This window comes from Pagrus major, chromosome 13, assembly GCF_040436345.1.
Source record: "Pagrus major chromosome 13, Pma_NU_1.0".
Taxonomy (NCBI): domain Eukaryota; kingdom Metazoa; phylum Chordata; class Actinopteri; order Spariformes; family Sparidae; genus Pagrus; species Pagrus major.
Window position 1 is genome coordinate 23,473,568 of NC_133227.1, and position 144,179 is coordinate 23,617,746.

Here is a 144,179-nt window from a genome sequence, read left to right on the forward strand (position 1 = left end):
CAGACATGCCATCGCACATGTGATAATGATCGCAACGGCGTAAGCCACTTGCATAGGTAACAGTGTAGGCTTTAGTCAACTGAAGTACAATATGAAACAACTGGCAATTTCCTTCAACACAGATTTGGTCGTTGTTTAAATTTTTCAGCTTGGTCAGCTGGTTTCGTTTGTTCGCTGCTCTGCTATCGGCGTATAAAGTTCACAATGTGCTTCACGTTCGTCACACAAAGGTCATTTTTGATTCATTAAATGTAAATATGCTATGAAATTGTGCACCTTTTCACCTTGTGCTGCACACAGATGCTGGTCACATCCATGTTTGTTTTGGTACGAGCTAACTGTCTGCTGGTGGTGGCTTCATATTGACTGTACACACACAACAGTTGGATCGATCTTCTCATCTAGCTCTTGGCAAAAAAAACAATTAGTGTCCTTCTTCCTGACAGGCTCCATTTCAAAATTGTTTTCCCCAAATTTCTAAGAAAACTGAAGACACCTGTAGCATACCGCTAACTCTCACAGGTTCAGTGAAGGAATAACAGGAAGTCACTCCCATAATTCACACAAGGTATGAATAAGGTGAATAATTCACTTGATTCCTCTTAAGTATTCTCGCTGATAACTAGAGGTATTGAAGAACATCTCCGTCTTGAAATAAAAGTCTAGAATATACTTTATAACATCCATCAAAACATGGATCCCATAGTAATAATAACTGATAAATCAAGTTGCTGCTACTTTTATATACATACTGTTCACTGCAGGTTACTGGATACAAAATATTAGAAAACTGGATACTGTTTTTTAACGCATGCAAGTGTGCAACATAAGCCTTCTACTCCACACAGTATGTTTATCAAAGTAGCAACAGCGGATTATGTTTTCACGACACACTCTGAGAAACAAAAATATATATTCTGTGGTTTGTAATGGTGCGAGCAGATTTGAAGCGGTTTTGCTACATGCACTGGCATTTTTGGATTCGTACAAAAGTCACAACCGTTTTGCGCAGTTCAGCTTCATTCGAATGGTTTCATGTTCCTAAAACCTGCTTTGGCATGGCCGTGCGGAAAATATGTACAGAAAACCGATTTAAGCTTTATAGCAACTGTCAAAAAAAACCAGTCAAGGTCCGTAAACTCCAACCAAGCCTGGTTAGTCTAGTAGCTGGAGTGTTTGTGTATATGTGTTTGTGTGTGTGTGTGTGTGTGTGTGGTTGTTAACAGTGAAAGCCGTAACACTTTTGGCAAAAATCACAATGTGCGACAATGAGAATCACTTCATGACAAAGACAGAAACAATTTAAAAAAAGGACATGAAGGGGGAACAAAGGAAGTATAAAAAAACTCAAAGTTCACCTGTCTCACATTTGTCCAACAGTTACATGGCAAACATCTTCACACATCATCATCACCCAAAGCGTCATTTTCAACAGATCAGTCATCTTCTTGGCACTGCTGTGGCACATGAGTAGAAGCTTGAAGAGGAACAGTTAACAGTGATTTTGGCTCCTCTCTCACTGTTACTGTGGGACTTTTAGTGACTCTGAAGCCCAAATGCTTCCATATATCAAAGCTGTCAGGTTGCGTGTTAGCTGTTATATTTCTGTGCCACCTCCATAGGAATAAAAAAATAGGAAGCCATAAAATAACACGACTGAGGTCGCGTGAGACCTCAAAGTGACATATGGTTCTGGCATCCGGATTATTTCATCTATAATGTAAACAAAACCCAATAACATGGCACACTCATGAATACTAATTCACTCCTTGTCAGCCTTAATTTGACTTAACAGGTAAACACAGCATCAGTTCATTTACACATTTTGTACAAATCAAAGAATATTTCAAACAAATGGTTTTAATTGTGCTCACGGATCAATTAATTAGCTCCTAATGTCGACCTCAAGCTCAGTAGTTGCTACATAGCTAGCTGATTACTGTTCAGCATAAAGCTTCATCTGTGAAACACGGATGCAACGGCTTGTAGCCAATGGAAATATCTTCGCTATGCTTGCTTCTCATTGGTGTTTTCTTAACACTGTTTAAGGTTTCTTTGTTGACCTCCTCAGCTACGGCACATCCAACCTCATCATATTTTGTTTCTTGAGGCGTCACTTTGACCCCTGCATAATGAAAACTAAAGTACAATCCATCACATAAATCTACATGGAGAGTAAGGAGCAGTTTTCGATTAAAAAAGAAACCTAGCGCTATAAATAAAGGTTGAACTGTAGGCACTGTTATACAGCTGAGATAATGGCACAGATATTACTTCAAACACTGACTGAAATCAGAAAATAAGTTTGAAATGGCATTCATGAATGTACCATGTAGCATTTATTAGCCTAAAGTCACTTCTGATTAATATGTCTATGTTAAAATCCTTATTGGGTCCTTGACAGTCTGTAAATTGTGATGTAAAACATCCACGTTATCACAACATGGTTTAGCAACAGACTTCTATTATTTATAAAGCAATTAATTATCTTAAAGTTTTGTGTAATGAATGAATTTCCACAATCATTTAAGACTCTTCCAACCATCTGATGAAACAGGCTGAAAATCATCATTCAAATTCATTAGAAACGTGATTCTCCCAAGTGAGCCTTTTTTTTGTTTGTGTTCATTTTTCATTACAACTTTAATTGGAAATAATAGAAACATTTCATTTAATCTACATTGTTGGACAGAATTCAGGGAAAATTTGATGAATAAGTTAATTTGCATTTTGTGAGACGCTGCTGCACTTGATCACTATGATCATTATGCAAGATTCACAATATTCAATTATTTTCAATGTTGTTCTACCGTGAAATACAGCTCGATGTCTGTCTGATTTTCAGTATCCATCATCTTTTTAGCTGCAGATCAATTAGGAGGCAATTTAACCATTTTTCAGGTTCTCTACATTTCTAGGACGTACATCCTGGAACACAGAAGTACGATATTTGGGCTTCCCACCATGAGCGTGATGTCAGAGGAAAGTTGCCGCTGTGTGAATATGGTCTATTTTATTAAAATAAAAAATATTTCAAGTGACAATGACCAGGAGAGGATTATTTTCATACAGATGTTGAAAGAGTCTTTAAGGATTTTGGTAATTCCTTCAGAACAACACTAAGTTTTGTTTAATTGACCTTCGTTTTAAAGATTATTTGTCAGAAAACTGAATGCTGATTGCAGCTCCGTGACTCAAACAGTAAAACATGAGATGACTCAAACTGGAGCTAGTGTCGTCTCCTCCTTTGTGTTCTGTCCATTTCATGAAATCCAAGACGCAACCGACACCTTTGGCACCAATAGTCTCTCACTTCAACTCTTCCTTTCACCCTCAGTTCACCATTACATGCTGATTTTGAACATATTCTTGTATAATGTGCAGCCACACATGGCCATTACGAGGCTGGTTAGGACTTAGTGTCTTACACAAGGACACTTCAACGGTTCTCAGAGAGGGAGGAGGAGGGCTTCTTTCTTTTCCCACCTGGTCTGTAAATAAAAACCAGCAGCTATCCAGGCACATGCTCACATCCGACACTGCTTGGCACTACAGTTTTTTACACTGTCTTACGTTTCCTAAATTGTTACGTTCCCCAACACTCATGTTCTGCCCCACTGTCAGACTGAAAACTATATAAAAAGAGCACATAGAAGATAAATAGCACCTAAATAGTTCAACAACTGCTGCTAATGTTCACCGATGCTAGAGGCATTATGAATGCATCACTGTAGTACAAGACATAACTGTTTCAAACCTGTTGATATGATCAGACTGACATGAGGTGCATTAGTGTAGACATGCTGACTGCTCAAAACTAGCATTTCCAAGACTTTTTGAGAAAGAATAAATATATATAGTAACAATTGAACAGTACAATACAAGGCCATGAACATATTGGAAAATAACCCATGCAAGACACATTTATAAAGATGCTGTACACAAAGGTGTGTGATCGATTGAATGCCGTGTGTGACAGTTCAAGTAATGGAAAAAGGCGCTGAAAAATCAGGAAAATGGACTCGATAGTTTGACTGAGAGAACTGTCTTACATTCAAAGGAAATGTCTTGATAATGAAAATGTAACTTACATTTTTAATTCTTCTTATGAAACACGGGGAGAAATAAAAAAAAGACTAAGACATACCAAAAGTCAGTAAAACCTGGAATGAAAAGTCTCTGCAATGATATTGCACTTCTGAAAAAAGCGAAACACAAGTCGTGATTTTCTGTCGGGGCTTCTGTCACGAGACGCCTCGGTGCTAAAAGGTCAAACCGGATGGCCACATGATCGATGCAAGAAATGCCATCGGAGATAAATTACATTGTACCAGTGTTGGTTCAATATGCAAAAGCCATCTGAAATCACTACTTCATCAAATGTCCCATGTTGTTTTCCTGCTGTGGAGGCAAAGCCAGGACCAAGGCGATGGCACAGGTTGTTTGGCAGGATGTCTCCTCGGCGCTCCCTCCTCGTTCTTTCATCCTTGAGGGTCTTTTTCCCGCTTTGAAATTAAATAAAGTGCAAGGTGTGTGTTCCCCTAAAGGGATCTTTTTCCTGTCGGTTCACACCTTTCCTCGGAAATCATTTTCTTCAAGGTACAACGCTGATTAGCAGATTTACATTCACCCCCAAACACTCCCATTCAGAGCAAGGCTGGAACTAGCAGGAAACACACACACTCTCTCTCTCTCTCACACACACACACACACTCTCCCTCTCTCTCTCTCTCACACACACACACACACGCACACATGCCTGTTCTGTGCCATCAGCAGAAGCACAGCTGCTGTCTCTCAGGGTCACGTGGCATGAGTCTTTGGCCCGGGCCAACAGACTCAAGTCAGAGGAAGCGTCAGGCAGTGGTGTTGCCGTTAAGAGATGATGTGGCACAGGGGGTGGTGGTTTGTAGCTAGGCTTGGGCCAGGCCAGGCCGGGCCGGGGGCCAGGCCAGGGCGGTCCGAAAGGGACTAAGAGAGCGGAGGGTCTGGCTCATCTTTGGTCCCATAAAGCACTTGATTATGTCAGGGTGAATCTTTGCACTCCGCTGGGCTGGGAAGGTGTACACATGGGTGGAGGGGGATCAGAGAGGGAGGGGAGCTCTATCAAAAGCACCGGCTGCTAAGCTACGACCGGTAACATGTGCAGCACAGGCAAAGAGTTCAGTTCAGTTTTTTTTTAAGCCATGCAGTTTTTAGATCGTCCATAGCAACCGGCAGAAAGCGTCTCGGGGAGTCTGAAATGGTGCTAGTGATGGAAGACGGGAGGCAAGATTTCACACATGAGCGCGCTCACAGAACAACACAGAAAAGCTCTGAGTCGAGGGAGAGAATAGCTGCTGTTGGCTATCGTTTGTAAAGTCCACAGTAAAAAGAGACAGACAGTGCTGCATGCGCTCCAAAGCACCGGCAAACTGGTGAAGACTTGAGGTGTCTGGGTGAGCCGACTGGGCGGGACGAGTTATCCACACATATAAAAGAGTATATATCATGTCAATATATAGGAGAGAGAAACCGAAACTATGACAGAAAGCAGGGTGTGATGGAGAGTTAACGAATGGAGGCTGTGCTAACGCTGAGGACAGGGAAGAGAAAGAGTATTTAATATGACCCCCCTCCTGCCTCCTCAAGGTGGAGAGACAGACTCGACCTTAAGGCAATGCATAGCCCTTGGAAACATTGGCACATGCATGGAGAGTGCAGAGATGTCTGCATATGTACGAGAGTGTGAGAGTGTATGCAGAAAGAAAATAAGACGTTTGTAAGATCAGGATCGGACGGATTGATTTGATCAAACTGTAGCTCAGTTGCTGATGCAGATTCTGGCTACAAAACCTAATTTAAAGGGACAGTTCACCCCGAAATCAAAAACATTTATCCTTCTACATGTGTTGCTATTTATCCATCTAGATAGTTTTAGTGTGAGTTGGAGAGTTTTGGAGATGTCTGCCTTCTCTTGAATATAACAGAACTAGATGGCACTCAGCTTGTTGTGCTCCAAAAGCTCAACAGCAATGTCTCTCTCCAGAAATCTTGAACTGGTTACTCGAGGTAATCAACAGACCTTGTTGTGAGCAGTTTGTTGTCAGAACTTTTTTCTTTCTGATGAGCTTCACCTGACAACAGTATGGCTGAGCTCTAACATTAGCTAGCTTAGTTAGCTTAGTTAGCTAGCCTCTCGCCCACGAGTATTTGCAGAGACATTATAGAGGAGACAAACTATTTAAAGCATTTTAAATAGAAAAGTCTGTAACACCAAAGATGGTGGTTGTATCAGATATAATATAACGACATCAGCCGATCGAGTTGTTGCACTGACGCGAGTGCACAGTTGAGATTCACAAAAGTTTCAACCCGTTTAGTGCAGCTGCAGGGAAGAGGACAATATCACGCTACTGCACAGAATAACCAAGACAGGTGAGGTTATTCAAAGATTAGACATTGAACTCGCATCCCTTTAAGTGCTCTGGTGGGATGTGCTGACGACATCACGCTGCGTCACTCTGGATTGAGCTGTGAAGTAAGTCAGTGTCGTGAAACTGTGCGTACGTGTAGTAGAAGTATAACCTGTGGGAAACACTGCGTTTTAAACCATGGAGTTATGGCTCTAGCCCCATTCACTTGGATAGAGGCCTTATCTTCTTAGCCCGAATTAACTGCATGGGGACGTTGCCAAGATGGCTGTCCAGTTGCCTAATAGGACTTTGGTAATTGCACAATTCCTTTTGCTAGGTGATACGATTGGAGTTGAAAGAAAATAGTTCCTAGATGAGGCTAACTAATGTTAGAGTTCAGCCGTGATACGGTTGTCAGGTGTAGTACGGTAGAAAGAAAATAGTTCCAACATGAAGCTGCTCACAAAAAGGTCTGTGGATTATCTTGAGTAACCTGTCATGATTTTGGGAAAGAGACTTTTGATTGGATATCGGTGAAACGTTCGCAATCTACATTCAGACAACAAGCGTAAAGCTCAGTGCTGCCTCAGATCTTCGTTTACTGCTTGCAAAAAGGGTTTTCTCACTCACATGAAAGAAAACCATTATGATCAAAATTCATTAATTGGATTAAAGAACTGTCCATAAGTGTCCTGTGGATTATCAGGAGTAACCAGGTCATGATTTCTGTAAAGAGACATTGTTGTTCAGACCAAAACAATCCAGATGGATAAATAGCATTACAGGTACAGGAAACATATGTATTTTTGAGTTTGGGTTGCACTGTCCCTTTAAGAACACATTTCTGATGCAAACCCTAAATAACGGACTAACTTGGCAGGAATGTGTTCAAATGCGAACCCCTAATATCGTCTGAGGACACCTTCCATCCAGACATGGAGGTAAAGGCCTTAAAAAAAACCCACATGAGAAAGCTGAATTTAAATGCTGAAGCAAAAAGGGAAACGATAAGAGACGAAGAGAGCGAAAGCGGCTGAAGACACAGTGAGCTCCTGTGATGGTCTGAACTGTGAACATGAACGGTGGGCACGATGGAACGCCACCTTGAGAGTTGATCGTTATAATTGTACAAACGATCGCCTCAGATGTTGTTGAGCATGGTCGAGGTGATGAGGCGCACAGTGAGCGTGCCCGGGAGGTCGTTGTCTTGGCGGCTGCCCTTGTCGCGGAGGTGAAGCGTGTGCTGCTCCTGCCGCTCGTTTGGGTCGCTGAACAGGATCACCTGACCCAGGAAGGTGTCCACGATCATGTTCTTGTTGTAGATCTGTTCGCCGCTCGTGGGAGGAAGGCAGACATCCGAAAATCGAAATGAGGGGGGGGGGGGGAGCAGGAAAAGAGGAGAGAAAAGAGAAAAGGCAATAAGCAGTCACAAAAGAGAAAACTACAGGAGGAAATACACAAGGGACAGAAGTTAGCGAGCGAAGATGAATGAAGAAGAAGAAGTGCTGATGTACTGAAGTTTGAAGCAATAACTGAAAAATAATAAACCTGACTTACAGCGCACTCTTCAATGAGAATTAACTTATAAAACACTTTATATCTGATTAAAAAAAATATAGAAGATCTAAAAATAGATAAGTGTGAAACTTTTCCTGAAAAAAGGAACTAAACTCTGCTTTCAGTGATTATGAGATCATTTTACCAACACTGGATGTACAAAGATAAGATTTGCAACAAAGGATTTATCCTTCTTCATGGTCAGGTTGCACTGATCTGATCTATCACATGGTGTCGACATTGACATTTTTAAACCGATCAGGTATCGACACGTCCACCTCTACTTTAAACACAGTTATCTGAAGCCACTGTCTACTCCATTCTCGCCTCCAAAGCTTCAAAAGCCAACTCAACGAGTGAGTTAGTTGAGGGTTGAGCTTACGGTTGTCACAGCTCCGTCCACCCAGGACTGCATTTATTACATGCGGCGCAAAAGTGCCCTCTGGAAAGGATGTTTTTCTGCCAGCACACACTATTAACACAATTAAATATCATGGGGTGGCTTCACTTCTCGCTTTTCATCAATCTTTTTCGGTGTGGCCGACACAAAGTCCCCTCTACACACAAAAAACATGATACTGAGCCTGTTGCTATGAAGTTAATGCACTGGACTGATGCAACAAACCTAAGAAGCATGTTGGTGATCTGCCTCATGTTGGCTTACACATATTTTAATCTGTTCGACACAGAGAGCTGAAAACATTTTACGCTCTGGTGAAGGAGTATCGAATTCAGTATTAGTGTCCGGGTAGAAAAAGGACAGTTGGTGCATCACTTCAACAGAGCAGCACACTTCTGCCTCCTTCCACTGAGATATAGAGATGATGCAATTTCACAGGTCTGATTGAGTAAATTCAACTTCACATTACCGACAATAATTCCCTAACAAGTACACCGGCTCGCACATATTGCCTGATATTGAGCCTGTAAGCGATTGGTTATGGATGTTCAGCAAATTTCCCTTAGCGGCCCGGCTCTCATGTGATACAGTCACACACTCAGAGATGACGAAGGGGAACTGGATGGAAAAGGCAGGTGAGAAATATGGTGATGGGGTTCAGGAGCTGAGAAAAGAAAATATATAAAAAAGAGAGCTTCAAAAGTGTACAGCTGTGTGTGATAATGAGTTTTGCATCATGCTGAGACAAAGACAGCCTGTAATCAAACTTTCCCCTGAGAGGAACTCAAGAGCTTAACCTACACCAAAGGAACTGATGATTATGTTCAGTTCAAGGAGTAAAAAAGTACTTTGGAAAGGTCTAACATCTTTAAGGGTGAAGTCTGCGGTTTCTGAAACATCTATGATTGGTCAAACACAGAGCTATATTGTTTTTTGTCTTTCCTTTGCTGGAGTTTGTACCCCTGTAACTGAACAATACTGTACATAACAATGACAAATAACTAACTCTCCTCAATCTCTTCATTCTGCTCTTCAGCTCTGCATCTGGATTTCACGTGTCATCAAAATCATGTGACTGCAAACAACGTATTGGTCTTCACAGTTCTTCAGATGTGGTGGAAACTCAAACAGGAATGTGTAAAAATAAGACTTTTCTTTCCTAGTTTAATATGTTTAGTTCAGTTGCACAGTTCGTGGAACTTTTGGGTCAAATGGGGCTATCAGCCTCTGCAGCCTCACTCAAACACAACAGACATGTAAGAAAAAACATAAAGCAGCAACAACCCAATGATCCAGACACCACACAGCCACCGGAGAGCAGGACAAGACCACGAGAATGAAGAAGGAAAGCTGTGATTGTGTCCTGCATCAGGAACTAAACAGTAGTGCAGAGATGTGCGCCTGTTACACAGATAATCAATGTGTTTTCCCTGTCCTGTTTACTGCTGCCATTTTAAAAACACACCGCACATTCTGGTCATCAATTTAAGTTCTCGAGGAGATGGAGGGTTAAAGAGACGGTTCACACAAATAAAAGACACACTGCTCCGTGGATCTCTGAGGCTGGTGTCTTAAAACCTAAACAAAACTATCTGCCCGGCTCGACGACACTGGAGGTTGCTGTGAACAGATGACTGTCTGGTCCTTTTGATGCCTGACAGCCACCACTCACATGCTGGGGTAGTTCTCAGTGTTCAGGCCGCAGAGTGACAGCTCACCTCGATGTGGATGCCCTCCTTGGGTTTCTTGCGGTAAAACAGGCCTTTGATGTCAAAGCTTGGGCACCGTGTGTCCTTATGAACTGGTGAACGAACCCTCTCTCCTTCACAGTTGATGATCACGTAGGGATCTACAGCTGAGGGAAGAGAACGTTTTGAGATCAGGAGCTGATAACACTGGGATTTGTCTGCGTACATCAATTAGGTAAGGATAAAATATTTCACTATATGTTTAAATTTCATTATCAATTCATCTTCAGGTGGTAATTTCAATAAATTTCTTGCAAACCATAAAGTCTTATCAACATTGGACTTGAAAAGAAAACAAACATCACTTGAACTAATTTTATTATCACAGCGTTTTAGATCTCAGACGTTCATCAGGGGAAATTCATACAGACAAAAACTGTGGACTGAAACCAATAAAGTAAGTTCAATTGATTCTTTGTCAAGGTCTTTGTTTTTCTTAAGTTGTATTAATTAATCTGACAATCGTTTTCTCGATCAGTAGATTTATATAGTTCCTGTGCTACAGGTCAGATTGACGTCAACAAGTTGTTTGTTTCCTGCAGCCAACTGTTGAAAACTTGATGATTATCAATTTTCAATCATATAAAACAAAGAAAAGCAGCAAATTCTCACCCTTGAGAAGCTAGAAACAAGTAATATTTGGCAAAATAAAGAAAAATGAGTCAATCAACGTTCATCATAAAGTGTCTAAAAAGATTTAGAAGCTCCATTCTGCTAAAGACTTCAAACCTAAATGAGTCATAATTCATCAAAAATGATTATTTGTCTTACGAACAAGTGTGTCTGATCAAACACTGCAGACTGTCCATCACTTTATTAACAATGTTCCAGTTAAACGTTCTCTGTTTACTTTAATTGGAAGTGCTCAGTACAGAGTTTTGTTAATTACAAGAAGAACTCATTGGCCTTAATTTGTACAGATGTCAGGGAGGGGCTGCTGGCGCCCTCCGATTGGTGTTTTTCCCCCTGAGCTTTGGTAATATATGTAAAGTCTATGGTTGGGAAGCTGTTTGTCTACATTAATTTCACCTGATTGAAGTCTGAGGACTGACATGTTAATAAGTGATTGACGGAGTGCAAACCAATCTCTTCAACTACACCTGAACTACAATGTCATAGTCACACTCTGTTGGAAATTAACTACTTTTACTGAAGTACTATCACTTTGCTTGAAAGGTAACTCCACCAACTTTACACATGACAGTGTTTACAGGTCCGGGGGAGTACGACTGCATATGTGGAAAAAGTAGTATAAAGCCTTTTGTGGCTCCAGAGGAAGCCGCATGTAATCTGATAAATTGCCTCCAGTGTTGGCACTCAGTGGCTCCATTGCATTGTGGGTAATGTAGGCTCCAGGTTTTGGAAAGGAAGAAGAATGTGTGGGGAAAAAAAGGCAATGTCTCTGGTTGTGTTGTATCGATTTTCATCATTTGTTTTTAAATTGTACGAAATGAGCCTAACAGTGATAGACCAGTGGACTGCTTTTAGAAACCTGGCATCTACATTACCCACAATGCAGTGCAGCCACTGTGTCATGATTGGAGGCAATTTTTCACGTATGCAGTAGTACTCCACAAGACCTGTGAACGCACTTTAATGTGTAAAATTGTTACCCTTTAAAGCCACTATGTGGAGGATATCAACATTCCTGACCTTGGTGCCACCCGGTGGACACTGTGGCAGTCACCACGAGGATCTGACCCGGTAATACACAATGAATAATCTGACAGCACTGCAAGGACTGCATCAGTTTTCATCAGGATTGTCTAATTTCTACATTATTATGACATCAGAATTATGAGCTATAATTAATCTACACATAGTGGCTTTAAAGTTGGGTAAAGTGTAAAAGTTAAAGGTTTGTGCACACAGGAGCTATAAGGGGGTAAAGACTGTATACTGCAGACTACAGCTACATAAGTGACTACAGTTTCAGCAGATGGTGCTGTGGTACCTCGTGCTTTGCTCAGAAGTCTTTCCTTACTGGGATTGAGGCAGTGAAGCTCTGTGGGTGTTTACACGAGTTTACAATACAAGAACGTAAACAACAACATGCAAAAACAATGCACCAAGTCGAGCTGGGATACAGCTCTGTGCGCACTGGTCCTACCTCCATTGGAGTCCTGTCCCTGCAGACCCTCAGCGTTCAGTACATGGACCTGAGTGACCAGCTGAGGGTAGCCACACATCCCCGTCCAACATGTCTGAGGAGGCTCGTCCAGAGTCAGCTCTCTGGGAGACAAAGAGTGGACGTGACTGTTAGAGAACTGAAGAAGCCAACTGGAGTGAAGTACTTCACTTTAATCTATCCTACATTAGTCCTTCCAGCCAGTGTTTCTTGAACAGTATACAAGAGAGCCAAATTTGTATGCAGTGACACAAACTAAACTACACAACAAAGTCCTTGTCCTGGGAACTAAAATAAGAGCAAAACTTGAAAGTCTGCCATATGGTCTTCTGGGAAATGAAGTCAAAAGAGCAGCTAGCAGAAAGTGGGAGTTGGTCGATGGCTCCACAGATAAAGGTTCGGAGTGTTTAAAGGTTGCCTTAAAACAATAGTGCCCATTTAAAATGTTTTTTATAGTATTCCCTCCGTTCAAACTGGCCATCAGAGTTGCAACGATTAATCTATTAATCATTTTTCATCAACGATTTTGCTAAGACCATCATAGCCCACGGTGTCATTCGACCATCCACCCTGACCGTCTGAACCGCCCCAGAGAGGAAGAGAGTCGGAAGAGAGTCGAAGTGCTAATCCAGCGTGGTTTAAGGCTGCTCCTGGCTAATGTCTGCTCACAGGAAAAGGAAACAGACAAATAGGACTTGTGTCTCCCCCACAACATCTCAGATGAAGCTGCTGAACTCGACAGGCGGACCGTGTTTGGAGCCGACGGAGTGCAGGACTACAGCTGGACGAAGAGAGAGGCGGACTCTGTGTTTATAACATCGATGCTTGGTGCTCACACACAGTCAAAGTCGATGGACAGTGTTTGCTAGATGTCGAACTTTTGATATGAAGATGCCGGCCTGATTCTCATCACTGTCTTGTTGCTGCTGTTTAAATTCACCTCGAAGCAGATTCAAAAGATGCACTATGTGTTAATGTATATTTCTATATTAATAACTGTATGTATGATCTGTAATTTGTGTAGCCTGAAGAAAAAAAAATCTAAATCATCTGATTCCAGCTTCTTAAACCTGAATATTTCTACTTTCTTTCCTCCTCTCTGATAGTAAACTGAATATCTTTTCGTTGTGGATGAAGCAACATTTGAGGACGTCATCTTCGGCTTTGAGAAACACTGAATGACATTTTTCCACCATTTTCTGACATTTGACTTTATCATGACAGCTTCTAAGCAAACCATCCGAATAACTCTCTCATCGCTGTCACTCTAGGTGCTGCTCTTCAGTAGATTTAAACTGTTAGACTTCTTGTGTTCAGTGGTGAGATATCAGATTTACTTGCAGTCTGAAGGCACATCAGTGAAGACACGGAGCAGGAAGTCGCCCTGCTGCCCGGGGTCAAAGGTTGTGGGAATGATGACGTAACGGCCCTCCTTCAGCTCCTTCCTGAGGAAGACGCAGCGGGAGTTGATGTAGATGGAGCCCGCTACTTTCTGCTGGGCTGAGTGCATACGGTACTTCCGATTAAGCTCCACCTGCAAGATGAGAAGAGGTTTAAGACAGGAATCTGTCCTTCTGAGGTATTTGTGCCTCGTGTGTGTTCCTACCCGGTGAATATCAAAGCCTATGGCGAGGTTTTCCCCTTTGCCCTCTTTGGGTGTGGCCCTCTTTTCTTTTTGCTGTAAGCAGATCAGCACCTCGTCTTCCACCTTCTTCACATCAAACACGTACTGTGTGGAGAGAGAGACCCCACGTCACACTCCAGCACTGGTCACACATCTCTCTATAAACACACATGAACACAAGCACTAACCTGGGGGTTCTGCAGGAAGGTGGCCTTGTGATTGATGCAGCCTCCAGACCGGTTGCGAAGGGGGTCCTGGCGGTGGACCCAGGAGCCCCTCATCACCTCCTCCTCCCAGGTTTTGTGGATGCTCAGGTAGGAGGTGTTGATGAGGCGGCACAGGATCAGGTCCGTGAAGTACTGGCAGAAGTCGTCGAACGTCATCCTGCAGGAGGGCAGGAACAGGAGAGAAGAGAGCAGAGAGAGTGGATACCAACGAGAGGGAGAAGCTTGAAAGAAGAAAACCTTTGACAGGTTCAAAAATAGAGGAAATGAGACCAGGAACAAAGAAAAGGGTCACATGTTAAAGGGAGGTAAGGATTTCTGGTGCTGACATGGGATGAGATTAAATGTTGACAGATATGGGTTTTTAAAAAACTGTAGCATAACTTTCATTCGACCATTTTAATGCCAACAAACGCCCCAAATCTACAGACGTTCAGTGTTTCGCCCAGGACTTAATGCTAATGTGAGAATGCCTTTTTAAAACAAGAGTTAGACCTTTTAAAAAATACTCTTTTGTTTCTTGCTGTTTAATGAGCAGATCAGTACAACTCTCATGTCTGTCCTTTGAATATGATGCTAAGCTAAGCTAACTGGAGGAAACCTGATTTTCATTTGTCTGATAGAGTGCATATTTCTCAAAACTGGCACAATCAGCCCAAAATGTCAAAGTCAGTTCAGGTGAGAGGGTTCCCATACACAACAGTATTAATCAATTATTCAATAACCTGTACTCATTCAAATGTAACTTTCATTTCTACCAGGCCAGCACCGCATCAATAAACGGGTCTAAGATGAGGAGAAAGAAACAAAATTGCTTGCACTTAAACGGTTCTCACCAGAACTCGCCGTCGTCCTGCACGGTGACGCCGAGCTTTTCTCTCTCGCTCTTGCTCACCTTGTTCCACTCCTCCGAACTGCAGTGAGCAAAGAAATCAGAATAAAACACAAACCAATTAATGGTGAGATATTTAGCTGCGAGTCTTTCAACAATCAAAGTAATTGTGAATCTAAATTCTCTGTGTCAAGCTCTGATGAATAAATGATGAATGTGTCTGTCCCTCATGGGCACTATCGTATTAAAATCTCTGCATGTGTATTTGTTGGTGTGAATCATCGCTAAACATCAAGGTCCGATTTGTATTCACTGCTCAGGGGAAACAAGCACATTTACTGGATGCATTAGCTCTGTGTTTATGTCCTAGTATTTATGATTCACTGACAACGTCCACATCTCAACAGTCTGTCAGGCTCCATTTACAGTAACGGGTTTTAACAAACATATGAATAAATTATTCAGCGAGTGATTGAGGAAGAAGAGAGATGACTCACATCTCTTTAATAACATCTTTCTCTCTTTCTGGCCTGATCAATAATTCAGACTCCATTATGATCCTGCTTTACCACCTCCCTGTTTGTTTCACAGAGTCCGGTAGCTAACAATTTAAAGATAGAAATGTCGAGGGGGCAACTTTATCTCAGCCTTACCAATTCCCTTGTGTCGGGTTGCAGAAATGGGATGAAACGCTCTTGTCAGGGGAGAAATAACAGCTTTGTCTTCCTGATTGAAAGGCCACTTGTGCAAACCGGTCATTTCGATTCACCTAGACATTTGAATTGAAGGGTTACTCAGCTCAATTTTGGCCCGTCTGTGATGATATCTGAGCCGCGCCGCCGTTGATATTGCCCTCTAAAAACAAGCTCCAACAGGGCCGAATGCAGTCATTCGTCTTTGCTCCGTGGCCCATTAGCTTGATTGCATATCCATTTTTCATTGTCTACATGACATTTCTCATTGTGCAGCTTTCTTGTCTAGGTTGTGGGCATTAAATATGGGCCAGTCTTTGTTCAGTTGTTTGTTGTTTACTCATTTATCACACACAAGCTCTCAGAGATTTTAAGGAGAGGAAGGGGACCAGTGCACATTTAAAAAATTAAATTAGCGAAATCAGTTAAATTGGTCCAGGTCGCAGCAAGGTCATGTAGGGAAGGACAAATGCATCGTTTGTGTTGTGCTGGAAATGTTCCACGTCTGACTCATCTAGATCACCGGGCGAAATAGGGACAGATGGATGATGGCGGCTCAATGAGCCTCAGTGGCCCTGTTCAGACCTGGTATTAACATCTGTCCTGAGTGATCCGATCACAAGTGGACAGCTGTAAGTACAGGTGGAAATGCCCCCAAGATGCTATGAGGAAGCATTTGAGATCCAATCACTGTGACCACATTTCGAGGTGGTTTTGACCGCATGTGACCAATTTTTTATTAATTATTTTTGCAGTGTGTACGGGCCACATTGAAGGACTGCCTAGTCAACTGACAATCCTCTGCAAACAGAGAAAAAAACTGAAGCAGAAGATTTGAATCTGGATGGAAAAACACTTGGGGGGGACGCGGTCAAGCATGCTTCCAGGATATCTCTCTCACTGGCTTTCGGGAAAGTACTGATGTAATGATAATTGTGGTCATCTAGATTTTAAATACTAAATATCAAACATGTTTGATATTATCAGGGCGGCCCAGTGAGTCTACGAGCAGGTCGTTAAAACTGGATCTGTGAAGCCCTCATTTCACATTACCTGATAATCTGGGCCGAGCATCGTTACCGATGATCTTGGACCAGATTTATCCTCCGATTGTCAGTAGGGGGACGAACTGTGTACACTTATTTATCATTTATGAAAGAAAACAACATTTTATTGACTGTTAACATGTCAAATTTGACAAATACAGTAAACAGTAACCAAGGAAGGCTACTGCTTTGTTGAATGTGGAGAAAGTCGCCAGATTCCCTTAAAAAACGCTGCAATTTTGTGAGTTGTTGCGTTAGGAGAGACTTTATAAACTTTGTTAAAAACTGTCGACAATAAATTCTTAATCATTTGGGCCTTCTTGTAAATTCGGCAAATGTCAGGTGTGTTAAAAACTTCATGTCTGTTTGTCACATTCATGTATGTGTTCACTCAAGATACATGTTAAAGCTAGATATGAACTGACGGGCTTAGAGCTGTCCACTTGTAATCGTATCACTGGTAATAACAGGTCCTCAGTGAGCCTCAATAAGAGAAGATGAGCTGCAGTAGTCTTCCCGTGCCTGTAGGTGGAAGTATTGTAGTTACCTGTCGCTCCAGGGGCCGCTCCACTCCTTCTCTCCCCAGGGGTTCCTCATCCGGATCATATGCAGCTTCTCCGATTTAAAGAAGGCCAGCAGTCCGTGACCTAGCCGCACTTTCCGTACGTCTGTCACAGCGTAGGCGTGACCTTTGACCAGGCCACAGTCCAGCCGTGCCTCCATGTCCTCAATCGTGGTCGCCTGCAAAAACAGCAAAAACAGGCCGGTTGAAAACAGATGCTTTTGTGGATCTCTAGAAATATGTAAAAGAGGGAGGCTGGCACAGTTCCCTGGGAAATTATAAACAGGTAGGTGTTTAGTAAAAGGCAAACAGGGACACTGTTGCGGTTTGCAGTAGAAACACAAAAAAGCTCTGCTTCTGAGGGAAATGAAAACAGAACGGAGATATTTGTGCCTTTATTACAGAGAGTAGAGAGATGATGGGAAAACCAAAGACAGGGAGATGCAACAAAAGTCGCCGGCAGGACCAAAAACGTAGGTACTGGGAGCACATTTGGAGGAGGGTGTATTTCGATGAGTGTATGTGACGGAGCAAATGTGATGCGACACTTTAAATTTGACCGAGGCGCCATTTGTGGAGAGGAGAGAGTCATTAGGCAGCGTTGTTAGAAAATTGGTTCTTCGAGCTAATAATTATGTGTTCAGTGCACTTGGATTTTCTTGTGACACATTACTCTGCAAATTCCAGACATAATTATCCTCACAACAGCTGAGAGCCTGAATAACATGGTACACAGAGAGCCAAACAGACGGACAGGACAACAGATCTAAAACACTGGTTTGTTCAAATAAAAGCTGTTGGAAGGAATACTGATCCCACTGCCCATAAAAGACCAGGGAGTCATGGTGGTGTAGTGTAGCCCTGGCTGGGATCACACTCTGATTATATCACACAATCAGCGAGATTTATAGCCCCAAGATACCTTGCATGAGAGAGTTAACGGTGTGTGTCAGGTGTCTTCCCTCTTTTGTCAGAGGTTTGGGGAAAATAAATAATGTGCTCAATCTAAAATTGGTCCAGAATCCAAAAGTAAACTGATTTAAACACTCTACTCTTTACCTTTACTCTCCGTTATCAGCCACATTACACCATTTCAAGCTCTGTCACTGGATGTTTCTCGCCAAAATGCGCCTTGGGAGTCATTTTTAATTTCTAGATCGAAGACTTTATGTACACAGTCACTTGCATCTTTGAGATTAGTCTGAAAAGTGAAGCCGATGCGGAAGTGTCTTAAACCTGCATTCTTTCTAATGGCCAGCAGGAGGCGACGCAAGTGGTTTCAAAAAGAAGTCTGCCTGTGTGTAAGATTATGATAAAACGACCCTATTCCTCACTTGATTTATTACCTCAGTAAACAGTTTATGGTCTCAATCACAAGTTTTAAGTCTTCCTCAGCACAGCATGACATTTATTTGCCCCATTTGGTCCCACTTAGAGTAAAATAGAAGATAAAGCAGGGTATGCTTTAGGGCTACCTTGTGATTGGCAAGTCACCACCATAGTAATATGTTTGATCCCGACTTCCACTCTCTCATCCATAAATGGTCACGTCAGACTGCATAAAACCAAGATGGCGACCCTCGAGCAAAAGCCCAGGAAGAACAGCAGGCTTTGAATTTTCAAATGATTACGTCATGTGTTGCACTGGGAGCCAAAGACTTTTTCCTATAAGCTTACAATGTGAAAGAAGCGGCTGTAAAATGGTGGCTAATTGTTTTAGCATCGCACAACCCTTGCAAAATGACCATCACGATCATAATTTGATGCCATTTGGTCCGATAACATTCAATTTAGCCAGGCGCTAAACCGGATGTCAGCTGGTCCAAAAAACTACTTCTTCTTTGCAACTCTGTCAGGGTCTGTGTGTCAACAACATTTGGACCAGGTCTATTTATCTTTGAGTCCCCTTAACATCGGGTCTCTCTTTTTTATTTCGACATAAATGCATGCATATTAGATTCAAGGTAGGTTTTCCAAGGGTTGTTTTCAGGTCAGGTCCATATTTTGGACTTCATCTTCATGCATTTCCCTCGTGTTAATTCCCGCCTTTTCCCCCCTTAGTCTTTCCACAAGAGATGAAAATGAAATGAGAGAAACAGCAGACCAGCCTCGGGTCTCCCAGAGGGTTGGTGTTGAATTCACACATCCTACAATAACAATTCAAGATTGAGAAGTACAAGCCAAAGTAATAAGAACAATGGATAAAAGTGGAAAATTCATTTTTGTATGGTGCTGGTAATGTTCGCTGAGCTCTCATTACTCTCGCAGTTGAATAATAGACCCTCCAGTGTAAAAACTCATGCATATAAAAGAGCCATGTCATTTAAAAATTGAACTGCACCTGACTCTGAATCACAATAAGGGATTGTGAATTAGCTGTTGCTGGAGCAGGACGTCAGGGAATAAGATTGGCGTGAAACATCAGACTAAAGGCCAAACTGTGAAATTCATACAACAGCATACGCTTGTTTTCTTAACAAGCCGATGTGAGTTCAGAAACAGAGCAGCGAAAACCTCTGCAGGCAAGTCAAAGGTTTCTCTGCCTCAGATTCTAAAGCAATAACGTAAAACCGAGACTTTAATATGATACTATAAAACAGTTTTTCAAATGTTTTTGCTCATGCCGACAGCTTCCAGTTGTCTCAGCTGATCAAAAACAAACAATACAGGGATTTTCCAGAGAAGTTTGTGATTCAGATGCAGGAAATGTTTGAGGAAGCAAAACAGCTTTGTGTTTGGAGAGGATTGGATTTTAAGTCACACTGGCTGCTCAATCACACGCTCAGGGAAAGAACTCAACAAGCCTTATTTTGATCAAAAGTGATCCAGTCACACAGTTTCAACATGCCGTCTGTATCGATAAGGATCTAAGGATAGAAGGCATCATATGCAACACAGGTTGTGATACTCTTTGTGGAAAGTGTGTGTGTTTGGCAATACAACTGATTTGACTTGTATCTGGATATCTTATCTAGATATGGAAACACGCATGTTGATAATGCAGGAGTAGCAATCAGATCAGCCAGAATGCATCTAGAGGTGGTCTGGTCTGCACTGTGATCCAGATATTTTGAGACTTTTCAAGCATTAATATCATTTGATATTCACTGATAACTATTCAACCATTCTTCTGAACACTATTGGGCCTTGGCAGAGGTATGCACTCTACTGAGACAGGTGTGAATATAGTCTGGACAGTGTGACGGCGAATGTTAAAAGGTCACTTAACTTTTCCTGCTACCCCAAGCTCCCCATCAAAACGCTGTGAACGACTGTAAACCCATTTAATCTCTCAAAAATCTTTACCAGCATCATTTTATTCCACGAGATTCACCCACATCGAGTTCCAGGCACACAACAACTGTTAAAATCCTTCTTGTACACCCACTTTCTCCATCTTCCACACAAAAGTGCTTTGGTTTGTAGAAAATGTCAGCCTCACCACACACTGAGTGGGTTCAATGGCCTCCCCTTGAACCCTTTTTCACTTAAATGTACCATTATCCTGGCATTAATGCATGTGCCTCAGTGTAACAAGAACCTATAGCCATACCCAGGCTTTGTGCAAATATTCTGGAGAGGATAAGGAATGCACATTGTCATCAAAACAGACAAATCAGAAGTGCGTGCTGTTCATTTGTGTGTACCTCACGTAATCTCACATAAATTACTGCACGACACTTTAGAGCATTTGAAAAGAATTTATGCAGAGATTTGGCACTAAAGGAGGCTGCTGTCTTTGCAGCAAGACACAGGCAGTGAGTGTCTGCACAAAGTCAGACACCACAGACAGAGTTTATTCATGTCTGGGTTTTCAAATCATAGCAGAAAATGCTCCAATTACTAAAGGGCTCTGGGGCACGAGAGGTCAGCTTTGGTGGATTAGACAATTTCCAGAGAAAAGGTATTGAAATGCTGCAAAGTGTGCGAGCATGGTTTGTTAAAATGTCAAGATGTTATGTAGATGGATTTGAAACAGACATTTATGTTCTGCTCTGGATGCATTGTTTTAACTCTGGTGATCCTGTGACTTTTTGGTCCCGCGCCATCATCAGGACAGAATTTCAATTTAACGAGGGTGGTGAAGATGAAGATCAGGGTGTTCTTCAGTAGATGTTTCAAGTATCTGTATTTTACTTGAGTATTTATTTTTCAGACAAATTTGTACTTTCCTCCCTACTTTTGAACACAAATATCTGTACTTTCTCCTCCTTACACTTTCAAAACAGGCTCCTTACTTTAGTTTAAATGCATTTGAGGGGAATTATTGATTATTTTTTATTTTTGCATAATTGCACGCTGCCTTCCCAACATCACAAGACTTAATCAGACGGAGAGGGAGACTGGAATGGGGTTGAAAAGGCGTGTTGGTGACCCTGCAGCCCTCTGCCTGGATTTTCTTATTTTCTCACTTTGTTGCTGCTCGGGATGCTTTACCAACCCAAAATGTGGCTATCTGACGTCCTGGGAATGAGACTCAACAATCCACAATCTTTGTGGTGCATTTAGGAACAGCTGGGATAAATCCTACCAATTCTGCCTTTAACTTTAATAGTCTTTTAATTAATATGACGTGAGCTTCAGTTAGCTTTGCACAGAAATGGCCGGTAGAAATGTCCTTCAGAGGGAAACTTTTTTTTATCTCTACTTCTACTTGAGTAAAGGATGTGTGTACTTTTGCCACCTCTGGTTAAGATTATACCGAATGCTAACTATACCTAACATGCTAACAGTGGCATGTTATCATCACATTGTAAGCATGTTAGCATGCTGACATTAGCTTTAGCTCAAAGCACAGCTTGGCTTAAGTTCAGCCTCGACCAAATCCACTATCATAACTGACTCTTAAGCATACCCCCCAAAAAACTGTACCACATTTCATATGTAACAATGGGGAATAAAACAGATTTTTAAAGGAAAAACTGAAAGGAATCTTGAGCTATCAGTAAGGTATGATCAGCCCTTAGCTTACCCTGATGGAGCAGCTGATGAGACCGTCTCTGTTGTGGACTTTGAGAACCCTTTCAAACAGCTGGTTTCGGGCCACCTCGTCTGTTGCCATCTGACCCTCCAGCAGGTCCACCGGCTCTGAAACACCACCTGTGAAATCCACCAGCGCGTCGGCAGTGTTTCCCCCATCCAAAGCCTCGTAGCAGCCATAAACCCTGCAGGAAGTGGAGGAGAGTCGGTTTATATTCATAAGACTGCAACGATAAGTTCAAGAAAACAATCTGCATATTAATGGAAATTCATCATCATGTCATCTTTTGTCTGAATGCTGATAAAGACAGTCTGTTCAGTGCACATTGATTGAGCTTGAGACTGTTGGACATGAATGGTGTTTTTCAAAGTTTCCACTTATGTAGGCAGAAGTTTAAGTCATTAAATTCAATAGTCAAGTTTTTGGGTGTCTGTGACCCTTCTCTCAAACTGGATCTGTGTATCTGCTGGCTCTGGTACTAACTTGGCATAGGCCTTCTCCACCAGGGCGCTCCAGAACTCGTTGCTGTCGTTGGAGTGGCAGTAGACCAGCTGGTTGTCCACCGTCGGTAGCCGGTCGTCAATCACCACGTCCACCCACTCACCGAAGCGCCAGAAGCGAAAGTGGAAAATCCCCGCGTACGAGTCTGGCTTCTCCGTGTCCCACTCCTGCTCCTTCCAGTCGGGAATGACCTGGAGGAGGAAGAGGAGGATGGAGGAGGAGGAGCAGAGGGGCAGGTAAGCCAAACAAACAACCGGTGGTCCATGGAGCATAAAAAATGTCAAGGTGGAGTGGGCTGCCAGAGTGAGCCGGCGTCCCCTCATGTCTGCTGATGCATTTCGGATTAGGGGACGAATTTATCACCTTGGCTCTCCCAGTCATAAATCCAGCTGTAATAGGACATGGGTGAGAGCTAATAACTGTTTGACTGCACTGTGTGTGTGTGTGTGTGTGTGTGTGTGTGAGTGTGTGCGCGCGTGTGAGTGTGTTTCAGCTGCCTGCATTTTCTATGGTCCAGTGAAACCCCTATAGCCCAGCCTCCATTTTGTGAACTGTGGTTATTATTTTGACAAGAGGTGAGAAACAAAACATACAACACAGTCACATAAAATCTCAGAACACACAGCGGTCTGTAAATGGACCCACTGCTGAAAAATAAGTCTACTAAAGGTATATAATAGATGACTGAAAAATAATAACACTCATTAACTATATACCTTTATAAAATTACTCACCAAGATTACTTTTAAGTTGCTGAACTGACTGCATGTATTTAGTTTATATTCCTGTCATGTCCTTTCCTCATGTAGCTGAAAATGTGTATAAAGTTTATTTTATCTCAAGAAAGGCTCATCATCTGATAGCTGTGCCAGCTTAAAGGGACAATTCACCGCAAGTTTCACCCATGATTTGCAGATATCAGCTGTAGTGGATCTAGATGACACTCAAAACACACACACAAAAAAACATAAACAGCAATGTCCCTTTCCTGAAATCATGACCCGGTTACTCCAGATAATCCACAGACCTTGCTGTGAGCAGTTTCATGAAGGAACTATTTTCTTTCTCCAACTGTTTCACTGCATGGAAGGACAATTTAATCTACTTATGGACGAGATGCTTGCCCTCGTGACAGCGCAGGAGGGGAACTTGAACCTCTCGAGCATGGTGTCAACTTCAGTGGACATACACTGTCTTTGAGAGCCATTTCTAACAATTTAAGTTGGAGTACCATGTCCCAATCACAAGATGGTGGACCCCAAAGCCTTGTCCACAATTCAAGTTGGTTATTTTTGTCATTTTTTTTAGATATGGCATCTTAAATTCAAAATGGTGGAGGGTAGAGGAAATGCAACAAGTACCTCTGGAATGACTGTTAAATTATCTTATTCTAAGAAAACCAGACAAGTAAAAATAAAAGTTTTTTAAAACTAAAAAAGAAAAAGGTGTTGATGTACAAAATATACTTTGTGGTATAAAAACACAGACAGAAACCATATATACCCACTATTGTTATATTTCTGTTTGGTCATGACCACGGTCACTTCAGTCCTGCTAACATTAGCATTCATTCGGTTCCCACAGTGTCTGTCCACCTGATGAATGTAAGTTGATCCTTTTTTAATCTCCATTACCTCCAGAGAAACAGCGTCTGCGTCTAGTTGCTAAATGTTTGTCCATCTGTCTTTTGGTGCTGAGCAGGTCGTGGTTTAATTTCCTGCATTATGTCATGTTGTGATTTCTCTTTAAAATTTATGAAGTGTTGCCCTCCCACTGTGACTCAGTGTCGTAACAGAGCACCCAACCTAGAGGCGACCTGCGAAAGGGCTCCTGTGAAACCGTCTCCGGTGTGAATATGGCATGCGGTAAAAACTGCAAATGATGCAGTGAGCGACACCACATGTGAATCCACTGACAGTGTTCCAGCGGGTGTCCTTGGAGATGTCAAGGTGCGCTAACTGAACAGCAGTTCCTGTCAAACCTCTCTACAGGAGGTGACACTCTGCTGATGGAGAGAATCTGGCCTCTCCAGAGGACCGGCTCTGCGAGGCAGCAACAGCTCCTTTTAAAGGAGGAGGAGGGGGAGGGAAAAAAACAAAGCACTGCACCACAGAAACCTCAGAGTCATTTTGTAATCCTTCGGGAGGCAATCTCCCCTGCACTCCACCCTGCTACTGCTTACTCTCTGACTCTGCACTGTGGATAGAGAGAGAACAAGGGCTCTATCTATCAGCTTTCATCTGGGCCAAGTGTCGCTATGCAGCAACTGAACTCTGGTAGGTAAGTGACCTGACGACCGACCAGAAACACAAGCAGAAGGCACTTTGGCTTCCCTCAATAAGGGGGATAAAGGGGCTTTCCCCTTCAGCTGATGGAGCGCAAATCTGACATACAAGTGGGAAACTTCCTCTTACAAAACATTTTCATATCATTCAGCCAAGCCTCTAGTTGGTTAGTGAGTCAGTCCTTTCAGAAATTCTTAAAGTTTCAACCACAACAATTACAGTAAAACATAGAGGCTGTTCACATTTGGTCTTTCTATGTGTCTTGAATGATCCAATCACAAGAGGACGGCTTTAAGCCTGTCGATTTTTTACACAAAGAAAGAAATATCTTCACGGATAAAGTTTGCCGAATTAAAAAGTAGGCCCAAATAGTTAAGAATGTGTTGTGGACAGCGTTAAACAAACTGTATAAAGTCTCTTCTAATACAACAAGTCTCAAAATTGAGCGTTTTTTTAAGGGAGTCTGGGGACCTTCTCCACGGACGACAAAGAAGTTGCCTTTATAAGTTACCACTTACTGTACTTGTAAAAATTTGACATGTTTAGTGTTAGGTACAGGTTAGGTGTTGTCTTCTTTCATGAATTTAGTATAAATGGTTAAATCAGGTGTCTTCAAACAGCTGTTGGGAGGTAAGAAGCCCTTTAGACACGAAGACAGACCGGCTGGAACAAATGTTTTGTATTTAATGCTGAATTTACAAGAATTACCCTGCTTATCCGTCCTGATGCTAACAACTCATATTCACCAGAGATGGTGTGATACATGCTGATGATTCTTCGTCCTTTACTTGCCGCTCACATCTCACAAAGCAGTGTCACACTGTGTTGTTTTTGACCTGAAATCGTGCTAGAAATAATAATCTTACTAACTTTGTTGTGGTTAACTACAGACGATGAAAACCACAAAGCAATGGAGCAGAAAGATAAAACAAACAAACAATATGATAAAACAGAACCGGTATTTGTTTATTGACTCCAAACTGTTGAAGCTTTCACATGAAAAACAATCATAGTAATCGTTTCCTGTAGATCACACCAGTGTTTATATATCCTATTAAAGTTTTTCAGTTATTGTACCTTAATATTTATTCATTTGCTACTCCAAAACAGTGACCCTTGATAAATATTTGCTGGTATGTCCTCACTCTGAAATCAAAGATCATTTCTTTGTCTGAATAGGATTTTGACTGTACAGCAGGACATGTCAGGTATTAGAGTCAAGGATCTGTAACCAAGCAGAAACATGAACCAAACAAATGTGTGACAAACAGAACTAAGCGGGGATCCCTGAGGGCAAACCCTGCGCTGTGGTTGCAAATGTCATTAGATCTTGTTGCTTAGCACCTCTGCTCTTCTGTACTTCTGTGTCGGACCCACCCTCTGCTATCGATGCTACACAGACATGTACACATGCATAATGCACAAGCCTGCAGGCGAGAGCACAGCGTAAGAGCAGGAAGAGGACACAGAGAAAGTGAAGAGGCTTAGTTTCGACAGAGCTGTCAATCTAATCCAGCCTTACAGTCAGAATCGACCTGTCAGCCCGCTGTGTCGAGCCGTCCAAACATGTCTACAGAGTTGGAGCTCCCCTTCCGGCCAGACAACCAGCTGACGGAGGTGATGCGCCTGCGGGTTCAGTCTCTGCAGCAGCGAGGCCAGAAGAGGCAGGACGGCGAACGCCTACTGCTGCCAAACGAGGCCGTGTATCGACTGGACTTCCCCAAACAGTCCCTCAGGTTCTCCCACTGGACGGTGCAGCTGGCCCAGGCGGGACGCCTCACCATCACGGCCACCTCGCAGCTCTGGACGCCTGACCTCACCAACCTGATGACACGTCAGCTGCTGGAGCCCGCGGGGGCTTTCTGGAGGTCGCCTAATGATGCTGTCGATTCCACTGTCCAGTGCTACGAGGCTGACGCACATGAGTTCGGCGAGAGGATCGCCGAGCAGGCGAAGGTAAGGAAGGTGATGTACTTCCTGTTTGCGTTTGCAGACGGCTGCAGCCCTGAGACTGTGGACAGCTCCATCACCTTCATAACGGATAGTTGAGACTTCACAGCTAAAATATTGGAGCTATACTTTCATGAAACTCTTCTTTTGTGCTTGTTTTGTGTTTAGTTGAAGAAGAAAAGTTCATTTTAGGTTAAACTTGCATTTTTCATGTATGGATTACTTCCTCTAATCAGCTGACAATCTTTAAGGACAAGACTTCACTCTCCATCCTTCTCTTGGACTCATTTACAAAGAAACTTGCCTCTGTTATTGAACTTCTAGATCACAAAAAGTGCTTGTTTGTATCTTTGTATCCTTTGATGTTCAGCTTAAAAACAGCGAAGTTGAAATAAATCCGATAATTCAAAAAGCTGTATCTGTATTTTCTTAATTAATGCCTGAACACGTCTCGTGTGTTGAGCCAACCTCTCCTCCTGTTTGACAAACAGCCCGCCCTGACGGGTTTAGCAGAAACGAGTCCCACATGAGATAATGGATAGAGACAGCGTGTATTTGTGTGTATGGGTTTGAGTATTCCCCAGTGGACGGGGGAACAGGTTCCTGCTGCCTCATCCGTCTCCGTCTTGCATGGTGACCCTGACAAACAAGAGAGAGAGGGGAGGCATGTGGATTTCATCTCTCAGCCTCCTCCTCCTCCTCCTCCTCCTCCTCCTGCAGGCTTTACACTGCGAACACTAACTGTGACTGTGAACGAGAAGACGCGTGTCAAATGAGGTGTGAGAGAAAAGAAAATAACGGAGATGTCAGGAGGTATTAGACTCGTTTCTTTCTTTGGTACAAAGCGTGTAACTAACTCGTCACCAGAACCGTCTATTTTCTACAAACCTCCGTTTTTTTTCTCTCTGGGTAAGAAGTCTGCACGTTCTCTGGAGTCTCAATTAAATCGATCTCGCCTCGAGCCTTGAATGCATAAATACAAATTATTATTGAGTGTCCTCATTGGTATGTGTCCTTTTGTTCACTGTTGCCTGTTATGCTTTGACAAAGAGTTAAACAAATGGACTGTGTTTGGGGGAAAATTAGCTCATCTTATTATGAGGTGATGATGAACAAGGATACCACGATCGAAGAAAGGTAAGAGCTCCAGCTGAATGAAAGGCACTTTAAAGTCTGGCGAGTTTTGCAGGTAATTAACATGTACAAAAGCAATACAAAATAACAATGTTTTGTCTCCGCGCTCAGGCTTTCACTGGGGATTAGTGTCTGCTCCGGTGAGACTTGGACCATTCCTCGTTTTGCTTTCACAGGAAGTGAATCTGGTGGCCAACAGGAGACAGTGAACAGACGAACATCTCTGCACAAAGGCTGCTTTAACTAATGGACTTCCACTAATTGTTCAGATCTAACGAACAGACTTCAGATAGCGGTCGAACTTGACCGGCTCCCGACTCTCTAATCACAAACTGTGGTCCAATTTCAAACTACAAACCAACAACATGCAGCAAATCAAACTACAGGCACCGAGGTTCAGTTCCAGGCTGCAGGCCCCGTCAGGAATTCTCCCTCGCTTTGGATTCAGAATTATAATTATTTTAATCAAGGCTGCAAAATCAGAGAAAAGTGTTTGGTTCTTTGCAACCGCTGAATATCCAAAGATTTTAACTGCTAATTGTATGAAATTTGCCATTTCACCTATTTTCAGTCATTGTCATATGAGGAGAAGATGTATATACGACCAGAGGAAGTTAATTACCATCTGGTGTTTTAAGCGAATCACCTGCTAACCCCGGTATATAAATGACATTTGCCTCCACGCTCTAAAGAAGACCACCAGGCCGAAACATTAGCATGTTGTTGGACACGGCCAGAATAAATTGGTGAAATTGAGATTAGTCAACTCTGTCCTGAACCTGAAGAAGTGTGCGTGTGCTACCTCCATCCCTTTAGATATTCAGCAGCTGCAACATATGACTTTGGTTTAGCACCACAATATCACATCCTCTCAAAGATTAACCATTTCATTCTTTATTTCACATCTTAAGTAAAAGTTTGACATTTTGGAGAATAAGCTTATTTGCTTTCTGGTGGAGAGTGAGAAAGAAGATCAATACTCTCCTGTAGTGTAATAAAAAAAAATACTCAAAAGTCATACTAAGTAAAAGTAAAAGTATAGAAACTGTTTAAATATTACTCTGGTAAACTGAAACTCACCCATATGATTAGTTCTTTTGTATAATTTTTAAAGTATCTGATATTAAATCTATTCACAGATTTTTTTTTATAAAAAATTATACTTGTATGTATGTGTATGTATTTTGGAGGATGAACAATGTTAAAACTTTTAAAGAGAATATGATGCAGAAAAAGATGCTTGGGTAATTTATAATTATCTAATTTGCAGTGAAGTTTATTTTTTGCAGTGCACTAATGTAATTTAGGAAAAATCTATTTTTATGTTAAACTGTCTAATATCCTGGCTCAGTGATACATCTTCATCACAAGTGTTTAATAACCAAATTTGAGAGATCATTGCATTAAAAATGTGTCTGTATCAGCCAAAATATTGAACATCAGAATTGTTTTACTTCTCAGGTATCATCCACACAAAAAAGAGAGTATTGGTCAGGCTCTAAAGTTTACATAGATATTCAGCATTTTTCCAATAATCTAGTTTGTTTTTCTGTTTTTTTTAATCGATTGCTAATAAAATAAATAAATTAACCTAAAAATGTGCTACTTTGGCTTTGACGCGTTATAAAAACAGGAAAGTAACTAGTAACTAATACATTAGTTACTATTAAAACATCAAATTAATGTAGTGAGGTAATAAGTACAATATTTGTCTGTGGAGTGGAAGTATAAAGTCACAGAAAATGTAAATGCTCAAGTCCAAGTACCTCAAAATTGTACTTCAGTACAGTACTTGAGTAAATGCACTTAGTTACATTCCATCAGTGCTGTCATTCAAGTGTCAGTATTTGAGAATGAGACACAACAACAACATCCATTGATTTCTCCATGGGCAGATTTTCACCACAAATCCTCAATCCTTGATGTAAACATTAAAATGATTGTGAGTGAAACATCTCTGACTGAATCGATACTGAATCTAACCAGAAATCCAATCAGATCAGGACCTTGTGAATCAGAATCAGATCGATTTGGGGATTCAGTGGCTCTACTGCTGTCTGTAACCTGAAATTTAACAGCGGATATGAAAATGGGTATTGATCTTCTCATCTAACACTCCACTAGAAAGCGAATGAGTGTAATTCCCAAAATGTCAAACTACTCCACTTTACAGAAGGCCGAGCCAACAGCACTCTGATTCACCGGAGTGCACCTGACATTTGATATCAAAATGTCTCATTCCAAACCCAAAAGAGGAATTGACCCGGAGGACAGACAGTTCGCCGAGTTAAATGCAACAGCTTCCTGTCTGGTCTCGTCTACAGTCTCAAGGGGCATGAAGCCATTTCCCAAAATGTTTAATATTTCTGTAACCTGAGCCGGATGTCCATCACCCACACCTCAGGTCACATGGACAAACTATGAGTGATGGTAACTTTCATCAACAAAGAGTGCTTCCTGCTTCAGAGAAGAAGAATTAAATAATCAACCACAAACTGTCGAGGAAATAAAATAAAACAAAAATAAAGTAAAATAACTTGTAAACATGCAGCTCATTCGATATGGAGTTATTTGATATTGTGTGAGACCAGAGTGTCTGCAGGTATCAGACGCTTACATTTCGTTTTTAAGTTTTTTAAATTTATTTTTTATTTCTCAATATATTGACGTTAAATCCACTGGCAGTACAAAAGAATAAACAATCAATCAAGTAAGTTTAGATAAAGAGTTTGTGGTTAATAAATATTCACGAATGCAAATTTAAGACTATTAAATGACTTTTAGGATGTGCAGAACAGACACCACGAGTGTGATTGAGTGTTTAAACAGAGCTCGAGGAGCAGAGAGCAAACAGAGGGAGGATAGCGTGTTAGCAGGCCTGTATGTACACACCCTGTGTGAGCAGACTGTCACAATCCAGCGTCTCGCTACGACAGGCCACGGCATCTTGTTTCAAATCCCATTAAACCTCAGTAATCACTTTGTTTCCTCTGTCAAGATGGATGCCAAAAAACATTTCAGAATAAACCTGACACCCGAAACTCCAGAGCGCAGTACAGTTTAATATTATTGTCTAATCTTCTGTTAACACAACACCACAAGTTTTGCACTGAAGTTAGCGATTTGTGGTGCCAATGTCCATGCAGGAGTTTAAATATTTACTCTGATCAGCGTGTAAAGAGCCCGCAAGACATGAAAAAATCAGGCCAGATTGTAATGGTGTGGAGTTTCAGTTTTGTTGTTTCCTGTTTATTTTGAAGGTTTCTCTGTCATGTGTCTTTACAGTGACTTTTCCTGCCTGGGTTTCATTTGTTAATGAGTCCTTGTGTGTTCTCTCACTTGTTGTCAGTTTGCACTGTCAAGGTTATGTTCAAATGCAGACACAGAACGGAGGACAAAAGTAAACTTTAATAAACTTACTGATGGTGGTAACGGAGGCAGGCAGGGCAACATAAAGTAACTAAAGGCAGTCGGGAGTTCCAGGTTAAAACAAGATTAATCCAAATGAGAGTGTCTTACCTAAATTCAAAGGTTATATAAGTCAATAAACAATAATAAATAATAAAAGTACTGAAATTATTATTATCATAATTAACGGTCGACGTTCTCTCTAATTTAACTACAAAATACAAAGCTAAAAAACAATTTTCCTGCTGTTGATCTTAGTTGCTAACGTAAGTCATGAAGAGGCATCAGTGTTGAATCGAGACCAGTTAACTTATGTAAAAATAAAACCAACATATAAATATTCCAGCATGTATTTAATGAAGTGCCTGCTTGAAATGGTTTTAATCTCTCTGTCCATTTGTGCGTCTGTCCATTCACTCTCTCTGCATTCATTCATCCATAGTTGGCCTCTCTCCTCTGAGCCCTTGCTAGCATTGAAAGCTTCCTCTGCTGGTTAGCAATGTGAAATGAAAAAAGCTGCTAATAAAAACACATTCACTACCCACAGAAGCCAGGACATCCATTTCGCCTTAGTGCTTCCAGCCGGTCCTGGGAGACTCTCCTTTAGCCTCCACCAATCAGGCTTCGACTGACTGATGGAGTCTGCTGAGACCGGGGAGGCGGTGTGTTGCCATAATGAGTCCTCTGGTGTTTACTTCTTATCGTAATGGTTCCTAATGGACACTAAACACTAAATGTGGAATAATTACAATTGAGTACATTGAAAAAGCATTTTGGGAGGGAAACAATGTCTTTTCCAATTATCTTCCAATTAGAAGTGGTCCTGTTTGTTAAAGTGTTTCCTCTTTTTTAAAACTTGCTCAAAAATTTGCTTCATCAACGGCTGGTTGTCTGGTTGACGTGGTGAATCAGCAGCAGAGGCGTTCAGTGAGAGAAAGCTGTGTAACCGAATGCAAGAATCAGGGATTTCACCCATTTATACTCAACTATTAAAGCAATCAGCAACTATTTTCATAATTGATTCTTCAGTTTGAGTTTTGTTTTAAGGGGGAAAAAAGTCAAAATTCTCTGATTCCAGCTTCCTAAATGTGAATATTCCTGGTTTCTTTCCTCCTCAATGACAATAAACTGAATATTTTTGTATTGTAAGCATCAGAGCCATGCATTTTGTGTTATATGTGAAAATTGATACCGTGTTCATGTCTGTGTCCTAGATACGAAGCTGCGGTCAGGTGTGTTTAGCCTAGCTTAGCATAATGACTGAAAGCAGGTGGAAACAGCTAGCCTGGCTCTGTCCAAAGTTTAAAAATGTGTCCACCAACACTCAAGCTCAGAGATTAGTTAGTCGTATCTAGTTGATTTAATAAATAATTTAAGAGACAGACAAATTGTGATTTTACAATGTTACCACATCACCAGTCTTAATGCTAAGCTAGGCTAACCACATCCTGACTCAAGCTAAGAACCGAACACACAGACGTGAGCTTGGTATCATTCTACTCATGACGTAGATGACGATAGGTGACCAAAAACAGTTTGATTAGCGGGTGTTTGTCTGCACATAGACCGAGACAAAGAAAAGAAGAAGAAATCAACAACAGACACAAACTCACACATTATATACACACGCTTACCTTTTGCCATAGAGACTCTCTGGAGGCCAAGCTGGAGCAGGCAGCTACGAACCAGCAGTTACCCAGCTGTCCCTGATGTAAATCGTGTGCGCTGATGCCATCAACAAACAGGTGAGGGTCTTCACACAGCTCCTACACAACCAAACACACACAGAGAAGAGTTTAGTGTTGACCCTCCTGCAGCTGTTTATACATTTAATGTTTTTTTATCATATCATTTTGGCTGTATGTGCATATTACAAACAGACAGCTAAAACTGTTGTGCATATTATGAACCATTAAAACCAGTTAAAATTAATCCTGCATCCCATTTTATCAGACTTTCATTCTGAGGTGCTGGATGAGTTTTTGTCATTTTTACTATTTCTCACTAGATAAGACAATTTAGCCGTATTTTGGCCCATATGCAAATGCATGCCACTTCCCTTGTGTCCTATAGAGGGCTTTGCCTCATAACAAAACTTAACCTTCAACCCCTGACAGTAACAGTGTTTTTGTAAACAAACTGGCATTTAAAGAAAAAAAATCATATTAGGTAGCTATTATCAGGACTGATGCTTGAAAAGATGGTAAGTTAAAAATAATATTAATATATAGTATTTTTAAGGCAATTTTTGACACGGAACATTTTTTTTTGTACTACATGTGGTCTGAGTTATCATTTCATTATTTTATACAGTTGCATGACAGTTAAAGGTCCTACTTGTGGAGAGAAGTTTTGAGTCTCATTCCCAACCCGTCAGATACTGACGCTTTGGGATTATAGGACGGGTCGGCCACCGTCCCTTTGTTTGACGAGTTGGGAATGAGTTAAAAAATCTACTTTTCTTACAAACAGGTCCTTTAAAGTGAAGATGAAGCTCTCAGTTGAACCCAAGAGTAGGACTGTAGGTGCTCATACTAATATTTTGAGATTCTATGCTTTCAATCTTTCTGTGAATGTATTCTCCGCAGTGTAAAAAAGCCTCTGAAAGTCGGTTTATGGTTGATAAACAGTGTGTACGGTCGGCGGGACAAGACACAGAGGAGCGTAAATGGGTTATCGAGGCAAATTCATGAATCAGAAAGAGACCATCTGTCCTTATGCACCCACGTATCATATTCATGATCTTCTACTCGAGTGTGGGAGGGCTGCGTGCTTCTATGAAATCACATTTCCCGTGGCTGCTGCGCTGAGGTCCATTTTCTGCCACAATGTGTACAGACGGTCCTCTATTACCGCTAACAACACGGTGCGAAATGAGCTGCTCGCGATTCTTCTCTCTCGCATGTGTACTGGACTCGCACATCTATCCACATCCACACACACTGTACACACACAGCATCAGGCTTCCTGTGGTTCCTGTGATAAAGTGTGGGATGAATACTACGTGCTGCGAGTCGACACTCGACATTTACAGAGAGAGACGCTGTCCTCCACTCTTTTGTCTGCACACAATGGCCACGCTTCAGCGCTAACGTGTTATAAACAAAAGGAGGGATGCCAAAAACTGAGAATTATTAACATTGCTGAAAAAGAACAAAATATCTCAAATATACGGTATAAAACAATAGCACATATTAAAGTTGCACTGAAATTATGTGAAATCAGTTTAAATACAGTATCTCCATGGTGTTTGTTCTGTTTTTTATTAATTTGGTCAAAATTGTAACTGTCATAAAGGAGAAATCGAAGTTTTGTTGAGTTTTCTGCAGTAATAGCGCAAAAAATTACAACATTCGTTCTTCAGGGGGTGTAAATGTTTTATTCCAACTGAAGTTTAATTGGTGCCACATCTGTGTGGGCGAGCACTAAAAGTAATTGATTACATTACTTCATAAATCACAATAGGCACAGGCAGTTAAGCAGCTCTATTCTGTGTTTGAATCTCAGGGTAATATAAAAGCCGCTGATGTTACAGAACTTAGTGCTATGAGTTTTCACAGTCTCACTTTTTGCCAGCATTAGGGATGCAAGTATTTTAGATTTTGATGGTACGATTATTGTATGAGGAAAAATCCGGGTTTCACAGTTTTACGATTATAATGCATTCAGTTATTTGAAAACACTACAGATGTATGAAATCAAATCGCATGTATTGTTTTTTTTCCCACCAAATTTTTATATTGGCTTTATTTATTTTTTACAGTTGCTGCCTTTCGAAACAGAACTCACAATGCAACCAAATAATACAGTACAAAATAATGAATACATCTAAACAAAAAGTCACATTTTTTCCAAAAATATTACGATGTCACAGTGAAGTTGACCTTCGACCTTCTGGGTATAAAATGTCTTCACTTCATCATTTTATCCTTTCAGACATTTGTGTAAAATGTTGTCAGAGTTGTTGCGTAATGATGACTAACGAGTAAAGATTTTAATCAGTTCATCCTTGAAGTTAAGTGGATATTTTTGCCAAATTTGAGGAAATTCACTCAAGGTGTTCACAAGAATGGGACGGACGGACAGCAAGCGGACAGACAGACAACCCAAAAACATAATTCCTCCAGCCACAGCTATCGCCGACATGGAGGCAGGAAAATAATGTACCATTTTTTTGAGAGTGAGAACAGAAACACTCAGTGTAGCCGAGACTTCACGGTTAAAAAGCCATGACATTTTAAACCAGTTAATACTGAAATTGGTTAACTGCCACATCCCCAGCCATCACCACACCTGGATCCATGAGATAGAGACAGCTGACGTCATTTACCACCATTCATTTTCCAAAAAGCAGGACAAACAGTACTGAACTACAGGAGCTGTCGATATCTCAGCAGGTGTTGAAAACACATGAATAAAAATCAAAGTCTCGTGGGGATGACAAATGTTTGATATTTTAAATGGACAGACGACTTCAATAACTAACAGTATATAGCCAGTTTTTGTTCAAAAAAGAGGAAATACTGTCCTGTATCAAACATCGAGGGCTTTACAGAGTTATAACATGCTTCCATTATTATCGCAGCACAGAAGTTAACAGCTTGTCTCCTAGCAACATCAGTCAACCACGGAAAACGCCCACCCAGAGGCCTGAAGCTGAAACACTGTTTGAACATTAAGTCAAAAAATTGCTGTATCTTCTGTTGAGAAATGGAAAAATATGCGTAACTAACATTTTTGTTTATACGTCCTCCAAAAAAGAGTGAGAAAAATACGAATTTAGTAACTTTCTGTATAAAATCAAAAGGAAACAGCCGGGAAATATTATTCAAAACATCACTAGTAAAACACATTCATCCATAACTACATACTATACAATCTGAGGTTAATGTCACATCACTACCTCTTCATTTTACGATAAATAGCATAATTTCAGTGACTGGCCAGTATCTGATTTTTAATACACAGGTTAACACCAGCCCAATATAAAATACAGAACAACTTAATTTTTACTACAGCCTGCAGAGCTCCGCTGGCAGTGGCCGGGGTGTAAACAGTCTGTCTGTTTTCTGCTGCCTGCTTTATGGGACCGGCGGGTCGATGGGCACCTCGGCCATTACTCAACAGGCAGCGGAAAGCACAGCACCACTTAACAGCTCTTTATCTTTACACACTCAACTGGGGTTAGGAAAGTAAAAGAGGGAGAACGAGGGAAGAAAGACAGATGTTACTCGTCATGTAACAGACACACAGCGGCTAAATACTGGACAGTCAGGGTCCGTTTGACCACCTCAGCTGGTGAATGTTTTACATTTGTCAAGTTTATAGCATCTGGATGTGATTTAAAGAGGTCATATTATGCTTTTTGGGTTTTTGCCTTTCCTTTATTGTGTTATGTCGCATTTTTGTGCATGTAAAAGATCTGCAAAGCGACAACGTCAGCAGCATTACATACAGCTGCTACTGCTGTAATGGCGTTATTTTTGATCACACTACCTTGCTCAGAATGAACCGCCCTACTCTGCCTCTGATAGGTTACATCCTGCCTGTTGAGTAATGCACATGTGCAATTCTCACCAAAGATTGAACAGAGGTAAGATGTCTCACTCGGTAGCTAAAACAGAGTGTTCAAGACACAGTGTAAAAAGGGATGCTGCAGCAATGCACCATATGAGAAAAAATAAATAAATAAATTGTTTGCAATTATCAACATATATCTGTCTCAGCACATTGGTTCTGGTTTTCCAGGTCTACTACCTGTATGAAATGTTTCATATGGCCAGCAGGGGGTGACTCCACTGGTTTAAAAAATACAATTGTCCAATTGTATGTAAGCTCATGAGAAAATGACCAAACTTCTCACTTGATTTTCTTACCTCAGTAAACAGTTTCCTAATGAGTTTATGGTCTCAATCGCTACTTCCAAGTGTTCTTCAATACAGAACGATGTTAATTTTGTAAGTTTTGGTCTTGATTAGAGTAAAATAGACCAAAAAAACAGGGTATACTTCCAGTTGTGACTATACCTCAACAAACAATCAGTTTTATTCTCCATTAATCTGATGTTTCTTTTCTTGATCAATCCATTTGTTGCTTGTTCTATAAAATGTCGGAAAATTGTGAAAAATGTCCAACAGTGTTTGTCAAAGCCTTCAAATGTCTTCTTTTGTCCACAACCCAAAGATATTCAGTTTACTGTTACTGAGGAGAAAAGACATATAAAGAGATATAATTTAAAAAAAATCACATTTAAGAAGGTGGAATCAGAAAAAAAAACCTTAAAATCAATTAATCGATTTTTTAAAATACTTGACAACTAATCAGTTAATCATTTTTCACAAACTAAAAACATAAATGGCAAGAACGAAAAAAACAGATATTCACAAATCCGAACAGACTTTACCACATGAAAGTGTTAAAAAGATACTGAATACCGTCAGAGCGCCTCAGTGGATCAATGGTTAGAGAGCCAATAAAGCTCAATATTGCTGCATATTGTTTGTCCTCTGAGAGCTCTGGTTTCCTCCCACAGTCCAAACACAAGCAGGTGAAGAGAACTGGAGATGCAAAATATTTCTCACAGGTGTGAAATTGAGTGTGAATGTGTTCGTCTGTATGTGTTAGCCCTGTGATACCCCGGCAACCCGTCCAATATGAGCTGGACTACAGTCCCTCATCCTGGTTTAAACAAACATCGGCAACAGAACCAACCTTCAAAAGTCATGTGTGTGTATAATTAATGCAGACCACTGCATATACACACTATGGTGTATGTTCAAAGGTGGGAAACAAACGCACACACATACACTTACACACACAGGACACAACCAAGGTCAGTAATTTGCTGACTCTGCAAAGCTGATTGCTGCAAAAGCAAACTTTTAATCAGAAGCAGAGGCCACTGCAGTGCTCCCTGGAGACCTCTGCTCTCCACCAGCAGCCCCTCTCACCTTACACAGACCAGCACTGAAGCACTTCCTGTCTCAAATGTGTGTTGGTAAGTGCGAGTCGGCACAACTACGTGAAGCGATGTTTGGATGTTGCTCCGTGGACCGTTGTCTGACGGGTGCCTCAGTTAAGATCTCTAATCACGTTTTTTTTCCTCTGTCCGCAACAGCATTGATTGGTGGAGTCTGAGCAGCGGCGAGGGCTCCCTGTGGTGGCCTGCCATCCAGGGATTGGCTCAGGTGGAGGAGTAATAGAGTATCGATCCCCACCCGGCCCTGCAGACACTGAAGTAATGTGAATATTGTGGCTGAGCACAGCCTAATCATTTACCCTGCTACTGAGAACCTTTCAACCAGCTTCATAGCCCTCCTCAGCATCATCCATCAGCCTGTGAGAGGAACCATCAGCTACACAGGCAAACACACAACCAAACACACAAGTGTGCAGAAAGACAGAGTAACGCTTTGTTTGTGTCTTTGAGGCCCAACAAATAAAGCATATAGTATTTCCAAAGATTGAACATTTTAAAGTTTGCATTGTTTTGCTAACTAGCAGTCTTCTTCTTCTCTGCCTACATTTCTTGCCGCCATAAAGTGTCAATCAGTTGACTGGCAAGATACTGTCAGCAGAAATGTGTATCAAAACCTCCACAGGCTACCCTTAAGGACAATGACGGCATGCTAATTCAGCAGATAAATGGAGCTTACACTATATTTCTGATCGGTTAAGACTTGGAATGGACTAACCTTTTATCACAATATGGTAATTTTACATATTGCGATATTGTGATGTAGCACATTTTCAGGATAAAGAATCCAGTGAAACAAAAGATTTTTAAAGCACGTTAATTGGTTAAGATGACGTTGTAGCGATGATACCACAGCACCTGATCGCTGATTTTGAGTTTTAGGGATGTGTTGATCCAACATTTTCCTGCCTCCAATTCCAAAACCTAAAAACAGTGTGTTTACCAATACCGACATTCTCATACAGGTGCTTTAAAATTTAAAATCTGTACACCCAAATGATTGGATCTTCAGGGCTAATTTTTATACATAAGGTAGCCTGGGGCCAGGGACTGCTGTGGCATTAAAAACAGAGTTGACAGCCCGCTGTGACTGACTGAATTTACCTGATAGTCAAAACCCTGACGTTTATAGTAATGATATATAGAACGGAGAACGGCCATGATGCTTTAAGAAACTCTTTGCCAGTTGAAAAATTTCCATTGTCTCACAGCATGTACCGTCATATTGCCCCACCCTCGCCCAGTCAGGACATAAATAAACACAGATCAGTGGAGGAGATGTGGGGAGAGGGAGAGGAGAAGGGCAGCAGGAGGAAGACAGACAGGCTGCGAGACAATGTGAGACAGACAGAGAGGGGGAGCATTTTATTAGAGCTTGCTCTTTAAGCTCGCACGCTCTGCCACTGGGACTTCATTGCAGCCATAAATATCGCCTAGATGCATCTGAGCAAGGATAACACCGAGCAAAACAACCTCTGGGGGGGATTTTAAGCCTGTGAACCTTCACACTGCCTCTGATGACACGACCTCTTCAACATTTACATTCACACTGTGAGGAAACTGACTGATTGTTGGGTCAAAAAGGGCTAATTGATTGTGGAAAGTATCTAATTGCGATTATTTCGACTGCAATATTATTGTTCCTTTATTCTCTGTTTGGGCGGCGGTGGCTCGGGAGGCAGAGCTGGTCGTCCAATCATCAGAAGGCTCCCCTGGCTGCATGTCAAAGTATCCTTGAGCAAGATGCGCAAGTCGGCACCTTGCATGGCAGCCTCTGCCATCAGTGTATGAATGTGTGTGTGTGTGAATGGTTGAATATGACAAGTGTTGGAAAGTGCTTTGAGTGGTCAGGTTAAAATCATAATTATTATGTGATTTTGGCAAGAATCTGTAGGAATTAAAGATGTTTTCTAAGAGGTGCAATAAATAAGAATTGCTGTGGAATTCGTACTCTAAACAAACAGGTGTAGCGTATCACCAGAGTGACCGCTAACTGCTGCTAACTGCTTCGACTGTAGCTACAAGTCTGGACTCAGAGGACTCAGGAGCTTTGGAGCAGGATGGGCTGGGGCTAGCTGGTTAGCATGCGAACTTCATTAATTGTCTCTGCAACACAATACATAGACGTTATAATGTCTATATAATGTAAACATTTGACTATTTTGAATGTTTCAACTAAAATTCTTGCACCTTTAAGTCTGTAGGCTGTGATCTGCAGGCCAGGACACATCGAAAGCATAATATTTATGCTTTAGACATGTCCGGCGTAGTATTTGTGATTTCAAAATTGCATTAGGCAATATTGCGATTTCGGCCTTAATGTAACGATTAGATTCATCAACCACAAATAATCATCATCAACACCAATGATACATGTTTGTTCTATCACCACTGCTTTGGAGACATGTCTTCACATGTTCTTTCAAATAAAAAACTTTTTTTTTTTGTATTTTACAGAAGCTTTTTCGCCTCATTTTCATTCATTTGGGGACATGAGAGCGCAGCAAAGTCTTGTTAAGATGGAGGCTTCTTGCTTCAAACCAAAAATGGAGATTTTCCGGCACTAAACATAATTACCAGAAGCCCTGAGAGTGGTGGTTAAGAAGAAAGCTCTCTTCCTGCATCAAAGAACTGAGGGAATTGCTGCCTCTCCATGCTTCTTGTTGATAAAACACCAGCAGGGAACAGTCAGGATCCTCTAGATAAATCAAAATCTAATCTTGTACAAAGTATTCATCCTCTTTTTATATTCATTTATATTCTCCAAATGATCAACCATAAAATGTTTCTCAATCAAAATGAATCTCTTCCTACATCACTGCACTTTGTCTCTATTGGAAACATGAAAAGCAGAAAAGTAAACCTGTCAGGGTTTTGTCTCTTTATTTTGTAGTTTTGTATCTTAATAATACAGCTGCTACAAATTAACTAACCAATCACATTTCACCTCTTTACCAATATAGTAGTGATGATTTCAAACAGGTAGAGAGCTGCCAACCATCCGAAAATCAAAATGTTGTTTCCTTAATTGTTGTTAGTTAAATGTATTAGGATTCAAAGCACTTCCACACTATACTCAGCTGTTGTGCTTCAGTACATTTATTTGCTGTAAACTTATAATGTTGTCACATTAAACTGCCGTTCACTGTTTGACGCTTTATGTTCCTCTGAACAGAAATTCTCAGTCCTGCTGTGTGTTGAGCTCTGTTGTAAGCTATTAGCTCCCTTAACCGAACACACTGCAGGACTCTGCTGCCCACCAGCGCTAACAGCTAACTAGCCTTCCTCCTGACCATTTCAACTCAGATTTGTTGTTCACAGTTCAGGTCAAAAACTTGTAGCGATCCAAAATCCCGCTGACTTCTGATTATTACCACGTTTTCCGAACTTTTTTGCTCATGTGCACTGAACTGCAACATGGCAGCATTATCTATTGTAACCACAATAGACCCTTATTCTAACACTAAAACATACAAATAGAAATAGAAAACTAAGCATAGTTCAATATCCAAAATATACATCATCTATTGTATTAACTTCAGTTCTAACAGACCATCCAGTCATTACAACACACTGACCAAAAAAACAACGTGGCTCTTACAACAGTGGAACATTATCAGGAAACAAAAACAGGTTACGTTCCCAGTCGAAGGTGAGTTTACTGCATCTATTCGGACTTTAACATGGCATAATCTTAGTAGGTCTTACGCTGAGTAGCCAGCCAGCGATAGTAAGTAGCGCTGACACACTGCCGCACTGTGAAAAGAAAGATAACTATGGTAGAAGCATGAGAACACGCGCTCCATTGTAGTCAGCATCTGCTTGAGTGATAGTTGTACATACTACATGTACATAAATCTCTATTGTTCTGGAGGCAGGAGGAGAAGATCTCTGTTTGTCCCAAACACATTTTCTATCAATCCCAGGAGGACGGGAAACTGGGAACATTGTTGCTCACGTCAATATAAAATTTTGGACTGGTACAGAACGAACCGACCTGTTCTGTAAGTGCAGTTTTGGAGGTTGTGTTACTTCAGCCGCTGGAGAGTTTGGGAAAGTTTTTGTGAACATTTTGTCATCTTTTCCTCTCACATCAAGTCAAAGCAGTGAGCCGGCTTTAAATCATTCAGCAGCTGTTTAATAAATTGATATAGTCCAGTGGCTACTGTTCTCCATTAATATATTATCAAGTGACCCAGTTTCACATGAATTAGTGTATTTAAAATATCGCACAAATTCAACAAGGAGACTAAAGGCTGCCTGAATTCACACAAAAACAAATGGACTATAGGTTTCAGAATGCCTGGAGACTCAACTTTAAATCTCTGCACCATTTTATAGAATTAAAAACGTATTTGATTGATGAAGAAAATAATCGTGCAGGTCCAGACTTCGGAAAACTGCCATGTTTCAGAAGCTGCAGACGTCTTTTAGGGATCCACTGAGATGATTTACCAGTTTGGATGATGCTGTTTTTTAAAGCGTCCAGTCGCAGCTACATATCACACTGCTGCTGACAGGCTTTTAAAACGGAGAACATTTTCTTTTGAAGCTGCAAAAAACCCTGAAATTTATGTCTACATTTGGATATTTATAGAAATCTTACACCACTGCACTACAACTTTCTGACGCTTATGTACAGCTGAAATACCGCTATATGGGTCGCTCCCAGAATCCCATTAATGACTACATCACGTAAGTCCTTCAGGACCATCAACAGCCACCAGGGCAACGGCGGCATCCATCATTTACTAGGGTGGACAGTTTTGACAAGTACGACCTGAAGGATCACATGCTCAATTGCAGCCCTGGGAAACATTCCAACAAGTTTACAACATGCAAGCTACAATTTGTTATTTGACATATTTTCGCTCACCTTCACATCAAAACAAACACCTTCTTGCATGTGAGTGCCCCGGAGGACTTCCTAATTTATCTGTAATTTGTGTGGTACAATAATTTGTGAACATGTTGCTGTCGCCATTTAGAATCTGACAATCGCTTGTGTGAAACGGGCCCCAGTATCTCTAGGAATCGCCAAAATATTGGACAATTCTGCAGAATTTAAATTAACATTCATTCCCAATTTAGGAGGTTGTAGAGGCTTTATGTAGTGAAGCAGAAAGTAAGGGTGTGGAGGTCAACGGTGGAGTGTGTCTGACATTCGAATAAGAGACGAGACTGATTGAAAAAAACCTGCCAAGTGGAATGAATTGGAATAAATCAGCAATCCGGCGACAGAAGAAAAGCTCAAAACAACAGATTGATAAGAACGACCTGACCCTGTTGTTGCCTGATGTTATCTGTAAAAGAAAACAGCAACAACAACAAATTAAAATGGAAGTTTTGCACTAAATAATGATACAATGTACTTTTATAACTTGGAAAGTTAGAACTGAAGGTCCGTCTGTAATATAAATCGGGTTCTGCATTTATTCCAAATTCTTATTACAGCGTTTGTTTTGTGATTTCCTGTTTTATGTTGAAAGCCTCTCCTTCGGTGTCACGTTTCCTTTCGACTTCCTGTCTTTGTCTCTTTCCCCGCTCTGTTTCTATGTACCCCTGTGTTTCATTTGTTAATTGTATGTCTGTATGTCAGTGTTTTTCCTTCACTCTTTGTTGGTTCGTACTCCTATTTTGTTCCTTGTGTGTACTGTGTTTTTGTATTACTCAAGTTTTTCTTGGATTCTCCTTTGCCTCTAACCTGCCTGTCTCTGTGTTTTGTGTTTGGGTCCTTTTTTTGAAGAAACCCAACAGGTTCAAACAAAGAATACTTGATTTATGGAAAAAAGAGTATCTAGGTTAACTGAAATGTTGCCCTATATATGGGATTATATATTGTTTCAACAGCAAATTAAGAAAACTGTGTTCAATAATACTGAAAAAATCAGTATCAGATGTGTTCTTATCCAAGTTTTGTGATGTACTGAACTGTGTGTGGAGTTTGAGGGTCTCAAATGTTTAACCTTGACTGTGCAGAAACGCACCGTACACTGAGTGTGTATGTGATTGTGATATATTAATTGAGCTTTTGTCAAGAACTTCATTAAATTTTGATTGTTCTGAACATTTCATTCTCTCAAACCCACTCAGTCCCTAAGTAGTTTTATGTTTAACTTCATTATCATGCACTCTCCCCTGAATGAAGCTGCATTGACAATGAGCTTTCAGTTACCATCAGGAGGAAGAAATTCAGTATGTGTCTGAGGTTTTTAGTGAATTTGTATTAGTGGAATGACGGCAGAGTGTTGGTGAAACGTAATTAGTCTTTTCTCCGTTGTTGGAGCTGTTTGGTTAGTTCCATTCAGCTTTTGTTATTAAAGGCCTAGTCAGAACCAAAAGTGCTGCAGCTAAATTCATCCATGTGTCTTTTCAAAATACTTGTTCCTCGATCCTTGGTGAGGTAGTTACTACTGACCTGCAGCTAGCGAGCTTAACACCAACTTGCAAGCCAGGACATGTCAGCAGTGGTCGATCACAAGCTTGTTGGCATTTTGTTCTCTGGATTGTACATCGCTTCAGTCGATGAAAATATCTATTTAGCAGGAAATAAGCTCTCCAAGCTAACCAGCTTGCTACTACTCACTAGCTGTCAGCTGGAAAGGTCATTAGCTTCCAAGGTAACGGACAATTCATTAAAAAGACTAAAAATCGAATCCAGTATTTTTAAACCTGCCCTATATTTACAGTTTTTGTTTGTTTATGATTCATTTTTAGCAAAAGTTTTGGAACAGGTCCAGTAGATCGCCTCAGCTGGCAGCCGTGACAAGGCTGCAGCATAATCCTTTGGGGAAACTCCGACCGTCAAACTTACGTCTACTGAAAGTGCTTGTTTGTGCCACTGACAGGCTGAGGTTGTTATTATAAGTCTCTCACAACATTACAGAAATGTTTTGACTTATAATAAGATCCCTTTTGTAACCAGAAACACGAGTCTTGCTCTTAAATCATGCGAGGTGAGTTGTGACAGTTGTTGCCTGATCTAGATTGTCAAAATCAGTTAAATATTCCGCCATGACTTTGGAAATAAATTCTTGCTGGCAGTTCCTCTGTTCAGGAGGCGAGATTTCAGAGCAAGACTTCTCCTTGAAGGAGGCTTGTGTTTCTGGTTACAAAACGGATCTTACTCTTTAACACAAAGGTTTGTTTGTAGGAATCATTTCTACAGAATAACAACCTCAGTCTGTCAGTGGCAAAAACAAGCACTTTAAGTCAGGCTTCGAGTTATGATCCGAGTTTTATGTGTCTATAGAATAACTTATGTTCTGGGTTGTCCCCAGCATCGGCCATTTTGTAGCTACTCCATACTACTACTTTCTGTTCAATATATTTTATTGAGACAAAACTGGCTGGTGATACATGCAGTGAAGAGAATATGGTGAATGCTTCTTTTGGGAAACTTGTTTTTTTTAGCCTGTTTATATCATTATTGTGAATAATACTGATTACATTATAAAATGCTTGTTGGTGATGTTTTAGCGACCCCCACAGATATGTGATTTTACTGCTTTCATGGGAGCTCAGCTAACATTTCCCACGTAACTCAAACCCTGCTTGTAGTGGATGTAGGAGACAGTAGGAGTTGCCCCAAGGAAAGCTGAGGCGATGTACTGAGCAAAGCATTTGGTAAGCTACACTTCAAAACATGTAAATACAGGGCGCAGGTTTAAAAATACTGGAATTCCCCTTATAAGCTACATTAGCTTCCTGCATTTTGGATTCTCCATGTGAGTCCTTTGCCTCAAAGGTCAGTCAGCACTGACGAGATGGCCGAAGGCACAAAGTCGCAAGTCAAAGTTCGTTAAAGTTGAATTTAGTTGTTGTTGATTTCACAAAAAGTGTTGCTGTTTCAAATGCTGTTGTGACCAGGACTTAATACTATGTATGACCTAAAGACGTAGACGCTGACGTCTGTGACACGCAGTGAATCCCGACGTCTTCACAGAACCATTTTAAGTCGTTACAAACCTCCTTATCTCCTCACACATCACATCTCACTGTACATGTATGTGCTTCTAACAATGGCCTCTACAAGATGACCAAATCAAATATGACTTAGTTGTGTTGTTAAATAAATATGTGAAGAATTCAAGTCCGAGTCAGCAGCCTTTGTGTACAGTAATTGAATAAAAATCTTTTAAAACTGCTGAGTCAGAAGAGGCCTGTTTAGCGTTCCTCTCCTCCCGTCAGCGAGGACACAAATTGTGTCCTGACGAAAATGAAAAGGACGCTCCTCCTGCTTTTTCTCCTCTTGACTTCTTCCAGTTTTCAGTCTGCATGACTGACATCAGCACAGACCAAAACATATAATCTGTGTGACCCAGTTTCCATGGCAATGCACGCTGGCTGTCGCTGCAGCGGCACACAGGCAGAAGGAGGTTACTCCATCCAGAGCCTCAGCCTGCTGTGTGAGGGGGATAACAGTGGCAGGGGAGTCGGCTCACTAAATCCTGAGGCTCTGCATCTGATATCATCTGCCACTGAAACATACATACAGCACCGGCTTATACAAGAAGACTAAAGAGTGGAGTGGAGCGACGACTGACGACTACTGACAAACTGTTATTTGGTAAATTATTTAGTTAACAGAAGCCATCAAACTCTCTTTCCGGGGGCCTTCGGCACTGACAGCTGAGAGTTTTTAAGGTGCAGGAACTGCTCCAAATTTACTGTACACCCAGTTTTTTAAAAGTACCTCATCATATTGAAGCACGGAGTTTGGTAAACTGTGTCTCACTGGTTGACCAGGAACAGAGATTTAGTTTATACAGTCAATGGTCCAATCCTGTCATTTTAAGTGTCTCATATTCAGATAAAAATCCAGATGACATTCAGTAAACTTTCATGTAAACATGGCGTCTCTGTTAGCCAGATCGTATCCCTAAAAACAGATATTTTAGATATGAATGCTGAATCTGCAGGCAAGGGACAAAATCTTGGTATCAGTAGCATTCTGTTTTCCGTTTGTAGTCCGGAGTAGTACTGACCGATCACATTTGATTAGGCCTTGTTTGCATGCAGGTAAACCTTTAAGAACAAAAGAGGTTTGAAAGCAATGGCCGAAATGTAATCTTGGAAACAATCGGCTGTCATCTGATGACGATTTTGCTTTTTGTTGGCTTTTATTTAAAGCAACAAAATGTAACATCCTGGAGAAAGACAGTTGATTGCTGAGTCTAATCCCCAGGCCTTTAATTACTGACGCTGGCTGCAGCCCCAAAGAGTCAGTATTTGACAAACTGGGGACGAGACTCAACAATCAACTATCTTTCTCCAGGAAGTTACATTTTGTTGCTTTAATTAATGGAATTTACACAAAGATATCTGATTTATCGTCCCTGCACTCTAACTCCATTCTCACGTCTCAAGTCGCTAGACTGTAAATAATGACTGGCACACGGAAGAGGAAGTCTTGACCTGAATTTCCGTCATCCATTACCTGGATAATCGCTGGCTACACTGGAAGCCCCAAAACATTGACAGTTGCCCCCAGAGGCTAAATCATCATCCGAATGTCAAGTAGCATTTACATGTTTAACACTAAGCTAGTTGGAGATCTGACATATACAATCCATGAAAATCAAAGTTGTCCTATTCCATTCTGCTAAACCAGAAGAACTAAATAAATAAATAAATGTTTTTTTTCTCTGCAGTGTTGTTTATCCATATAGATTGTTATGGTGTGAGTTGCACAGTTTTATATATATATATATATATATATATATATATATATACATATATATATATATATATAAACTCTACAGAATGCATTTAGGCTCGGACGAGAGGCTAGCTAACTAAGCTAACAAAGCTAGATAACGTTACAGCTCAGCCACCATTAATGTTTACATCTCACTCTGAGCCAATTTTTCATGAGTAGATGCAAGATTCCTTCGGTGGAAATGAAAACAGTTCCCACATGAAACTGCCCACCACAAGGTCTGTGGATTATCTTGAGTAACTGGGTCATCATTTCTGTTAAGTTTCTTAAATAGTGTGCCGTCTAGTTCCATTTTATTCAAGAGAAGACAGACATCTTGATAGTCAACATCTCCAAGACTCGGCATCACACACCAGAACAATCTAGATGGATAAATAACACTGCAGGTAAGAGGATAAATACACATTTTTGATTTTGAGATGAAATGTCCCTTTAAATGAAAAACAACAACATAGCATTTTGTCTCAGCTGCTTGAGAACCCAAACATTACAGTTTCCCGCATTATAACTGTGTCATGAACTAACCTCCAGACTAAACTACTGTATTCATTTTCTAACTTTAGGGCCTGAAAGTCGTCACAAAGCTCTATCAGCCATCAGCAGCCTCAAACCATCAATATCTATCAGTTCTTATCAGCTGAAAGTCTTCCACTGCACACAGCGACTTACCCGAGGCCTCTTCCAGACTACACGCCCGATCCTGTTGCCCTGGTAGAAGAGCGAGTCATCGGTGGCGGGGAAGCGGGGGTCCTCAAAGAGTAGACCACTCTGCAAGCACTGTCTCTTCAGGGTGGAGTACTGCTGCCCCTCGAAGGCCTTCACTGAAGTGAACATCCTGCAGCCCTGGAGGACACAACCAGGAGGGGGGACACCAGTGAGACCGGAGCTGCTCAGTACATACCACACACACATACACATCATATCACCAACACTGTATTTCATCACAAAAACTGGTTTCCCTCCTACAAGTTACTTCCCGTGGCATTTCTGAATCCAGTCTTCCCCCCGACACCTCGTTCTTCTACTCACTCACACACACACAGCTGACTGACAGCAGAATCCAGCAGACTTTAATACCTTAACAGTGAAAGCTCTCTGTGGAAACAGGAAGTCGATGTGCGCCGCTGCCTTGAGCACAGCCTGGATTCACTGGGTCAAAATGATTAATCTGTCAATTCACTGATATCCTCCGGGGCCTAATTATCACTGCTCTGCATTAAAGGAGCCACGGACACATTGATCAGGGCATACAGCGGGGACTGGTGAGTCAGCGTGGAGGCAAACTGAGACCGGGATATTGAAGAGATGATCGATACAGAAGCATTAGATAAACACAAACCTTTACACCTTTCACCTAAATTACATTTTATAATTTAGGCTGCTTTACAGTAAAGTGATGTTAAACTCGCTGAGTTTACCAGATTGTTGTACTTGTTACACCTGAATCTCTCACTGAACAGCTGGTGGTTGAGTTGCATCGTGGGTAAGGTAGGCACCAGCGTAAATTAAATCGCCAGAAGTAAAAAGCTCATGTTGGGTCACCACCACAAAGCTGCCTAGTACACTATACTGTACTCACTGTACTATAAACTGATTAATCTACAAGTTGTGAAGTTAGAGTTAGAAGAGTTTGTAACTAAAGTTGGCCTGTAAAGACGGACTAGTGAGTAGATGAGTCTCCATGTTCGGTGTGATGACGTTTAATGTCCATGACAACCTCTGTTGTCTATTTAGCCTCTTGTTAGCAACCACTGTTTTTAAGGCACGTAAAGGTTTTAAAATTCAAACATATTTTTTATGTATTTTATGTTGTAGAACAAAACATGAAAATCTCTTAAGCCTGTGTTAACCACAGACCTTATTTCAGGCATTTAACCAAAAAACTCAGTAAAAAAATGTTCCACTGCGAACTGATTTCCGAGTTTAAGGACTCGTTCCTCTGGCACTCTATAGATAGTTGAAATATTGCAATATTGACATTTGCTTTAAAAGGTCAAAGCTTTAGTCAGTCTGAATGTTTATGAAACTATTGATTAGTGTAGCTTTAAAAAGTTGCTCCTGAGAACAAACTATGCTTCACAACAGTCAGTCAGATTTCTCACCGTCATGAATTTAATAAAGGTAGAAAGCTAGAAATTTAAAGATCAAGACGATGTGATCACTCGGCATGACGTGACCAAAGACATCATTCTCAGCTCTGATGACTTGTGATAGACAGTTGGTCTTGATTTATGAACAATCAACGATCAATTATTCAGAAACATCATGTTAAAATGTTAAAAGAAGAAAATGCTCATTAGTTGCAGGTGACTGTGTGTTCACACTCTGAGCGCCGTAATCAACGAGCCTCAACGTGTGGACAGTCGATATGTTTTCAGAGGAGAAAAATTATTCATGGCTGAACTTCTCATGGTCATCAATTTGAATACCATTTCATTTCATAATCGATACTTCTGCAAGCCGGAACTATTGACAATGGATCAGAGATTTATTACAGGCACTCAAAGTCTCTCAGGTCAGTGAACGCCTCAACGACGATGTTACGGGCATGGCTGCTCTTGTTACCGGCTCACTAAATATACTGTTTGTGTTTCTTGGCAGGGTCGGTGATATGATGTTACCAAGGCCAGAATTTTGTCTGCCATGGCTCCAACTAATGATTAATATGGTGACATTTTTTTAAATTGATTAATCAAGTAATTTAGTTTCGGTTTGTAAAATGTCAATAAACAGTGAAAAATGAGCGTGAAATTTCCAAAAGTTACCAACTTTCAAAAACCCTAAAACTATCGAGTTTGACTTGTATGTAGAAAGTTAATAGAGTGTGTGTAGTCTTCATTTTGTTTTCTTTATTAGCAGTAGTATTTGCATTCTGTATTTCTATTATTTTATTGTGTATTTTTCTACTCTGTCTTGCTTTTGTCCTGTTTTTAATTTCTTAATCGATAAATCAACTCCTGCTGTAACAGGTGGATTTCCCCAGTGAGGGATAAATAAAGTCATATCTTATCTATCTTATCTTGTGACCTCTTACAACGAAGCAATGTCTGCTTCCTTGTTCTCGTCACAGATTTATAGGCTTTGCAGACAGATTTTCCTTCATTTTTCTTTCTGAAAATACAGTAATTACATAGAAAAAACTGTTTAAAATTGAAAGGTTTGAAGACTTGACTGAGCCAATGTACGAGTACATTCTGTGATTATCTGGCATTTCAGTCAAAATACAGTTGGCTGTAAAATTCCCCTCGAGGGCAGCAGGTCTGTATTGATCTGCATGTAATTGTGGATTTGTCAAGCTCTGATCTCTACCACTGCTCAGGATTTAAAATGTCCTCAACCTCATCTTCACCCCTCAAATTATGCATTCAAAGCAGGCAAATCTCATCCGGAACAATTAATAACATCTCTGAGTCCTGAGACTTTTGTTCTCAACACACCCCACCTGCGTGAGCAGTCAGTTCATGTTCACGTCAGAGCTGTTCACTGTTCGCTTTATGGACGGTCTGACTGTGATTAAGAGGAATCCTGTTAAATCTCCTTAAACAGGTTACTGTGACATTGAAACACGACTGTGAGTTAAAGCAACTCGTTTACTAAATGATACTCAATCACTCCCTGTGTGTGCGCCTGGAAATACATGTATTTTAGACAGTGAAAGACTTTTACTCTCAAACTGCTGAGCACAGATCAACTGAATGAAAGTGAAAATGACAATATATGACGTAAAAAACTGATAAAGAGGAAAAAAGTAATTGTTCACTATGTCATCACGATGTCATCTGTGTTTATGTCGGTGAAGTCGGGCTACATGCATCTTGCCCGAGTTTCCGACTTGGATGGCCACTCCGAGTACAATGGAACGTACCATTAATCGGCTGTCTCCACTCATGTAGCTGCATGTCGGGGGCGTAACTCACATTCAGCGCTAATGCTACTGGCTACAATAACAACTCCCTCCCTACCTGACCATTTTTACTGGAAATATGTAAACATGCAGAAGCTAACGTCACTCTGCCTTCTGCTTCAGCTCCATTTTAAAGCCTTTATCAGCCGATACCGACGATGTGCCGATATTATCGTTTATCCCGACTGTCGATTGTTTGCTCAAACGTTAAAAAAAACCTCCGACCTCTTGTAGTTGTGCTCATGGACCAATTATTAACCAAATACATGTCTTCTGTGCTTTGTGAAGGAATGACACAGACCATCTCAAATATAAATTTGCCCATTTTCTGCACTGCAACGGAAAACAACAATGTATCTATGATAGATAAAGTTTTAAATTTAACACATTCTGAATGCAAAAGAAACAGAAGCATCCTCAAACTGCTTGAGGCAATTTAAACGGCCTCTGCGCTGCAGCGGGGAGGCGGAGGAGAGATGTTCAGATGTTGTAGGAGGCGTCGTTTCTCCTGAGCTTTCCAAACTCGTGTTGAGATCTCAGATGAAATGTTCCACTGATGTTTGTTAGCTGGCTAAGGACAGGAATGTGTTGAGAGAGAATGGCACACAGATGAACCAGTGCAGATGCGTGTCACTTAAACCTGGAGTTAACATGTTGTCTTTATCTGGAAGTCTTATCTGGATAAGGTGAAAGGCGTGTTGATCCGAGTGTAGAAACCTGATCGACCAGAACACATTTGGAGTTGCTCTGGTTCACATTGCAGCTGGATCTCAGTATAAAGGGCTTTATTTATTTTAGAAAAATGTTGGTTTTTTTTCGGTAAGTAATCAAAGCGATACATTTGAAAGTCGATTAAGTGTCATCTGGGTTTCTTACATTCTGAATTTCTTTGGGTTTTCAACTGTTGGTTAGACCAAATAGAAAAATAGGAACATGTTGTACAGAGGTTGTGTCCTCGCCACAGCGACCCAGGGTTCAAATCCAACCTGCCGCCCTTCGCTGCGTTTCATCCCGCCTCTCTTTCATCACATTTCCTGTCACTCTTCAAGCTTTTCCTTAAGATTAAACCATGAAAAGTCAAAATAATAATAATAATAAAGAAATAGAAATATGTCAACTTGGGCTTTGATAACTTGTGTTCTTTTTTTCACTATTTTCTGACACATTATAGACCAAACTATCGATCAGTTAATCAAGAAAGTAATGCGTCGATTCATCAAGAATAATCGTTAGTTGCAGCCCTGGTAAGATTAAAGCAATCTAAGTTAAACTCTTTACAGAGAAGGTAATTACTCTAATCTAATTAATTAGCAATCTGTCACAGAACCGAATCAAGTAACACAGCATGCAACAACATAAACCTGAAAAAATCTAAATCTCATGAATCTAATAACGAATGAATCTAAAATTCATTATCTGTTCCAACCTGCCTACAGCAAAGTAATAAAAAAAAACAAATCCAGTTTAAGTCTCTTGATGCCACATTAGCTGCACGATCAAATAAAGTATTTTTTAATTGGTCTGAGTCGACCTCTTCACCTTCCAGCGGTGCTCAATGACATCTCATGTGTGGGGAAAATGAAGTGAACGGAAAGTGGATGGACGCCAAATCAGAAGGACAACTTGAAATCCGACTACTGTAGCTTTCAAACATCATTAACCTGACGACATTCAGAGCTAACTTTTCCTGACATTCAGGGAGATCCGAGTCATTCAGGAGCCTCGTGTTGAATCCAAACGGAGCAGCATTTATTACAGCTACATTTCACGCTTAAATGTGGTAATTTTACACATTCAAAACTGGTGGAGAAGGTCTTAATCTATGTTGTTAACTCGATAATCTTTGACCTGAATTAAAGACAATTTACAGTAACTTCAATTCAGAGGCATTAACAAGCGAGCTGACTCTTGAGTGAGTGATAAAGTAAATTCCTCGGGGAGTGAGGAGATCGCAGTTGGAAGCTAAATCTGACAGATGGCCTGGTGTCTTGGCTCGTGACTCCAGTGGGGAAAACCATGCTGTCATCTGGCCTCTGCGGACGGCCAACAGAATTACCTGCAGAGAACGAATCCTGAGAAGCTGCTGCACAGGAGTCCGTCACTGCTGTGGCACAACAACAAACACGGCTCTGACTTCAAGCTGAGATGACTTTATGATAAACACAGTCAGTACTGCTAACGAGGCTAACTTAGGGGCAGCAAAATAAGGGACAAACACAACATTAGGACGATTATTTACAGTACTGATTATTCTGTCGATTGTTTTTATGGAACAATGTGTCAAAAAATGTGAAAAATGCTCAGCACAATTCCTCGGAGCCCAAACTGACATCTTCAATTAGCTTCCTTTGTCCAACCAACAGTCCAAAACCCACAGACTCCTCATTTTCTGTCATAAATGACGAAGACAAGTAGAAAATCCTCACATTTAGAAGCTGGAACCAGTTAAATGCTTGTCATTTTTGCTTGAAAAATGACTGAAAGGATTATTTCCATTACCCACAATCTACTTATTTGCAATCACGATCCGCGATGTAAATTGCAATATTTATTTTTCAATTTTAAAATATGGCTGCAAAGATTAGTCAATAACAGATTAACTGTTTCAGTCATTTTTCAAGCAATAATGTCGAACATTTAACAGGTTCCAGCCTCTAAATGTGAGGATTTTCTGCTCGTCTTCGTCATTTATGACAGTAAATGAAGAGTAAATGTGAGGATTTGATAATTAATAGTCTTTGGGTTTTGAAACTGTTGGATTGAAATAAAAAACAATGTGATGGCGTCACTGTGGGATCATTGTGACAAGCATTTATTTCTCACAATTTTTTGACTTTTTATTGACCAAACACTTTATTAACCAATAATGAAAATAATCATTAGTTGCAGCCCTATTTTGAAATTCCCAGTAGACTATAGCCTCTGAATTTCTCCACTCGCACAATTAAAACACAATTTGTTGCATCAAACCTGAGAATTGTTCCGATATTGACTTTTCTTTCCATTATTGCCTCTTTTTAGCTCCATTTTGGTCTCCACCAACTACGGACTAAACTGCCAACTGCCGAGATACCACCGAGCACGTCTGTGTCGCGTTCAAACCGCAACATGGCCGCCTAAAACAATGCTAATGGTTCCACCCGGCGTGTCAAGTAGCGCCGAGCCCATTGAGCCAGGCAGGAAGTCACACACTGGAACAGCACAGTGCATCCAGTCAATTTTCAAAATAAAGCACCCCGTGCAGACTCAGGATGTACAGTTGGAAATATAAACAATAAACACAATTTAAGCAGACAAAAAAAGAAACCATTTCACTACGTCGCCTACTAAACCATAGCAGAAGGAAAAAATCAAGGAAAAACTATGATTCTGAAACGTTCCAGGTCAGGTATGATGCCACATGGAGGACCGAACAAAGCCGTGTTGCACTCGTGAGTTCATGAAGACGCGACCGGTGGAAACAAGGCATTAATGCTCCACTAGTTGCTAACTTGTTCAGCTACCTGCTGAACAATTAGCTTAATACAGGAGCTTCATACCCATTTATCTGATTAAACAATATTCTGTTTAATTCTCCCTCGTGCAGGTTTTTTTCTGTATTTCCTGAATAACTGACGAGGCTTTGTTCTCCCGTTCTGCACTGTTGTTCCTGTTATGATTAATTCATTTAGAACCAATTATTTTCAAATTGTGTACACGTCGTACAAGCATCATGCAGCATCTTCGGATGTCACGCATCTCTGCTCGAAATGAACGTTACCCAAGCTTGACGTCTCTGCTCTGTGTGATGTACATACTACTGAGTTCGCCTGTTGAATCACTAAAGAAATCCTACCACCAGCTGCTGCATTTCTCATTTGCATGCCAGACTTATCTGAGCGTATACGATGTGATAAACGGCTCTAGTTCACACAAAGTCATGCATACGTTTCTAAACCATGTCAACATCTCTGAGCTGTGATAGTTTCTGCGTACACTGAGAGAAAGAGGGACATCCAATGACATCACCTGATATCAGTTTGATTCTTAAAACGATAACTGTGAAAGCGCAAAACTCTCACTGCGGGCACAGATGTTTTTAATGTGGAAATAAATTCTGCCGGACTGCAGACAGATGTTTGGGAAGACGTGATCAGTGATGATATAAGACTTCGGCTCTGCTACAAGTGGGGAGGCAAAACAGATGGCAAAGTATTGAAAGGAATGAGGTGGAAACTCAATAAGAAACGGCCTTCGCCACAGGAAGAACAACTGCAACCCACCACAAGAGATAGGAGGGATTCTATTAGACGTAAAGTGGCTGAAAGTGGCCGGCTTGTTTACGACATTTCTGAGATAATGGACAATAAAGACAGAAGAGCGACGAGATGGCTGGGAGAGTGACAGTGTTGGCAAAGCGGCATTCTCATTATCCAAATTCAAGTCATTTAAAAAGAGTGACAGCGGCACCTAAAAGTTACAGATCATTACTGTCCTGATTATGTTTAAATTGAAGTGTGGAAACGTGCCGAAACATGAGAAATAATGTGTCGCAGAGGAGGAAAACATCTGCAGAGGATGAAATGACAGTTTAAAGAATTCATGACTGAAAGATGATGCGGTCCCCACCGAACAATTGAGTCATGATTCAGAAATGACAGCTCCTGCAGCGGAGAGAGAGAGAGAGGTGAAAAGCTGGAGGGGGAAAGCCGTTCAATCAATGATCAATACTCTGAGGAGGAAACAAAGCGCCCCTTCCAACAGATGGGAACACTGTGGAGAGAATAATACAGCATGTGATGCAGCGTTTTAATCACCGGCTACATTTGAACTCCAACATGTTGCTGGAGGATAACAAATAATTCATAAAGCTGACTCGCTCCTCATTTCTGGCTGTGCTGGAGCTTGTCCTCCAGTGCTCCACTGATTGTTTACTGAACAGTGTCAGGAGCCTGTAATCTTGTGAAGTTTGAGATTTTAGCAGCGAGGCCAGAGCAGCTCTGACAAACCAATCCCAGTCCAGCTCTATGATCTCGCTGCGAATCGAAGTAATACACCTGAAGAAATGGCTGAATATGAGCATCAGTCCGGACTGCAAATAGCTCCTGCTTCATTCTGCTATGCTAGCCTTACTGAGCAGGAGTAACTGCTGGTCAGCAGATGTCAACATTCATCTCATTCTGCTGCTGTAACACAGTCTGTACAGCGTGCTGGCAAAAGTACCACAGTGTCACAGAGTTTGGTGGCAGAAATATGAAAAACACGACAAGCCAAAATGATGTATGGCTAACAAGCACACTCTGTAACAAATGCTTACTGTGGTGATATGACAGTATTGGTGCAGCGAGCAGCATCATGTAGGTGTACAGAAACTCAAATATGTGACAGAGGAACGCCAGCTGTAATCAAGAGTGAGCCCAAAGTGAAATATGGCATCGCTGTAGGTTCAGGGGAACTTTTCAACTTAAAGAAAACAAAGCTAACCACTCAGCTTCCTGTTTGATTTGTGGAAGAGAATCACCAGCTACACAGGCTTTTATTCTGGGAATGATCAGCAATACCCAAAAAACATTTGGAAATACAGTAGGGCTGCAACCAGCGATTACTTTAATTAATCTGTCGATGAGTTTCTTGATTAATCGACTAATTGTTGTCAGAAAATGGTGAAAAATGTCGATCAGTGTTTCCCAAAGCCCACGATGACGTCTTCAAATGTCTTGTTTTGTCCACAACTCAAAGATATTCAGTTTACTGTCATAAAGAAGTGAATAAACCAGAATATATTCACATTTAAGAAGCTGGAATCAGAGTTTTGACTTTATCAAAATAGTTGCCGATTAATTTAATAGTTGACCACTAATCGTTAAAAGATTCTTTAGGTTTAACTTTAAGAAATGATGACAACTTTATGTGACAGTAAATAATATTTATCCAACAGTCGACAGGAGCATCAAAGACTCGGCTCAGGATGGTTAAACGATCGACGATGCACATTTCCAAAGGTTCCTGATGAAGCTCTTTCTCTTTTCATTAGTCGCTCCTCAACATTGATGCAAACCATAAATATAAATCATGAGCCATGTTTTCCTCTTCTTTTGTCCTTTGGTGCCACTGGTCAGCAGGTGTCACTGATTGTTACCATGGAAACAAGGCTCTTAGTTCAGAGTTAGCCTGGGGGGGTCTGGTGGCTAACTTTTTAGGTTTAAAAATAAGTCCATCGTTATCTTTATGAATTGTTCTAACTTGTAATAATTGGTAAAATAAAGCCTGGCCGAACACGACAGACCAGTCTAAAATATCTTTGTTGAACCAGACCCAGTTCTTGGTTGGCTGAACCAACCTGATGTGGCTAATCAGGTGAGATTTGTGCCGCATTCAGTTTAGCAGTGATGTTCTGGTTTTGTCTTGTCTTATAAATCCAGCACAGCCCTTTCTTCAGGGCCAAGACGAGCCAAAGTGACGTCAAAGAACCAGCAGCGATGAAGGCTGTTGCCCAAAAAGCTTAACTTGAACACGGCACAAAGACTACAGCCAACACCCAGCTAGCTCGTGCGCTCTGCCCTCGTATGAGAGGAAATACCTCTCCATCGCACCAGGTGGCAGTAGTCTGTAATTTAAAAAGAGGAACCTGAAGATTCAGGACTGCAGATATACAAACCGCTGTTATGATAATATATATATATTACCATTCTTGCTACTATAGCCACTTCTAATCAAAAATATGCCTGATATAAAGTTGCATAGAGCTGGCAAAGAGGCGGAGGAGAAAAATAAGGAGATCGTTGTTTTGTTTTACCTGCTTGTAAAACTAACCTAAATCTTTTATTCACACTGTGATTCGCCTTTTAAATTCTCTGTAGATGTTTTTATTGTTTATTTCTATTTTATTTCTATAACAAAAATTGTGTCTACATGTTACTGTATGTTTTAGTATGCGCACAAGGCAAGCTGTGCCCCTGGTGGGATTAATAAAGTTGTCTGAATCTGAATCTGATGTCTTTTACCATCGGGCTCCACCGCAGATGCTACATGCTTAGTCGCCCGAGAAGATTAACTTATACTTAAGTCTTTATATTTATCATATAATACATGATATCATTACTTTAGAGAAAACAGTTATTGTTTTGATCCTTCAGTTGAAGTTCAAGGAAATCTGTTCAAATGATATGTTTTTTAAGAAGTTCAATAACTACACGATGTTTCCAACGTCAACGAGCAATCCTGTTAAACAATCGCGTTTTCAACATTGACCAAAATAATCATGGTTATGATTCTGGCCATAATGGAGCAGCCCTGTTGAGGAGTCTGCGCCACTGACACTGACTTATCGCCACTGACACAGCACCATGGACAGCATCTATCTAACACCCACACACAGCAAAAACTGAGCAGCACCGCGGACAGCTCCCGTGCTACAACGCCGAAGCAGCCAACCCTCCTCCTGACCAATCAATCGGCCAGAAGAAGAGTCAAATCTACTCGCATGTAGGGAGGCAGCATCACCGGAGAATAACAGCCTACACTTAAACAATTTCCTCCACACACACACACACACACACTCTCCCCGGCATCACAGAGGGGGAGCCTGTTACTTTAACTGTTTTATTCTGGGTATGATGTTGCCATGTTGTTGCTACTACCTCGAGGCTACTGAGTTTCTCTGGAGTGACCGTTTCAATACTGATGTACAGCAGCAGTGTGCAGGCACGAGTCAACTCGTGAAGACCGAGAATAAACAACTGATGCATCCATCTGTAGACACACAGCAGCTAAACAGACTGATGCAAATATTAAGAGATAAAGTACGTGAATGTTAGAGGTGATAGGAAATGTGATTTTTCCCCAAGATTAGATTATAGCTGTGCATCACCTCATTAACGTGCCCAGCAGGCAGCAGCAGATTCTGGCAGTGTTCTGGTCAGAGTTTAGGGAGGAGTGTGTTCAGGGGTTGGTGTTGGTGGTGGTGGTGGTGGCGGGGGAGTGACTGATTGAGTCTGCTTCTGCTGACAGACTGATTACACCCAGAGAAGTGAACAGTGAGCAGTAATGCACCAGTATACCAGTGCGAGAGAGAGAGACAGAGTGGGAGAAAAGAGAGAGAGAAGGGAGGGAGGGGTGCGCCAGACCATCCCTCATCCATCCTCCCCCCCCCCTCCTGCATCAGGGAGGAGGGCTATCCCAGCTTCCCATCCTCCCAGCATCGTGATCTCCTCTCTGCAGTATCTTCTCCTGCTGCCAGCCACTATGGGCTTGGCCATGACATACGACACTTGCACTGAAAGTCACTTTCCTCTGCTTTACGAGTGCACTCGGCCTGATTTCTTCTACTTTAATTCCTGTTACCACAAATGCATCTGAATGGCATCGATACCAGCGATCAGATCTTTGGATATCAAGAATATCAGGCGCTCATTAGCGGAGTTACATTGAATCTCAACAGCAGTGCTGCATCGACTTCTCTTGTGGTTCAGTCATGTGGGATGTTGTTTTTCTTCTTTTAATTAACAACAATGCTCATATTAAAGTGAGACTATTAGGTTTCAACATGCAACATGAAGTGCACTGTTGTTCAGGGGACCCAAATTTGATAAGAATTGATTTTAAAGATCTCTTATTTTAGTTTTAAATTGGACCTGTGCACCGCTCCACCTTGGTTACGTGGAGCTAAAAGCAGTAAGAATCAAATCTGTGATTGAACGAGCCACTGTTCAAAGTTCTCTGACAATTTGAGAGTGATTTCAAACCCCTTTACCACCTGCTGGGAGTCCCGAGACTACACTTTTCACACCATTATACCTGGCAAGCGGCCTAAACGAAGGCGTACTCGCGGGCATATACTATTAATGTGCATTCATTCCCCTCTCGGTGCTCTGCAGAACAATACACTTCTTGAAATGATTAATTTATTGCTCCTCATGCAGAGGAAAACAGGCTCCACAGCATCACAGGGAGGCAGCCGGTGAAGGCAGGGGCGTCCAAAACCTGACGGAAAACACAAAACAAGTCTGTTTGATGTCAGCTGACAGCAAAACTTGCAAGAGGAGGCGTTATCGATCAGTAATATTGCTGTTCAGTCAGATTGATGTTTGTTTTTCTGTCACCAAACTATGAGCTTGAGGAGATCACTGCTCTTGAATGCTCCACTGATGTTATTCTCAGACAGAGATGGCTCCCATACAGATGTATAGCAACTGTGGCTTTATCTTAGTTGTATATCTATTATGAAAACACAATCATAATGTTAAATGCTGTAGTTGAAGCTCCATCTTTGGCATAACCAATTAAAGCTCGCGCGTTCTTCTGTGCATGGAAACAAAGCTCAGCAGCGCACACACAGAAACAGTAAACAGCGGCTCTCATATCACATATATGACGCTATTTTTGCGCAAAGTAAAAAAAAAAAGCCCATTTCACACCACGGTTGCTCTGATAAATATCCCCTCTCACCCCCACCTTCACCTCACGTTATCGGCTCAGCAACCCCGGACAGCGAGGCCGTGTAAATCACAAGGCTACGGTAAGTAAGTAATAGGATCTCGGATCTCCTGAGACATAACAAGCGGCTTCGTGCGGCTCGCCGACCGCCGCCTCTCCATCTCCGGCATCCCTTCAAAGCACCTGCCTGCCTGCCTGCCTGCCTGCCTGCCGGGGGAAGCAGTGCGAACCGGTTTCACGGCGAGGTTACCTGAAGCGAGGCCTCTCCCGTGGCAACGTGGTTCTCTCTCGGGTCCTCCTCCGGGGGTCCAGCCGGTCCGGCTCTCGCTCTCCTGGGGCTGCTGGGATTCCTCACCACGCTCTCCTCCTGGTCCGCTGGCGGAGCTCCTCTCTCCTCTCCTCTCCTCACCCGAGCAGCGTCAAGCTCCCGTGGCGCGCACGGCACCAAAACAGGAAGTCGGGCACTCGTGGTTTCAAAATAAAATCATCGCGTTTATGACACTTTGATGTTGGCGGGTGTCTTTCGATTATTATTGTATTTTTTTGTGATTAAAATGATTAAATTACGATTTCACCCATAATGATCAACCGACAAATAACCTGACTCAGATTTTCTCAGGTCTGACTGCTAGCTTCTTCAAGCTAATTGCTTTAATGTTTTCTATCCAAAAACTTAACCTTTTTGATTCACTTCTCTTCTGTCTCCGGCAAAAAAGCACCAAACGGGTCCAAACATAAAAGTTACCAATATCAAACAGAGTGACGTAGTTTGTAGTCCTAAAAACCGGAAATCAGTTCGCATTTGTGTACTTCCGGTTCTCTTGTCTCAAAGCCTATGAGTTTTTTAAATTGGTTTTCGGTTAAATGCCTGTAATAAAGTCTGTGGTTACCACAGGCTTAAGATATTTACACGTATTGTTCTGAGACATAAATAACATCATTAAACATCCCACAATTTAATTATAAAGCGTTTACGTGTCTTAAAAACGACGGTTGCTAACAAGTAGCTAAATGAGACTCATCTACTCACTAGTCCGTCTTTATAGGCCGACTTAAATTACTTAAGTAACTATTAAACACTAACTTTAAAACGTGTAGATTAATCAGTTTATAGAAAACGTGTATAGTAATTGTAGTAAGAGGCTTAGTGGTGGTGGTGACGTTTAAATCATGAGACCGCAATGTAGCGCCGAAGCCACGCCTCTTCCGGTTTGTCCACTGGGAGCTTATTTTAAATTTTATGGTGGCGAATGGAGAAAGACAAATAATTTGTTGATCCTGTTTGAATTGTGTCATGAATCCCACATGATGTTTGTCAATTTAAAATATAATCTTCGGATTTTGTGTGCTGATGTCAGTGTTTTCTTTGATTAATAATCATCCTTTTGGCAAACACACTAACAAACCCATTAAGACGTTTTATTTTGAAGGTATGAACAGGAAGTGTTAATAATGATCAGATACCTGACAGTGGTCCTCGAGCTCAACCGCGAGAAGAGGAGGGGGGTATGAGCAGGAGGGATGTAGGCGAGGGGGGGTGCTGCAGACTGAGCATGCGCACAGCTAACAGGCCTGCTGTAATCCCCTTTGTCACAAATAACTAGAGGATGCAATATGCTGTAATTAAGAAAAAACTATCCACCTAATTACAGCCTTATAGTTTCAGCGCTGCCTATATGTAACACATGAGAAGATGTAACTGGGAAATAAACACTGACACTTTTATTTTATTTTCTGTTTGAGAAATAAAAATCACAAATATCAGCAAAAACAACACGTACAGGGAGCTTTTGGGAATGGGACAATAAGCACTGATCAAATACTGCATGAGGATATTAATATAATTTGGTTTTATATTAACCTTTATCAGGTATACTCATTAAGTTAAAGGGCATGTAGCAAAACATTAATTTTCCACTGACAGTAACAAAAAGCTTAAACCTATTTAACATTTTACAAAAGTTCATGCTGCACAAACTGACAGTTAATATATGAATTATCATTTGCACTCGACCCTAATGCTGAGAATACTGACGTCAGAGTTACCAGTGGGAACTGAACTACTAACACTTACAGTGTCGTGCCTTGCTCAGCTGACCGAGCTCAGGACCAACTTGGTCGTGCTGTAAAGAACTTCTAACTCTGCCAAGCACACAACTTTCCGAAATTGCGGTTTTAATAAAACTTCTCAGAGATGCTCAGGACAAACCTCATATCTAAAATAAGTATACCTTCTAAAAATGAGTGTGAGTGAGACTAAAGGTATTGTAGTCATATGTTTCTGTCAACCCATTAGTGGTGGAAGAAGTATTCAGATTATTCACTTAAGTAAAAGTATAAATACCACATGAAAAAAGTCATACTTGAGTAAAAGTAAAGATATTGTGTTAAAATATTACTTTGGTAAAAGTGAAAGTCACCCATACAAATAGTACTTGTGTGAAAGTCTTAAAGTATCTTATATTAAATGTACCTAAGTATCAAAAGTACAGGTAAAAATAAATTAAATTATGTATATATTGTATAATATAGGTCGACTGATATGGCCTTTCTTCACCCAATATTTAGTGTAGAGTGGAAAACAAAAAGCCTGTAAAACAGTCAAATTTATAGAAATAAAAATACACCAATGCATACATGTGTTGCTTGATATGATATTGAACAGTTCCACAATGAAAATGCAATCGATCAAACTGCATCACATCAATCATATGGGAGGTGGACATTACTGAATGTTTTGTTGCTGCAGACCAATATATTGATAATCTGTGTAATGATATCGACTACCAACAAGTGAATCCTTCAAACAGTCTTGACAGAAAATCTATATTCATGGCTTTCTTATGACCTCAACAATGACCTTTTCTGTAGAGTCGACTCAAACATACAGCGAGGCAAATTTCTTCTATGTTGCATAAAAAAGAAAAATATCAGAGACAGTGAGAGGAAGAGAAATCAGTTTTATTGAACACTTACACTTCAAAGCATTGCTTTGGTGCCATCTACTGGTCAGCCACCAATAATGTCCCTCCTGTCTCCATGAAGAGGAGGATCGTTTAACACATGAATAAACTATTATTTTTAATAAAGATGCACTGCTTCTCTACAGCTCTGTGGGTGGAGCATGGCGATGTAACTCCAGGATTAGTGAGGTAGGAGGCCTAAATATTAAACTATCATGGTGACGACAGACGATACATCGTTGTTTCTTTAATATAATTTAAGTTTCAGCGAGGTTTTAGTGACATCTGGACAACTTCCCTATGGACTGTCATAATATTCAAGGTTGCCTGAAGATAAGTCCTAAAGCTAACACTAATCCTAATCTAATGATAAACTAATGACTCTAATGGTCTCCCCACCTTTCCTGAGGTTTAAATTTTCAGTTTAGAGTGATATCTGTTCAACAGCCACATGAATTGCAGTGAGATCGGTTACAGATATTCAAGATCTCCAAAGGATGAATCCTAATCCTAATGCTAACGCTAATCTATCAGTAATCTCCTGACTTTTTGTTTAAAACCACCATCAGGTCAAAGTTGTCTCTTATTCAGTGAAACATCTTAAGGAAGTAAAAGAATTGGCACAAAAGTTCATATAGACAATCGTGGTCCTCAGAGGATGAATCCTCCTAACTCTATTGATCTTTTGACTCATCCTCTAGTCAGGACGTGACCATGAGGTTGAATCTTTTTGGTTTTGAGTGATATGTGGCCACTAATCAAACGTGGATTGCCATGAGATCGGGTACAGATATTCAAGGTCTCCTGAAGATGAATTGGCACAAAACTTTATACAGATATTCATGGTCCTCAGAGGATGAACCCTATTCACTTGAGGGTCTTCTCACTTTTCTTCTTGTCAGGAAGTCCTAAGTTGAGGTTTTGAGTGAGATCTGGACAACCACTGCATGGATAGCCATGAATTTAATGCAGATATTCACAGTCTCAAGAGGATAAAACCTAATGCTAATCCACCAGTAATCTTCTGACTTTCTTTCTTTCTGTCACTCTCTAGTGCCAAAGTTTCCCCTGTTCAGTTATATACTGTATGTCAATGTAGTAGATAAATTGGCACACAATTTTGTGGACATTCATGGTACACAGAGGATGAACCCTTCTGGTTCTGCTGATGCTCTGACTTGTTCCTCTAGTCAGCAGGTCACCATGAGGTTGCCATTTTCAAATTTTGCTTTAAATCTGGACAACCACCACATGGATTGCTATGACATTTTGAACAGACATTCCTGGTTCCCAGATGATGAACCCTATTGACGTTAATGATCTTCTGGCTTTTCCAGGCTTGAGTTGAAGATTTGAGTGACATTTGGAACACTACCAAATGGCTTGCCAGGTGATTTGGTAGATATTCAAGGTCTCCAGAGGATCTATCCTAATAACTGGAGTGATCTTCTCACTTTTCTTCTAGTCAGGAGGTTAACTTTAGGTTGACATTTTCAAATATGCATGAGATCTGGACAGCTACCATATGGATTTACATGAGATTTGGAACAGATATTAAAGTTACCCAGAGGATGGATCCCATCTACTTTAGCAATCTTCTTAAATTTTCTTCTAGCTAAGAGGGTTTTCTGCTTGATTGATACTTCAGCTCAAAACTGATTGTAAATCCATTTTACAAATGAGGCCCCATATTTTTATAGGGGAGAATTATGAAAAAATGTCTTCATGTCAGTCTTTATATTCATCTTGGGGTAAACAGGTAGGGGCATTAATAATTTAGTACATTTACAATGTATAAAGTACATTCCCACCATTAGAAATAGCACCACAGAAGAAGTGAAGATGGTTGAATACTTCACTGACGGAGCTCTTAGTCTCTGAGGGTAACAGCTGATGTGGTTACCGTTCACCTCTGAACCACCTGCTGGTGGAAATAGCTGTTCATTTAATTAATGGGATGAGGAACAGAATTGTGCAAGAGGGAGAAGAGCCTAACTGACCGTTCACAATAATGTAAAAGGCCCCCCATGATCAGCTACATGTGTTTGGCCGTCCTCACTGCACAGACTTTCAGTGGGTTTATAGACTTTCTCTGGGCCACAATGAGCTCTTGATTTACTGACTGATCTATGTTTCAGCCCTCACAAGCTTTGGTAAGTGACCAAAACAAGAAGACTGCAAATGATTCTCTGCAGGATCGCCTCTCTCAGGACCGGTGGACTACATCTGAACAGTTCAATTTTCTCTCAACAGTATGCCTCCTACAAACTCCAAGCTGTTGATCGCTACACAGCAGATTGTTCATTTTCTACACTGTTGTACCTTCGCCTTTAATCACAACTTTTATCTCAATCCAGGTTTTGTTAAGAGATAAAATGGTCAACATTTCAGCTTTTTATCTTATAATTTCTACTGTTTAACTCATAATCATGACTTTATCTCATCATTATGATTTTTTTTTTTTTTAAATCAAGGCTAGGTGTTCGTGCACATAAAACATCAGCTTCCATAAAAATGTTGTAAAGCAACAAATTGTTGCCTGTTAGCGGTCTTCCCGCGTTTCCAGTCTTCTTCTGGGGGAAAAAAGAAATGTGATATTGCAAAACTGCAAACTGTTCAGTAAGTATTGGAAATGGCTTCAATGCAGCGATATCATACTACATAACTTATTAGAAATGTGAGGCTGCTACTTTCCAGCAGGATCCAGTATACAGCTGTAAAATTTAATACTTTCATCAGTACTTTAATAAACGTTAATCATTTCATTTATATGCAGACAAACAAAAACAAAAAGACAGACTCTGGGGAATTGTTTTCCAGAGCTAGAATGAATGACAGGCCTGCATGTTGTTTTATAATAAGGTGCTGTTTATTTAATCATTTCATTATTCACATCTCATGGTACACTCTCCTATACCTTTGAATTGTAGTATTTACCATGTGTAATACTGACCTCAGCCTCTTCCCCCAGGCTTCCTGCAGAAAAGAGAGCTGTCACAGACGTGATCTGAGCTCCCGTCACACTCCAACCTCACCTCTGTCCCTGGGTACATCTGATAGAGGGAAATGGATTCTGGATTATAGCAATATGCTAATTTTCTTTCCCCTCACATTCTCCTTTTTTACCCAGGGACAGAGGCTTGACGGGGTTTGGAGTTTCTGTCTGGTTCAGTCCTGCAAACTGTGAAGTGCTTATCTGGCTCTTTATACAAACTGAATGTCCGGATTAAGTGTTTGATCACTTTAACTATGACTGCAGAGAGTCACGACAGCTTCGGGGGCCCCGCGACAATCCAGCTAGCTGGTTAAAGCAGCAGTGAAGAGGTTCAGATGGTCTGGGGTTTGACGTGGATTAAAACTGGATCTGAAATATCTGCAGTCCAAAGTTCCTCAGCTTTTTCCTGTCAGCATGCCTTTTAGACTCGCACAAGCATCATTGAGCAGGAGCGTAGTTGTAGTAGCTGCCCAGACGACCACCATGGCATCAAAAACATCTGGACATCTGTCATCTGGACAGCACGTAAACCCCCTCCAACTAAAAACAAGTATAACCACTTGGTGAAGACTCCCACTGCAACTTTTTTTTTCTTTGTACAACTTTAAGGCAGGAAGTTCCACTTATTTTTTTAAATAGGTAGGTCTCAGTCTTAGATTCATGCCTCCCTGCACAAGATTGGATTTTTTCTTTTTTAAATAGAGGACGGGGAGCCTGGAAGTATCCTAGTGTCCATCAGGCCTGATCCACTGAAAGTCAACACGAGTCGTCCCAACGTGCCGTGCTATGCCATGTAGATGAAGGTGTTAATATCGGTCTCATCTCGCTTTATGTACTTATGATCTATCAGCCACTCGATCTGCTCCTTGATCATCTTCTTCTGTGGTAAAAACATGTTCTTTAGGATCTCCACCAGCTCCGTCTGCAGCTGGGCATTGTTGATGCGCTTCCTCATCTTCATGATCTGGATGATGGCCTCCTGGGAAACATGAGAAAGAGAAAAGTGTGAAAACACGTAAGACGGATGGGTCGGACAAACATCGCCACAGGTGTCAGCTGAAGCTCCATGATGGGAGATGGAAGGTTAAACCGTTTATTCACAGCAGGTGGTGTTACATAACCAGCAGCATCTCCACCAGCCTGCTGCGAGCTCCTTTCCATACCTGCGTTCTCAGTATCCTGAGCTGGACGATGCCCTCATTCTCCTCCTCTCTCATTCGCTCTGTGGTGAGCTGCAGCCGACCAATCAGGTTGATCTTCCCCCTTTTCTGAACCTTGGAGTTTTTTCTGTAAAGTTCATTAAAAAACACAAACAATGAGTCAATTTACAGTATAGGTCTACAGTTTCTTTTCAATATATACAAAAATCAAGTGTTAAAGTGAAAATTTGTGAGCCAGGCTATCTTCTCATTCAACTCGTAGCAAAAAAAAGAGTTTCCTTACATGAGAGAAAACTCCTGGTTGACGTAGAATAGTGTTCCCTCTGCAAAGTCTTTGGGTGAAGACACTACCGGGTCGTAAGACAACACCTGCCGCTTGAGTTTGGGAAACGCCACCAGAGACTGGGAGAGTGAGGAATGCATAATGATTCAGAGGGAAGCAGCAAAAATAATCAGATTAATGAATCTGATAAAGAACAAGGTACCTCAAAAATTTAAAAAAATCTAAACTAACAGCACTGCAATGACTACATCTCTGATTCACGAAAATTTACCCAGAGAGTGCGTCGCAGCTCGGCGTCCGGCAGCTCAGTGGCTAACTTGAGGTTTTCAAAGCTGATCCTCTCTCTGGGCCTCTGGTTCCAGGCAAACAGCACAGCCAGCTGGAAGGTGGTCACCTCCAGGTCATATTGGCCCACTTCGTTCTTAAAGGTTATCTGGAGAAATGACAGTTTGTTGGGTCCCATTCCACAGCTACAACAAGCTACTCACTAAAAATTCACAACAAAAAAAGTCTGACAGGCATGTGAAGCCACTCGTATATCTTTCCAAGTTATGTGTAGCATGATTGTGTGTTTCTCTGTACAGATCTGTTAAACTCACAATGCCGTTGGACATGAGGTGGTGCCAGTGAAGCTTCCTGCCGCTGTGGTTCTTCTTATAGAAGTCTTCTACCTCTGGTATCAAATCTTCCAGCTCTGTGGGCAGAGAGACAAAAACCTTCTCGCTGCTCCTCGACCACGCTCCAGCATTCAGGATCTTTATGTTGACTGAGTCGGCTGCAGAGGAACACACAAAGACGTCTTAGTCACTGACTGACACCAACAGTTAGCATGTCTTTAGTTCTGTCATGTTTTGTCAACAAATCACTGTCAAGTCATTTATTCAGTAAAAATGCCAAATATTTACTGGTTCCAGCTGCTCAAATGTGCAGGCTGTAACGTCTGCTCCGTATATATGAAGTGTGTGAGTAGGGTTAACATCTTCTTCTCACCTGGTAACGCAAGCTTGTTGTGTTTATGCATTTCTTTGAACGACTGGTTGAGGTCCTCCGACACCTTGATGTCCTGAAACATCCTGGCCAGCTTGTTGACATAATCAGCTGGCATCCCTACTTCCTGTCAGGAAACATGACATCACAGGAAGACAGTTTAGATGTGAAGAAAAACTACCTGTAATGCAAAATAAAAACAACTTTTCGCATCAGTAGAAATTGAGTACAGCTGAATTACCCTGAGCCACTCCACCATGTTCTCCTCTATCTCACTGTCTGCAGAGATGTCCAGGATGAGTCGACGGGTCAGGTGGGCTTTGTGGTAGCGCATGAACACGTCTTTGTTCTGGACGTACTTCAGCACTAACAGCTGCAAAGAGTACACAGATGATCACCGCCGCCCACATTAAAAGTCAAGTTAGGCTTTTTTGGCTGCTTCAAGTGCCGCAGGTTTTTTCTGGACTTTTTTCTGAAGAAATCTTCCTTTAGTTTATGTGTACTGAACACATGGAATTATCGACAAAACATTTTTAAGATGGACACACACTGTTCAACTCTGAGTATTGTTCTTTTGAAAAGATTTAACTCTGTGTAAACTCACCACTTCCTTCAGCTTGGCCTCGATCTCCTCAGACGTGAGCTTCTTGCTCAGCGGGGTCTTCCTCAGGAGCATGTCACAGTAGTTGGCCAGCAGCTCTGGACACTTGGACTCTGGTTGAGTTTTCAGACCGACCCTGTACACACAGGTGAGGAAAACTAACGCAGTCAGACATTTACTGCCTTTATCATTTAAAGTAAAAAACTGAATTTCACACAGGAAGCATCTCTCACCCTTTCTGTTTCAGGGGAAGTTCTAATTTAAATATAGTGGCGTCGTTCACAACAGCTTTATACGCCTGTGAAGAAAAACAGGACGTCAGTCAGTTTAAGAACGTCTTCTGTCAGGTGTGTCCCACAATGACAGCGTGTTGTTAAAGGACATGTTAGTAAAATTTGAGCTCACTTTGTCTCTCGCTGTCAGGAAGCGTGGGTCGTCCTGAAAGGCTTCTTTCACCAGTCGACTGAAGCGGTTAAACAAGGTGAGCAGCTGCTCCACATATTTCTCTGAGTCCTGCAACAAAGAACAGATGATGCAACTAACTTTGGTGAGAACAAGGTTGTCAGAAAACCCTGAAAGTTAGACTTAATAAACTGGAATTATTCATTGACATCAGGACAACTTGACCGTTAACACCCCCACTCTGATCAGTATACAAGTACGAGTGACACTCACAGAGGTGATCGTCTCCGCTGAGGCCACCATATCAGCCAGGCCAGCGCTCATGATATGCTCCTCCAGGTCCTTCAGCATTGGCTCGATGCCGCTGGGCACTTTGTCCATGAGAGAGAACATCAGATGGAGCTCTGTGATGGAGAGGAAACCAACATTATCACTTTTATTGTTTAAATTATGATGAGATTCAGTTCCCAGTAAAGTAGTGGTCACTGTAATCAAACCTAAAAAGACGTTAAAAGTGCAAAAACAAGCTGATTCTGGTGCCACATGAAATTAATGTTCATCGTTTTGATATTTCACAGATCAAATGGAACCAAACGATACTAAATAATGAAGATAATCATTAGCTGATGCAGAGTAACTCGGTACTCTGATTTGACCTCAGATATTGAATAATAAGCTTCTGTTTGGGAGCTAGCAGGAGATGGGCTACTTTAAAATCCATTACTGTGGACGCCATTTATCCATTTGTTCAATCAAACCGCAAGAGTGCGCGCACACACACACACACACACACACACACACACACACACACACACACACACACACACACACACACACACACACACACACACACACACACACAGATGTATTAAAAAGTAATGATGGGTGGTTTAAGCAGCCCAGATACCGAGCAGACGTCTCAATTATAGAAAAAAAAGCTCTTCAATATATATAAAATCTAATCATCTCCTAATATAATGTATTATTGTATCTTACATTTGAATCATCCACATTACAAAAGTTCATTTTAGGATGTCTGAGTGGATTTTGATGACCTGTCAATTTTAAACTGTATGTATGTAACTCTATGATATATGTTTAAAGCCTGACCGATACTCTTGGCTCTCAATGCAATACAGAAAACATAAGATATCAATATATCTGCCGATAAAGATACGTTTTTGGGTAATGATCCCTCAAATGTGGCTATCAAACACATGTAATAAAGATACTGTACGAAACGAAGGCAGGATAGGAGTTTAACAATAAACTTTGTCATAAAAGGACATCAGTGCACTAAAACTAAACTGGGAATTTAACTACCCCCCAGCATCTTTTTCTGCATGATAATCTGTAAAGAGAAAGTTTTCATATCAACACATATCGGGAAACATAAAGGGCCATACCAATATACCTGTGATAGGCCAATATCAGGTGGGGTCGGGTCTTTGCCTTTCTTCTATGTCGGACATTATCACTCTCCAAATTTGGAAACTACAGTTCTCATAATTTGGGGGCTTTGAGGGATGTAAACAGGATCTAAAACATTGCAGTGCAGTCAGTTAATTAGCTATGGGCTTCATCTTGTGGCCTGTTATGTGTTATTTGTTTACATTTTGTCAGATTGGCATGGAATTATCTTTTAGCAGTTCCTGTTTGCAATGCCCTCATGGATGCAGAGACAACCATCACTGGATGACTGGATGAGGAGTGCCTTTCTTCTTATAAGTGGATTTACGTCCTGTTAAGCAAGGATATTCCCCAACTGTCCTAACTGTATCATCACACATTGATTCAAGAGGAGAGGTGACAGCACACACGGATGTTGTACAGGCGTTCAGACGCTGGACAATAAGGTTTGGTCAGGGCTATATCCTGGTGCAAACCTGAGCTGGCTGAGCCTTTGGTGGGAGCGGTCCTGCCGTACTCACTCTCTGTCTCATTTCGTTTGATCATGCCTGGACACTCGGCTAAGATGGTCTCCTTGAAAGATGTAACCAGTGCATTGACGCAGCACTCCATTAACTGGGAAGATAAACAGAGGGAGAACAATACAGAGACACACATGAGATATGTGTAGAGCATCAAAAAATACAACACTTCGGGAAATGTGTTCTGTTTTCTTGTTTCAGGAGTGAGGTGAAAAGATCGATATCAATCTCAAGTCTGATTTGTTTGAGCTGCTCACAAACAGAAATGTCAAAAACAACAATGTTGTAACTATTTCCTGATGAACAACTTTTTATCCATTCATCTCCTGCTACAGCTCAGGTTGTCAGATACAGGCTGTGAGCACAGGTTTTGTTCTGTCTGTAAAGACATGATCAATGTCAAACATGTCAACATATCAAACCTGGCAACCTCAACATGACTACAATACAGGGAGCTGCGTACTGTCACTACGCTTGACTGTTTAGTGTTCACCAACAAATAGTTCCCGCAAGTTACTCCCTCTAAAACCATACATTTAAATGTCTACATTACAGTTTGTGTACAGATTAAACAAACAAAACATAATGTATTCCACTGTACAGACATGAGACTGATATCTATCTTCTAATCAAACAGTAGGCAAGAAATAAATATTTCACTAAATGTTAAACTTTTCTTTTTATATAAAAGAAATACATACAAGTTGCTATTTAAGTGCAAAAAAATGCATGTAAACATTTCTGTTATGTGTGGAAATATGTGTAAAATGGTGTAAAATAGCATAAATACAACACAATATGTGGCGTAATCCTGCTGACAAAACCAATCAACCATCAAACAGGGACGGAACAAAACATAAGCTCCTTGGCGGAGGTGATAAATAACATACCATAAATGTGGGAAGTGAAGCAACTGATGTGTTAAATTTATAAAACTGCAAACGAAAACAATGGAGCTGCACCATGGTGTGAAAAATAGTGGACAAGACTGTGGCTCCAAGGCTGTTTTACTACTAACTTAACTGTAAAATTATTTAATGTATGTAAGATTATTATGAAAGCAGAATATCAAACAGTATGATTACTGGTATGTAATTATAATATCAAGATACACTTAATATTTATACAGTAGTATTGCAGTATAATAATTTGATACACCAATAAAATACTACATTATACATGTGTGTAATACTCACAGCTTGAACAGAGTTACAGTCACGTCTCGTCTCCAGATATCTCAGTGCACGTTTCTCCTCTTCCCTCAGCTTTGAATCAGCCTGGTGAAAATGCACACCAATACATACACATATATTTATCACATTTTTTCACATGAAACACTCAACAGCATCTCAAAAAGCATTATATTCACAATATACAGTATTTTTTTCTGCTGTGGATCAAACTTCAGAAGACAGGCAAGTAGTTCAGGAGATTTGAAACCTCTCAGTGTCGATGGCGCTGACATTTTTAAGGCTGAAAAAGAACCTAAAAGGATGTCAAAACACTGTGATCCCAACACCCACAGTGTTTGGACTCACAGAAATATGCATGAAACTGATCCTCTGCCAACAATCAGGCCAGGATGCATCCCCGAAGAAGGATATTTTCCAATTTCATCTGAAGAATAATCTGTTTTTAGGATTATTTTGATGGTTTTACTGTGGAAAAGTCCTCCAGAAGAAGGTCTCTGGAGGAGCTGAGCCCTCTTTGAAGTTTTACTGACTTACATAAAGTAATAAAGTTTGATCAAACTGTGACTGGGACTGAACATTTCTGGCCCTTGCTGCGCGTTATCTGACAAAATGCTTCAGTTCTGTTTCAGTAAGAGAGACAGTGTGAAGAAGACAGGCATGAGATCAGCGGTTCACGCTGGCTGTCTGACTGTTTTCTCTTTTGATTCATCCAACTGGTTTATTGCCAACATCATCAGAACAGGCAACAGGAGCCTCGATACAAGTCTGAAGTTTCTGCTTCATGTTGTGAAATTAGACTGCAGGACAGCAGCTATTATCTTTGTTATGAGGAGAACTTTGGGTTGTTTTCTTTCAGTGTGAGCAGAGAGCATGCTGGGAGCAGCGACTACAAACTCCAGAGTGCTTGGATCGGAGTGATTACACAGAGCAGAAATTGTTGTGATCTCAGCACTTCAGACCTTCCATGTTATCAACTGACTAGCACTAAATAATTATTAAAAATGTGTTTTAATCTCAACTTGATGGCACTGTTTTTCCCATTTTTGCAACAGAAATTGTCTTGAAAACAACATCAATCAAATAATATCTTTAAAGTAAGATATTCCTTACATTTCCTGCTATTATGCCTCTTAAAATGTCAGTTTAAGGTCCATGAATGATGAGCTTAGCATTGGCTCAAGACTCTACCCTCTGGTTGTCAGGTGTAGCTGTCATGACGCACAGTGGCCCAAAAAGCATTAATACACATAATCCTTAGAAAAGGAGCAGCTGTAGAACATTGAACACATTCTGAGCATCATAAACAACCTAAAGTGACTCCTTATGTGGTCAGAATTTGATCCGGTTTGTCAGATCAAAATTGGAAAGTAGGGCTGCAACTAATGGCTTTTTTCAATGTCAAGTATTTTCTCGATTAATCAACTAGATGTTTGGTCTGCAAAACGCCTGAAAATGGTGAAAAGTGTTGACCAGTGTTTCCCAAAATGACATCCTCAAATGTCTTGTTTGCCAACAACACTCAAATAAAATAATCAATTATCAAAATAGTTTACAACTAAGTGATTAATCGTTGCAGCTCTACTTCTTAGCGCTCCTGAAAACTTGGATTAGGAGCACATGTTCCTGTTAGCCAGGGCTAAATAAGCAATAATCGACATCAAAAACATCTTATTACTATATTTATCAGGAGTTTATTAAGGAGTTTGACAGCGACTAAACAACCCACAACTTTTATGGTGCGTTTATGTTTTCCAACTGAGACATGTCAACTTCAAACTAGAGCTGCAACGATTAGTCGATCAACAGAAAACTAATCAAGTATTTTGATAATCAGTTAATCATTTCAAACATTTGTTGGTTCCAGCTTCTTAAATATGAGGATTTGTTGCCTGTCATAGTCATTTATGACAGTAGATAAAGAGTCTTTGGGTTTTGGAAGCTGTGATGAGCCTTTTTCATAATTTTTGATATTTTATAGACTCTGTTATTAATGGATTATCTTTAAAATAAACCGCAGATTAATCAATAATATTTGTTAGTTGCAGTCTACTTCAAACCAGTCGGAAGAAGAAAAAAAACAGATAAAAAAATACAGAAATCTTGTGTGAGAAATAACCAAAACTATTCTAACTTTGGTTTCAATGTCCTTTACTACATCCTCGACTCATACTCACATATTTCATGTAGTTTTGGACTCCGTTCTGCTGAAGGTAGGCAGGTGCCTGTGTTCTGTAGAACCTCTCAGTAGAATCCATATACGCCTTCTCAAAGTTGTCCCTGTAGATCTGCAGCTTGTCGTCAGGGTTGGAGCACAGGTTCACTGCTCAGACAGAAAAAGAAAAAAAAAAACACACACCATCATTTTTCAGAGATCTTTCATTGATTTGTTTGGGAAGAGCGTTCACTCAGGACAGATTTTAATCAATACAAATTTTGTAACAAACTGAATGTCTATCTTCTCTATCTCGGGAATCTTTATATTTGGTGAACATGATTTGAACTTGCCCAATCTTAACCCGCAAAAAGCCACAAGGATAAAGTCAAGTTGTTAAAATTCAAATCGAATGTTAAATCCAGAGAATCGTGACAACCCTATTTTTAAGCAACATGTTTATCATGCTCCTAGAACGACGCCTATGCACATTGCGTCAACAAAAATACTAATAGTATGTATAAACACTGTTTATTGTTATTGAGATCTTACCGTAAAAGTAAAAGTAATCACGGTACCACTGCCATGTTTGCTGCCAAGATAACTAGTTCCTTGTTAAATGTGTTTTGCCGGATTGATAGTGATGGCAGAGAAAGAGAGAAGAGATGTGGAGAAAGGGGGATGACACGCAACAAAGGTTGGGCTGTTTTTCGATTACATGGAGTGCTTCTCAAATCACTCAGCCACAAGGTCGGCCATCTTGTGAAAGTACTTTTCTGATGAAGGACACAAAATGTTATTAATTAAATGTCCTTCACTTCCTACTAATAAACATCACAGCATTTACGCTAGCTGGAAGGACTATGGTGGAGGAGAAGACTGCAAGAGCTAGAGCCATTTTTCAGGTAACGATAAAAATTGGGAGTTTAACGACGACTGCAGTGATCATTTTATATATGATAACTTTTATATTTCTAGAGCCACATATCTTTAATGCCACATGTCAGTACAGTCCGTTTAGAGGCTACTCTGATAAAGATAATTAAAATGTATTCAACCAAAAATGAAAAATGTAACCGAAAAGATTTTGGTTCAGCTAGAAATAATCCCTCATGAATGTGATCACAGAATACACTCATGGTCCTGTAAGACTTGTAGAGTGCAGATATGTGAACAGTAAGATGACCTGTGTTACTGTGTTTCTCACCGTAGGACTCTCGCACTCCGATGACCAGCTGGGAGTCGAAGGCTTCTCCCAGCCTCTCAGCGTGGACCAGCTTCATGGCACTGTCCTGTAGCCTGTTCTTAATGTTAGAGAAGATGGACTCGTTCCATGTGTCCAGCATCAGCTGAGGTCACCACAGTGAGACCAGAGACAGGGACAAATAATCAGAATGTAGTTTTACTCACAATAAAGAGACAACATGATTATTTGGGTTTCGAAGTTTCTCCACTCCTGCTCGTCCTCACCTTGCGAACGATGCTGTCCTCCACGTTGGACTTCTTGTTGCTTCCCTGTTTGCCCATCAGAGTGATCTCCAGCTGACAGAAAGGCTTAGGCAGAATGTCGCACTGTGTGAAGAACTTCCTCCACTCCACTATGTAGGCCTTCAGCAACGCCGTGTCATCCTGGTGACTTAACACCCGCTGAGAAGAAAGAACAAAGTTTATGATGGTGAGGGTGACAGCATCAGTTTCTTGTCTGCTTTGTAAAATAATGTCAAAGATGATGAAACAAAAATCTAATTCTGGTCCTCGTCTTACTGCTTGTGCTTGTTTAATGAAATCTAGGATGTCCTCTTTGAGGGCCTGGTGGATCTTAGCTGGACCTTTGTCATCCCACAGGCATACAGCATGGACGTCTCTGTGGAAACAAAAGAGGACAAACAATGTTGAAAGAATTATCCTTCTTCACCTTTTTCCGGTTTGCCTTCGATATTGGTGTCAAAAGTGAAAGCCCATCTATTAAAGTAAACTTACGAGAACAGGTCAAACCACTGTTGTTTGGTGACGGACTCCTGCCGAAGCAGCTTCAGCACTATGGGACGCATCAGGTCCCATTTATCCTCAAATTGAAGGGAGCCTTTGTTCTGGAAGCAGACAAGAAGTAAAGTTCATGATTCAAACTGGTCATAAGATTTTTTACCTTCATAAGGATCAAAACATAAACAACACCGAAGGAATAGAATATTAGGCTTAATTACAATTTGACACTACAAATTTATATTTATCCTGTACAAATTTACACTTGTTCCAAACTCCCTTTAAAAATCTGGTGATTTTCATAAACATTTACAACCTTGGACTACTTTTGGAAACATAAACACAAAGAAACAATAAAACAAAAAGTAATGAAATCAGTGTTTTATATTGAGAATGCCAAAATTAAATCATTCTCTTTTTTAGACTCTAATAAATTAATCGATATTTATCTCATTTTTCATTGAAAGATTTGGGGGCCTCATAAAAAACAGAAAAGATAAAAAATTATGCAGCAGAGGCCGAGACATGCTGACTTCTGGCCAAGCCCCAAAACACAACATTTCCAATAAAATCAGCCGACCAACAGAATCTTTTCATTTGACCTTCCATGTCTGATGTGCTGTTTATGTACAAAAAATTCTGACGGCGCATCACTTCTACCTTTTCCTCTAAGTATAACATAATTAAGTATGTTGATTTCTTGTATAAAAGTGCAAAAATCATGTCCTGCAGATTAGATTCCAAGAATATATTGATGACTCAAGATAAACTAATAAACAGAATGAATAATTGACCAATGGGGTAGTGACCAAGAGAAGAGATGTAACTGTGAAATAAACTAAACAATATACAAAATGTAATACAAAATATAAAGCAGCTATGATATGGGAGAATGTAAATATGGACAAAACGAATAGTAGGGCTGAAACTAACGATTACTTCCTTTTTTGATCAATCTGCATTTATTTCACGATTACTTGATTAACTGTTCAGTCTCTAAGATGTCTAAAACAAAATGAAAAATGCACATCACAATTTCCAAGAGCCCAAAGTGACATCTTCAAATTGCGTTTTCTGTCCAACCAACAGTTCAAAACCCAAAGACTCTTCATTTACTATCAGAAATTACAAAAAAAAGCAGCAAATCCTCACATTTAAGAAGCTCGAACCAACAACTGTTTGACATTTAAAAAAAAGATAATCGATTATTTTACAATAGTTGGCAGTTAATACTCTTTTGACCTACAAATCAATTCATTGACTGATTGTTTCAGCTCTACGTCATTACAAACAGTATCAGTACAACAAAACATCCAACCAGATACTGCAAACACTATTGAAATGCATGTTCAGATAAATAAAGACAAACTCATGTACAGAATGGTAGCGATCAAGAGACGGGATGTAACTATGATATATACAAAATAAACTAAACTATATACAAAATGTGAAGCAGCTATGATGTCAGTTTGTAACATGTACTGTATGAACAGAACCTAAGAAACAGTGTGTACATATACATGTAAGTATAGTACATCCTGTACTCTATATGTATCATATACCATAGTATGAAACTGGTACTCAGCACAGGTCTTTCATACTCGACATCAGCAGTTTGATTTACGTTATGTACATGTAGTTTCCTAATCCAAGCTGTGGTAACCCCAAAGCACTCTGGCAAAGTTCTTAATCAGTCAGTTGTCAACTATTAAATTAATGGCCAACTATTTTTATATTATTTTTCTGGTTTCTTTCCTCCTCTATGACAGTAAACTGAATATCTTCGGGTTGTGGTCAAAACAAGACATTTGAGAAACTCATCTTGAGCTTTGGGAAAAAACTGGCTGACATTTTCCACCATTTTCTCACATGTTATAGACCAAACAAATAATCCAGTGATGGAGAAAATAATCTACAGATTATTCAACAATGAAAATAATCATTAGATGCAGCCCTACATTATAGTGAAAATATCTTCACAAGCTGAGTGTTATTATCCAAGATAAGTAACTACTTCCCATTTAAAAGCACTGGATGTCTGCTGAATTTTAATTGTTGGGATAACCGTGAATATTCTCACATGAACGACTTGAAAAAGCTGTCTAGCTCGCTGACTTACAGTCCTACATTGATTTCCTTATTCATTTTGAATTACCTAAGCCTGTCACTATGTCTGCAGGCACGGCTTGCAAAATGTATCCCCACAAAAACAAGTTAAATCGGATGTGTGTAAATACTACGGATTAAAAACTAAGGAAAGACACGGAGATGAGGGTACCACCATGTATTTATCATTTATTTGAGCAGGAAGACTTTATGATTTACTTTGATGATTGTTTTTCACTTTAAAAAGATGTGTTTCCTCTCTGTGATACAATCAAAATATGTTTCCAGACAAAATGTAAGGTTAAAGTGATTCCAATATATTTTAGCACAATATCATGAACCGCAATTATGCTGAACAGGATAATGGTAACATTACATTTTCATATCGTCCCATGCCTTCCTTGGCACAATTGCTTCACAGGCTGAGAGGTATTACCCAAGATTAGTAACCAGTTCCCCTTTAAAGCACTGGGTGTTTGCTGAATTTGTGTCAGCAGGTTTTTGTGTAAAGTATACATGATTGCTCCAAAACATACGAGACTGGCATATTAAATCATGTTCTGCCTGAGTACAGGAAAGTGACAGGATTTTTGAAGAGTGTGAGATTGCCATCATGTTGGTATTGTACAGGAACAGAACAAAACAGAGATGGGATTGCAATCAATGCATGAGCTAACATTATATTAGATGCATACACACACAGGTTTTATTTTTCCTTGCAAAAGTCTTGTATTGTGTCTGCAATGCCATATTTCTATGAGCTCTTGTCTGCTAGCTCTGAAAGCTCCCCTGTCCCTCTGCTTGACGATATGAAGTATGACTGAATCAATCACAGTGCTACAGCTTCTTGTCAAGCTAAGCTTGATTAGCAAAACAGCAGGTGAGGATTAGCGTTCACTCAATGCACAGAAAACTACTACGACAGTTGCTTCTGGCAGCCTTTAGCATGTATTTCAAGGGGCTGGTCAGCTGCAGATTCCTGTTTCACTGACTGACAGATGATATGAGATTTGTAGCCAGCGCACACACAGATACTAGTCATATTTTAGTGCAGGTTAAGCTAACGATGTATCCCGGACACGTTACGCGTCCCTGTGTTTCTCCGTCTCCCTCGTATCTGCCTCTTTCCTTCACATTTAGCTGTGTTGTAGCTTGTCTATTTAGCCAGCTAAATCACTGATAAGTAGCTAATGTTAGCCAGATGTAACTTAACAGCTCCCAGCCAAAGTCAACGCTGACAGCGCGGTCGTGTTCGGCCGCTCGGTGCTGTTCGTTAAGGTTGGAGCTAAACGCTAACTTCACCCTGACAAAGTGACAAGCAGTTTAGCCAGCGTTAAATGGAAATAATTGAATTGAAGTGGGTCCTACCTTTAGCAAATTAGACGTCGCCATGTTCCCTCAACTTATCCTCTCGTGAAATCTCGCGTGAACTGGACGGAGGATGAAGATTAACCTTATCACATCACAGACTGTCAGCAGCGTTTGAGTTGATTGTACACAGTAAATACATTAATAATACAAGTATTTAGTGGATAAAGCTACTGTTTTTGTTTTATTTATTTCCTTTTTCTGAATTAACTTTAAACCTTCAGTCTTACAGTTGAGTTTTCTTTTCATTGTCTCACTATGGTCTTGTACACACTCATTATTTTATTAATATTTATTTCTTATTAGGCTAATATCTTCATTTCTAAATGTTCTCCCAGATTATTCAAACAGACATAGACATTTGCTCAGCAACTGTGCTGAAATACAAATTGGAGGTACTTGTACTTCACCGGAATATTTTATTTTACTTTATACTTCTGATGCAGTAATACACTATTAAATTATCCAGTAGCCTAGTATATAAAGTATCTTAAATTAGTTCCACATTGATGCAGACTACAATACTCAATCAAATGTATTTGTTCCTGGTGTATTATAATATAATATGATATAGTATAATATAATATAATATAATATAATATAATATAATATAATATAATATAATATGATAAGGGTGTTGCAATTTCATGATAATCACAATATTACAATATAAAAAAATGGAAATATTGATATTGTGTTAATACTACACATATAATAATATCTTCATCTGGTTTCCTCTTCACTAGCAATTGAGTAGTTGATAGTAATTGTTCTTTTTACACATTTTTTTTATGGTTACAGGCTTTCTCCACCTCCCTACACGTAACTTATTTGCCAAAATAAGACACAAAATACACAGTGAACGAAGTTCTTTGAATGACACCACTCTGCATTATGAGTACGTACTTTTGACACTTTGAGTAGTACATTTTGCTCATAGTACTTCTGTACTTTTAGAAGCAAGTAAAACATTTTGAATGCAGGACTTTTTTTGGACTCTACTATTTCCACTTTTACTTCAGTAAAGGATCTGAATATTTCTTCCATAACTCCAAACAGAAACCTCATAACCTTCATCTGTTATGTTTCTGTTTGCTGTTTCAGAAGATTTTCCACCTAGACCAAAGAAATCTGAAGCAATAACACATTTTAATTTTTTTAACCATTGAAATAGTCAGATTTAAAGATCCTGAGTTTTGGAACAAAATACGTGTTGTTTAAGCTCAATATATCACTGTCAGCCAAAACACACTCTGATATGTCAGGCTGCAAATAAGTCAAGGTTGTGGTGAACAGGCTAGAGAGAGTTAACGGGGAGTAAAACTGCAGGAGAGAAGATAACATGTATGCAGCTTCAAGGACAGTTACTGTCTAACAGTCAGTATGATGTTTGTTATCATTCTTTCTCTGTCTGAACATCTTGGTCGAATGTTTTCTCACACAAGCAACAAGGATTTTAACCTTCATTTAAAGACAATAAGGGCAGTTGTGAAAACAGAGGAGGCTTCATGGCAGATAACAAATGTTTTTAAAGGTTAGAATATGGGAAAGTTTGGAGATATTAAAGGAGACCTTATTAGCTTATTTGTTTTTCCTTTCCTTTAGTTTTTTGAATAGGTTCTTGTGCATGTAAAATATCTTGAAAATTAAAAAGGCCAAAGTCTGCACCAACAGAAGTTCTTCTCTCCCACAGAAAACACTGCTCCTGAAATGCCTCGTCAGCTGTCCCGTCTTCAGTCCTTTGGCTTCTTGGCATCACACTAAGTTACAATGTCACACATTCACATAATTTATGGACATGTAAGAATTGTTTCAGTACAGCTGCTCTGTTGTTGTTGGTGGTGCTGGGTCAGGCGTGTTTGAGGTGACCAATCAGAGCAGACTGGGTATTCAGGAGGGAGGGGCCTTAAAGAGACAGGAGCTAAAACAGAGCCTCTAGACAGAGGTGGAAATTGTAGACAGTATGAGAAAACAGATGTGTTTTTTGAGCCTTCTAGTAGTAACCGAAAATAAAATCATGAACCTGAAAATGAGCAGAATATATCTCCATTAACAGCTACCTGAAGACTCCATAAAAGTTTTGAGAGGATCTGCTTACGTCTTAGATGATGTAGACTAATTCTCATCATTAAGTGTCAAATTCTTTATAAGCTTTACTTGGTTGGTGGTGAAGAAGTACTTTGACCCTTTCATTCTGTGATCCTGGATGAGTTTTTGTAATTTTTTAGTATTTTTCACTAGATAGGGCAATTTACCTGTATTTTTGTCCCCAGGACTGATGTTGTAGAACAATGTAACAAAGTGAAAGTTGAAAATAATATTAATATATTGTATTTTTATGGCAGTATTTGACATGTAACATGTAAATGTGGTCTGAGTAACTTTAAAAAAAAATGTGTCAGTTGCATAAGGGTTAAATTGTTCGAATAAAAGAAAGTCCTGCCTTCAAAATCTCACTGTTAAGTTAAAGTGTTTGCAGCAAAATATACGACAACAATGAAAGCAAGAGGACATTATGAGCGAAGGAACCATTCCACTTCCCTTTCACATTGAAGATTTTGTACCTTTCGACTTCACTACAACACCATAAAAAACGACTTTTACAGACAAAGCATTAGAAAACTGTTGTCTTGCTATAAATTAAACTACCCATCACTTTGCACAGGAACTCAAACATTTACATTCTTCCTCTGTTGGGGAGTAAAACCTGTCTTGATTCTCATCAGCACCAGAGCAAGTTTGACTGCACGGTGCGGACGTCACTTAGCTTTAATTTGACCAATCAGAGCACAGTGGGCGGTCCTAGTAGGTAACACGAGCTAGATTGATTCACTCAGGGTGGGAAGTTGCCCCGCGTGCGCACTGTAATGTGGTGCGGCTCTGACAGACAGAGGTTCGTCGCAGTTGGAGAGTTTCCCCACTCCTGCCATGACTGACGAACGTATGTACACATTTTTTTATTTCTAATTCATTAGAATAGTGCTTGTAGTGACGTTACGCTTGTATTTAGCTACTGTAGTTTAAGGAAGCCCCGGTGAATGGCGCTGTCAACCGCGCGCACACCAAACTGCATTTGAAAAAGTGACACTTCAATTTTGCTCTGAGTCTTGCCAGTCGTTAATACATGTCTACACATACTTTACCCCGTAATGTGAATTATTATACTCTACATTCAAATTCGGGATATATTAGATGTCCTTAGTGAGGGTTTATCATAGTTAAACATTACCAAAACGTGCTCAACTGGTCGCCCTAAAACGTCACGCCTCTAATGTAAACCTGTTCTGTAAGTGAGATTAAAGAAAGCACAGTGCTGTAACTTATGCCGAATTGACCACATGACGGATGAAGTTTGCTTGAGGTCTCCCTTCGTATCACTACATATACTTTAGAGCCTAAAAACAAGGCTTTTCTTTTCATTTTTGGACTGATATTTTGTGAAGACAGAACTGAATGGCAAATCAGGTGGAACCTGGGGACCATAATTCTGGTGAGAATCCTACTATGAGTCTCTTGAGACGCATCACATTCCTGTGCAGATTTAATGCCATGTTCTGCCTGGGTAGCCTGATGAAGACAGTAAGCGTGAAAGACACTAAGTCTTTAATTTCTTCCCAGGGTTTTCATCTGTAGTTTTTTTTTCTTTCTCTCAAGGTTTAGCTGTGAAAGACATGGAAGGACATGAGGAGGAGAGACTGTGTGGGAAATGGAGGGTTGCCTGTGGTTTGTACAGTTACAACCTGAGGGACGTCTTCACATGGTGAGCACTGATCCAGCTGTTTAGAAGAAGACAGGTCAACAATTTAACAGAATACATTTTGATAGGTCACAGTAGGGGAAACACAGGTGTGAATAATGAAAGTAATCACGGCTGAATTTCATTCAGCTGCCTAAATGTCAGTGAGCTGGTATTGCTGAATATAAAATAGCCATCGTTATTAACACTTGTGATTTTTCCCAATCTGGCAAGTCAAGATGTCCAGGGACCCACACACACCATGTATTTATTAAGTTGCAGTTATGCTAATTAAAGAGTATCTTCAAATGCTTCACATCCCTAAAATCTTTACAGCCTTAGCTAAAAGGTTATGTAGGTAAATAAGACATGGATTAATAATAAAAACTAATGAAATTATGTCATAAATTAAAGAGAATATAAAAATCAGACATTTTTTAGCATATTTTATGAAATAAAAACACAAAACATATCAATCCAAAAAGTTTCTAAATGCAGAAACGTGAACAAAATACTTCTTTACACTCCACAACTACAACTATGTATATGTGTTAGTTTTTGAGATATGCTCATTTTTATCAGTACAAAGGCGTTTTTGATAGTTCTCTGCTACAGAAATATTTCCCCGGTGATTACCTTGGTATATTTTTGCTTATTGTGATGTTACTGTATGTATCCTCAAATGCTCAATATGCTCACAAATACACTATAATCAGAACTGCAAAATACAGTATGCTCAGAATTACTGTTTCTCTTCATCTCTGACAACTTTCAACCTGCTCCTTTTCTGCCACTCACTGGCGCCAACGCGTGATGTTTTGCACTGCAAATAACTAAAATAATAAAGTCATCACATTTATACAATGTGACAAGGCGGTACAGACTCTTGGCTTTCTGCTGCAAAGAGAATTAATCCTCTCGGTGTCATGGCTTTAGTTTCAGATCGATTTAAACAGGATCATGTAAACAACGATCTCCTGCGGCCAGTTGAAGGCCGCCCGTGGGAGGTCTGTTTTCATAGGGTTAAGGCAACATACTCCCAAACAGCCTGGGTCTACTGAGAACTCCTCCGTGTCTGTAGGATTGTGAGAAGACACCTGTGGCTTTGAGCCATCATAGAGAGCTCATGAACACTGAAATTTAGATTGACTTGTAAATCAGGCTCAGCACCTTCAAGAGTCAACAGGGGGCGCTGTTGTGTTGAATTGCATGTCATTGACACATGATGCTCTTGCCAACTCTCCAGGCGTCTGCTGAAGACCATCGTCATGGGGCAGGTGTTGTCCCTGCTGATCTGTGGGACAGCAGTGAGCTGTCAGTACCTGGCCAATGCCGGGGTGGAGACGCCCATGCTGCAGAGCTTCCTGAACTACGCCCTGCTGCTGCTCGTCTACACGACCATCCTCAGCACCCGCAAAGGTCAGGAAAACTGGACTTATACATGTTGTCAATGAATCAAAACCTGGAGATAAATAAAGGTTTCATTCAAATTTTAACATTCAGATTCTTAGTACATTTGTAAATTTGACTATAGCAGGTTTAAATTTCATGTCAATTTGTCATAAAATCACACAAAGAATGTCTTAAAGATGTTGTGAATTTTTTCTACTCTGACATAAACCTTTTTGGTTTCCACAGGTGACAGGAACATCCTTCAGATTTTAAAAACCAAGTGGTGGAAATATTTGGTGATGGGTGTGGCAGATGTGGAGGCAAACTATACAGTTGTAAAGGCCTACCAGTTTACCACCCTGACAAGTATACAGGTAAGAGAAAAATAGCATTATCGTAACTAAAGTAAAAACCTCTTTATCAAGATATAATCACTAAAACATGCCAAACCAAACATAAAGCACTCAACTCTGCCCCACAGAGCCAAAACGCAGCAACTACATATTTGTCATATTGTCTTGTTATGTTCAACCAACACTCTGAAACTCAAAGATATTCAGTTTATTATCATAGCAGACAAAGAAAAGCAGCAAAGCCACACATTGGAAAACCCAGAACCAGAACATGATCTGCATTTTTGAAAGTGAAAATAAAAGTCAAATATTTGCAGATAAATGCATTTGCTGTTTCAGGATGTGAGCAGGAAGCAGGATGTTTAAAGAAAATAACCTGATGTTTGAATTAGAGGCCATAAATCAATATATACGATACATGAATGGATGTTATTAACAGTCGGTCAGTAGACGTAATGCCAGTGTATCATTGTGTTGTTACTGTGTGTTTCAGTTGCTGGACTGCTTTGTGATCCCCGTGCTGATGGTTCTTTCCTGGTTCATCCTGAAGACTCGCTACAAGCTGGTCCACTTGATAGCTGTGATGGTGTGTTTGTTGGGGGTGGGTGCCATGGTGGGAGCTGACATTCTGGCTGGAAGAGCCCAGCGATCCCGTAAGGACACTCTTTAATCATTTATACTGTATCTGTACAGTTGTGAAACTTAACACAGTTTATAGCACTGACTCGTTGAGCAGTTTCTGATTGATGAAAATATTAAAAGGTTTGTTACTGTGTCAACTTCATAGCCGAAAATGACTGTAAAGCAATTATGCTCTAAAATATTATCAACATTATCTCCTAAAGTGTCTGTCTCTAACTGCCCCTCTGTCTCTTTCTGTGCAGCCAGTGATGTGGTGCTGGGAGACGGGCTGGTCCTGCTCAGTGCCATCCTCTATGCTGTATCAAACGTGTGCCAAGAGTACACAGTGAAGAACTTGAGCCGAGTTGACTTCCTGGGCATGATGGGCCTCTTCGGGACCGTCATCAGCGGCATACAGCTGTGAGTTATTAGCAAGCAAATACACCACTGCAGTCAAACATTTAACTTGAGATCTTTAGATAGAGTTACGAGAAGGGTTGGGTACCAAACTTGGTACTTTTAAGGGCACCGAACAAATTACATAGGTACAACTGAGTACTGATTCACATTAAATCACTCTGTGCCAGATTTTGGTACCTCATAGCTCATCTTTAGGGTATAGAAAGGAAGACAGTCTCCCCCCAAATACACCACTATATTAGAAAACACAGAACTTCATGCAGCAGTACCTTTTGTTTGGGTTAAATATTTGTTCTGTTTACTTTAACCCTAGTGTAAAACAAAGTGCTTACCTCAAAATGCAATTGTTTTGCCTGGTATTGCAGAGCTGTTCTGGAGACTTGTGCAGTAGCAGAGATAAAGTGGGACTTTCACATCTGTAAGTTAAAGTTCTTTCTGAGTATTTGATGACGGCAGTGGAACAGGATAATTACTGCTGACGGTGTTTGATTGAAATTTCTTCCATTCCTCGTGTCCTGCAGCCATGCTGTTTGCAGTCTACGTCCTGTGTATGTTTGTGCTGTACAGCTTCATGCCTGTGGTGGTGAAGATGACCAGCGCCACTGCGGTCAACCTCTCTCTGCTCACCGCCGACCTCTTCAGCCTCTTCTGTGGCATCTTCCTCTTCAAATACATGGTGAGCGCATCATGGTGTTTAATCCTTTTGTTGCCATGGAGACTGTAAATGTTACGTAATGTGCGTTACTGAGGAAATGCATTCTTAAATCATTCCTGGAGAAGTTTCAAAAAAACAAACATGTTCTTGATTTTCTTTTCATTTTCAGCAGCAGGAAGTGATATAATTGATAGTTGATGAAGGTGCTGAAGAAGAAAATCCAATAAGATTAGTTGTCAATTATTAAATTAATTAAAACCTGTGTGAGTCATTTTAAGGGGGAAAAAAAGTTCCAGCTTCTTAAATGTGAATATGTTCTGCTGTGTTTCCTCCTCTGTGACAGTAAACTGAATACCTTCGGGTTGTAAACAAAACGAGACATTTGAGGACGCCATCTTGGGCTTTGGGAAAAACACTGAGCATTTTTCTAGTCTTTAGTCTAGTGGGTTTGTTCTGAATGGAAAGTGTATGCCAATAGTAGTGGTTACGTTAGTGTATTCAGTAATAAAGTTGGAAATAAGCTTAATCAGGTTGCAGTATAATAGCTACTGAAAGGCCATGCGTTCATGATAAACACGTCAGAAAATGAAGCGCAGGATTGGATTAAGTGCAGCGAAAACGAGACAACCACTGAGCCGGACCAGACGTCACCACAAGCAGTGTGAGCTCCCCTGGAAGAGAGCCAGCCTAACTAACCCCGCCAGAGAGATGCTTAGTCGGCCCACCCTAACTACATGCCTGCTCTGTTTACCTCGCCTGTGTTTCATATTAGTGAAACGTTATGTTTTCTTTTGTGATTATTTTTTCTTTCTTTAGCCGCAGGGGAAAGATTTTGGCGTGATGGCCTGACGGCTTCAACCAACTATTACTTTCATTATCAATGAATCTGCTGATTATTTTATTAATACTGTGTTGTCTAAAAATCTCAAAAGAAAAATGCTCATCACAATTTCCCAGAGCCCAGAATGATGTCTTCAGAATGCTTCTTTTGTTCAACCAACAGTCCAACCCAAAGACTCTTCATTCACTGTCATAAATGACAAAGAAAAGCAGCAAATCCTCCCAGTTAAGAAGCTGGAACCAGCAAATGTTTGACATTTTAGTTTGCATAATGACAATGACAAAAATGAAATTGTTAATTATCAAAATAGTTGGTAATTATTTTTTTTTCAATCAACTGACTGTTGCAGCTCTAATTTTAACCACAACTTTAATCCAGAAAAGTCCCAAAGGAATAAAAAGCAGTCCATCCAAAACAGTACACCGTCAAAATCCATTGTTAGAAAACTTTGGACATAATTTCTCTTCCTGAAAATGTTCCCAACATCTCTTTCTCGTGTCTCCTCCTCAGTTTTCCACCCTGTACATCATCTCGTTTGTCGTCATCACGTTGGGTTTCGTCATGTTTAACGCCGTTCCAACATACTCTGCTTTACCGGAGTCCGGTGAGGACGACCCCGCTGAAGCGTCTGCTGAGCGCACCGCTGAGAGCTCCTCAGACCACCTGCTGTCAGCAGACAGAGAGACAGCCGTCGTCTCACTGTGACTGACACTGACTGAAGAGAGGAGAAACGTCTCTGTTGTCAGAGAGGATTTATTGTTAGACAAGTACACATTTTCTTGTACTTAGAAAGTTTTTATTGTTTTAGTATTTAAAAAGGCACTTGTATGACATCTTGTTGTGGCGATTAACAGTTTGATCATTCCTATTTATGTTACGTCATCAAATATCTGTTACTGCACTTGTCATGTTGCGTTAAGCACAAAAAATGCACCATTCGAACTATTTATTTTGTAAGAAAACTGATCAGTTACTTGTCAAAGCCGTTACAAAACTACAACAGCAATCCTTTTTTGACCACTGTATTATGTCATTGTATTGAATTTGAACACAGGCCAATCACAAAGTCTCCTTTTTCAGTTGTTGCCGATGGTGCTGTCACAGTTTTTTATATGGTAATTAACCAGATATTCTGTAAATCGCATGGCTTTCTTCGCCTTGTATTGCCAAATGTCAATCATGTTAACATGAAGCAGTTTTACTTTTTTACTATTAAATTAATTTTATATTGCCTCGGTTCTACGTCATTTCTCACCAACTTTACACTTTGAATGTGTTTTGTTCTTTTACATAAATAATAAGTCCAAGACACCCTGTCTCAGTGTTGCATTAAAGGTGCAATATGTAAGAATAATAGGATTGTTAATAGCATAGCTAACAACAGCTAGCATCAGTTATCGGTCACCTGACGTGGCAACTTCTTACAGATTGTACTTTTGAACATAATATCTATTACAGGAACTATGCACTATTTTAACCAGGGTAAATGTTCATATTAGATTAGTTTAAAATGTGAGATAAGATTCTACATGAGATACAACAAGGCAGAACAAGGATCCTCATATATTTCCACTTTAACATACACATATAGTTGGTCCATGGAAACGACTGTGTTGAGTTTGAGTGTCTGTTGTAAAGACGATTGCTGACGATGCAGCAGAGTAACTGAAAGCAGTTTTACCAAATTCAATGTTGATCTGGGGAATGTTGAGCATTAAGTAATCACTTGAAAGTGTTGAAAAGTTACTATGAGACCAATTTAGGTGCTGATGTATGGTGGCGTGTTGGCTTTCAAGACTTTATAGATGAAAGTGAACCAGTGCATGTCTCGTCTCGTGGATAAAGGTGCCCATCCAACCTTTTCATATAAAGTGCAATGATGGGTGGAATAGCTGTCACAAGTAAATGAATCTGAGTGCAGAGTGATAAACTGAGTCCAGTAGTTTTATTAATATACATTGGTTCTGTTCCGGTATAGGTATTCTAATGTTTGTTTTAATTTACCTATCAGTGTATCCGTGTGAAATTTAACTGTGTTTTTTTGATCCAACCAGATGCCTAGATATTTGTACTCTGTAACTCTGTCAGTATTGTGTCCTGATAGCGTGGTGATATGTAAACCAAGTTTCTTGCTCTTGAAAATACCATGTATTTGGTCTTATCTGCGTTAAGGAATACTTTCAGGTTGAGAAGTGACCGTTGTAATGTGTTAAAGGCTTGCTGGTGGATATTAATTGCTGAGTGTTGGGTGTTGGAAGTTCAGTGCAGAGCTGAGTCATCTGCATAGAGATGGGCGTTACAATCTGTTATGTAGGATGTAATGTTATTGATATAAATGGTGAACACGACAGGACCCAGTATTGAGCCTTGTGGAACCCACTTTGTTAATGGTAAAAAAGCAAATTGATAGTTTGAGGGTTACACACTGCTGTCGGTGAGACAGATAATAATGAAATTTTAGGGAACTCGAATTGAATCCGATATCTTTCAATCATAAGTTAAGAGAGGAACTGTCTCTTTGGTTGAACGAATAGCTCATAGACATAATAAAACAAGGGTATGGAGAAGTCCCTAAAGTCCCCAGTGTAAGTGGCGACTGTGGTCTTTTTGCACAAGATCTTATGCCATCTGACCAAAGTAGCTGATGCTGTCAGTCCTGTGGATTCGGTGGTTTCACTTCACTTTCAAGTTGCTGGACAGCCTGACAATTTTTGGGAAATTACATGTCAAAGAAAACAAACAAACAAACAAAACAGCGTCATGAATAGCGCCTTCGCGCCACAGCAGTCGAAAACCATTTGACCTTTAGACAAAGAGAGTGAACAATGCCACCTATATGCACCTGAGCTCCCCAGGTGACAGCACAGCGACCCCACACACACACTGAGTGAATTACACCAGAAACCTCAGAACACAACCAAACACATTCAGCTCCTATAATCAGTTTGCATAGAATGTCTTTTTGTATTTTTTAAATGACAAATGACCTTTGGGTTGTAAACAAAACGAGACATTTGAGGACACCATCTTGGGCCTTGGGGAAAAACACTGAGCATTTTTCTAGTCTTAAGTCTAGTGGGTTTGTTGTGATAGGAGAGTGTACATGCCATTAGCAGTGGTTACGGTAGTGTATTCAGTAATCCATCCATCCATCCATCCATTTTCTGCCGCTTATCCGGGGCCGGGTCGCAGGGGCAGCTGCCTGAGCAGGGACACCCAGACTTCCCTCTCCCCGGACACTTCCTCCAGCTCCTCCGGGAGGATCCCAAGGCGTTCCCAGACCAGCCGGGCGACATAGTCACTCCAGCGTGTCCTGGGTCTTCCTCGGGGTCTCCTCCTCCCGGTGAGGCGTGTCTGGAACACCTCCCGAGGGAGGCGTCCAGGGGGCATCCGATACAGATGCCCGAGCCACCTCAGCTGACTCCTCTCAATGTGGAGGAGCAGTGGTTCTACTCCGAGCTCCTCCCGTGTGACAGAGCTCCTCACCCTATCTCTAAGGGAGCGCCCTGCCACCCTGCGGAGGAAACTCATTTCGGGCGCTTGTATCCGGGATCTTATTCTTTCGGTCACGACCCAAAGTTCATGACCATAGGTGAGGGTAGGAACGTAGACTGACCCGTAAATCGAGAGCTTCGCCTTTCGGCTCAGCTCTCTCTTCACCACGACAGACCGATACAACGACTGCATTACTGCGGCCGCCGCACCGATCCGCCTGTCAATCTCACGCTCCATCCTTCCCTCACTTGTGAACAAGACCCCGAGATACTTGAACTCCTCCACTTGAGGCAGGAACTCTCCCCCAACCTGGAGGGAACAAGCCACCTTTTTCCGGTCGAGAACCATGGCCTCAGACTTGGAGGTGCTGATTCTCATCCCAGCTGCTTCACACTCGGCTGCAAACCGCCCCAGGACATGCTGGAGGTCCCGGCTCAAAGGAGCCAACAAGACAACATCATCTGCGAAAAGCAGGGATGAAATCCGGTGGCTCCCGAACCAGATCCCCTCCGGCCCATGACTGCGCCTAGAAATTCTGTCCATAAAAATAATGAACAGAACCGGTGACAAAGGGCAGCCCTGCCGGAGTCCAACATGTACTGGAAACAGGTCTGACTTACTGCCGGCAATGCGAACCAAGCTCCTGCTCCGGTCATACAGGGACCGTACAGCCCTTAGTAGAGGGCCCCCGACCCCGTACTCCCGAAGCACACCCCACAGAATGCCACGAGGGACACGGTCGAATGCCTTCTCCAAGTCCACAAAACACATGTGGACTGGTTGGGGAAACTCCCATGAACCCTCCAGCACCCTGCTGAGGGTATAGAGCTGGTCCAGTGTTCCACGGCCAGGACGAAAACCGCATTGTTCCTCCTGAATCCGAGGTTCGACTATCAGCCGAATTCTCCTCTCCAGTACCCTGGAATAGACTTTACCAGGGAGGCTGAGGAGTGTGATCCCCCGGTAGTTGGAACACACCCTCCGGTCCCCCTTTTTGAATAGAGGGACCACCACCCCGGTCTGCCAGTCCAGAGGCACTGTCCCCGACTGCCACGCGATGTTGCAGAGACGTGTCAGCCAAGACAGCCCCACAACATCCAAAGACTTGAGGTACTCAGGGCGGATCTCATCCACCCCCGGTGCTTTGCCACCGGGCAGCTTCCGGACTACCTCGGTGACTTCGGCTTGGGTGATGAATGGATCAACCTCCGAGTCCCCAGCCTCTGCTTCCTCTATGGAAGACGTGTCAGTGGGATTGAGGAGATCCTCGAAGTACTCCTTCCACCGCCCGACGATATCCCCAGTCGAGGTCAACAGCTCCCCGCCTCCACCGTAAACAGTGTTGGCGGGGTGCTGCTTCCCCTTCCTAAGGCGCCGGATGGTTTGCCAGAATTTCCTCGAGGCCGACCGGTAGTCCTTCTCCATGGCCTCCCCGAACTTTTCCCAGACCCGAGTCTTTGCTTCCGCGACCGCCCGTGGTTGTTTAAATTTACCTGTCAGTGTATCATTGTGAAATTTAACTGTGGTTTTTTGATCCAACCAGATGCCTAGATATTTGTACTCTGTAACTCTCAGTATTATGTCCTGATAGCGTGGTGATATGTAAACCAAGTTTCTTGCTCTTGAAAATACCATGTATTTGGTCTTATCTGCGTTAAGGAATACTTTCAGGTTGAGAAGTGACCGTTGTAATGTGTTAAAGGCTTGCTGGTGGATATTAATTGCTGAGCGTTGGGTGTTGGAAGTTCAGTGCAGAACTGTGTCATCTGCATAGAGATGGGCGTTACAATCTGTTATGTAGGATGTAATGTTATTGATATAAATGGTGAACACGACAGGACCCAGTATTGAGCCTTGTGGAACCCACTTTGTTAATGGTAAAAAAGCAAATTGATAGTTTGAAGGTTACACACTGCTGTCGGTGAGACAGATAATAATGAAACCATTTTAGGGAATTGGAATTGAATTCGATATCTTTCAATCATAAGTTAAGAGAGGAAATGTCTCTTTGGTTGAACGAATAGCTCATAGACATAATAAAACAAGGGTATGGAGAAGTCCCTAAAGTCCCCAGTGTAAGTGGCGACTGTGGTCTTTTTGCACAAGATCTTATGCCATCTGACCAAAGTAGCTGATGCTGTCAGTCCTGTGGATTCGGTGGTTTCACTTCACTTTCAAGCTGCTGGACAGCCTGACAATTTTTTGGAAATTACATGTCTCCAGACAGCTTCTGGTAAAATGGCACAACATGCTGTTACTCCCCACTCTTCCCACTCCCAAGAAAAGCCAGCAGCACAATAGAATCAAGGTTCAAAAGTAAAATGGATTGCATTTTTATAGCACTTTTCCAGTCTACTGACCGCTCAAAGTGCTTGACAACACTTGTCACATCCACATCACATTCACCCATTCACACTCTGACGGCAGAGGCCATGCAAGGTGCTAACTGCTCATCAGGAGCAATTTGGGGTTCAGTATCTAGAACACATGGTTTAGGATAATAAATCAACCTAAGATCTGTTTTTGCAAAAAAAAAACTCAAAAATGGTCCATTATAATAAAATGTTGGAACCCATCTGAACACAGCAGCTGATGCTGTCAGTGCTTTGGATAGTTTCACTTTCAAGTTGCTGGACAGTCAACTGATTTGTTCTGTAGAGTCAGCTGACTGGTGATGAGCCACTATGAAATCCAGTAAGGAAACAGTATAAATACAGAGCTCGGAGAGAAATCCCACATTTGCCTATCAACAGCTGAAAACCTGGACTCTCTTCACTGAGGATGGGTGCAAATATCTCTGTTTATTGTTGCCCCAAGCAATGGTAAGTTTTTGTCTCTATGTGATGGGAAATCTTGAATTATTGAATCTTGAATCCTGACAGCACAGAGCTGGACACATTATCCATCAGCTGAGGTAAGGGTGTGTCTCAACATGTGGCCAGTTGACTGTTTCAGGCTGTTTCTCTCAGAACTGTTCCTTTAAGGTACTTAAGAATAGTTGCATCAGCATTTACACTCGTTCTCGGAGTCATGACTGAACATACAGACATGATACACATCTTTTTAGATTTAATGTGACTTACACTTTGTCATATTTTCTCACTCAAAACTAATGAAGAGTTTGTTTTGTGCTTGTCTGTCTACACAGGTTGTCTCGTGCCACAAAGGATAAGAAGACAGAAGCTAATAAGGTCAGTGAAATCAAATCAAATCAGTTTTATTTATATAGCCCAAAATCACAATCACATTGCCTCAATGGGCTTTACAATCTGTACAGTGAACGACATCCTCTGTCCTTAGACCCTCGATTGGAGTGATGCCAGAGCTGTGGGTTCAGGGGGTTCAATGCCTCCAGGGCACCGTCAGTGCACCATTGAGATTAAAAATAAAAGCTCTCACTACACCCTCTGTTATGTCGGGTAACTGCAGTTTTTTTACTTTCTTTCACTGAAATATATTTCCCATACATAAAATGTATTAATACTTTTCTACTTTTTCTAGTCAATACATCGTCAGTGGGTTCTGCGCCTTACCTTTGCCGCTTGAGATTGAGCCATCTTCATCCGGAAGGGCTCTGTACTCCAAGACTGCCGGCACTGCTCGGGGAGCTGTTGGTGTCTTCACTTGTGATCTCAACAATAAATCTACAGAACAGACTGCTGGGAGAATGGCTGTCATGTTCTCTGTGCCCTTTGATTTCAACCTATACTCCAACTGGTACGCAGTGGGAGTCTTTGATAAGAGCACAGAAACCAATTATGATCTTTTTGAACTGATGTACAATAAGACAGGAGACAATTTTACCAGAGAAAAAGCAGGCAAGGGAATTGATTACAAGAGCGGTTCAGTTGACATCACGGCATTCATGACAGACACCCATCAACCTACCCTGAGCTTAGAAGTGACAGACAAGTGAAGTAAGAGAACTGAGAGGTGATAAAATGTAGATTCTCCTGCAGTCTCACAACTGCGCAATTGCGCATTTCTAACAATATTCCTCTTAATCTTTTTGTACATGCCGATGATGAATGAAATTTGTTTGGAGCATTAAGAATTAGTCATAGAAGGTGGTATTGTTTTACAAGTCCGCTAATTTCACTTTAATTTCTTTTTAAATCACCCCCCAATTATCACAATAATTACCTCCAAATGTATTGAAAGTTATTCCAACATTATTTTATAAATATATTTCCTCAATTTTCCAATAAGCATTTAATAAATAGCTGGTAATTTTCTTAAATATATTGCCAGGAAAATTCCAACTCTGCTGATCATGCGATTTTCATTTCCAACTAGTTTCTGTCTTCCTCTCAGCAGGCCAGTAAACTGAAGTGAGTTGTTGCAGCTCACCTTCCAACTTTTTATACTTTGAGACAACAATACATTTGCAAATACATTGCTAACATGAAAAAGTTCATATTTACAATTATACCTGCGTGTAATAGCTTTGTGTGAGTGTGACAGGGAAAGAGAGAGAGAGCCTGCATGTTCATTGCTGAATAAGTGAGAATGTAAATGTTAAACTGACCAACAGAAATTCGGCAGAAACTAGTTGGAAATTAAGCTGCAAACAATTCACTTCGATTTACTGGTCTGCTGAACAGCTATTTATTAACTAGCAGAATATGTTTACTAAATAATATTGGGGTCATTTTCAATACAATTTAAATATGTAGCTTGTACCACCTACTTACCATGACATTACTGGACCTGTTATGTTACCATAAAGGTTAAGGATTTCTTTATTACTTTACAAAATCACTCCACTGCTTCTGTTTTATACAACATGCACTACCTGCAGTACAACATGTGCTGTGATTTCAGCTGTAATTATTAGTGTCCTGCTTTATGTGATGATGTAAACTGTGTTATCACTTCAGTTTAAAACTCAAACATTCAATGAATCTTTCAAGCCAGTCTTGATGTGGGTTTTGTCATTCGCAAGCACTTGTAGCCTGCACAGCATTGTTAAGGTCTGCTCCAAGATCATTGGAGACAGGCAGAGAGACTTGTGTTCCCTCTGGGAGAATCAGGTGAAAATGAAGGCAAAGAATATTATCAGCCCAACTGATCACGTTTTGTCTTGTGAGTTCACAGTAATGCCTTCAGGTCGCCTCTATCATGTACCTTCAAGAAGAACTAATAGATACTCAAAATCTTTCATTTCCTTCTGCTATCAGGTTACTACATTCCGACAGTAGTCACTTTAAATGACATTTTTAATGACTGTGCCTTTTGCATGATTTTAAATGTATCAAATGTCTATTTAGTTATTATTTTATTGCTATTTCTTTTACCATAGCTCTTTATCTTGCTGTCCTTCACTGACCTCTGTTTGTTTGTTGATCTATGCTTGTAACATGTAACATATTGGATGTCAATAAAGTTGTCTGAATCTGAATGAATCCTTGTTTGATGCAAAAGCAGAGTAGGCTACATTAGGAGTTAAAAGAACAGATAAAATAACATGAAGTTACTTGAGTGATAAACCAAATCACACAAAAGAATGACTTCATTTTTATCATGGAGCTCCTGTCTGTCGCTATTCAACAACTGGCGCAACAAAATCCAGCCAGTGTTGAGTAATGTTACTTTTAAAAGTAACTCATTATGTTACAAGATTACTGCCATTAAAGAATAACTTGTTACTTTACTGCATTGTCTACTGAGAAAAGTAAAGTGTTAGAGTACTTTAGAGTTACCAAAAATGACAGTAAAAACCTTTTGTGACTCATCGAGAAGACGTGTACAACTGTATTGTTACATTTGAATGTATCGACTCCAATGTCATTTTGTAGCCTTGTTTATGGCCCACAATCAGTAATCATGCAGCCTAATTATCAGGGTTAGCTGCTAACACTAACCCTAACCTGACAGAGCCGGCTTACTTCCAGTTTAGCGCCTGGCTAACTTGAATGAGGATAAAATCATTTAATCATGCAGCTCTTCTAGACTTTTCCATGTTATTGGACCGAATGGCTCAAATTCTGACAGTAAAACGAGTCTTTTCTTGGGGGTTGTGATGCTCAATAAAATGTATCAACCGTTTCAAAGACGCTTCTTTCACAATGTAAACTTATGGGAAAAAGTGTTGTTGGGCCCCAGTGCATCACGTGATGATGTAGTTACACGGTCCTACAAAGCCTGGCGCTCGTCCTGGGGGCCTGGTGTAAATTCACCATATTACCTTTTATAAAGTGATGTTTGTGTCCGTGTTGTGTTTACAGCTTGTTGCACTGCCTCCAAGTGGCCAAAAAGGTTAATGCAGGTAAATAAAATCAACACAGGCGGGACAGTGTAGAAGCCAGGGGTGGACTGGGACAAAAATTCAGCTCTGGCATTTTCTGTCCAGACCAGCCCACTACATTATCAGCGGACACCACGTAGAAGTCCACAAATCTCGCGGCGTCCTTTCTCACACATACTACAAAGGAGAGTCATATTCCTTGATAGCAGTTAACAAATAAAGCACGTAGCTATGAACTCAAGGACTAAAACTGACAGCTATAGCAATCAACCAATCAATCTTTGTTCATTATAGTGTCAAATCACAACAGAAGTTTTGTTATGACCAGGGGTGGGACGAGACTAACGGGAAGAACCCAAAACCAGAGACGGGGTGGAGTTTTTCTCACATCATTACTTACATTCGCACAACAGTTGGTGCATTTCTCAAAACAATTAGTACAAACTGCAAAACCTCGTTGATAACCTGCAAAAGCATGTCACATGCTCAAAATAGAGGTCATTCCTCAAAACCAAGTATTCCTATCAATGAAAGTGTGTGTGTCGTAAAAAAAAGTCCTGACACCATCATTTATGAACAAGGTAGTCAAATGGCTTTGTCGTGTTTTCATTAGGACACTTTACTAGTGTTTCCCAATGCAAAACAGCCAGATCTTTGTGAATCGAAAATGCTCAGGACTATACACTAACACTATACACAGCCATTTGAAAACTACAGTAAAAGTAACACATTTACACACAAATTATACCTATTAGATAGTTATCACCTCAGTAAACAATAAATGAATTGAAAGATTACAATAAATTCAATGGTAAATATTGCAAATTAAACTTATTATTTGCTATAGGTTTACTTGTGTTTTGTATCTCTGTTTACAGCTCATCAGGCCATGTGAATGTTTACTGTTGCTATGGCAACAAGAGACCGCTGACGTTAGCATCTGTTAGCTAGCTTAGCTAAATCATCTGAACAATAATAACTCATAATATCACAATTCGGCGTATTTGAACAAAATCAACCACAACTACCAACAGTCACAGCCCTTTAACTCTGGGCTGATGTGCTGCCACATGTTAGATTGTCAAAGTTAGAAAATAACGGCTTCAGTCCCTGAGGAGCTACGTTAGCATTGGCGGCAGCTACGTTAGCATTAGCGGCAGCCTCCACTCGCTCATCATCGTCAGGTCCTCCTGCCTCGTCTCCCGGCGCAGCAGCACCTGTGGCTGCTGGCGGGTCGGTGTCACTGGTCCCGGCACCAAAAAGCTCCGTCAACTTCGCACATTTAGCAGCCTCCACCTCCAGAGACTTCAACTTTTTAATCGCTGTTTCTCAGCTGTTTCTTCCTCTTATCCATTTCAAGTAGCGGACACAGTTTGGAAGATGCTCACTACTACCACTCACTAACGTTACTACTAGCTCAGCAGCAGCCCACGGCCCGCCCATCGAGGTCCCGCCCATCGAGGTCCGCGCCACCCTGGTTCGTGTCGTGATTGACAGCACTGCCAGGGCTCTCTGAGCCTGTCAGCCCATGATTGATTGACAATGACAAACAATAGACCAATGTGTCGATGCTGGGAACACACTGATAGCCCTCTGTAGCCAATGGGAGGGAATTTAGAAAAGAAGAAAAAACTAAAAAAAAAAAAAAACATAGCGGACTGGACTGGACCGGCCCACATTGGGTCAACGGCCCACCGGGACGATGCCCCGTATGCCAGATGGCCAGTCCACCCCTGGTAGAAGCCATAATATTGTTGCTATGATGTGAATTATGTAATTGGGTGTCACTATTGTAATTAGCACCAAATGTTATAAATAGGAACCCACCTTTGTCCCGGCAGGTTTTGCTGCAGCAAGGTAAATAGTTTTTGGTCACTGTCGCTGTCAGTCGCTTTTTAATTATTATTTTTTTACATTTTGCCATATCTCTTGTCTAAATATGAGTTTAACCTTTTCTTTTAACACTTGTTTCATAGGTTGGCATATCTCTGGGAGAGAAAATTAAAAAATCTAAGCTTTGATACATAAATTAGTATTCATTTTGTGGACTTTTTGTGAATTATTTGATATTCTAATTTCTTTGAGCCCCACAGTTATTCACATTAAACCATGTGAGAAGTTAAGAGAGGAAATGTCTCTTTGGTTGAACTAACAGCTCATAGACATCTTAAAATAAAACGAGGGTATGGAGAAGTCCCTAATGTCCCTAGTGACCCCAGTGTAAGTGATGACTGTTGTCTTTTTGCACAGCCATTATCTCATATCTCATCCCATCTGACCACTGCAGCTGATGCTGGCAGTCCTGTGGATTCAGTAGTTTCACTTTCATATTCAAGCTGCTGGACAGCCTGACAATTTCTTGGAAATGACATCGGAGACAGCTTCTAGTGAAATGAACATTCCATTAACAGATGTTTTGGCCCGGTCTAGGGGAACCAGGACACGTGCAGCATGCTGTTCCTCCCCACTCTTCCCACTCCAGGTTCAATATTAGCAGTTTATTTGGCTTCGAAGGCGAGCAGTGCCCAAAACAACAAACATGAAAGTGATAATCAGCCCTAAACTTCCCTATCAAAGAAAAAACAAAAATGTAAATAATTGACAAACAACTAACCTGATCTCCTCAGCAATAAACAGGAGGAAAAGATAAAGGCAAACAAAAACAGCTTCTCTCTCCTACTATCTGCTAACACGATCTATTTACAGGCTATTATTTACAAAATACAGAAGACACTTCACAAGCTCTTCACTACACCAAACTGTCCAATTCAATGCTTTGTCAAAAACTTACTTCACAATTTACAAACACTCAACAGGCTTGCTCCTAGTTACCCACAGATTTACTGAATACACACACAGAACAACATGCTGCATGTTTTTTGGAAGTGGAAGGAGAAGAGGGTGATCGGGGTCATCAGCTGGGGTTTAAGAAAGCTGCTGTCATTTCTCTGGTCCAATCCAGAGGGAGCATTCAGCTCGAGAGGACCAATCAGGAGGCCCAACCCAGTTCAAACACACCAATAGTACAGACACACAAACTCAGTTAGGTGAAGAGAGGAAGATTAGCAGCAACACATACACACATATGACCAGGCTCATAACAGGAGACAGCTCTGGTGGACATTTGAGATTGGCCTTTTTCACACCTGTGCAATAATCGTGCTGTTTTATCAGCATCTGTGTGCATGGACAGTAGAAGTGTAACCTGGGGGAGAAACGTGTTTTAAACCTTAACATATTTGATTGGTGATTAAATGCATACGTTCTGACTTACTCCTGATTCATTAATGGGCCTGGGGCCTCATTTATAAATGTTGCGTAAGTGAGATGCTGACTGGTGTTTGAATAAACAGTTAGATCATAAAACTGGAATTTCAATGTGTGATTTATTCTGACTTAGATAAATAAGTTCTTGTACTAAAAAAAATTAAGGTAACAATTTGCATGGCCATTTCTGAGTAGAATGAAAGAAAAAGAAATGTTAGAATAACTCAAAGGAGTAATTTTAACACAATTAAAATTAAGTTGGTTCAACTTAAATAAGCTTGTAGAGGACAAGGCAAATCATGTTGCTTGTACTAAAGTAACTGAGTTGGCCTAACAAGAGAAGTAGTATTAAGACTGTGCCAATGCGCATACATGTGGACTGTGCGCGTGCATGTGAGAAAAATGTGTGTGCGTGAGAAAAAAAAAAAGTGTGTGTGTGTGTTTATGACCCATAGCATTCTCGTGTGTTTGTGTGTGTGTGTGTGTGAGTATAAACACCTTTCGAAGGCCTTTCTGATGTGTATTAGAGTAAGCCATATGGTGGGTTACTTACACCTTCAGATCTATATATATATATATATATATATATATATATCAAACTGGTGTTTCTTAGTAACTTGTTACATCCAGCCTGAATACTATTCAAGCGCCCCGCCGCTGATGTGTGGGCAGGTGTGTACGATGTAAATCAATTCTAAACTTTCGGTACATATCTTGGACACTGTAATCCTACAAGTGAAATGCAAGGGATGTAATCAAACAGTAATGTTAGCTAGGAAAGGGTTAAATGCTATTATTAGCATACCTTGAAATAGGCCTATGACACAATGAAAAGGTAACAATTAGTCCGATTTAATACGTTTAAATGACTTGCAAACTGGAACACACCAGTGTGACATTATCCCAGGTACCCCATGAATTGATCTTGGCCCAAATACTTAAAAGTTCTGACAGTGGTCTACCTGCCCATTGTCCTGCATGATGAATTCAATCACTTGTTATAACAACAGGTTTATACTAAGGGAGGATACATTTTTAAAGTACTCGATACAGATGGAGCACTGAAGCTTTTGCTGCTGCCTGCTGAGCCTCCTGTGTAGACACAGTGTGAGACACACTACTTTTTAAACTCAGTTCATATCAGCCCCATAGTGTTAACATGATAAATTCGCCTGCCTCTCATTCAGCGGACTGAGTGAAGGTAGCTGTTTAGTGCTCGGTGCTAAGACGTGTTTTGTGCAGCAGCGTGACTGAGAGGCCTTCTATCCTAACACTCATCGAAAGAAGAGCAACAAACAGCAACTGACTCTTGGATATGATGTTGGCAGTTAATGTTTCTGCAAACTACAGATATATCCAAGGTTGACATCTGTACCAAACTTGTCATACCAGCCGCGAGTGTAGCTGCTACTAGCTTGGTAATTACACACAGACAAGCAGACACACTCACACTCTCAAGCTACTATGCCTACCACGCCATGTGAAGACTGCACAGTCCTTAATAAAGCAAATAAAAAGATTGCTGACCTGAAAGAGGACATCCGTAGGCTCTCTGATGAACTGAAAAAGAAGGACTCACTCCTGTCCAGTTTCATGGATGTGGCATCTGAGCAGTCCAAACAAATCATTTCCCTCAACGCAACCATCCGGGACACCGTTCACTGGGACCCTGCCACCAGCCTTCGACTTTCCTCCTGCTCAACTCCTAACCATCAGGAGTCATGGGCCGAGGTGGTGGTCCGTGGTAGGAACAGTCGGACGGCCCGGTCTGCCTCGCCACCTCACCTGGACCTCTCCAACCGCTACACGGTACTGTCCGATGACGCCACGGCCCACCCAGGTGACCCAGCTGTTGCCCCGGCTGCTCCGACTCGCCCTCGTCTGGGCCCATCGCCGAGAAGGACGCCTGCCGACACTGTCAATGCACCTCTACGGGAAAACAGTGTTCAGGCAGCCTGCCACTCTGCCGTGAGGCTGGATAAACGGCCGTTGACCGAAGCAACAGCGTCTTCTCGCCGTAAAATGTTAAAGGACGCCGTACTCAGACGGTCTGGATGTCTTCCTTGCCCCGAGCCGAGAGGGGGTCCTCATTCCGGGTTCAAGCCCCCCGGTCCCCCTTCACACCACCCACCTGCCCAGGCTGCCCACCTCCAGCCGGAGACCACCAGCGTGCAAGCAGGTCGCGCTCTCCCAGGCCATGGGAGTCCACAGCCCTCACCGCCCCGTCTTCGTCCCCTTTTCTCCCCGACCACACTGATAACCGGGGACTCCATCATCAGGAATATCCGCTTCTTCAATGCTGTCACTCACTGTTTCCCTGGAGCCACCGTACCCGATATCCTGGAGAAGCTCCCGGGACTGTTGCTCTCACTCCCCTCCTCTATCAGCCGGGTGATAGTTCACGTAGGGACCAACGACTTGGCTCGTCAGCAGTCAGAGCTGACCAAAAAGGATTTTAAGGATCTTTTATGCTTTTTAAGTTCCTGTGGTAAGTCTGTTTTTATTTCTGGCCCGATCCCCACAGTGGCCCGTGGAGCAGGGCGTTTTAGCAGATTACTCAGTCTCCACAGCTGGCTCCAGTCTACCTGCATTGCCCTCAACATTGGTTTTATTGACAATTTTAACCTGTTTTGGGGGCGTTCAACCCTCTTCAGGAGTGATGGACTCCATCCCAACATGCTGGGTAGCCGCATGCTTGCGGCTAATCTACAGTATGCTGTACAATCCGCTGCACGTGCCTGACTATTTTCTTCTTCTTCTTCTTCTTCTTCTTCTTCTTCTTCTTCTTCTTCTTCTTCTCCGTCTCCGTCCCCTCCCTCAAACACTGCTTTTCAAGCTTGCCCATCTTCAATTAACAACACTGCAGTACGAAACAACAGTATCGCGATCAGAAAACAACGGACTTATAAACTTTTTCAGACTGTAAATCATGCGAAGGTGCTCTGGGACCCGAATGTAAAACCTAAAGGAATTTTTGGTGGACACTTAAATATAAGGAGTATTGTCTCAAAAACGGAGCAACTTGAACATTTATTGTTGGAATCTAACCTTGATTATCTGTGCCTATCTGAAACGTGGTTAACTCCAACAACTCCTTCTAGTGTCTACAGCATCACAGGTTATAGCGTTTTTAGACTAGATCGTAAAAAAGGGAAGGGTGGTGGGGTTATGATTTATGTTAAAGAAGGGATACAGTGTAAACAAATGGATTTGCCCTGCCATACCTTAGAATGTGTAGGGGTTAATATTACACTCTCCCCAGAAATGTCCTTTAATGTTATTGTTTTGTATCGACCTCCTAATGAAAAGGACATGTTTTTTAATGATTTATCTGGTATTCTGAAAAAATGTAATGGCAAAGAAGTGATCCTAATGGGAGATTTCAACCTGAATTGGCTGGACAAAACACGCAGAAAGAAATTAAAGGATATATCCACTAAATTTCAGTTGACTCAGATGATAAAAAACCCCACAAGAATAACAAGATCCTCAAAAACATTGCTGGATCTAATTTTTACAAACAGAGTTGATCGTATATCAAAAACATATAATTTAATAACAGGTATGTCAGACCATAATCTCACCTTGGTAGCGAGGCAGCTGTCCAAGTTGAGGTACAAACACCAAAATAGAATGGAGGGGAAGAAACATGTCTCTTTGATTCCAAAGAAAGATATAGACCATTTTGAGAATGATGTCAAGAAAACTAAATGGGAGGATATAGGTAATAATGTGAGCTGTGAGCAGGCCTGTGTGGATTTGATATCAACATTTAGTACACTTATGTCTAAATACACTAAAACAGTGCTTGTCAAGCAAAGTAAACAAACTTTACCCTGGTTTAATGACACCTTATCCCACCTAATGAAGACAAGAGATGCAGCACTAAAAAAATCCTTAAAATCTGGCTTGGAAACAGATCGCCTGATATTTAAAAGCCTTAGAAATAAGGTCAGAGGGCAGCTTCGAAAGGCAAAAGCCAATTTCTTTCTTGAGATAATTAAACAAGCAAAAGGAAACTCTAAACTGTTGTGGAAAGGCATAGATCAACTCAGTGGAAGAGCTCGCCCTAAAAGTGCCCCTATAGAACTTAAATTAAATGGTAGCATACAGACTGACAGTTTAGCTATTGCAGATGGTTTTAATGATTACTTTCTCAACTCTGTTATAGAATTGGGAGGTAATCTCCCTCCAATACAACTCCCTATTGTTCCAACTAATGAGGCAAATGCCATGTTTTTTAAAAATGTAGATGAAGCAAAGGTAAATAAAATTTTATCATCGTTGTCAAATTCAAAGGCCAAAGATATTTGGGGAATTGATACTGTTTGTCTTAAAAAACACAAGAATGTCCTAACTACCTCCATCACTCAAATTATAAATTTGTCACTGAATGAAAACATATTTCCTAGCACTCTGAAGACTGCCATTGTGACTCCTGTACATAAATCAGGTGACAGACAGGAAGTGAGCAACTACAGACCGATCAATATACTTCCGGCTATCTCCAAAGTTATTGAAAAGACAGTTGCTGAACAACTGGTAGCTCATTTAAATAAAGAAAACCTACTGCATCCTATGCAGTTTGGGTTTAGAGCAAACCATTCTACCGAAACTGCATGTTGCTACTTCCTAGAAGTCATTAAAAGCAGCCTTGATAAAGGAGGGGTGGTGGGTGCCTTATTTCTAGATCTACGAAAAGCATTTGATACAGTTGATCATTCAGTGCTTCTCTCAAAGCTGTCATCGTTTAAACTTTCAGGTAATGTATTAAATTGGATCCAGTCCTATCTACTCGGCCGCTCTCAGTGTGTGCGGATTAATGATAAAACATCCTCTTTAAAAGCCTGTGTGTTGGGGGTGCCGCAGGGTTCCATCTTAGGACCGCTGCTGTTTAGCGCATACATTAATGACCTTCCATCTGTGTGTGATGGAGTAGGGACCCTGATGTATGCGGACGATACGGTTTTGTACACTACTGGGAAAGATCCTGAAGAAGTGGCTGCTAAGTTGTCAATGGCAATGGAAAAAGTTACACAGTGGCTTCAGTATTCCCGTCTCACCCTAAATACTAATAAAACAGTAACCATGTATTTCTCAAACAAGCAACGAAATACGGTTTTTCCAAATATTTATGTCAATGGAGAAATAATAAAAAATGTTAATGAGTTCAAATACCTGGGTGTGATATTAGACCCCACTCTCACATTCAAAAGCCATATCAAAAAAATGAGCCATACACTAAAATATAACTTATCAAACTTTAGAAACATCAGGAATTCATTAACTGTTGAAGCCTCTAAAACTTATTTCAATGCCATGATTTTGTCTCATTATAATTATTGTATGTCCTGTTGGTCTCAGGCAAGTACATCTGTCTTGAAACCCATCAGGTCACTCCACAAGCAAGCCCTGAAAATCTTAGACAGAAAATCACAACAGTACCATCACTGTGAAATACTTAAGAAATATAAAATGCTTAGCTTCGATAACTTAATGATGTATTCTGATGTCCGTTTAGTGTACAAAATAATCCATAATGTTGCTCCTCCCCCGTTGAAAATCTTTGTTACACTCCGTTCTGAACACTCCATCAGAGCTTCAAGATCTGTCTCAAGCGGAGATTGTAACATGCCTAAGCGTAGCTCTGCCTTTGCCCAATCTGCTTTTTCTTTCAAATCTGTTAAATCGTGGAACAATCTCCCAACTAATCTGAAACTCTGTACAGACTTCAACGTTTTTTCCCGGGACATCAAAAAATGGATCCTAAGTAACCAGTCATGTCAGCATTAATCTTAAACCTAAATTATTTTTAACTTTGTCAAAGAATGAAGTATTTTAATAACTGTATGTTTCTATTTCATTCTGATATGAAATATGTTTTACACCTGTTAGCAATGAGTGTTAGTGATGTGTGAGTGGGCGTATATACGCATATCTGTATGGATGTTTGGTCTGTTATGTAAGTTGACAATTTTTGTCCTTTCTTTTTTTGTTCTTACTCACCTGCCCAGGGACTACGGATGGAAAGTAGCTAGTAAGCTAAATCTGGTACAAAGCATCTTCTCTCATCTCGAGACTTATGTTATTTTGTACATTGTCCCTGATACAAATAAACTTATTATTATTATTTATCTCTTAACCTTTTAATATATTTTAAATTAACAATTGACAAAGTTGTTTATTAGAGTTTAAGATTAAAATTACTGTTCAGTGAGCAACTTATGAACTTTAACACTATTCTACACTGTGATACCATGGTTATTCACATGCTGTTTATACAACAAGAACTTTGATCTAGACATCTGCTGAAATAGACAGATAGCCAAAAAATCTGGGGCCCTGTATTTCTGTCCACTGAGGTTTGACTCAACCTGTGAGATTATGCTCTGAGGAATAAGAAACACTACGGCTCCCCAGTGCCATCAGATAGCTTTGCTGGGAGTGGTGTGTAGTTGGGCGGTGGCGACAAAACAATTGAAGGACTGTTTTCATCGCCACATATTCTTCGCATTACGGGTAAGACGATACACACTGAAAACAGTTCAAAACTAGGAGGTGCAGCATGGGCGCTAATCATCTAAAACTAAATGAAACATTTAGCCATGGGACATGGACAGTGTATGAAATGCTGCTAAGGGAATGGAGGGGGGGGGAGGGGGGCACTCAAACATTTTATATAATAAGTGGTGCCATCTTCTATGGCCAAACAACTCAATCAGCAATCTGTCGGCAATCTGTTACCTTCGGCACTCCATCTCAAATGTAATATTTCTGCATGTTTTTCCACATCTGTCCTGGCTAGTTTATATCATAGGTCAGAGTGCTGTCATTAGAAGCCTATCATGGAAAGAAACATTAAATAAAAACATTTTGGCTCTGCTGCACTGGTGTTGCAGCCTCTACTATTGAGGAGCCTATGGACTGTATATGGGGTGCAGTGCACTGTGGGAGCTGCTGCCATACAGATAGATTGCGCTTGTTACTGCTGATCTACGTGGAATGGCTGGCCATTAGGAACGATCTCAGGCCGCATACAAGTGCACATTATATATGCGGAGCGCAGGTGGACAATCGGCATGAGATAGATATTTGATGGAGACAAGTAGTGTGTATTGTAGGCTATGTGCTAGAAGACAGATGGCATGACATGAACTGCAGTAAAGAGCTCGCAAATAGATGTGCACACACACTCACAAACTGAGACACATGTAAGACACACCCATGTTCATGCACTCACACACAGTGCACACATGGAGTCCCAAAGCAGATAAAGCCATCAGTGGAATTAATATCTGTGTGCTGTAGTGCATTGGGCCAAAGTCCTAACCGTAAACACATCACTCACAGTGTAGCCAACCGGCCAAGGGATCAACCCACGGGTTGGGAAGGAGAAGAAACGATTTAAGTGTGTTGCAGCTGATGAGCATTTAAACACTGAGCTTAGAGACACAGAGCTGTGGTGGGTGTTCTTCTTCTTTTGGGGTTAGTTTCACTTTCATATTCAAGCTGCTGGACAGCCTGACAATTTCTTGGAAATGACATCGGAGACAGCTTCTAGTGAAATGAACATTCCATTAACAGATGTTTTGGCCCGGTCTAGGGGAACCAGGACGCGTGCAGCATGTTGTTACTCCCCACTCTTCCCACTCCAGGTTCAATATTAGCAGTTTATTTGGCTTTGAAGGCGAGCAGTGCCCAAAACAACAAACATGAAAGTGCTAATCAGCCCTAAACTTCCCTATCAAAGAAAAAACAAAAATGTAAATAATTGACAAACAACTAACCTGATCTCCTCACCAATAAACAGGAGGAAAAGATAAAGGCAAACAAAAACAGCTTCTCTCTCCTACTATCTGCTAACACGATCTATTTACAGGCTATTATTTACAAAATACAGAAGACACTTCACAAGCTCTTCACTACACCAAACTGTCCAATTCAATGCTTTGTCAAAAACTTACTTCACAATTTACAAACACTCAACAAGCTTGCTCTTATACTCACAGATTTACTGAATACACACACAGAACAACATGCTGCATGTTTTTTGGAAGTGGAAGGAGAAGAGGGTGATCGGGGTCATCAGCTGGGGTTTAAGAAAGCTGCTGTCATTTCTCTGGTCCAATCCAGAGGGAGCATTCAGCTCGAGAGGACCAATCAGGAGGCCCAACCCAGTTCAAACACACCAATAGTACAGACACACAAACTCAGTTAGGTGAAGAGAGGAAGATTAGCAGCAACACATACACACATATGACCAGGCTCATAACAGGAGACAGCTCTGGTGGACATTTGAGATTGGCCTTTTTCACACCTGTGCAATAATCGTGCTGTTTTATCAGCATCTGTGTGCATGGACAGTAGAAGTGTAACCTGGGGGAGAAACGTGTTTTAAACCTTAACATATTTGATTGGTGATTAAATGCATACGTTCTGACTTACTCCTGATTCATTAATGGGCCTGGGGCCTCATTTATAAATGTTGCGTAAGTGAGATGCTGACTGGTGTTTGAATAAACAGTTAGATCATAAAACTGGAATTTCAATGTGTGATTTATTCTGACTTAGATAAATAAGTTCTTGTACTAAAAAAAATTAAGGTAACAATTTGCATGGCCATTTCTGAGTAGAATGAAAGAAAAAGAAATGTTAGAATAACTAAAAGGAGTAATTTTAACACAATTAAAATTAAGTTGGTTCAACTTAAATAAGCTTGTAGAGGACAAGGCAAATCATGTTGCTTGTACTAAAGTAACTGAGTTGGCCTAACAAGAGAAGTAGTATTAAGACTGTGCCAATGCGCATACAGTCCTGCTCACCATTATTGGCACCCCTTCATTTTTTGCATAACCTCTACAGTATCGTCAGAAATAAATGGAAATGTACCAAATTTATATCATCAGGATCTTTTAATCGGAGGTCCAAAGTAATTTAACAAAGAAAATTGTTTTTTCAACTTACATATTGTAATTTCAAAGAAGAAACAGAAAAAACAGCATGTGCAGCAATAATGGCACCCCTCTTTAATATCTGGTTGCACACCCTTTGGCAGTGATGACAGCCTCCAAACGTTTCTTATACGCTTCTATAAGCTTCTTGCACTTCTCAGCTGGTATTTTCTCCCACTCTGTCTTTGCAAATTGTTCAAGCTCTTGAACGTTTGCAGGTTTCTTTTCCCAAATGGCAGATTTCAGCTCATACCAAAGATTTTCAATCGGATTGAGATCAGGACTCATGGCTGGCCATTTTAAAACAGTCCATTTTTTCCTTTTCAACCATTCCTGCGTGCTTTTGGATGTGTGCTTTGGGTCTTTGTCTTGCTGGAGGACCCATGATCTTCGACTCAAACCAAGTTTTCTTACACTGGGTAGGACATTTCGCTCTAAAATCTCTTGATAATTCTCTGATTTCATGATTCCTGTGATACGGTCAAGGCCTCCAGTACCAGATGCAGCAAAGCAGCCCCACAGCATTATGGATCTTCCACCATGCTTAACTGTTGGTAGGGTGTTCTTTTCCTTGTAGGCTTCATTGTGTAGTCTATAAAAAAACTGTGGGTGTGCATTGCCAAAAAGCTCTATTTTTGTTTCATCTGTCCACAGAACATTTTCCCAGAAGGATTGTGGTTTGTCCAGGTACTCTTTGGCAAAGATTAGTTGTTCCTTTTTATGTCTTTTCCTCAGCAGTGATGTCTTCCTTGGCCTTCGCCCATGAAGCCCTGTTTGGTTTAGTGTGCGGCGTATGGTACTTGTTGAAACCATGACTCCAGACTGTTCCAGGTTGGCCTTCAGGTCTTTGGATGTTTGACGTGGTGTTTTTTCCACCATTCGCACCAACTTTCGAAGACTTCTCTCATCAATTTTTCTCTTCCCCCCACGCCCAGGGAGGTTCTTGACAGTTCCATGCTTGGCAAACTTCTTAATAACATTACGCACTGTTGAAACAGGGACACCAAGGTCTTTGGAGATGGCCTTATACCCTTTGGAGGTCTTGTGTTTGCCAATTATCGCACTTCTGATGTCCTCAGACAGCTCCTTTGTCTTCACCATTGTGACAAAGGAACAGGGGATAACAGATGGCTTTTTAAAACAGGGAAGTCATCATTCATTGGCTAATTCATGTCACATGGGCACAGACAATTTATCACAGATGATTCTCATTTGTGATTTACCACAGGTGAGTCACAATGTGTTTCCATACTGATTTACAACAAAGGGTGCCAATACCAGTGACACAGCAAGCTTTAAGTTTTTCTATTTTTTCCTCCCATTGTTTATTGTTTTAAATTGTTGTTTATCATTTGCTCTTTTGTATCAAACACGAGTTCTCTATAGAAAAAAAATGTTTCACTTGATTCATTTTTTTCAGAAGATATTCCACATTATGTACTTAAACTTCATGGGTGCCAATAATGGTGAGCAGGACTGTACATGTGGACTGTGCGCGTGCATGTGAGAAAAATGTGTGTGCGTGAGAAAAAAAAAATGTGTGTGTGTGTGTTTATGACCCATAGCATTCTCGTGTGTTTGTGTGTGTGTGTGTGTGTGAGTATAAACACCTTTCGAAGGCCTTTCTGATGTGTATTAGAGTAAGCCATATGGTGGGTTACTTATACCTTCAGATGTCTCTAAGGGGGACATAGTGTATTAGTCTGTGACAGTTGTCGTGGGAAAGCAGATTCTGTGTTTTACACGTAGTTGTTAACCTGAATCATCTCCCCCAAAATCCCAATCTAAAAAAAAACACTTTTCACACTTCAAGCAGTCACTCTGTCTGCAAATAAGGGACAACTTGTGTGTGTGTGTGTGTGTGTGTGTGTCTTTGGTTTTATCTGACATAGGTCTCATATGATGTTTGAGTTGAAGAAAGTTGGTTAAATATATATATATATATATATATATATGTATATATATATATATATATATATATATATATATATATATATATATATATATATATATATATATATATATATATATATATCAAACTGGTGTTTCTTAGTAACTTGTTACATCCAGCCTGAATACTATTCAAGCGCCCCGCCGCTGATGTGTGGGCAGGTGTGTACGATGTAAATCAATTCTAAACTTTCGGTACATATCTTGGACACTGTAATCCTACAAGTGAAATGCAAGGGATGTAATCAAACAGTAATGTTAGCTAGGAAAGGGTTAAATGCTATTATTAGCATACCTTGAAATAGGCCTATGACACAATGAAAAGGTAACAATTAGTCCGATTTAATACGTTTAAATGACTTGCAAACTGGAACACACCAGTGTGACATTATCCCAGGTACCCCATGAATTGATCTTGGCCCAAATACTTAAAAGTTCTGACAGTGGTCTACCTGCCCATTGTCCTGCATGATGAATTCAATCACTTGTTATAACAACAGGTTTATACTAAGGGAGGATACATTTTTAAAGTATTTTCATTTATCTCTTAACCTTTTAATATATTTTAAATTAACAATTGACAAAGTTGTTTATTAGAGTTTAAGATTAAAATTACTGTTCAGTGAGCAACTTATGAACTTTAACACTATTCTACACTGTGATACCATGGTTATTCACATGCTGTTTATACAACAAGAACTTTGATCTAGACATCTGCTGAAATAGACAGATAGCCAAAAAATCTGGGGCCCTGTATTTCTGTCCATTGAGGTTTGACTCAACCTGTGAGATTATGTTCTGAGGAATAAGAAACACTACGGCTCCCCAGTGCCATCAGATAGCTTTGCTGGGAGTGGTGTGTAGTTGGGCGGTGGCGGTGTTTTCCTTCATCGTTTTGTGTTTTCTTGTTTTCCTTCTTCCCCAGACAAAACAATTGAAGGACTGTTTTCATCGCCACATATTCTTTGCATTACGCGAAGACGATACACACTGAAAACAGTTCAAAACTAGGAGGTGCAGCATGGGCGCTAATCATCTAAAACTAAATGAAACATTTAGCCATGGGACATGGACAGTGTATGAAATGCTGCTAAGGGAATGGAGGAGGGGGGGGGGGCACTCAAACATTTTATATAATAAGTGGTGCCATCGTCTATGGCCAAACAACTCAATCAGCAATCTGTCGGGACGTTGAGAAAATGAGATTCTCCTTCAGTGTTGACTGCAGGCGTTCACTTCCTCGGTGATGGAATGGTATCAACCTATACTCTGCTTTTATTTACCTTCGGCACTCCATCTCAAATGTAATATTTCTGCATGTTTTTCCACATCTGTCCTGGCTAGTTTATATCATAGGTCAGAGTGCTGTCATTAGAAGCCTATCATGGAAAGAAACATTAAATAAAAACATTTTGGCTCTGCTGCACTGGTGTTGCAGCCTCTACTATTGAGGAGCCTATGGACTGTATATGGGGTGCAGTGCACTGTGGGAGCTGCTGCCATACAGATAGATTGCGCTTGTTACTGCTGATCTACGTGGAATGGCTGGCCATTAGGAACGATCTCAGGCCGCATACAAGTGCACATTATATATGCGGAGCGCAGGTGGACAATCGGCATGAGATAGATATTTGATGGAGACAAGTAGTGTGTATTGTAGGCTATGTGCTAGAAGACAGATGGCATGACATGAACTGCAGTAAAGAGCTCGCAAATAGATGTGCACACACACTCACAAACTGAGACACATGTAAGACACACCCATGTGCATGCACTCACACACAGTGCACACATGGAGTCCCAAAGCAGATAAAGCCATCAGTGGAATTAATATCTGTGTGCTGTAGTGCATTGGGCCAAAGTCCTAACCGTAAACACATCACTCACAGTGTAGCCAACCGGCCAAGGGATCAACCCATGGGTTGGGAAGGAGAAGAAACGATTTAAGTGTGTTGCAGCTGACGAGCATTTAAACACTGAGCTTAGAGACACAGAGCTGTGGTGGGTGTTCTTCTTCTTTTGTTTCAACTGTTTTCTTTTAAACTATTGTATTATGAAGCAAGTTTGGTGAAATTATTTTGTTATTTCTCGTCAACAAATCCAATAAAAAGACCACAACTGACAATTAGTCTGTGTAACCAACGCCTAAAATAGCTGTAGGTGCAATAAGCTGTGCAACAAGCTGAGATGTTGATGTTTACGTTTGTGTTGGCATCAGCTGTTTGACACATTTCACGTATGTCACGGGGGGTGTGGTTAAGGAGCAGCGATTGATTGAGTGAATGAATGAGCATATATTCACCTGTTCACCGCGGCGGCTGCATGGAGAGGGGGTGAGTAGGGAGAGCATATTTTTTGTTGACCGCTTAATCCTACCGAAAACTTAGCAGTTGGAACACCTTGCCTTGCTTGTATGTTTGTTGGCGTTGGAAATAAATACGGGCAGACTCGAAAGTTACGGAAATGGCTTTGTCGTTTGTGTTGCGAGTCAGCAGGCAATGCTCCCTCACTTAGCCTCTCAGTGACTTCGCTTTTTTGTTTGGAGTCACTATACTTTGTCAACAAAATACTTAACACAAACGGCATATGTGGGCACATGGATCACGCCACACAGTGCATAACTGCAACGCCAGAGACTGATCGCAACGCGGACATAAGACCGGTAGGCCTGTATCACTCAGGCTCAGGTTTTGTGAGGGTGGACACACTTTGGAGTTTTGCCCTCGATTGGAGAAAAGGGCTCACACTGAGAAAATCACCTTTTTAAGGGAAAAGGGAGTGTGCTTCGGCTGTTTGTGTATAGGACACATCAGCAAGGATTGTCAAAAGCTCATGCAAAGTGTGCAGTTTGAAACACCCCACAATGCTTCACATCCACTCAAAGGAAAAGGATCCAGTGACAGAGGGAGAACCAGGCGCTGCAGTGGGCTGTGCTCTGGTATCCAGTGGGCTTACTGGGGCTGGTGACCATGACTGTAAGCTTCCTATAGTTCCAGTACAGATCAAATCAAAGAAAAGTAACCACACAGTGGTTACTTATGCCTTCTTGGATCAGGGTAGCACGGCTGTATTCTGCACAGTTAACCTCATGAACAAGCTCAACCTCTCAGGGAAAAGGACACGGATTCTTTTACGGAGAATGGGTCAAGATAAGGTGGTTAATAGCAATGTGATTACAGGACTGGAGGTGGCTGGCTTAGACGGGGAGACATACTGTGATTTGCCCAATACCTATACACATGAGTGTATGCCAGTGCATAAGGGAAATATTCCATGTCAAAGGGATCTTCAGAGGTGGCCTTACTTGGGAGATGTTCACTTACCTGAGATTGACTCTGAAGTTGAGCTGTTGATTGGAACAAACGTACCAAAGGCAATAGAACCACTACAAGTCATCCGTAGTGTGGACGATGGACCCTATGCCATTAAGACTATTCTGGGTTGGATTGTTAATGGACCACTGGGAGGAGACAGGGGTGATGGAATGGATGTTGCAACTGTTAACAGAATCTCAGTCCTGAACTTGGAGGAGCTCTGGCAGCAGCAGTTCAGAACAGATTTCCCAGAATGCGGTTATGATGAACAACCTGGTCAGTCGAGAGAAGATCAAAAGTTCATGAAGCTGGTCCAGGATTCAGCCAGACTTGTAGCTGGCCATTACCAGGTTGCGTTGCCTCTGAGGAAAAGTTGTGTGAACATGCCAAACAACAAGAAGATTGCGGAGCAGCGCGCCCTAAACCTCAAGAGGAGGTTCAAAAGAGACTCATTATTTCAACAACAGTACACAGATTTTATGAATGACATGGTCGCCAAGGGATACGCAGAGCAAGTACCTTCAGGTGAGCTGGCACGTAGTGATGGGAAACTGTGGTATATCCCACACCATGGTGTTTACCACCCCCAGAAAGGAAAAATCTGTGTGGTTTTTGACTGTGCAGCCACTTTCCAGTCAACATCTCTCAACAGCCAACTGCTACAAGGACCGGATCTCACTAGCTCACTGATTGGCGTCCTGGATAGATTCAGGAAGGAATCATGGCAGACATAGAGTCTATGTTTCACCAGGTGAGGGTACCAAGGGAAGATGCTGACCTGCTGAGGTTTCTCTGGTGGCCTGACGGTGACCTCACCCAAGACTTGGTGGACTTCAGAATGTTGGTACATCTGTTTGGCGCAACTTCCTCACCAAGTTGTGCTAACTTTGCATTGAGGAAATGTGCTGAGGATAATGAAGAACAGTTCTGTCGGGAGACCATTGAGAAGATTCTGCACTGCTTCTACGTGGACGACTGTCTGGTATCGACAGCCAGTGAGGAAGAAGCGGTGGAGCTTTATCATGACCTAGTCTGCATATGTGCCAAAGGAGGCTTTAAGCTGACAAAATGGATGAGCAACAGGCGTGCAGTGATGGCAGCAATTCCAGAAGACCAAAGAGCAAAGGGCATAAAGGATTTGGATCTGGACCACGACCTACTACCTGTGGAGAGAGTGCTTGGGGTGCAATGGTGCATTCAGTCTGATGCCTTCAAGTTTAAGATCGTGGTGCAGGACAGGCCCCCCTTGAGAAGGGGGATCCTCTCTGTCATTAGTTCGATATACGATCCCATAGGAATCCTGAGTCCTATTGTCCTCTCTGCTAAGATCATCTTGCAGGAGCTGTGCAGGCAGCAACTCGGCTGGGATGACCCTATATCCCCATCAGCTGCACAGGAATGGACTGACTGATTAAAGGAGCTCCATCAGCTAGAGCACTTCCAGGTTGCTCGGTGCCTAAAGCCCCCAGATTTCGGAGAAGTCACTGCAGCGCAATTGCACCACTTTACAGACGCAAGTGAAAATGGTTATGGTGCAGTGACCTACCTACTCCTGCAGAATACACACTCACGGGTGCACAGCAGCTTTGTCATGGGAAAATCCAGGGTGTCTCCTTTGAAGACAGTCTCAATACCTCGCATGGAACTTACAGCTGCTACCATGGCAAGTCGCTTGGACACCTTTTGGAAAAAGGAGTTGCACATTTCATTAACAGAGTCAATGTTTTGGACAGACAGCACCTCTGTACTAAAGTACATTAAGAACGAGACTTCAAGGTTCCGTACCTTTGTTGCCAACAGGGTCTCAGAAATACTCAAAGTATCGCAGCCATCTCAGTGGAGGTATGTAAACACCTTAAGCAATCCTGCAGACATGGCCTCCAGAGGGCTGAAGGTTGACGTGTTTCTGAGGGGTGAGACCTGGTTGTCAGGACCTGCATATCTTTTGCATCCTGAACAGGACTGGCCTGTGAGTCCAGATTGTTTGGGTGAACTTCTGCCAAACGATCCAGAAGTGAAGGTCAGTGTTGCAGTGAATGCGGTGCAGACCTCAGAGGATGTGGACGCAACCACTCAGCTGATCCATCATTTTTCCTCTTGGACCCGTTTGAGAAGGGCTGTGGCTTGGGTTATCAGGCTAAGGAACTTGCTGCGGTGTCTCGGCCAGAGGAGGAAAGGGTCTGACACAGCCTCCACCCAGTCTGACTCTGAACAACAAAGATCTTCCTCAGAACAGGAGAATGGAGTGGTCAAAGACCTGGCATTGAGAGGTTTGCTCACAGTAGATGAATTGCTGGATGCTGAGAAGGAAATCATCAGATTTTGCCAGAAGAAGAGGTTTCCTGATGAACTCTCTAGTCTACAGAATGGCATAAGTGTGAAAAAGAATAGTCACATCTTCAAGCTTTCTCCTGTGTTGGAGGATGGTATTCTGAGGGTTGGTTCTCATCTCCTGTCTGCTGGTATCATTCCACTCACCTGTCTCTGCTCCACTCTGCCAGTCAGCCACACCTCCTCATCAGGCCAACTCTCCACACCTGTGACAGCCCTGGCTGCATTTAAGCCTGCTCCTGTCTCTGCTTCAGTGCCAGATTGTTCTTGTGTTATGCCTGACTTTCCAGCGTTTTTCCCCGGACTGATCTCCTGTTGCCGACCTCGTCTCTGCCCTGGATATTACCTCAGCCTTTTGTCTTCGACCACGAGTTTCGCCTATCCCCTCCTGGTTACACACCTGCTCGGCTCTATGGCTACACAGCTCACCACTGGACCTGTCTGCCTGCTAGGTAATCCACCTGTTGTTGGCTTTGCCTTCAGTCAGCGACACCAGGCTCACTCCTTCTCAGATCTCGCAGATCACTGTGAGCCAAGACTTTTCACCCTGTCACTGTATAAACTGTTAAACTCCAGTGATGAATAAAGGTCATTACCGACTGATATCCTGTCTGCCTGTGCTGCTTTTGGGTCCTCACCATACCCGTGACAGTGTTGACTGCTGGCTCATTAACATCCTTCTATCCGTCTCCGTCAGGCAGCTTGAGCATCGTTCAGTCAGCACTGAGTTTAATAAATATTTAAAAATGATCCGATGTGTTAAATTCAAGTATTACTGATTAAGAGTTTTTAAAACAAGTTTAACGTCATCTGGATGTTATCTGATGAGATGTATGATCTGCTGCCTTCTGTTGTTCCCTGTTTTTCCAGGCATGTTGATGATGATGATGAACGGGACACAAGAGGAGAAAGGCAAGGTGAACTTGTCCACTGCTAATGTGAATGTGATTTAATTGCCGATTATCACCTGTGTTTAAAAAAAAAAAACGGAGATGCATCTCCGAGTGTTCAACACAAGGAGATGCATTTCTTTACAGATGGATAGAAATGCAACTGCTATGACAGAAAAGCTCATTTTCTCTGTTATTATATGCGCATAGAGCATTATCGAGCCAAAAAACAGGACCAGTAATGCATGGTGACTAATGAGGAGGTTGGCCTGCCAGGTGTTTATACAGGTGTTATGTGATTTCCTTCCTCACTCTCCTCTACTTCTGGTTTCCCGTTGTCAGTCTTCTGCTGCAGAAGTTACAGAGTATCCTGAGGTTCATGATGACGATCCTCAGCCTGCAGAGGAGGAAGAGCAGAGGTCTTAATATCCTAACCACTGAGTTATGGCCTTTCCATAATAAATCTTCAGCATCTAAAGCAAGACTGTTTTGGCTGCAGGTTGTGTGCGTGCATGGAATGTGATTTAGTGCTGTTGGAGTTCACAGTTTTCAGGAGGCGAGTAAGTGGGTGGCCAGTGCCAGAAACTTGTCATGCTTTAGCATGTTGAAGATTTTTTATTGTTTGACAAGAAAATGCTGTTCTTTTTTTTTTTTTTTTTTTTTGTTTCTTTACCGTTTTTTTTTATAGTAGTGGTTTAAGTTAATGTTTTGAAGCCTTTTGATTTTCCTCCTTAGGAGTGATTTTGATTTTGATAATTTTGATTAACCTGTAAAGAGAGAATTTCCTCCTTAGGAGTGTTTTTTGTTAACTTTAGTTTAGCCAAGACTCCTTTAAGTTAGTTTTCACAGCCTTTTTGTTTTGGACCACTCTGTCGAGAGGTTTTTGATTCCAATAAAAATCTGCTCACTGACACCTCAGCTTTTGAGTCCTAATTTGAGTTCCGGCCTGACAGTAGTAAAGTCATTCGCTGTGGTTGCAGAGATTGAGTAATCAAGCTTACGAAGCAGCCGTGAAGAATGAGACAACAAAGGCTGTTCCTGTTCTATTCAATTATCTTTCACCCCAGTCTTGTCTTGGTGTATTCCCCAAAACGGTTGTGATATCCTCCATCTCCCTTGCTCTCTGCATTAAAGCCACAATCTCTCTCACGTTCACAGCCTCTCTTTCATTCTTGCTCCTTCTCTCTCTCACACACAATAGATCTCCTCAGCCTGGGTCCTGTTTGATGTTGGAGTCAGAGCAGTGAAGCCCCCCTCTCCCTTTCTGTTGCTCTCTTTATTCCCCTTAAAAATTCACCCAAATTATTTATCTATTTCAGTCCAGCCGAGGTTCACTCATCGCCCGCCCGTCTAAGCTTGTCCCCTCCATGCCCTTTTTTCTTGATAACGGGAGCCGGCCCTGGTGCATCACCACCTCCCACTCAGCCCCGGCCCAGGACTGTGTGATTGACACGGACCGCTCTAACTTCCCATACAGTCCCCAATTCCAACTCTCTGGTGCCGCCTGCGTCCTCTATGCCTCCTTCCCTTCCCACCTTCACCGTCTTTCCCAGTCCCTGTCAGGTTAACCTTCATCTGCAGCAGGTTGATAAGATATTGACATTTTCAAAAAATTTTAAAGTTGCAGTTATACGACAGACTCTTTAACCATTAGGAGAACAAGAAAATACTGTTTGCTCCTTTGAAGCACCATCATCAAACATTCCTGCTTTCTTATCAACTAAACATGATAACCTCCTCTCCTCCAGATACAGATACTTCATACAGTATGTGTTAAAGAAATCTTCAATTGAACAAAGGCAGCTTAATCTAACACCAAGACTTAAAAGAAGCTTAATTGCTTGGAGAAGAGTGAAAGGATCTCAAGCCAAAAATCTTTGTTGTAGTGCAATTTAAGAGCTCAGTGCAATAACACTTAATTTATTGCAGTGTTAAAGGATGAGGCTGATGAAATTCTGTATTTGTTGTTCATGTCAGCAAAACCTATGAAAAGACTGAAGCCACAATGACAACCAACATTGTGCACCTTCTTTGGCATTTTAGTAGCTAAAACATTCTTCCTAAAGATATAAAACTTAAAAATCGGGTCATGAATATATACATTACTAATATATACAACACTGATCATTTTCTAAAATGACTGGACACTGTAGTTTTTAGCAAACAATACATTTATAAGAGTAAATGGTGTCTTTTTGGGACCATTTTCAGCTGCGGATGTGATAATACACATTTTTATGATAGTGAGTTTATCTGGCAACAGGACATGTGGAATTAATCTCTATGAACAAGTCTGCAGAATCTGTCGGCAATGGACGAGACGTTGCTATCGGAAGCCTTCTGGTTTCCTTTTGTAGTCCGAGTAGCATTGACTGATGTTTGAGCGGGCTTTGGTAGCATGAAGGCAAACAGTCCATGCAGAGCGCAAAAGAGGTGGAAAGCATTGGCTCAAATGTCTCAGAACCAATTTGCTGTAGTGTGACGATGGCTTAGCTTTCTATTACCTTTTTGAAAATCATCTCCATTGTTGTGCAGATATCTATTCGTAGAGATTAGCCTAAATGTTGTTTCCAACTTCTAATTTCGTGTCTCAAATTGCTAATCAGACTGTAAACAATGACTGCCTTTTAGTATGTTACGTTTTTTTAACTGTTGTATTATTTTTATTTATTCTAGGATGCCCATAAACTTCCCACGAAACAGCATATGGAGCACTATTTGCTTCAGCAATTACTTGTGTCCTGTTAAAACAGGCAGCAGCCAATAGCACAGAATGTACATTACGCCCCACCTCCTAACCGTCGACCCTGACTCTCCTCTGACAGCTCCGAGTCAACACACCCAGATGGGGCAGGGCAGCTCAGCCTCCATGAATATGGAGGCCAGTTTGATTAAGGGAATACAGTACAGAGGTGGCTTTAATGCTAGGTTTGACTCCTGGCAACCCAGGGCTGAGTCAGTTGTGTTCTTGTACAAGTTATAAATTGTGTTTTTGTTCAGTTATCCATGAGGTCTGGTCTTGAGCAACACACCTCTCTGGTGATGGTCTTCTTTTTCTACATCCATGGCAGCGTCATAAAATAAAGAAATCTTTTAATGAACAAATAATTACCATTCAAAATACATTCAAAACAGCATCTTTGCCACTTCTTTAATAGCGATTTTGACTTCATGGGAACTTTAAACATGAGGTGAAGGGGCTGCCAATGACAGCTTGTTGTTGAGCTAACTCAGGTGCATTTTCATTTGTTTGAATGTTGATTAATTAATCAGTTGTGGTCTTTTTATTGGATTTGTTGACGAGAAATAACAAAATAATTTCACCAAACTTGCTTCATAATACAATAGTTTAAAAGAAAACAGTTGAAACAAAAGAAGAAGAACACCCACCACAGCTCTGTGTCTCTAAGCTCAGTGTTTAAATGCTCGTCAGCTGCAACACACTTAAATCGTTTCTTCTCCTTCCCAACCCATGGGTTGATCCCTTGGCCGGTTGGCTACACTGTGAGTGATGTGTTTACGGTTAGGACTTTGGCCCAATGCACTACAGCACACAGATATTAATTCCACTGATGGCTTTATCTGCTTTGGGACTCCATGTGTGCACTGTGTGTGAGTGCATGCACATGGGTGTGTCTTACATGTGTCTCAGTTTGTGAGTGTGTGTGCACATCTATTTGCGAGCTCTTTACTGCAGTTCATGTCATGCCATCTGTCTTCTAGCACATAGCCTACAATACACACTACTTGTCTCCATCAAATATCTATCTCATGCCGATTGTCCACCTGCGCTCCGCATATATAATGTGCACTTGTATGCGGCCTGAGATCGTTCCTAATGGCCAGCCATTCCACGTAGATCAGCAGTAACAAGCGCAATCTATCTGTATGGCAGCAGCTCCCACAGTGCACTGCACCCCATATACAGTCCATAGGCTCCTCAATAGTAGAGGCTGCAACACCAGTGCAGCAGAGCCAAAATGTTTTTATTTAATGTTTCTTTCCATGATAGGCTTCTAATGACAGCACTCTGACCTATGATATAAACTAGCCAGGACAGATGTGGAAAAACATGCAGAAATATTACATTTGAGATGGAGTGCCGAAGGTAACAGATTGCCGACAGATTGCTGATTGAGTTGTTTGGCCATAGAAGATGGCACCACTTATTATATAAAATGTTTGAGTGCCCCCCTCCCCCCCCCCCCTCCATTCCCTTAGCAGCATTTCATACACTGTCCATGTCCCATGGCTAAATGTTTCATTTAGTTTTAGATGATTAGCGCCCATGCTGCACCTCCTAGTTTTGAACTGTTTTCAGTGTGTATCGTCTTACCCGTAATGCAAAGAATATGTGGCGATGAAAACAGTCCTTCAATTGTTTTGTCGCCACCGCCCAACTACACACCACTCCCAGCAAAGCTATCTGATGGCACTGGGGAGCCGTAGTGTTTCTTATTCCTCAGAGCATAATCTCACAGGTTGAGTCAAACCTCAGTGGACAGAAATACAGGGCCCCAGATTTTTTGGCTATCTGTCTATTTCAGCAGATGTCTAGATCAAAGTTCTTGTTGTATAAACAGCATGTGAATAACCATGGTATCACAGTGTAGAATAGTGTTAAAGTTCATAAGTTGCTCACTGAACAGTAATTTTAATCTTAAACTCTAATAAACAACTTTGTCAATTGTTAATTTAAAATATATTAAAAGGTTAAGAGATAAATGAAAATACTTTAAAAATGTATCCTCCCTTAGTATAAACCTGTTGTTATAACAAGTGATTGAATTCATCATGCAGGACAATGGGCAGGTAGACCACTGTCAGAACTTTTAAGCATTTGGGCCAAGATCAATTCATGGGGTATGTAGCTCCTCTCGGTAGTAAAGCATGAGGCCCGAGATCATTTTACACCAATAAACCACACCTCGTAGGCTGCACACTACCAAAGGGGCTGAATCTTGTCCTTTCTTCTTTCTTTGTCTTCTTTGTTTACATTTAACGTTGTAACTCTTTATATTACTTTACTCTAATGTGTGTGTGGAGATAACCTGCCGTGTGGTTTCTCCCTTGCCATGCTCTGCCAGGTGGTGTCTCATTAAAAGGGTACCATGTAGAAACAAAAACAAACAATGAGCCCGCTTCACTGAAAAGGTAGGTAGGAACCAAAAATAAATAAATAAGACTGTATTAACTGACGTGGGCAGTTACAGGGTACCTGGGATAATGTCACACTGGTGTGTTCCAGTTTGCAAGTCATTTAAACGTATTAAATCGGACTAATTGTTACCTTTTCATTGTGTCATAGGCCTATTTCAAGGTATGCTAATAATAGCATTTAACCCTTTCCTAGCTAACATTACTGTTTGATTACATTCCTTGCATTTCACTTGTAGGATTACAGTGTCCAAGATATGTACCGAAAGTTTAGAATTGATTTACATCGTACACACCTGCCCACACATCAGCGGCGGGGCGCTTGAATAGTATTCAGGCTGGATGTAACAAGTTACTAAGAAACACCAGTTTGATATATATATATATATATATATATATATATATATATATATATATATATATATATATATATATATAACCAACTTTCTTCAACTCAAACATCATATGAGACCTATGTCAGATAAAAACCAAAGACACACACACACACACACACACACACACACACACACACACACACACACACACACACACACACAAACACACGAGAATGCTATGGGTCATAAACACAGACACACACATTTTTTTTTCTCACGCACACACATTTTTCTCACATGTACGCGCATTGGCACAGTCTTAATACTACTTAGAGAAGTCTTGTGATGTCAAGTCATGTATTTAATACTAGCTAAGTTGAAATAACTTAAACATATCCATGCAAATTGTTACATCATTTTTTTACATTGAGCCATCACATCATTTCGTCACCTTCCTAAAATAATGGCCTAAGTCATTTTTTCAGTTTTTTTTTTAGAAAACACAAAAAACTTAACCAAAAATTCTAGTTCTGACTTACTCCTGATTCATTAATGGGCCTGGAGCCTCATTTATAAACGTTGCGTACACACAGGAGAAGGTGTACACCACTTCCTAAGCAAAGGGGAATAGGAGAATGTGTGGTCCTCCAAGGAAACCCTGACCCACATGTACACACACAAAGAGTTTGTGTGTGTGTGTAATATTGGCGTGTCAACTGATTTGTTCTGTAGAGTCAGCTGACTGGTGATGAGCCAGTATGAAACCCAGTAAGGAAACAGAGGGAGTTCCTCAGTACAGTCCAGCTGCAGCAGGTATAAATACATAGAGCTCGGAGAGAAATCCCACATTTGCCGGCACAGAGCTGGACACATTATCCATCAGCTGAGGTAAGGGTTTGTCTCAATTTGTGGCCAGTTGACTGTTTCAGGCTGTTTCTCTCAGAACTGTTCCTTTAAGGTACTTAAGAATAGTTGCATCAGCATTTACACTCGTTCTCAGAGTCATGACTGAACATACAGACATGATACACATCTTTTTAGATTTAATGTCACTTACACTTTGTCATATTTTCTCACTCAACACTAATGGAGAGTTTGTTTTGTGCTTGTCTGTCTATACAGGTCGTCTCGTGCCACAAAGGATATGAACACAGAAGCTAATAAGGTCAGTGAAATCAAATCAAATCAGTTTTATTTATATAGCCCAAAATCACAATCACATTGTCTCAATGGGCTTTACAATCTGTACAGTGAACAACATCCTCTGTCCTTAGACCCTCGATTGGAGTGATGCCGGAGCTGTGGGTTCAGGGGGTTCAATGCCTCTAGATCACCGTCAGTGCACCATTGAGATTAAAAATAAAAGCTCTCACTACACCCTCCATTATGTCGGGTAACTGCAGTTTTTTTTATTTTCTTTCACTGAAATATATTTCCCATACACAAAATGTATTAATACTTTTCTACTTTTTCTAGTCATTACATCGTCAGTGGGTTCTGCGCCTTACCTTTGCCGCTTGAGATTGAGCCATCTTCATCTGGAAGGACTCTGTACTCCAAGACTGCCGGCATAGCTCGGGGAGCTGTTGGTGTCTTCACTTGTGATCTCAACAACAAATCTTCAGGACAGACTGCTGGGAGAATGGCTGTCATGTTCTCTGTGCCCTTTGATTTCGACCTATACTCCAACTGGTACGCAGTGGGAGTTTTTAATGGGAGCACAGAAACCGATGAGGATCTTTTTAACCTGATGTACAATAAGACAGGAGACAATTTTACCAGAGAAAAAGCAGGCAACAAAATTTATCACAAGAGCGGTTCAGTTGACATCACGGCATTCATGACAGACACCTGTCAACCTACCCTGTGCTTAGAAGTGACAGACAACTGAAGTAAGAGAACTGAGAGGTGATAAAATGTAGATTCTTCTGCAGGCTCCCAACTGCACAATTGCACATTTTAACAATATTCCTCTTAATCTTTTTGTCCATGCCGATGATGAATGAAATTTGTTTGGAGCATTAAGAATTAGTCATAGAAGGTGGTGTAACTTTGTTTTACAGGTCCGCTAATTTCACTTTAATTTCTTTTTAAATCACCCCCCAATTATCACAATAATTACCTCCAAATGTATTGAAAGTTACTCCAACATTATTTTATAAATACATTTCCTCCATTTTCCAATAAGCATTTAATAAATAGCTGGTCATTTTCTTAAATATATTGCCAGGAAAATTCCAACTCTGATGATTTTCATTTCCAACTAGTTTCTGTCTTACTTCCTCTCAGCAGGCCAGTAAACTGAAGTGAGTTGTTGCAGATCACCTTGCAACTTTTTATACTTTGAGACATCAATACATTAGCAAATACATTACTAACATGAAAAAGTTCCTATACACAATCATACCTGCGTGTAATAACTTTGTGTGAGTGTGACAGGGAAAGAGAGAGAGAGTCTGCATGTTCATTGCTGAATAACTACATTCCGACAGTAGTCACTTTAAATGACATTTTTAATGACTGTGCCTTTTGCATGATTTTAAATGTATCAAATGTCTATTTAGTTATTATTTTATTGCTATTTCTTTTACCATAGCTCTTTATCTTGCTGTCCTTCACTGACCTCTGTTTGTTTGTTGATCTATGCTTGTAACATGTAACATATTAGATGTCAATAAAGTTGTCTGAATCTGAATGAATCCTTGTTTGATGCAAATGCAGAGTAGGCTACATTAGGAGTTAAAAGAACAGATAAAATAACATGAAGTTACTTGAGTGATAAACCAAATCACACTGTCTGTTGCTATTCAACAACTGGTCCAACAAACTCCAACCAGTGTTAGGTAACTTTATTTTTTTTAAAAGAAACCCATTATGTTACAAGAATACTGCCATTTAAACGTAACTTGTTACTTTACTGCATTGTCTACTGAGAAAAGTAACGCGTTAGAGTACTTTAGAGTTACCTAAAATTACAGTAAAAACCCTTTGTGAGTCATCGAGACAACGTGTAGCCAACTGTACATGTACCTCTGAATGTTTGGACTCTGTAGCCTAATAATAAGAATGACAGACTCAATATAACATTCAAGTAAAAAAATGGGAATATTTCCACGAAGATAATGTTGGCCTGCTGACACAACTGTAGGTTTACCTTCCACTGGCTCAATTTTATTTTATTTTTGTCGTGACAAAAGGAAAGGAAAAGACAGCAATTTTTTCCCCAGTAACGGGTTACTTTTATGAATAAAAATAACTAAATAACGGATTACTTGAATCGCAAAACTAGCGCATTACGTTACTTTGTACAACAAAAAAGTAATCTAACGGATTACTTTGTAACAAGTTACCCCCAACACTGAATCCAACCAATATTGAGGCTACTAAATGGCTGAAATGTAATAATATCAGTTTGCATAGAATGTCTTTCTGTATTGGTTAACAATCAATAAATCTTATTTTCTGAAAAGACTTGCCCACTCTCAATGTTTACCACCCTCTGTGATCTCAGGTAACTGCAGTTTGGAGAGTGCTGACGTTAGCATGCTAACCAGCTAGCCGCGGCCATTCCTGTCTCATAGTCCCACTTTGTACCGCAAGAGGCATTAGCTAATTAGCTAACTGGCTCATTAACTCGTGGTAAAACAGGCAAACTCAACTTAAATTAAATAAAACTCACCAGCACAGTCTACTTTGTCTTTCCTCCGTTTGGTCGAAAATATTCCAGTCGTTCCCAGGGAGCAGACTATGCTCAGTTCAACTGCGAACTGTGTCCGAAGAACTGAACGGTGTTCATCATTTTGAGTCAGTTGATATTACCCATCAGTCATTGCGCTCAAACAACTGTCAAACAACTGTCTTCAGAGCCTGCCGCTCTTCCTGGGGGCCTGATGTACATTCACCATATTACCTTTTATAAAGTAACATGTCTGTGTTGTGTTTACAGATTGGTACACTGCCCCCAAGTGGCCAAAAAGGTTAATGCAGGTAAATAAAACAAACAAACACAGGAAGGACAGTAATATATAGTTTTTAGAGGTGCAGGAACTCCTTTTATTGCCCGTGCAAACTGCTTACAACACTCTCACAGGTGTTTCTTTATTTTAAATGGTGTTGAGCAACATATTATGGTTGGTTTGTCATTTTAAGTGTCAGCAATATGATAAATACACGCATTTATCTGCAGAAACCATGTCAGATGTGGCCCTTGAGGCAAAATCTAAACACATACTGACTCTAATTGTGTTTATTTGCGGAAAGTGTGAAACAATTGATCCATAAATTGATCCCAGTGTCTGTGCAGGTTTGGTATTCTGCGCTGCATTGCTGTGCTGTCGCTTTTAGACCGGAGCTGCTGAGCCTCAGTCAGACTGTCATCATGGAGGAGCTGCGGACGACCGGAGCAGCCGAGTGAAGAGGACAAGACGCCACATCCCATCTCCGTTTCACCCGCTGTTATCTGAAACCGGTGAGAGATAAAAAATTATTATCTATCATTGCATCGATTTTTGTCGCTTGTTTTGCCCGCACGCACGTCACACGCGTCGTCTGTTGCTGCGGGATTATGCAGCGTTAATCAGACCGGAGACGATCCAGCGTTAATAATCTGGTTTTACTGGATTATTGCTGTCTGATGGGCGAAATAAACATTCATAACGACCGAGAGGAGATCCCAAGTGTCTGCTGCACGATACCGACTATAAACGAGAGGTAACGCCGCAGATTTGAAGCTGCGTGTCGCTCGGTGAGCACCGCGGACAGCTCCGGAGCTGCGGGGGCCTGAAGCTCTCCCCGCATCTCTGTCGGCCTCATCCAGACACACTCAGACACTCATCTCATCTGTTTGCAGGTGATCACTCCACTGAAGACACCCGAGAGAGAGAGGAGGAGGACAAGCGGACAAGATGAAGCATTTTCTCAGGTAAACCCAAGAGGCTCCATTACTGCGCATGACGCGGAGCTAAATGTACGCGTATTGTGTCTGAACGTGAAGGAATTCATTTGTAAGCCTCTTGTCATGTTCAGATGTATTTCCCAGTTCCCCCATTGAAGCTCTTCTCCCATCGATTACAGTATTGTGTGGCCTGTAAGTGGCCTGTTGTGGTGTGAAGTGGTTTGAGTGGGTCGCTCAGAAAAAGAGGCCCCTTAATAATGGAGCACATGTAAACCAGGTGGTCTCATCCTCAGTGCCTCTATTAATAGTCCTGGTGCTTTATGTGTGATTCAGTACTTTTACACTAAAGGTACACTAAAATATGTGTAGTGACTGAGGAGCGAGTAAGGAATGGATCAGGAATGACTGAATAGTTAATGATAACATGTTTATGTAGGCAAATGTATTTAAAGATAAAGGAAATAAAAGTATCTTTTCCTTAAAAACATTAATATGAGTGTGAATTTATAATTTTAAAATGTTTGTTAGGTCCAACATGTTTGTTTTGTTTATCTCTGTAAGAATTTGGTTCCAGCTTCTAACAAGTTTTGTCAGCCAGTAGTGTCACAGCATTGGTATCATGTGGTATCTGTGTTTCGACAGCATCAGCAGTCTTGTTAATTGTCATTTTGTGGGAAATAAACATATAAATGAACTTCTGTGCTGTGCGGCCCTCAGAGCGAGCGCACTGGAGACTTCCGGCGACCGAGCCGGCTAACTTCCTGTTTAGCGCCCGGTTAACTTTAATGGGAATAAAATGATTTAATCGTGCGGCTCTTCTAGACTTCTTCTGACCAAATGGTTCAAATTATGACAGTCATGCTCCAAAAAATGTATCCAAGGTTTTACAGACGCTTCTTTCACAACGTAAGCTTATGGAAAAAAGTATTTTTAGGCCCCAGTGCATCACGTGACGTTGTAATTACATGGTTTGGCTTCAAAGCATGACGCTCTTACTGGGGGCTACTGACCTAATTTTAGCTAGTCAGCATAACAGCTAGCGTTAGCAATGTTTGCTAGTGCACAGACTGGCAACCACTTGAGGGGGCTGATGATTTGAGCAACGGCGCCTCATGTTGATAAAGTCAGAATATCGGATTTTCACTACACGATTCACATGGATGTTATCGTTATCACAAAATGTGAAAAAAAATACAACTACATTTTCTTTATTGTGGTAAAGATTCTGATAACAATATATCTGTCAATATTTTACAATGATCCCTAAATGTGTTTGAAAAAAGACCGATATATCGGCCAACCGATGTATCGGTCGGTCTCAGCCTGTAACCATAACTGTACAAGTGTGCAAAGGTGTTAAGATGCATTGCACCTACCCTGAGGAAGCGAGGATGTAAAGAACATGAAACTGATCCTTATTGTTTGTGTTGAATTGGTGGAGTGCCCCTTTAAAATCCTGCTCCCGTCACCTTTTCTTCATGCTCACCTCCTTGAAGGTTAAGAAAAAGACAGAGTGTCTGTATGAGCTGTTTAACATGCCAGTCTCATCCACAGGCCTATAGAGGAGGGATCCATCTTTCAGGGCTGTTCTTACACCTTCTTTCTTCCTTTTTTTCTGTTGACATGGAAGATGATATTATGCTGTGATCAATCAGCATCTTAACGATTTATTTCTGCATGTGAAGCTTGTAAACTCGATTCCACAAAACCAAACGAAGAGCGAGTCTGTGTGGCTCACAGAGGGGGGATTTGTAGGTTATCTAAAGTGCAGGTTGATGTATTTTGTCAGCCTCACAGCTAATGTTAGCCCCGATAATGCCTGAAAAACCAAACGAACAAACACATTTGGGTCCTAAATCTGAGTTTCCATTGGCACGTTGTACAAACTGTGTTCTGTCCTTCATATTTAGTAATCAAAGGTCATGAAGTGACAGGACTGAAGGTTTTATATTAAAATAACATTGAACGCGTGCAGAGTGAAGCTGGCGAAGGCTGGTAAATCATTTGGTTTTTTAATGGGTCACTATACATTTCCCAAGACACGCATCTCCATTTTCCTTCTCAGTGTCACCTGTAAAAATAGCACACTTTGATCGGCTGCATGTCTAACCTGCTCCACAAGAAGTGTTACAGTTTTATGACTTTCTTTACTTTATATCGTCCTCCCTGCTCTTCATTTTATGCTCAAAGTTATGAGCTGTTCTACTCATGCGGATTTTAGTCTGGATGGAGAGCCAAAATGGAGAGAAAATATATGTTTTTACCATTTTAACTGGCTCAGTGTAGACATGGTTTTAGGCTTCTTTGTGAAATACTGGATCAGCACTGGATCGGAGAAAAGAACATAAATCTTTACTGTTAAAGATTGGGAATCTATACATGAAATATACAACATCTGTCTTTTTCTATCTAATCCCTCCTGTATTCTCCTCTGCAGAGTGGTGACCCAGTTCTTCGTGTTCCTCTACTGTAAATGTCTGTGGCGGGGCCTCAAGTTTGTCGCCAGGAAGTTTACAGGCCGCTGCGAGCTGCAGCGGATCTGCTACAACAACAAACATGGGGCCCGCAGGACCCTCAAGATAGGTAGGCCCATACACTGCCTGTCTGCCTGCATGCTGTCTAACACTTTAGTTTTTTATTTGCTGTGATCATTAAATTATTTCATGTTTGAATCAATGATCATTTTAAAACAGCTTTACACTGATAAATATTATATTCAATATTTTTTTTGCATTGGATTTTATTATATGCAGTTCATGTTTATGAGCCTGGCTTTAAGAGGAACTTTGGAAATGAAAACACGTTTGGTTTTCATCCATCCTTCCGTTTTATGTCCACCCTCATTCCTATTCCTTGTGGTAGTAAAATCCTTGAACACGTTTATACAAATTTTCACAATTTAAAATCAGTAATGGCATGTTTATATCTTACGGACGCTTGTTGAGGCCACACGAGATAAAGAAAAGTGGATCACTATCACGTTATAACATAAACTTTCTCAGACATTTTCACATTATATCATAAGTTAAAACAAGATTTTCACATTATAGAAAGACATTTTCATGTTATAGAAAGATATTTTAAGTTGTATCAAGATACTGTCACATTATATCAAGATGTTTTCATGTTATAGAAAGATATTTTCACGTTGTAACAAGATATTTTAGTTATTATGACGTTCAAACTTGACTTTTTGTAACAATATAAATAACAAGAAAAGTTTCTTGTCATAACGTGAGAAATTTGTATGTCGTAATAACGCTAAAATATTTTGGCATAACGTGAAAACCATCTTGTTATAACAAAAAATGTTTGTGTTATAATATGACAATGATCCATTTTTCTTTTTCTGGTGTGGCAGCAATACATTTCCATATTTTCTGCCTTGAACCATATTCAGCATATATTTCGACACTTTTGATGTGACTGTATGCAGTCGTCTTACACTTTGCAACCATTTCCTTCCAGAGTCATCTCTGCGGTACTCTAAGAATGAGGTACGGGTCTCTAAATCTATTAATATACTGAATATATGTGCATTAAAATACAGATACGTCACTCAGTTTTCTCTGTTCATGTTTTTTCCTGCCATCTTTGTTGCTTTGTCGTCTCTAGCTGCTGCAGTCTGCCCTCAGCGTCCATCCTGATAAAGTGGAGAAAACTATCGACGACATCATGGCCTTGAAGAAGATTAACCCTGACACCAACCCACAGTGAGAAACCACATTTCATATCACATTTATGTTACTTTATCACTTGTGTGAGAGTGTTGTGGTTAATTAGAGGTTGTCACTGGAGTGTCAACATCCTCAGATTAGCTGTGAAAGTGAATAAATAACACACACTTCTTCCTCAGCAATTCAGACTTCAGCTCAGACTGTGCTGGTACATGGCAGGTCACTGCATTAATGGTTCTGAACTCCCTGATACAAGCAGCCCGTCCTCTCCCTGCGTGTCCCCAGGCTGGGCATCTCTCTTCAGGCCAGCCTGCTGCAGATTGTGGGCTACAGGAGCCTGGTGGCCGAGGTGGAGAAGCTGCGCAGGGAGCCATACGACTGTGAAAACAGCGAGCACGAGGAGATGCTGATGAAGGTTGTCAGGAACATTCGTCTATATTTGACCTGTCAGTGATCTATTCTGCCTTACACATAGGCACCAGCCACCTGCAAAGCTAGTGATTCTCATTTTTTCCAGACATACCCTCATCTCAGGTACCCATTCATCCACACTGCCATTTATTTAAACAATTTGGCCATTCATTGTAGCTAAATCTTTCAACTTCAGTTTTAGCTTATTATTAAACTGTTATCCATAACTTTTAGCTTTTTAAACCAGGCTATTTCAACAGTTTATTTATTAAGACAAGACAGGAAATATGTGTACTAATCTATGCTGTGTGTGTGTGTGTGTGTGTGTATTGTAGCTATGGAAGGAGCTGCGTCCTGACACACCTCTCACCGGCCGCATCTCTAAACAGTGGTGTGAGATCGGCTTCCAAGGCAGCGATCCAAAGACTGATTTCAGAGGCATGGGTCTGCTGGGCCTGCACAACCTGCTGTAAGCGCTCACTCTCTTTATTCATACTAAAAGTCTTCAGTGATAAAATAGCTTCCTAAGAATTGGATATAATACTGTAATGTATAATAACTGCGATCGAATCAAGTCATCCTGTTTTCCCTCGTCTTGAAGCTTCTCTCATCTCTCTGCAGGTATTTCGCAGAACATGACAAGGCCACCGCTCACCAGATGCTCCACGACTCCCTGCAACCAAAGCACAAGTACATCATCCACTTTTCTCAATTTTAACCAAAGCATGATGGAATTAAAGGAATACACCAAGTGTTTTTGTAGAAAGTGTCACTGGTTGATCGGCGCTGCTCTTCGGAGATCATAGACTCCAGGGTGGTAGGATCCCAAACTGAAGAAATGTGAATTTAAAGCAGATGTAAAGCTTTACCTTTCTGAAAGACACCTGGTGTATCCCTTCAACTTTTAACTGCACTTGCTCACCCATGACTCTGCATTTCTGCTTGATTATATTCATTCCTACAGCTTGATGTCATTCACTGCTGCTTGTATTGTTTCTCACCGGCATTTCAGTGAGCTGCCCCATTTCACAAATGAAGATTCTTCTTCTTTTTCTCCTCCACCTTCACCTCCACCTCCACCTCCACCTTTCTGCCCATGCCTCCTTCTCTGCCTCACACATGCACTGTAGGAGCACACACAGAAAGCCAAGGTACTTGATTTCACTTTCATTCTTTTTCGCTGCATTCATTGCTTTCTCTTCTGGGTTTCTTGTGCAGTTGTTGTTTCATGCATATAAAGCAGCACGGCTCAGTTTAAGTATATGTAAACACCCTGCTCTCTTATCAGCCTAAGACATGGTATGGTAATAGACAGCGCTGTTTTGTGACCAGTTTTGAAATATTTACATTAACAAATGGAACTGGCAAGTAGTGAGAGACAGTTTCTTTCTGGACATTAATTAAAATATAGAATAACACCAGCCTTATCCTTCAGTGACACCGCATATAGTGTGAGTTAAAGTCCTCAAATAAACAAAGTTGCGTAGTAAAGTCTTAACAATTATATGCAAAATAATTTATAAACAGATACAGAGTTATTTTTAAATTATCCTCCTTTGGTACAAACTTAAAGTCACAATGAAATGAGAAATTAATTTGTCTCTTGTTCGCTGAACTTCCTTACAATTATAATTTTCAATTTCTTTTTATATCAAAATGCTATTAATGTCAGTTTAAGGGAAGATGAGATGTGAACATACGTGTTGATCAGTCACGATTCATCTCTTGCCTTTAATATTGACTTGAACTTAAGCTCTCAGTGCCAAATCTGTACGTGTATCATAACGTTGAGCATTAACGAGCCTTTAGTCTAACATCTTTTATACTTTTTCAGACTGTATTCCAGTGTTACATTCTGGCCTTGTCATTCTGTTCCCACAGGAAATAAAATCTGTTTCAGAAACAACCTCATTAAATCTTCTTTCATTGTGACTTTAGGATTTTTGTGTGCTCAGTGTTGTTACACATGTTGACAGTCCATGACTCAAGTGTGTGTCCTTCACAGTGAGATAAACAAGCCTGAATGGGAGCAGAAGAACATAGACAAAGCTATTGGGTAAGTGTCTGCACATGTGCTGTGTGATGGCATGCACGTGTGTGTGGAAGAGCCTAAACTGGGCTACTGCTGCTGGAGCTGTGTGAGGTTTGGCCTCAATACTGAGTAGTTTTAGCAGTGGAGAGGCTTTTGTGAGTGTGTAAATGCAAGCAGGAGAGACTGTGTGTTTGTGTGTGTTAATAGGCAGCAAGTGTTATACCGCTGTGTGTCCTCCTGCTCTCTGCCTCCAGTCTGCATCAGCTCAGATAAGCACCGAGGACCAACTCTAAAAAAGTCACCCCAAATCCTCTTAAACCCACACAGTAATGTGAGGACACTCCAGCAGAGCAGCAAGCTGTAAACAACTGTACAGTGTCTATATTAAAGAGATAGTTCACAATCGGTATACAGTGTTCGCCTCTCAGGTCCAAAGAGTCTATATGCAAATAAACATGTACAAACGTCACTTGAACAGACACCGTTTTTTACACAAAGAAAGAAAGAACTTACTGTATAGCATTTGCCGAATTTACAAGAAGTCCCAAATAAATAAGAAATTGTCAGAGACAGCATTTCATGAAGTTTATAAAGTTTCTCCTAAGTCAACAACTCACAAAATTGAGCATTTTTTAAAGGGAGTCTGGGACATTCTCCACGGGAGACAAAGAAGAAGCCTATATTGGTTGCTGTTTACTGTATTTGTTAAATTTGACATCAATAAAATGTCTAATTTGATAATTTAGTGTAAATGGTGAAATCAGTTGACACAGTGTGTTCAAACAGCTGCTAAATGTTGGCAGGTAAGACACACTTGAGGCACAGAAACAGATGTTCTGACACTTTTTACAGGGAAAGAAACAACTCAATGTTTTCCATTTAATGCCGAATTTACAAGAAGGCACGAATCATTTAGAATTTGTCGTGGCCGTTTCTCAAAGTTTTTTTTCAGGTTCTCCCCACTCAACAACTCTCAAAGTTGCAGCATTTTTAAAGGGAGTCTGGTTGAATCAATCGCGATGGATGCCAAAACTAAGTCTAAACAGTATTTTCACTTTTGGTTCCAAATTATTATTATTATTAAAGATATACATATATATAATACATAAATATTTCATTTTTTAGATTTAGATTTGATTTAATATGGTAGATTTGTTCACTGTTTTCAGAAATCTGTTCCACTAAAGCCTCTATAACATTTCTTCTTCCTCTCTCTCTGACAAAACTTAAAGGTGCTTCCATATGTTAAGACAAATTAGCAGCCATTCGAGATTTTAACAAAGTTTAACAACAATTAAGTAATCGGCAAACAACAATACGTACTTGCTCCTAACTTGGTTTGGCTACAGAAGGATTGTTTAATCCATATCAATGGTAGACAAAAAAACGACATGTCACAACAGAAAAACAGCTTTCTATAAAACTAACATTAATATTTCCATCACCTCTCTCCAGCTACTCTTTTGCCATTGTGGGCATCAACATCACAGACCTGGCCTTCTCTCTGCTGGTGAGTGGAGCTCTGAAGACCCACCTGTACAACGTGGCCCCAGAGATGCCCAGCCTGCTGCAGTTCCAGCAGACCTTCTGTGAGTCCAGCTCGTTGGGAGAGATATTTATTTTTTTCTTCTTTCCCTGCAAAATGAGATATTAATCATCATTACACAATTTCTTTGTTTTGCTTATATTGTAGAGTATATGTTGCATGGCTGTTTTAGCTCACCTGTTATGTTCACCGTTAAAGTAAGGACATCTTATCTTTCAGAGTTAGAGTCTATAATAGATACATAATATACAAATAATCATGTGATCCATTGTTAATATAAGAATATTGATTATACCCACCTCTCTGTTTTTTCTTTGTGTTTTGCATTATAAAGTTACACATCCCAATAATTAGTACAACCTCAGTTAATAGTATATGACTATATAAGGTAATGGGGGATTTGAGCCCATAAAATAATCAACAACAAACAAACAACTTAAACAAACAAAAAGCAGAACTTGAACGTTTACTTATCTTATTCAATAAAACACTGCAAGCCATAATATATGAACAAAACCTCAGCATAGAAAATTACACACATTTCTTTGGATTGTGCTCAAAGTGATTTTGGCACAGTGCATTGGCCAGGAATTGTCCTTTTTTCCTGCCAATGCATATCCCTAAAAATGATATACATTATGGCAGTTCCTGCCCACAATCCTAAATAAGCTTCAAACGAGCCCCAAATAATCCTCAGCTGTCTTAAATGTCATCCTTCCCCTATCTCTGTATCTTTTATCTGGAGCCACTAAGAGTGTCCAATTCAGAAATGTGACTCTTACACTCTCTAACCAAGATGGTGGATGAGACTTGATCAATACGTACATACAGATAAAATAAGTAATGTGCCAGGCAAAAGCGAAGACTCTCCACATTTGTTTTACAACTTTATGAGTTTTATTCACAGAAGTACATGGCTCACATGAACAAATGGGCTAGCTGATAAGTGCTGTTTATAGTTTACCAATTTTTCTAGGTCAAACCATGGAGGACTAATGACGACATGTTGATAATTGGGATCGTACAATGATCCTGTGGGAGGATGAACTGTTCTCCTTTTCTTCCCGGCAGGTTACCTGATGCAGGAGTTCCACCGTTTCTGGATCGAGGAGGATCCCAGCGACATCATGGAGTTCAACCGGGTCCGCTCCAAGTTCCACCGGAGGATCCTGCGACAGCTGAAGAACCCGGACATGGCTCTGTGTCCCCACTTCTCCGCCTCCGACCTCCACCTGGTCAACCTCTAAACACACACACCCCTGACCCTCACCGACCCCCTCACTCGCCCCTCAGAGGTCTCCCCCGGATGTCTGGTAGGCTGACTAAAAATCAGAAAACCCTTCGGCTGGACACATCTGGGGAGACTCTCTTCCTGTCCCCTCTCAGCCCACCTCGTCCCAGCTAACGTCATGTCGCGTCACTGCCAAAAGCTCACTGCACACACACACACACACACATATGTACACACACACTGCCTCTACGCCCTCACTGCAGCGTTAGACCACCAGCATCAGAGATGACCATAGCGATTGTAGCTGTGCATGAGGAGGCTGCACCACACCATCACCGACTCATCGTTATCTGTTGCTTTAATGATTCATGACGATTGTATCACAGCCGTTACACCTCAGTTAACAACCCTGTGCTTTTACTCATAACGAACCAAACTTACTTTCTCAGCCAAAAAAAATCCCTTTTAGATCGCGTCAGTTCAGATTATTTTGGCAATTAGCTGGTCGAGCTTTCAGACACGAACGAACAATATTTTGTATTTAAAATGAAGAGCTAAAGATATATAATGTACGTTTAAATGAAAGAAATGTTGCTGGTGCAGATTCAATCAAAAGCTATCGAGCGATATCGGGCCAGGTCATCTCTGAACTTTGTCTGTATGACAGTAGGTTATTAATAGAGATTGTACTGTACTTTTTATGTCAACATGACGTTAACACCTAAGACTTCTCCTTGCCAAAATATCGAATGTGGAGAACTTAAAATCACAGCAGCAGTTTGTTCTTTGTGAGCTCAAGTGTAAGTTTTGTAAACCTGTTAAAAGATGTTCATTAATATTTCGGTACAACACAGCTTGGATACTAACAGAGCTCCGTCTCTGACAATTTTATTTACTCGTCCAGAAAATGATTTTAAAGATATTTTCTGAACATGTTTTTTTCCAGGTTTACAAAACTATTTTTCTGCCTTTGTTTTTGACCCCATGCAGAGATTCTGTTCTGAATGTTTCCTCACACGCTCGCATTCATGATTGTTTGATTCTATTTTAATCCATTGAATGTGACACTGTGTCCACTGTTGTATCAGCCAAAGCAATAATTTACATTCATTACACTGCACGTTTCTTTAAGTGTATTGATTTGCACCACGCGTGCCTGAGTAATTTGTTTTCGTTTCTCACTCAGAGCTGGAATGATAATCAATCCGTCGCGGCTACATGTGGCGTTTTGATCGAGGTAAAATATCACCACATTACATTTGAGACATTAGTGTGATTACAGCGTTTTACAACATCCAAATTTGGCAGGAAATCTGCTGCTGTACTGCAGCGAAAACATGTTCGTCCTCTTAAAGCCAAAGACATCAAGGACTGTCGGACTTGACAGGAAGCAGTTTGGAGTTCGTGGAGAATGTAGTCTCAATGTGGTCTTATTTAAAAATGCTACATAAAGCAGCTTTAAGAAGCATATGTTATTATCTCTTTCAAAAGCAACAACCAGAGATATAAGACGTAAAATGTAGAGTTGCTCCAAAGAGAATGAATTAGGTGTTTAATGTCGCTGCAGAAGAGAGCTGAGAGTGAAAATGGAAAATGCTGAAGACGGAGGCGTTGACCGGCCAGTCGACGCACCAGCAGCAGAGCTGTCACTGTCAAACTGAGCTATCACACAAGGGCAAGAGCTCCATACTGTAAAAATAACACCTCACTCTCAGCTCCCTGCTGTGGACTTCATGAATATTTTATCATTTAATTTCTTTGTCTTACCTTTATTTTACCCACAGAGCCCCAGTGTTTGATTTTTGCTGATGTGTTGATATATGTTTCAACTCATTTCGGCCAATTGTCAAAACCAATATATGTACATATATTTACCACCTAATTGCAGACAACATCAATTCTCTTCTGTTTATTATGCCTCATCTTACTGTGATGGTACTGGCAGATGAAGGTTTTAATGCTTTGCAAACCGTGACATTCACAGGGAAAAATAAGAAAACAACTTAGTCAACAGTTTGTGTTTGCATGCGCATAATTTAGGCGTCATCTTATCGACCAGTTCTACTGGCTTGAATTCATTTCGCGCTGATGCCGATATTTCCTTTGAAAGTCTTTATCGGCCAATACCGATGATATCCTGACATTATCCTGAAATCTGTTGGGGTGTCCTGACCAAGACGACCTGCAACATCAGTGAGTCACAGGAGAAATATGAAATATGAATATATCACAAAATTTAATTGAACGAAAATACAACTTAAATCCATATAAAACCATCATATGGCTTCATGAATTATACTAAAACAAACCTTGAATTGTCTGAATTCAATTAAAGTGCACTATGCAAATCTTTTTCGGGCCTATAAACAGACACAGAGCTCTTGATGGAAGGAATAGCAGTTTGCAAAAGCTAACATAACTTTTTCGATATACTACAAAGCCATATGTTTACATTTGTATTTGACTCTACAAGTCCTTCAGTTCAAGATTAAGTAACCAAGAACGAAAAGTATGAAAAAGTTATATAGTGCACCTTTAAATTTTACCGTTCAAACAATAAATTAATTAAACTTTACACATCTAAATTCTAAGATACCTACCTAAAGAGGACAAAATCTCATGGTTGCATCCGAAACTGCCTTTTGACGTAGTGTTTACAGTATCTGTGTGGTAGGAGATGCTGCATGTGTAGAAGCATCAGTAGCTAAAGTCTTTCTCAGTCTATTAGGATTTTATGATCTCAAACTTAGAATTTATTCTGCTATTGCCATTAAATGCACTTTCATTCTTTCGTTATCTCTCTATATGGTTAGTAAAAGTAGAAATAACAGGAAAGTTTGGAAAAATAATAAAATAAAATACTTTTTCTTCTTTTCTTGTTAACTGTCCCGACCCCCTGCTGGGAACCACTGCAGTAAATGACTCAAGAACATTGAATAGACAGAAAGAAATCATTGTCTCTGGAGCATCATGTTGATTATTATCTCAGCTCTGAGTCACTTTTATTTTCCACTGAAAGAAAAATCAACATAAGCCCAAATCTGACACTGTATCTAACATTCATGAGCGTTCACATCGTCGCGTGTGATGTCGACCGCTCTGACAAACGTTCTCATCACTAATCTGAAGATGTAAGATTTAGTTTTTACGGCCATGCTTGCACTGTTGATTGTGTTTTAATAGTATTGGATATCTTTGTCCCATTGAAGTGATGCTTTCTGTCAGTATTATGCAGCTGTTTACTTCAGTGAATGTCAGTGCTGGTTCCATCTCCTGCTTGCATTTTGTTTTGCTTTGCTATGGTCAGCTTTGCACTATTGTAAAAAAATTAAATGCAGTTTCCTTTATGATAATAAACCAGTAATTTGTGGTATTAGGCTTATAAGGGCCGGTGTGCCCCACGATACTGTAGATGAAGTTAGGTACATGCTGCTGTATATTCTGCTTTGAAGCTGCCTATAAGACCACACAGTCTGCATGAGGATGTTTTCATTGTCACTACTGATACGGCACTCTGTATTCTGCAGTAAGGCCTGAAGTACTTCTAGATATTGTAACTGTGTGCTTCATTTGTCTGTGCTGTACTTTTTGAGACCACAATAAAAATTTAATGTCAGGAAAAATTACAGGTGACTTTTTATTTGTACATTTTATGGGTACACCTGAGGTAAAACCCTCATAGAACAAGAATATTTTAATATCACATACTGAAAAATGCAATGTAATGTGCTCAAAATAAGTTTGAATATTTGATAATATATTGTCATTTTGCCTCAAGAATATAATTTTGTAGTTCATCAATGTTGACTCAATTTTAGACACAAATCGTTAATACGAAATCGAAATTTTAAAGGTGCATTAATTAGTTTTGGTAAAGATATTTTAATCAGAAGAGATATATCATCATTGACTAAATTAACAAACACTTTGTTTTCAGGACTGAATAAACTGAATAAACAAACTGACCTTGAAGGACAACACTGTTTCATACTGTTGCTGTTACTTGCTTTGTTTATATGTGGCGGACCCTGCCACCTTTCTAGCTTCAAACAGCGTTCTGGGGACCTTATCTTCCTCTGAGAACAGCTTGTATATTTAGTTATGGAAAAACTAAATATTTCTGAGTTTGTATTATTACCTCATTAATATTATAAATATTAAAATTCTGAGTTTAAATTTCTTCTCCAAAACTGCAGAGTGCCCCTTTAAACTGAGAAGTATAGCAACTATAAATGTCAACTTAATGTAGTGAAGTAAAAAGCGACATACATCCGTCTGAAATGTAGAATTAAAGTAACATAAAATGTAAATACTCATGGAAAGTACAAGTACATCAACTTTGTACTGTTGTGAAGTCTTTTGCTTTCAGTCCATTACGCAACAGCCAGAATAAGTATCATAATGGGTAAGCAGCTAAATCAATATTTTTTTTTATTAACAACTCTATTAAAGGAGTCTATGTAGCCTGAAGTGAAAGAGGCTTGTAGTAATGAACCCAGAGAGACGTTTCATTGTTTTACAGCCTGCAACCTTACTTTGCTTTCACCTTCACCGTCAGCAGGCAGCTTTTCTTCTTTAGGGAGCCGAAGCTCTGATAAACTCACCGTACGATACGTGCCCAGCACCAAACATAGACAGACACATTTAGCTGGTGAACAATGTGGAGCATTTTACAGCCATAAAGAGCCTGAAACCTCCCTCAGGAGTTGGTGGAAATCAAAACAGAACTACAAAAAACATGTTAGCAAACCACTAGGCTACCTGCTTAAGCTACAGACTTAATAGATAAGGAACAACAGTAGCGTTCTGGAGTCCTGTGTCTGGTCA

General features: G+C 40.8%; 5 protein-coding genes across 7 annotated transcripts; 3 read left to right on the forward strand and 2 right to left on the reverse strand.

Annotated features, from left to right (window-relative positions):
• Positions 1-7,536: 7,536 nt before the first annotated feature.
• On the reverse strand, positions 7,537-48,998 carry capn5b (calpain 5b). Of its 2 annotated transcripts, XM_073479857.1 has the most exons (12): positions 48,834-48,998; positions 33,102-33,233; positions 22,673-22,881; positions 22,181-22,373; positions 17,194-17,387; positions 14,913-14,990; positions 14,041-14,236; positions 13,835-13,957; positions 13,566-13,762; positions 12,211-12,332; positions 10,071-10,201; positions 7,537-7,719 (listed from the first exon to the last, which is right to left on the reverse strand). In XM_073479857.1, the coding sequence occupies exons 1-12, from the start codon at positions 48,996-48,998 to the stop codon at positions 7,537-7,539; spliced, it is 1,923 nt and encodes a 640-aa protein (XP_073335958.1). The 2 variants fall into 2 exon arrangements, with proteins under 2 accessions (XP_073335958.1, XP_073335959.1); XM_073479858.1 differs by lacking the exon at positions 33,102-33,233.
• On the forward strand, positions 26,542-27,024 carry ompb (olfactory marker protein b). The gene has a single exon (XM_073479859.1). The coding sequence runs from the start codon at positions 26,542-26,544 to the stop codon at positions 27,022-27,024; it is 483 nt and encodes a 160-aa protein (XP_073335960.1).
• Positions 48,999-67,292: 18,294 nt separating the features above from the next.
• On the reverse strand, positions 67,293-81,662 carry cul5b (cullin 5b). Of its 2 annotated transcripts, none has more exons than XM_073480018.1 (19): positions 81,607-81,662; positions 78,130-78,239; positions 77,914-78,013; positions 77,620-77,796; positions 77,357-77,498; positions 76,172-76,317; positions 74,001-74,081; positions 72,805-72,898; positions 71,147-71,277; positions 70,877-70,984; positions 70,705-70,769; positions 70,475-70,607; positions 70,112-70,243; positions 69,874-69,997; positions 69,483-69,658; positions 69,155-69,316; positions 68,884-69,002; positions 68,604-68,727; positions 67,293-68,419 (listed from the first exon to the last, which is right to left on the reverse strand). In XM_073480018.1, the coding sequence occupies exons 1-19, from the start codon at positions 81,628-81,630 to the stop codon at positions 68,225-68,227; spliced, it is 2,343 nt and encodes a 780-aa protein (XP_073336119.1). In that variant the 5' UTR covers positions 81,631-81,662; the 3' UTR covers positions 67,293-68,224. The 2 variants fall into 2 exon arrangements, with proteins under 2 accessions (XP_073336119.1, XP_073336118.1); XM_073480017.1 differs by having other exon boundaries at positions 72,760-72,898.
• A 3,604-nt stretch (positions 81,663-85,266) lies between these two features.
• Positions 85,267-90,855, forward strand: LOC141007454 (solute carrier family 35 member F2-like). The gene is made up of 8 exons (XM_073479817.1): positions 85,267-85,366; positions 86,589-86,761; positions 86,981-87,108; positions 87,581-87,740; positions 87,972-88,128; positions 88,494-88,546; positions 88,650-88,804; positions 90,135-90,855. Exons 1-8 carry the CDS (start codon positions 85,278-85,280, stop codon positions 90,327-90,329), a joined length of 1,110 nt encoding a protein of 369 aa, XP_073335918.1. The 5' UTR covers positions 85,267-85,277; the 3' UTR covers positions 90,330-90,855.
• A 39,610-nt stretch (positions 90,856-130,465) lies between these two features.
• Positions 130,466-139,368, forward strand: elmod1 (ELMO/CED-12 domain containing 1). Its single transcript, XM_073479922.1, has 10 exons — positions 130,466-130,482; positions 132,893-133,038; positions 133,924-133,952; positions 134,071-134,168; positions 134,418-134,547; positions 134,879-135,012; positions 135,165-135,233; positions 136,549-136,599; positions 138,031-138,164; positions 139,193-139,368. Exons 1-10 carry the CDS (start codon positions 130,466-130,468, stop codon positions 139,366-139,368), a joined length of 984 nt encoding a protein of 327 aa, XP_073336023.1.
• The last annotated feature ends 4,811 nt before the right edge of the window (positions 139,369-144,179 follow it).

What these genes read in the sequence shown, in the direction of transcription:
- ompb (XM_073479859.1), top strand. Translation starts at nt 26,542, where the DNA reads ATGTCTACAGAGTTGGAGCTCCCCTTCCGGCCAGACAACCAGCTGACG.
- capn5b (XM_073479857.1), bottom strand. Translation starts at nt 48,998, where the DNA reads ATGTTCACTTCAGTGAAGGCCTTCGAGGGGCAGCAGTACTCCACCCTG. An exon ending in GAGAGTCTCTATGGCAAAAG is followed by an intron (nt 22,882 to 33,101) that starts GTAAGCGTGTGT and finishes TTCCTCCTCCAG; the next exon opens with GTCATTCCCGACTGGAAGGA. An exon ending in TAGGCTTTGATATTCACCGG is followed by an intron (nt 13,763 to 13,834) that starts GTAGGAACACAC and finishes CTCATCTTGCAG; the next exon opens with GTGGAGCTTAATCGGAAGTA.
- cul5b (XM_073480017.1), bottom strand. Translation starts at nt 81,630, where the DNA reads ATGGCGACGTCTAATTTGCTAAAG. An exon ending in TCATTAAACAAGCACAAGCA is followed by an intron (nt 77,797 to 77,913) that starts GTAAGACGAGGA and finishes CTTTCTTCTCAG; the next exon opens with CGGGTGTTAAGTCACCAGGA. An exon ending in ACTGTAACTCTGTTCAAGCT is followed by an intron (nt 72,899 to 74,000) that starts GTGAGTATTACA and finishes TTATCTTCCCAG; the next exon opens with TTAATGGAGTGCTGCGTCAA.
- LOC141007454 (XM_073479817.1), top strand. Translation starts at nt 85,278, where the DNA reads ATGGAAGGACATGAGGAGGAGAGACTGTGTGGGAAATGGAGGGTTGCC. An exon ending in AAAGTGGGACTTTCACATCT is followed by an intron (nt 88,547 to 88,649) that starts GTAAGTTAAAGT and finishes CGTGTCCTGCAG; the next exon opens with CCATGCTGTTTGCAGTCTAC. An exon ending in TCTTCCTCTTCAAATACATG is followed by an intron (nt 88,805 to 90,134) that starts GTGAGCGCATCA and finishes TCTCCTCCTCAG; the next exon opens with TTTTCCACCCTGTACATCAT.
- elmod1 (XM_073479922.1), top strand. An exon ending in CTGGGCCTGCACAACCTGCT is followed by an intron (nt 135,013 to 135,164) that starts GTAAGCGCTCAC and finishes ATCTCTCTGCAG; the next exon opens with GTATTTCGCAGAACATGACA. An exon ending in TCCCTGCAACCAAAGCACAA is followed by an intron (nt 135,234 to 136,548) that starts GTACATCATCCA and finishes TGTCCTTCACAG; the next exon opens with TGAGATAAACAAGCCTGAAT.